Source organism: Pezoporus occidentalis, unplaced genomic scaffold (genome assembly GCF_034315485.1).
Source record: "Pezoporus occidentalis ecotype Australia unplaced genomic scaffold, CSIRO_AGI_Poc_V1 ctg31, whole genome shotgun sequence".
Lineage (NCBI taxonomy): Eukaryota > Metazoa > Chordata > Aves > Psittaciformes > Psittacidae > Pezoporus > Pezoporus occidentalis.
The window spans coordinates 4,113,694-4,248,258 of record NW_026915052.1 but is presented as its reverse complement, the minus strand read 5'-3'; the positions used below and the strand labels follow the sequence as shown (position 1 = coordinate 4,248,258).

General features: G+C 46.4%; 3 protein-coding genes, 2 long non-coding RNA genes and 1 other non-coding gene across 15 annotated transcripts; 2 read left to right on the top strand and 4 right to left on the bottom strand.

The window, feature by feature from the left end:
* Positions 1 to 1,968: 1,968 nt before the first annotated feature.
* On the top strand, positions 1,969 to 6,962 carry LOC134168387 (uncharacterized). The gene is made up of 2 exons (XR_009966530.1): positions 1,969 to 6,117; positions 6,588 to 6,962. It is a non-coding gene; the product is annotated as an uncharacterized LOC134168387 (long non-coding RNA).
* Positions 6,963 to 20,598: 13,636 nt separating this feature from the next.
* On the bottom strand, positions 20,599 to 25,788 carry LOC134168384 (uncharacterized). Its single transcript, XR_009966529.1, has 3 exons — positions 22,497 to 25,788; positions 20,916 to 22,053; positions 20,599 to 20,806 (listed from the first exon to the last, which is right to left on the bottom strand). It is a non-coding gene; the product is annotated as an uncharacterized LOC134168384 (long non-coding RNA).
* A 1,330-nt stretch (positions 25,789 to 27,118) lies between these two features.
* EIF5 (eukaryotic translation initiation factor 5) lies at positions 27,119 to 32,125 on the bottom strand. Its single transcript, XM_062628058.1, has 10 exons — positions 31,812 to 32,125; positions 31,463 to 31,544; positions 31,062 to 31,234; positions 30,674 to 30,785; positions 29,857 to 29,996; positions 29,238 to 29,396; positions 28,873 to 29,034; positions 28,453 to 28,617; positions 28,060 to 28,194; positions 27,119 to 27,519 (listed from the first exon to the last, which is right to left on the bottom strand). Exons 1-10 carry the CDS (start codon positions 31,881 to 31,883, stop codon positions 27,427 to 27,429), a joined length of 1,293 nt encoding a protein of 430 aa, XP_062484042.1. The 5' UTR covers positions 31,884 to 32,125; the 3' UTR covers positions 27,119 to 27,426.
* On the bottom strand, positions 30,191 to 30,314 carry LOC134168461 (small nucleolar RNA SNORA28). The gene has a single exon (XR_009966564.1). It is a non-coding gene; the product is annotated as a small nucleolar RNA SNORA28 (small nucleolar RNA).
* Positions 32,126 to 43,642: 11,517 nt separating the features above from the next.
* LOC134168394 (uncharacterized) lies at positions 43,643 to 89,140 on the top strand. 9 transcript variants are annotated; one of them, XM_062628050.1, is made up of 12 exons: positions 43,643 to 44,463; positions 65,501 to 66,095; positions 67,898 to 68,015; positions 71,993 to 72,067; positions 74,157 to 74,257; positions 74,735 to 74,827; positions 76,139 to 76,271; positions 77,471 to 77,581; positions 79,065 to 79,223; positions 82,201 to 82,322; positions 84,282 to 84,467; positions 86,447 to 89,140. In XM_062628050.1, the coding sequence occupies exons 2-11, from the start codon at positions 65,590 to 65,592 to the stop codon at positions 84,460 to 84,462; spliced, it is 1,599 nt and encodes a 532-aa protein (XP_062484034.1). In that variant the 5' UTR covers positions 43,643 to 44,463; positions 65,501 to 65,589; the 3' UTR covers positions 84,463 to 84,467; positions 86,447 to 89,140. The 9 variants fall into 9 exon arrangements, with proteins under 9 accessions (XP_062484034.1, XP_062484031.1, XP_062484030.1 ...); XM_062628043.1 differs by lacking the exon at positions 43,643 to 44,463 and adding an exon at positions 62,308 to 63,796; XM_062628044.1 differs by lacking the exon at positions 43,643 to 44,463 and adding an exon at positions 62,310 to 63,796 and having other exon boundaries at positions 79,068 to 79,223.
* A 23,653-nt stretch (positions 89,141 to 112,793) lies between these two features.
* TNFAIP2 (TNF alpha induced protein 2) lies at positions 112,794 to 131,014 on the bottom strand. Of its 2 annotated transcripts, none has more exons than XM_062627997.1 (12): positions 130,893 to 131,014; positions 123,993 to 124,344; positions 121,594 to 122,221; positions 120,278 to 120,392; positions 118,953 to 119,078; positions 118,018 to 118,118; positions 117,830 to 117,928; positions 117,504 to 117,627; positions 116,370 to 116,492; positions 115,330 to 115,485; positions 114,737 to 114,858; positions 112,794 to 114,313 (listed from the first exon to the last, which is right to left on the bottom strand). In XM_062627997.1, the coding sequence occupies exons 2-12, from the start codon at positions 124,330 to 124,332 to the stop codon at positions 114,172 to 114,174; spliced, it is 2,076 nt and encodes a 691-aa protein (XP_062483981.1). In that variant the 5' UTR covers positions 124,333 to 124,344; positions 130,893 to 131,014; the 3' UTR covers positions 112,794 to 114,171. The 2 variants fall into 2 exon arrangements, with proteins under 2 accessions (XP_062483981.1, XP_062483980.1); XM_062627996.1 differs by lacking the exon at positions 130,893 to 131,014 and adding an exon at positions 125,468 to 125,486.
* Between the last annotated feature and the right edge of the window lie 3,551 nt (positions 131,015 to 134,565).

Sequence of the window (134,565 nt, the reverse complement as noted above, 5' to 3'; positions counted from 1 at the left end):
GGCAGCCTAGATCTAGCCTAGAAAGTGAGATAAACTAAACTTTCTAAAGTGTAGTTTATCTGACAAACTTCATGCTTTGAACTCTGTTCTGCAGTGTAAGTAATATTTACCTCGCTTTTAGAGACATGAACAAGGATAGACTTTGAACGCCACCCAATAAATAAGTTCATCTGTTACTTCATCATCAGGACTATAAGATGCTCTGCAACACCTGACTTGAGGAGGAAAACCAATGGACTTGCATGGTGTTTTATCTTCCTTCCTCACTCTCAAATTAAGCTAATGCCTTGCTCTGTGTCAACAACAGGAATTTGGATTTGAATACTCACCTCTTGTGCAAATGAGCCATATTTCTGTGCATACATGCATCTGTCCAGGTGTGCATATGCTCAGGTGGTACATGTGCATAGCGGAGCCACTCTCTCTGAGTAGCAGGCAGGACCCTTTGCATGGAGAAGGGAATGGGATTTGCCTCTATCTGGCTTGCCAAGGTCAATCACAAAGTCTGAAGCAAAGCCAGGAAAAGTATCCAGATCTCCTGGCTCTCTGCTTTTGCCACAGGGCTGCTGCTTCATCTCTTTCTTTTCTGTTGCCAGTAGGATATGTTCTTTACAATGTGTTTGTAAAAAACTGTAATTGACTTATGCTCTCACCCTGAACTAATGAGACCACTCCTGCCAGCATGAGAAGGTTGAACTGCAGACGTTGGAACCGGCTAGCGATGCGCAGCACACCGGGCACAGTAGTGCTGTTTGCACCTATGGGTTTGCCTGTCCCAAGCTCTGGCAAAGCTGAGATCTGTGAAAGTCCTGTGCACAGGTGTGAGGAGGTATTGAAGTAAACTAAGCATTGTGTTACACATATTTGTATTGCTGTTCCATGGAAGCAGCAGTCACTCAGATAGAATCTGGTGGATATTTAGGTAAAAATCCTAGGCTAGTTGATACAATAGGAGTTCCACTATTACCCTCAATAAAGCCCACATTTAATACAGTCCAAATTAAAAGGGGCTGGGAAGGGGTGCAGGCAAAGGGGAATTGTGGGGCAGGAGTGTTTGTGTCTTTTAGAGTCACATTTCTGACTGGCAAAGTGATTTTGAACTAAGAACTTTAGAAGAAATTATTGAGACCACAAAAATAACAGCAGCTGATTTTGCTGCTTTATTGCCAATAAATGGCAATATTGATTAGTGCTGGTTTTTTTCTGTGTAGCAAAGCTTGCACAGGGAATGACAAACTGCATAGAAGCTACTGTCTATTTCTTTGTTGCTATATTCTGTTTCTCCAACTTAAACAGATGAGTTTCAAGTGTATTCATTTTCTTCTTAGAAATTTGGCCATAGTAAAGAAACTGATTGCATAGGTTTCCTGTTTCTTTGTTGCCCATAAATATTCTGCAATGTTATCAGGTGCTACTTAAGCTGCATGCGCAAATTGGAAGGTGATTTTTTCCTATCTAAACACTCTGAATACTCAGAAAACAGTATGATAACAAAATTATGCTTTCTGGTTCTTGTGCTATTGCTAGCGATAGTGATTTTGTAAGTGGGACTTAGATTACGATGTTTGTGTGTTATCCAGAATAGGCTGCAACTTGTGCTTTGAGCTGTACTGGCTACAGTGCTAGCAGCTGTAAAAACTAGTTTTTGCCAGTAGAGTTGGAGAATATGACTCAAAGACACAGGAAGCAGATCTGCTAGTTAAGGTGCCTTTTTATGTCACTGTTTTGGCTGTCACTGCAAACAGTATGATACAAAATGATATCATTGTGGGGAAGAATTTAGATTTTTTTTTTTTTCTTTCTGGACGTGAGAAGTCCAGAATTTCTCTAACACTGCATTGTACAGACAGAGCAGACCCTGACTTCAAGAGCGTTTGCAATCAGAGCAGAAAAATATACTGAAATTGATTACAATTGCTGGACAAACCATAAGTATTGATTTTAATGTATTCTAATGCATGGATTTCTATTCTACTCACCTCACTGTAAAGGCTGGGGACTGAAAGACATCCACTGGTCGAGGCAAGTAGAGAATCAGCTAATGTAATTGTTATAGCTGCCTCTTTGTGCACAGCAGCTATGACGGTATACACCTGCTGGGAATCTGCCCAAATATTAAATCATTTTAGTTTATACAAATATATTACTTTAGACTGATAATTGTTAGCTCTGGTGCAACTTTCTGGTGTTTCTGTAAGCCTTTACTGAACACATTTTAAAATGCGTTACTTCCATAGAGCTGTAACCACTATTTATGCATTATTATTCCAACACCTTACTGTCTTTTTGTTGTAGAAATTCTGTGGTAATCCCAATCAGTGGAAGATTTCCAGGACTGTTTCATCATCAGTGTTGTCTTTAAAACTAATTATTTTGGTTTGAAATCATTTTTTGTATTTGTTTTTAAAATTGCAACTTCTACAGAATACATTATCTTAACAGTGTTTTATAGTAGGAAGAAGTGTGCGATTTTGAAAATGGCAATGGCAAAGCTATTGATAGAAAAGGACTGATTACTGTCTGCAGCCTGAATCAATAGTCCATGCTCAGTTATAATGAGGCCCAAGTGCAACCCACTGTAAGGCCAGGGTGAAATGTGATTTCAATGTCAGAGAAAACAACAGAAAGAGAAAAGGTTTTCCTCCTCGGTTTTGTGTACTGCAGAGACTGAGATCTGAAAGTGGAAGAAAATTTTGTGTGTGTTGACTCCTTCCTTTGATCTGTCCCCATTTAACTTCCAGACTTGCTTTTCCATACAGGAAAAGAGCAAGTCCCCAGGGGCAGCAGGGTGGCTGTGGCGGTGCAATTGCTCTGCATTCCTCATGGATTGGAGAGACTCAGACTCTGGGCTGTGACTGTGAGAAAATAGGAGCAAACAGTGGTGGTTCCTTGTCTGTATGCCTCATTTAATTCCTTATTTGTAAGGCCAGGCACACTGTGCTTTGCCTGCAGAGCCATGTGGCATGGTGCATGGGACATTAACCTTCGTGATGGGAACGCTATCAAGTGCCCAAACTGCACTAAATCCACCACCAGTTGATGCAAATGCCTATGCGAATCATGAGCTCTGGGACAGAATCTGCTCTGGAGAGCCAGCTTAGAGCATTGGTGTCATGGGTTGGCACAAGATCAGTGTTCAGAGAAGTGAGAGAATTGAAAATATCTCCTTAGTTTTATATGAACCTGATGCCTTGTAGGTTACAAAGGACAAGTAGCCAGTTGGTGGTGATGCTAGCTCTGAATTTGACTCCATATGTTTGAAGCTAAAATAAGTGTTTTATAACAAGCCTCATCCATTCCTACTAGTGCGTGACCCTATCAGAGCTGCATCTTAGACATAAATCCTTTTGGATTCTTTGCCATCTAAGCCAGGTATGTTACTGTTCCCCCCACATCATTTCCTGAGTGGTTGGTACTGAATTAAAGACTTGATTCACAAGGATGGGAAAAGAATAGATGACTGTAGCAGACATAATGTTTTTAAGCACAAATTAGTAACTGGCATGCCCAAGAGTTTATAGGAAGTAACTGTTTATAGTGATGAAATAAATTTGTATGGTCTCCAAAGCTTTGGCAGAACCAAGCCCCGAAGTCCCTCTGTGTGAATTTCCCTGACTTGTGTTTGATTTAGATTGTATCTTTCATTTAAATATTACCAGAGGCAAAGAATTTGTGAGCAATCCAGGGAAATTGTCCATGTGATTGTTCCCCATCACTGCTGGAAACTCTTGCTTCTGCTCTGGACAGGCCTGCTAATGACAGCTTCCAGCTATGGCATCTCTCCTGCCTTTGATCAAACTTTTACTCCCAACCAGAAATCAGCTCAGCCCACAGCCATCTCTTTAAGAGACTGAAGAGGCTGAAATCTTGCAGTCTGTCACCGAAAGGCATCCTATTCCAGTTTGTAAGCACTAGTATGCACATTTTCCTTATTTCATCTGCACCTTATCTGTTGGTCAGTGCTGCCTGTGCCAGACATGAACATGGTATTCCAGCTGTAATAACACTAAACCCAAATATAGATGTGATGCAGCTTATTTTGCTGATGCCACATTTAAGAAACTGTTTATCCCTCTCAGATACTATGAAGTCTGGAAACTCAGGTTCAGCTGTGACTCTCTTGCCATTTTCAGTATCTCCGACCCTTCGCCTCTATGCATGTATCCCCTATTCTAAAACTATGCTTTATTATTCCTACAGTATGATTTTTAACTTGGGTCATACTCAAACGTGCATTGCTTACCTGAATGCAATTTTGCCAACTGGTTTGCTCCACACCAGTGGCATGTTCTTTAATTTCCACCTCTTCTCTCTGTCTTGGTGCCATCTGCAGAACTCAGTAGTAATCCTTTTGTTTGTTGATAGTCCTTGATAAAATACCAGTTGGCGCAGATAATGAACTGACTGAGCAGGGTTACAGGAACATTTTTTTTCTGTTAAAAAATTGTTGATAAGTAGATGCCACCTTGAAAATTCACACCGTGCACTAGCCGTCCTAGGGTGGGAAAGGGCTAGAGGGAAAATAAACAACTTGGACCAAACCCAGCTGATTACCAGGGTCTGCCAGCAGGCAAAGGGAAGGGGTGCAAGGACTGAGGGATGGATAAATGATTACAGGGGGACACTGAGCCAAACATCCCAGGGTGACACCCAGGGAGCAGTACCTGCTGCCTGCGGTGCCCAAGCACCCTTCCAGGAACACTGTGGTGCTGTGTCAGGGATGATTAGTTCAACAACCATTTTATATGTGTCACGTTGAGTTTATATTGTTCCGGTTTCTTAATCAACATGTCCTGCTGCAACAAGTTGAAGGCCTTAAAGAAGTCCAGGAGTTTTACATCAGCTTCGTTGCATGTATCACTCGATCTTGTAATCTCCTTGGTGAAAGATAAGTCAGTTTGAAAGGGTCTTTTCCCATAAACTCCTGTTGATTGGCATTAATTATATCTCCCTCCTTTAATTCTTTGTTAATCTAGATCCGTATGAGTCATTCCATTTTACTGCTGGGACTCGTGTCAGGAGACAAGCCTATAAATACTTAGATCTTTCTCTCTACCTTTTCCAAAATCTTTCCCAACATCTGCTTTCCTTCAGAGCTTCCCCACTGCCCAGAAAGTTACTGGGGATCACACACAGCTGTCGTACTGTGCTTGTGCATTGAAAACATCCTTGCTAATCAGCCTGACAAAGCCAACTGCATTATATATGCTACTGAAAAAAGGGGTTTTGAACAATGGATTAGCTCTACAATCATAAACTACCTTTGCAAAATCATGGGAAGAAATATTTCATTTGCATGTTTATTTTGAGTTTCTGTATCACAACCTACACAACTATGCCTACAAAGGGCCTTTTTTAAATGCATGGATGATTTAAAAAAGGGGATTTATAGAAGACCAGCCAGAGGGATGCACAGCAGAGATGGGTTTCATGTACCGTTCCCAGCATGGTGCTACACAGCACCTTTGTTCTAGTGGTAAACTACCTTTTGCCTTCCATTCTCCTCAAACAATGACTGAAACCCAGGAAATGGACAAACAGTGCCATACTTATTACTGTTACTGTAGATGTGTACTAATATAATCACTTTTTGTTTCTTTGTTTCAGAACATCAAGAAGATGACAAATAGATAACATATTTGGGCTTGTTTAATAGCAAAAGATGAGTTGCTGGTTTGAAAATATTTGCTAGAAGGTCAATAGCTTCAAATTGAATTGGAAAAATTCCAGATTAATGCTGTTGCCCCAGTACTGATTAGAATTCACATTGCATAAGACCATAAAAACACTTTTGGAGAGGGAGAGGATGTTTTATCATCTAAGCATAGGGCAGTTTTAAAGATGTGTAGAAGAACAAAATTAATTAGGGGTATTTTAATATTATCAAAATAAAAAGAAGGAATTAGGACTGTATTAATTTAATTTCAAACACATAGGTAATAACCTCAACTCCTGGGTTCGTCTGCATCTGTGTTTATCTGAACAGGTATCTGAAATTGCTGGTGAGCACCAGGTTCCTCCTGGCTGTCTCTGCCTGAGCCTTGCTGGCACTCCCTGCAGGGAGGACATGCACCCAGCTCAGGCTTTGGAGGAACAGGACGTCTTCATCCCAATATAGTAAGGGCACTGTCTCTGCTTCTTCCCAGCCAAGAGTGCCAGTCACAGCTTAGCCTTTTATTCACTGATGACAGTAAACATTTTGGGATTAGGGCTGCGGTCTGTATGAATCACATAGCTTTGTATGACTTGCTAGAAGTGCCCAGCACTATATAAACCTAATAAATGAATAGTCCCTTTTGGCAGTGAAGTCTGTGCATGGTGCAGGTATTCTCTGTTGAGAAAATTCAGCCTGAGGCGTACAGCTGAAGAGTTTTCTCCATGTATCATGGAGTTTCCCTTTGAATAGCTTGCATCAATTGTCTTTCCACATGTTATACAGCATCACATGATTTACAAGAAAATGTCTAACTACAGCTATATGACATTAATTACCATTCATTGCTTTTCTTCCCTTTTGCCCTTCCCTTTTCTAGCATGGTACTTCTCCTGGGACTTGTTGGACCAAAGTCTCTTTTCACTGTTCATAGAAACGCCATTGGAGTGGCCACTGCTGGGAGCAGAGCAGGCAGGCAGCCATAGGAACCCACTTGCCTGGGTTGTGCTGCACTGGGGGCTCTGCACCCCTGCCCTGCCCTCACTGAATACCCACTTTGCCATCTACCTTCTCGCTGGCCTCTTTACTACTCTGGCAACAGAGGGATAAGTCTTGCTGGCAGGATATCCCCTTGCAAATACAGAATCTCATTGAGCTAATCAATAATTCCTGTCATTGCCTAAAGTTGCTAAAAGTAACATTCCCTTCCCCATTTACAGGAGATGCTGAATCTGGAGTTGGTACTATTAACACCTTTAACATTTCTCCCATTAAGATTTTCTGCCCATAAAAGGCTTTTCATAGTTTCTGTTGGTTCTGGTTTTACTTTCTTTCATGGCTACTGAAGCTTGAGCCACCTGGACTTTGAGGGGTCAGCCCTTTAAATTTGTTTTAAAACTCACAGTAATTACAGAGTTTTCAGTCTGATTCTGAAAAGCAAATAATATTGAAGAGAAGCATGGGGGTATGACTTTGGATGCTTTAGGAACCTTTTTCATTTACCCCTTTTTTCAGTAGCAAGATGAAAAAAAAAAAAGAGAGGGGCAAAACACCCATGGAAAAAAGCCACCAATAATTTTTTATATAAAACTTCTCTAAGACATACTGAACAAAGGCAAGGTTCCTCCTTCTGGAAACCAGCAGAATGGAGAGGACTGGGTAGATTTTTAAAGATTCAGTAAATGCTTGCTAATATTTCTCAAAGAGCTTTCACTGAAAGCACTTTACTGTTTCTACATTAGCAGGTGAAATGGTTTCAACCCCAGTAAGCAGGGAGATAGGAGCAGTGCTGTTTCATGCTGCCTTGCCCTGGGAAGGGAAAGGAAGGGTGGCATCAGAGGGGCTGGGACCAAGTGGGCACTGGGAAGCTTCCCAGGGGAGAGGAGGAAGGTAACACACATGTGGGGCACAAAGGAAGATCTGACAGACTGGAAAAACATACGGATCTGAGGGATGGGGAAAGAGCTAGTGGATGGAAAAACATGTAGGCACTAACTCTGGGAGAATTTTCCTTTTCAGTAAACCTGCTCCTCTCAAAAGGAGGAGCGAACTGAGAGGCCATATTAGGTCCCATGCTGCATATAGTCCTGGATGGTTTGAGTTCTTGTTTCCTAATACTACCTGGCTTCAGTGAATATTGCAGTTGGTTACTGAGGGGATGAGCCCCTGTGACACCCTTTAAGAGAAGGAAAACTGTTCTGCCTCCTTATGTGAAGCAGATGACTTGCTTTGGCACTTGTCCCCAAGGGACATTGCTGAAGGTCTGAAGCGTCACCTCTCAGAACCACCTGAGAGCAAGCCTGGCTCACCTGGGGCTGAAGTCTGACTGCAGTGAATTGAGTGGGGATGTTTGGAGGACGTTAAAGGGCTCCTTTAGTGGGTCTGCTCGTTAAATGAAGACGTGTTGTTTCCATAGGTCTGTGATTGCTCCATGTTTGCCATCCGCTGCCATGTCCCATCACCCCCTCTATGGCATTGTGCCCTTGGACTTCAGGATATCTCCCAGGGCTTTTTAGGAAGACCAAGCACAGACTGGGAGAGGACTTGGGAAATGCACTCTGTCCTCAGCAGGTAGCAGTGTGGGGCAAGCACAGCCAATGCACCTCAGCAGTACTGACAAATGCTGTGTAAGCATCCATACATTCACACCCATATGTTTATGTCTGTCTGCGTGTGCATGCATATAAACAGGAAACCACCTTCTGCTCCTTTCATAACAGACCCTTCTGGATTCTCTAAGTGTGATGCGCACTCCCCTTGGGAATCCATGGAGGCTGTAATGTATAACAGAGAAGGATTTATCATGATCTCTGATGTGAACCTAGGGAAAAGACTAGTACTGTTTTCTAAGTAGTGCATTGGGTTTGGGTTCAGCTATGTTGCTTTTAATATTTTATGTATGTGAATGTGATGTACTGTAATGAAAACGCTCTTGTATCTTTTTCTAGGAAGTGCATCTTTCAAAACAAGGAACTATGTCAAATGATGGAGAGGAGCTTTAGGTCTGGAAGGCACAAGAAAATGCATAAAAGATGAAGTCCTATTTATGTTTCTCGCATGCATGAAAAAAAAACCCAGTCAAAAACCAACCCACCTACATTAAAGAAATGCTATTCAAGCTACAAAGTAAAGCAGCCAGCATGTGGTTTCTCTGTACTTGCACATTAGGATCCAGGCTTTAATTACAGAACTGCACACTGCCTTTCCAGAAGCTCTGGCATACAGGACCTGCTTCTGTAAGGGGACACAGAGCTGTGCGTGGGAGAGGAATCCCCTTTGCTTTGCCACTGGAGGTGGAGGGACTGCAAAACTCGTGGATGCTGAAGTCCAAGGGAATTGTGTGCAATCAGCTGTAAAGGCAGCATGGAGCCCACATGCTGGCCAATGTGGAGGAGAGAAAGTCATGGAGCTGTTAGCAGGACTGTGCTGTGTGGTTAGCTGGGTTAGAGCAGGTACCTCTACCAGGAACAATATAAATGCATTAGCGCAGTAGAGCAGGCTAATTTTCCCTAAGCTCAGCAGTTAAACTCCTTTAGGGCTCGCACAGGGCTGCTTCAGGTATGTTTCCAAGCAGGATTTTAGCTTAGCTGTTGTTCTGCAGGTGGGAACCGTCCATTTTGTGTGTGGAGGTGAGCCTGGCTGGGAAGCCTTGAGGAAACAGTGAAAGGAGGAACATGCAGAGGCAGCCTTCCTGTGGCGTCTTTTAAACCGGCAGCTCTGTAACCTCAGCTTTCTGAAGGTCACTTGCACCGGTGTTTACCTCTGCATGGGCACTCCTGGGTCGCAGGACACACACTGGAGGTTCCTAGCAGGCCCACCGTGCTTTGGTGATGGGGCCAGCAGCAGAGCCAGAGTGCCAAGGCCTCCAGGCAAAAGTGTGATGGGATCTAACAGAGTGTTCGTCACTGTGGAAGGCTACCATCCACAGTGTGCCAACTGACATGAGGTGCAGGACCAGAAGGTTCAAGCTGATGACAGAGGAGAAATGCAGATGAGAATATTTTTGTTCATCCAAGGCATTGAAGGGACAGGTCCTAATGGGGAGAGGGACTCCTCTTTTCTCCTTTTGTCCTCTGAGGTCCATCTCTTCCTCTCCCACAGCTCCTTATTCCAGCTTGTCCCTCCTCATCTATCTCACCCCTACATCAGACTTTCCCCCTCCTATTCCCTCTGGATACCCACATCTGTATGTCCATCCCAGAGCTTTCCCAAGAGGTCAAACACAAAACATGTAATTCCCCAGCCCCACCCTCGCCCGGGCTTTCCCAGCACGGCAGCCAGCCAGCGCGTCGGGGGCCAGCCCGGGATAGAGATTGGAGCCTGGCAAAGCACAAGTGTCTGAGACAGGTTGTACAGTGAGAAGCCAGGGCTGTGTGACAGCAGGCAGCGCTGCCAGCCTGCAGAGACATCCTGTGCCCGAGCAGCCCACGGGGCGGGCAAAGGCAGGGCATGTTCCTGCAGACTCCATTCGCAGCGGCTGTGTGGTTGTAGCCATCAGAACACAACTTGTGGATCAGTCTGCCTTATTAATCTGGGAAAATAACTGGCTTGCTTTCCATGGGCGTCCTGCAGCGTCGCCAGCGCCGGGCTGCGTGGTGAGCCACTTCTGGGAACCGACTGCACCGAGGAGCAGGCACTTCTGCTGGAGCCAGTGTCTTCTGCTTTACACCAGGCAAGGGTCTGGCTCTGAAATGTGTTTCAGTTGCCCTCTTTCCTGTGAAGCTGAATGCTTGCATGGTCTTGTGGGCTTGTAAGCATCTAATAACTTAATAGCAAGTCACATTAATTCATCTTTTTGCTCTGCTTTTACTCATTAGAAAGATGGAAGTAATTTTTAAAAATAAAGCATGGCATATGCCACATGTGGGAAGTGGTGATTTCTAGCTGTGGACTGAGGGGGCAAAACTGTATAATGTATAACTGTATCATAAATAATAAGTCTGATGTCTGCATTACTGTGATTTTACACTAGTCTAAAAGTGGAGTCGTGAAGCCGAGACTCAGCCCCAATATGTTATCACTCCATTGCAGAGCTACTAAACGTTGGGAACCAGATCCTTGCTGAGCAAGAGGAGTTTCATTAACTTTATCCTTCAGTTGAGCTAATGAGCCAGGCTACAAATCCTCTGCATGATTCAAACCCAGTACTTCTACACCAGAAGGTAGGCTGGGGTAGGTGTGGAGTCCTGGACAGAAATCAAGGGCTGGCAAGATGTCAGGGAAATATCTGCTCATCTGGTCTGCCTTCAGTGCAGCTACCCTGACTTGTCCCAACTGATGTGCTGGCCCTGAAGTCACAAGGCAGCACCCAAACCTGCAGCATGCTGTTCAGTGCTTCTGATTTCTTTGGGAGACATGAGTGGTAGGCAGGATGAGGTCCAAACCTCCTTGGGAGTGCGGGTTCAGAGGAGCAGACATTTGCTGCTGACTTGCCAACGCTTAGTCTTCCTCCAGCATTCCCACATCTACAGCAGATCTGCTGCCTTGGGGAGCTGAGATGTTTGAGCTCCATTTGTGGCACATGCATTGAAATGCAGAATACAGGCAGGGAGATAAACCAACCCAACCCAAGCCACACCACAGCAACAGAAAAAGCCAAGGTGCAGCTGCCCAGGTGGACTTGTGTCCTTCCAGCAGCTGCAGACTGTGAATGAAGAAGGAAGATGAGGCCAGCGTGAGGTCCTCTCTGCCCTGCTGGCCCCTGCCATGCTCTGTGCTGCTGGTGGTGCTGCAGCAGGAGACGGTGAAATGTGGCTGACTGGACACAGCTGCAAGGGGCCCGAGGCAGGCTCCCCCCCCATACACAGGCACACACAATCCGCTTTGCAGCGTCGTGCACAGAGGCAGAGCCACGTGCCATTTGTCCCTATGGGTTTATCCGTCCTGACCCCCTTGGGCTGCTCTATCTCCACTCCAGTGCTGGGAACAATGCCCTGCTCCCCATGCTGCTGCTGCCCATGGGTGCCTGCACCTCTTGCTGATGCAAGGTGGGCTGCCTCTTACCCTGCACATCTGCTGTGAGCTCCAAGAGCTCCACAAAGGTCTGATCCTCCTTTTCTGCCAGGGAGACAGCTGGTATCTCCACTGCCGGCAGCAAAGTCCTTCTTGATGTTTCCCTGCTTAAATAAGAGAAAACTCAGGCTCCATCACCGCCAGAGAAAGGCTTCCTGCCCAAGGGAAAAAGATATCCCCTTTCCTCTCTTCCTACCATAAGCCCTTTCATTACAAGCAGTAGTAGACCGTTCACTACAAGCACACAATGGAGGAAACCACAGGTTTGGATGCCAACCAGAGATTTTCTAGTCCAGTGAATCTCACAGTTTTCACATCCCCAGCAGCCCTGCTCATTTCAGGGCCGCCCCCATGGCAGGACTCCTTCCTCTCCCTGTGCTAGAGGAACGGGATGGTCCTTCAGTGGGATTACCTTTCCACAGGAGGGTAGACCCCATCCCCATCCCAGCTCCCCATTCCCACTGCAGCTCCCCATCCCATGCGTGGGGCCGGCCACCGCGTGCTTCCCCAGTGAGGTTACACAATGGCTGTGGAGCGGCGTGTCAGGACACGGCGTGTGAGTCACCAAAGGTACTGGAGTCTTACATAACCCCAGATTACATCTTTGGAGTGAGTGCACTTCAGCTGAACGGGCTGTCAGGAGCCCTGACAAAAGCGGCAGCCTGGGAGGAGCACAGCAGAGAGAGCAAAAACTGCTGTTCCTTCCTTCCCCCCGATCCTTATATCCAGTCCTTCTGCTGAGACCTTCTCCAGATCCAGGAGGCTCTGGGCAGTCAGAGGACCAGGGCAGCCCTCATGTGTCCAGTGGTGTGTGATGACAGCTCCTCCAGGATGGGCTTCACTGCAGGGTTTGGCTTTGAATCTGAATTTTACATAAACAGACTGAATTCACTCCAAAGCTCACTGTCCTCTGCTCCTGAGCCAGGGCTTTGCCTTCTCCAACAGCTGAGTCTGTTTAGTCCCACGTTTCCCTCTGTGCCTGTATGGCAAGTCTTTCCTAGGATTTCTGCCATTCTGTCTACGTAAGCTGCACATACTGGGGTATGGTGACAGCAGGACTTCACACCCAACCCATGACTGACAACACGTGTCTGAAACCTCTTGTACAGGGCCCGTTTCAGGATCTCAGCAGGGTCTACCTGGGCAGAAGGACTTTGCTGGACCAGCACTCAATCCTGAACTCCAGCGAGGAGGCTGTGACACAAACCCAGCTGCCAGCCTGGGAACGCGGCATGCTCAGAGGTGTAGTCTGAGAGTGTAGGCGAGCACTAGAAGAGTTTCCAAGTGATGGGATAAATTGCTGATTGCTTAACTTTGAACTGAATCCACCTTCTAGTTTCTGCACTGGGCCCAAGCCTCATGATGGAGTTGATGGGTAAGCTCACTTGTGACAGCCAAGGTATTTAGTGTTTCAGGCTCAGCTGAACGTTGATCAGGCAGCTTTTCTGGCTCCAGGCAAACCCAGGAGCAGGGGAGTGTAAAGGGTTTCAGCATCACATGGACCACCAGGATCCCAAGCCAAACTCCATCCAATGCTTGCCAGCTCCCACCAGCAGCCTGATCCAGAGCTGGTGGGCTAAGAACATATCTGATCAGCTCTTGCTGGGCTGGTCATGTTTCTCCACCAGGAGGAAGACAGGGAGTGGGAATCCCGGCCAGGTCCTGCCCCTGCTGAGGTTGAGTTGGGTTGGTGAAGGGGAATGAGTCACCCGGGGGGTGGGAGAGGGACAAGAGAGCAGGACAGAGTGCTTCTTGTGTAAGGAAGAAACCAGCAAGTGAGGGAATCTCTCTTTATGAATTGGATGATTTCTGCATAAACAAACGTTTAAGAAAGTCTTGGCTTCATCTCAGCGTGGAAGGGGAACACCGTCTGCAACCGCTATATTACGGGCTCCCCATACGGCTGAGGCTTTATGCAGAGCAGCAGAGCATGGCACGGCCAAGGATTGACTCACCAGCAGCCAGGAATGGCAGCTCGTGGGAATGGGAAAACCAGAGGCACAGCTCAGAGATGAATTTTGCCAAGCAGTGTCCACCATGGATGCCAGCTGGGGCTGGGATCTTTGCTTCCTCCAGGCGTGCACTAGCTCAGGCTGGGGCACCCTGTGCAGCACCTTCCCCCCGTGATGTTCTGAGCCTGTGAAGAGGTCAAGAGCCATCTCTCATGGCTGAGAAGTCCCTCTTCTTGTAGGCAGCAGAACCCAAACACCTCCCCCATATGTGGATGCCATGACCCCAATCGCATACATGTGTATCATCTCCATGTGCTACAAACACAGGCCAAACCTTCATGCATTACTCATTCCAGCAAGCCCAGAGGGGTCCTGCATTTGAGCCAGCTGCTTTCCAACTGTTCCTCAGTGTCTTCCCCGGTGGAGCCAGCCCTGTCGGGTGGTCAGATTTTGACAGCCCCAGCGGCCTCCCGACACAGACCAGCCACGTTCTGCTGCGTGGGGCAGGGAGTGATGGCTCCGGAGTCAGGGCTTCCCTTCCTTGCAAAGCAGCTAATCTTAACAGGGTACGTGAGCGTCAACAGGTGCTGTGCAGGGAAGGGAGACAAGGGGATATTGGTGCAGCTGGAGGAAGTATTTATAGCTGCTTTTCACAACCCCCCGTATAGATCACATCTCTGTTAACGTATGTAACACAATCGGGAACCTGAGCTCTGTGTTGTCCCATGGCTGCAGGATTTCCTGTGGAATCCCCCACGGGACACAAAAACAAGCTAAAAATAAACACATTAAAAATGAGGCACATACTGAAACATGTGCATGCCCCTGCTTCCTCTCCGGCCAGTGAGCCGGAGTGACAGTGAGTGACAAGAGGGGCAGAGAAGAGGACAGACCTTGGAGAACTCTGTAATAACTGCTCTGGTGGGTTCCAGTCCCCAGAGAGCTCCATGCATGCAAAGGTGAGAGCATTTGCTGTTGATGGGGTTAAAGTGTCCAAACATAAAAAGCAGGAGGTTATGAAAAGGTTACCTGGGAGGAGGAGAGCAGAAGCAGGTTGGGAATCCCCAGCACTCCCATATAGTTTAGAGAAAGATGCAAATTAATGTTTTCCTATACATCAAGAGTCTGGGTCACAGCTGCTGGGCTGCCTGTCAGGCTGCAAGCAAAAGGCAAGGAGAGAGTTTGGGCCCTGGTATGGATGCTCATGGGCCAACACCCATCCCTGACAAAGCATTCATTATTGCTCTGCAGGGCCTCCCAAGCCCCCATGGGCAGCCTCCTGCTGCTGCCACATCCCTGCAGTCAGGCTCTGGACACCAGCTCCACTGGAAATCATGGCTGTGATAGGATGTAATTTAGCTCCTGGAGGGAGCAGTGAGGAGCAGACAGGACCTGGAGAGGGTGGCAGCATAGCCTGGCAGCTCAGTTTCTCACTCTCCCTAGGATTCCTCCTCTCTTCTGGAGGAGGACTGGGATGCCAGGACACTTTCTCCCTTCCAATGGGGAAACCCGTCACCTTGCTGCTGCTGTCTGAACGATGACTGACATCTGCATTCTCTACAGGATCAGCCATTAACAGCATACATCATTAATTAGGACAGCACCAGAGCTCCTTGGAGCTACAGTGTCCCTTGGAAGGAGGGGAGCTAAATTCCCTGGAGCTGAACTGAACCTGAGCTTCATACCCTCTAATTACCTCAGGCTGCTGTGATTCAGATGTTCCCAGCAGCGAGCACGCAGCAGGCAGCAGGGTGAAGGAAGGTGGCTCTTTCTGCGGATTGATTCAGCCGCTGCCTTTGTTCCAGCGCTGCCACGGCTGCTTACCCCGCACTCCTGTCACTGGATTTTGGCAAAGCACGTGCTCCTGGCTGCCACCAGCATGTGCTATTTGTGGTGTCACTCCAAACAAAGGCAGCTCTTTTCCTGTCCCTGCCTCTTGCCACGAGCACAGAGGCAGAAGCATCACTTACAGTATGGACATCATGGGGAGGGATAGATACTCTGGTCACTGCTCTAACTGCCTGTCAGAGCCTTTCTCTTGCTATGGGGGCACGTGATGTTATAAGTGAAAAGGTGCCTCAGATGAGCTGCTCTGGCATATGGTCCCCTTCCCCCAGCACTCTGCTATTAGCTGCCAGAGATGAAAAGCTGCTATGTGCAGAGATAGAGCTGGAGGTGTCAAAGATGTCACCTGCAAGCTGCTCCTTGAGGAATGGGGATGGGATGGCTGAAAACAGACAGCTGGAGGACCAGAGCGGCATCATACTGCAGCAGAATGCAGCCAGGGATAGGTTGCTCAGCCTTCTCGCACCCGGTGCCAACCCACCTCCTGCTCCATGTGTGTCTGCATCCCCCGCACTGCAGGGGTTGAGCATTTTGAGGACCCCTCCATGCATGGGAGCAGTGGGAGGGAGTGGCACAGCATGGGTGTTGGGGAGCACAGAACTCGTCTCCTGCAGTTCACCAGTTAAACTCCCTTTCCAAAGGGGCACATTGTGCAGAATGAGCTGCACATGTACAGGCTGATCAGCTTTTAATTTTTGGAGTGCTTTTAAGCAGCACCAAGGGAAAGGAGTCAGCACACTGAGAGAGAAATAATCTCACCCATTCTGTGCTAGTGGGGAAGAAGGTGCACAGGGATAAAGGCTACCGGAGTCTACCTCTGTTCAGTGTTTGGAAGCCAGCCCATGTCTGTTCGGATATTTCTGAATATGCAAGCTAGAGAAGAGGAGGTAAGGTCCTTCATGTCTAGGCCAGCCTCTGTGGTGGCGACTAGCCAGGCAGGCTGGATTCAGCATCCCACTTGCCCTAGGCTTGGAGTACAAGGCCACCCGAGTTTATCCCCTGCTGAGGGCAATCCCTGCTTTTCCAGTGCCAAAACCGAGATGAATCAGCCCCCAAACACCTCCCACCCTGGGCTGATATACTGAGAATAGTGTCAGGAGCACTTAAAAAAAAGCACAGTGCTATTAATACAGATTGGGGGTTGGGGGGAAGGTTGGTTTTTGAAGCTGGATTATGGGGTATTTGAATAAGAAAGACTTGGAGTCTCTGTATGTCATCACAGCTGCTGTGGAGGCAGCCACATCAGGCTGTCCTACTCCCCATCCCAGATGGATGGAGGAGAGGCAATCCAGTCCTTACAGCACTGCTAAGATGGGGTTATATTTTTGTACAATTAAACACGAAAGGCCACTGCCCTCTCTCCATCTTCCATTAAACCCATTTTCTTATGAAACTGGAAGCATTGATTAACAGCCTGCTAGGGGAGACAAATCCCTGGAATCTTTCTCTGTGCCCAGGAGGCTGTCCCTGCTCCAGGGTAAATGTATGCTCATTTTTTGCTCTGCAAAAAAGAGAAAAGACTGAGCTGTCTTCAAGGAAGCTACAGATCCACAGGAGAAGAAAAAAATAGAAAGAAAAAAGAGCATTTTCTTTGGAAGTCGTTTTCTTCTTAGAAGTTCTTTCTGCCTTTTTTTATTAATAATACAACACCCTGGATGTGTCAAAAAAAAAAAAGAGACTACATCTCCTGGTGGGGAGCTCCAGCCTCGCAGAGCCAGGCGGTGCAGCCGGGTTGTCATTTGCCTCTTGGAATCTCATTGCCTAATCAACACGTCTGTGAAATCACTGTGTTTTCAAAGCTTAGTTTCCAGAGCTGCTGGGATCAAAGACTGGGGGAGTGGGGGCAGAGTGGGGAGGGGGAAGCCTGCTGTCTCCATCAGCAGCCCAGCACTGAGAAAATACCTGCTAGGGAAAGCCTGAACAAGGGGTAGTTTAGTGCTCAGAGCTGGGTTCAGTTTTTCAGAGCCAATCAAGAAAATAGGGATGCAGAGACCAGGCTTCCCTTTTTCCCTAAAGGGGCACCCCCCTTTAGGGAAAAATATCCACTTGGAAACGTGGGCACCTGCTTGGGTTTTGCAGGGTCTGGCTGGCCCTACCTGGGGTGGGAGTGCTGTGGAGAGCCCTGGAGCACAGGGAAGGGGCTTCAGGGGCCTTCCTGGAGCCACCCTGTCCTGCTGCAGGTACATGAGTGGCACTGCCTTCACACTGTCACCTCAGATGGCAGCAGCACCCAGGCCCAGGATAGCCACTTGCCTGGCTTTTTGACTCTGGTTGTCCCACCTCCGAGACAGACTTGGGCCAAGCACCTTTCCCCTTCTGATCTCGCAGGTATCAAGTGAGAGGAACTCAAATACATCGAAATTGCACATATCTGGGTCAGACAATGAGGTTTTTGCTTCTCTGACACCTGGAAGGACATTAATTCACTTGTCAGGCAGTCACCTGAAAGCCCTCCCAGAAGATGCAAAGTATTCTTGTGTTTGAAGAGGTTAGGAAGACCTGGAAGGGGGAAATCTTTGAGAAAAACCCAACTCTGGTGTCTTCATTTATCATGAAAAATGGGGAGACACCGGTTGGAGCTTGCCTGATACTGAGCAGCTGCTTGTACTGTGAAACCACCATGTTGAGGAGCACCCCTTCGGTTCCTAGGCAAGAGGGAGATGCCCATCTTTATCTCCCAGAAATATCCATAGCCTGGGTGAGTGAGTTACTCGACTCTAGGATGCTGTCGGGAAAGGTTGGGCGAAAAAACAGAGGCACTAAGGTAATGCATGGAGCTGTTGGCCACGTGGATTTGTACCCACTGCTAATTTGCAGCTGCTTTTTGGGTGGCAGCTTGGTCAGTCCCTCCATTGGGCACCAGTAGGCGCAGTATCCTGTGGGGAAAGGCAAATCCATGTTGGAGGTGTGGGATCTCACTGCAGGATGCTGCACTGCCCATGCCTGGCAGAGCTACATGGATACAGCCAGATGCCAGCCTCCATCAACCCATCCCACCACCCCTGTGCCAACCCTGTGCTGCCCAAGCAAAGCCAAGATGCTCAGCCTGTCCAGAAGTAGCTTCAGGCAGGATCATGTAAGGAACTCTCTCCTCCTGCACAGCTGATGCTTTTCCTATTTTGCTTTTGCTCTGTGTGATATGACTGCAGAAAAATAACATCACAAAACAGCATGAAAAAAATCCAAGATGCTCAGATTCATCCTAACTGCTGGGCAGGAGATCCCTGCAGCTGTGGGTACCCCTCATGTTAACACAGCTCTTCGGAGGTGTTTAATTATAGCATCCCAGGTACTAGGAATGCAGATGGAGGAGGGACCATGGGACAGCAGGGTGCTGCATGGTGAGTCACTGGTGAGTCCCAGCACCACCGCCACGTCCTTGTGCTGGAGGAGGAAGGTTGAAGCCTCGAGATGACCAGCAGGACAGGGCAGGTGCCCCTGGGGGCAAAGCAGCTTCTGGCTGCATGTGCAGCTCCCTTGCACGTGGCATTTGGGCAAGCACAGCTGGTGAAGTGGCTCATTCACAAGATGCGTTACCTGGAAACAGTAAGGAGCAGCTCAGAGGATGCAGCTCCTGCCTCTGCAGCATTCACTCTGCCACGTGTGGAGACGTGGTAGTTGTTCCTACTGACAAGGGTGAGCAGGCTACATATGGCCTCAAATGTCAAGGGCATCCTTTTACCCTCAGAGCATGTGAACTGAGGGTACATGGATGGTGGGTTTGAAAGCATCCTGTGTAATACAAGCTGGAGGGTATCAGAACAGAAGTCTTCCCTGGGTATAACATGGATGTACTATATACTTTCTGGAAGAAAACACTTCATGATTTACACTGTGTGAAGGAGAGGCCGCTGTAGCTCCCCTGTCTCTCCCAAACACTTTCTTGACAGTGGTTTCGGGAGCGGATTATCTCCACCACCCTCACCTCCATCGACACCCTGCCCCATCACACGGCTCCCTCCTGTTTCCCTCCAAAAAGGCATCTTCTCCACTGCAATGCCTTGACCATCCTAGAGTGGAGGGTGATAAGGTGACCACTCTGCCACCTCCCTGCCCCGAGTCTCCCTGTGTCTCCTGGCGCCCTGTGGCAGGTGTGACCCCACTTCCCACACGGGCTGCCAGCAGAGACGGGTGTGCGGCTGGGGCCGGGAACACCCCTTCCATCCAGCACAGAGCATTTTGCACTTGTTCCCCAAAATGATGCAGAAAGAGCAGTGAGCCTTTGTGGGTGCTGGGAGATTGGAGGGCAACCACAGCAGACCCATAGCCAGAAAGTACTCAGGAGTGTAAAAATTGGAGAGAAGGACAGGATTTTTTCGCGTATTTATTTTTTTTTCTTCCTTTCCTTTTTCCCTTCCTTTCGCTTCCCTTCCTTTCCCTGTTTCCCTGTTCCCGGTTTCCCTCCCTCGGTCCGTTCCCGCAGCGAGACGCTTCGGGCCGGGCCGGGCCGGGGGTCGGGCGGTGCCGCTGGCGCACGGGCTCCCCCTGGCGGCAGTTGCCGTGGGTCCGTGTGGAGAGTCGCGCCCTTCCCGGCCCCGCTCCGCAGGCAGCCCCGGGCAGGCAGGTGGCGGGGCTCGGGCCGCAGGCGGCACCCAGGCCGGGGCCGGGCCTCCTCCCATCGCCTGCCGGGCTGCGTCCCGCAGCGGGTAGTGTCGGAGGGGCCTCACGCGTGCGTGCATGCGCTGGGGGAAATAGGGTCAGGGCCCGCTGGGATCCTCGGCTGGGTTCCGCTGTGCTGCAGCCTGGGGACACGCGGGGAGCGGCTCTCTGCTGCTGACAAACACAATTTAGGGAGGGAAAGTGGGCCATGGGAAACTCTCAGCACTGGTGGCCTCTCTGACAGCCAGGTACCTCTGCAGGCATAGACCTCTCTGTGGGTCAGCCCTCTGACAGCTACAGCTATCTCCATTACAGACACCAAAATCCACCACCACCGACCAGCTCTGGACCAAGGCAGAGACTGCTGGCCACCAAAGCAGAGCAAGTCCCATGGAGCAGGAAAGGCAGAGTAGTCCAGGAAGAGCCATTCACACCAGTAGCTGCTCACAGGTTACCAAGTGAAGGCCGAACAGCAGCCAGCCTCTGTGAGCCAGGGCTGAGAATGGGTTCATGGGAAAGGGGGAGAGCAGAGAAGGTGCCTGACATCCCCCACCACCCTGCTATGTGCAGGGCAGGTTGGGTCATGAGTCAGCCGCTCCTTCCCCATCCCGCACACATGTGCAGGTTTTCCTGCAGAACAGGTTTTCTGGTATTAGCGATACCATTGCTGCTTTCTGTCTTCGGTTCCACCCCCTGGCGCAGGAAAAAAACAGAAACAAAGGTAGCAACAGTGTCATGAAAGACTCTTGTAAGGTAAAGAAGCTGCAGTTAGCACCTTGTGCTCGTGGAGCTCCCAGCTCCCCAGTGCACATCACCAAACACCCCCAGAGAAGGCTCTCGCGACACACAGGTACCTGTTCTCCCACTTCTCCTCCCACCAGAAATGCTCAGTTTTCCTCTATGATTCAGATAAAACCACCCCCTTGCCTGGGATAAGGCTGTCGGTGTTACCAAGCAGGAAGGCCTCACAGGTCTCACATTCCTCCAGCACCCGTGTACTATGGTCACCTTCACCTCCTGGCTTCCCGCTCATTGACCTGGACCAGCCATATCCATGGTGCTAAGCTTGGTTTCCCTGCTGCCTCCCTCCCAGCCCACCCTCCCCAAGGGACCTGTCCTGAGCAGATGAGCACCCCGACATGGCCATGCAAAGCATGGAAAGGCATCTCCCGGTCTATAGAAGTGAGGAGGTTCACCAGGACTGGTTAGTGGTTCACCAGCCCCAGAGGCTCCGTGAGCACCTCTTGCTTCCTATGGCATTTGTTTTGCCAAAGTCAAGTGCGTTGCTCCTGTCTTTTGGCATCAGGATTGAGCAGGAGCTGGCTAGGAAGACCCACCACCTCCCATCCCCTTTATTTTAATCAACATGAGGAGCACACAGTAGTTCTGCCTACGTGTTACTACTTTTTATGGTGTTTTTTTCAGCTCTGGAAGTCTTGATTCCAGCAAGTTGTGCTACTTGCTAAAAACTTTGGCTCCTCCATTTGGCTGCAAGGTGAAGGTGGTGCTCTTGGGTGACCTCCATTGGGTAGGATCCAGCCTGCTCCCCTTACAAGAAAGGTTTCCCTTCCCTTTTTCTGTACTGCTCCGCTGCAGCAGGGACTTCGCTGTTCTGGAGGTGGTGTGTTCCTGACAGCAGCCTGAGTGGATGCGGTTACCTCACTGATCTGACCTCGTGGGGCTTGGCTGATACCATTCATTTAAACCGGTTCTCTGGATTTTGTTAGAAGTCTATGATAGTCAGTGACTTTTTCCTTAAAATTGCGCTTTCTGCAATGGAGAATGCTAACTCCTGGATTAAATGTCAGGTGATAAATAGGAATCTAAAAGAGATTTTTTAAAATCCTATGACTTTTCCCCCACAGAGCAGTATTTTCCTGTCATCGCAGCTGTGCTCCTGCATCTCATTTCTCCACTGAGCATCCTTTCCTACCAACCATAACCACCCTGATCCCCACAGCACATCCAGCCTGGGACCACCAGCTCCTCTGGCTCACTACAGACTATGAGCACAGGTTGAAGGAACAATGGAGATGGAAGCCTTTAAATCTAGGTTTCCCAACATCAGAGACCATGTGAAAACCCCTTAGTTTCTTTATTTAAACTGTTCTTTTATTTAGTCTTTTCCTATGCGAACTACTCTGTTCACAATTTGTATATCTATAATTTGTCTGTAAGAGTATTATTTATTTATTCTTACTGAAATAATCCATCAACTATTCCCTAACAACACAGGGATAGGATTCTTGTGGGGAAATATACTTTCTTAATGTTTCTTTTAAAGATGCCAGCTCTGTACTTTAATTGCATAGATACAAAGCCAAACTCCATTGACGTCAGTGCTATTAGCTGGGTTTTACTGATATCAAATAGATATAAAAATCAGTACCAAGCAAAAATTCAGAGAGAATAATACACCCACATGAACCTGATACTTCCCTTATGTCCATTGTCTGGCTGAAGTGCCTGTGTCCCTAGGCTCAGACCAGATTTGCATCATCTCTTCCCCACTTGAGAAAGAAAATACTATGCAGGAAATGTGTTTGTCACCACGGTAATGAGGTAAGATTAGCAGTGGGAAAATAGCACTTTCCAGCTCCAGCCTCAGAGATCGTCAGGGTCCTGGGAGCAGGAACAGGCTCAGCCACCTCTTCCTCCTCCTTGCAACTGTGTGGCTGCCTGTGGCCGATGTTGGCTCCAATAACGTGCGGCTGAGTAACCTTGGAGCTGAGTGATGTGGAAGGAGCAGAGTGAGAGAGCGGGGAGAAGCCCAGCCTGGGGCCTCCCCAACCTGGCACTTGGGCCGTGGCCCTAGTAAACCTTGAGTAACCACATGGGCAAACCCATGCACAGCCACAGACCTTGCTGTTCCCAGCCTTGCCTTACTGATCTGGTTTCACCCCAGATCTGCCCTGTCATGATGGAATTACATGGCCATCACTGAAAGGTAATGGCATTCCATTCACAGAAACACAGCTTTTTTTCTGGGATATGTTACTAAAGAGTTTTAGCTGTTTAGTAAGCACCAACTCTGAAGCACATGCAAGTGGAAAAACTGAGATCCAGAAAACATAGTTTAACATTTATTGGATTTCCCTGACACCATAACAGGAGGAACTTGACAATGATCAGGTGAACCCCTTTTTTTTTTCGGTTGCTAAGCCAAGATATTGAAGACTTTTTTTCTTTTTCCTCTGAAAAACATCAAGGAGTTTTTATGCATAATTTTACAGAATTGAAAGCAGCATCACCTGAGTGCTGGGGCCATATCCTTGATGGATTCAACTGGAACAGCTCTAAGGAAGCTGTGGAGATACCTTGGTGCTGGTCCTCACTAGGTAAGGAAGTGACATCCTAGGAAAGCTGGTCAGTGCCAAAGCCCCTCACAAATTCTAGGTCTGGAGACAGACTGACACCTCTGTGCAGTAAGATGATCGTCTTCAAACTGAAAAATGGCTACAACAACTCTGTAAGACTTAAGCTGAAATTTAAGTGTACAAAGAGGATTTCACAGGCTTTAAAGAACACTGTTTTCAAACTGCCTTTTTTTTTTTTTTTACTTCTGGGTTTTCTGTTCCACATCTTCACAGTTCAGTGGTGTTACTGAATGCCAAGGAATCAATCTTCAGCAACAGCACTCAGGGGCTCTTTCAGAGTAATTCCTTTGAGAAGAAAATAGCTGGTACAGTTTGAAAGAGTAATTGGTAGGTCAACTACTTCTGTTCCATCTCTCCCTGCCATTTCCATTTGCTGCTTTCACTGGAAGCCCAGAGCTGCTGTGACCTTTATTACGACCCTGTAGCAGCCCTCAACTGAAAGGACAGCTTTGTTCCAGATTACTACATTAATTGCTCTTCAGTGATACCTCCTCTTTTCAAACATCAATGTTCAGAACTTGCATAACTGAAATGCACCCATTTACTAAGTGAGTTATAAATCAGCTTTTCACTCTGTGGTACATCTGGCTAGTGACAAACCAACTGAGCTGTTTGACTTGGGTGGAAATTGAGATGTTTCAGTGAGCATCTCAACCGAAAAAGCAATGAATGTCTTAGCAGGAAAGAATGAAAACCTTGTGGTAATGCCTCATACAAGTGACCCCACAGAGCAAAATGCACCCTGTTTAAAAAGCTGACCTAAGTGTCACACCACAGTTACATGGGCTGGGGCAGCCACCAGCACATGTAGCAAGGGGAAATAAGCATTCTGCACATTACTATGGCTCCTGCAGCCCCTTCAAATTGCTTCCCTTTATCTTTAGTCATTGCCTCGCTACAAGCCTGAGCTGTACAGCCTCAAGAGCAAAGAGCATGCTTTCATATAACGCATTCCCAGCTGAGTGAGGCCCTGGCCTCTAATGGCAATTTTTAGGATCCCACTGATGAAAATGAGCTCAGGCAATTCTTCTCATACACACAACAACCACCAGGATTTCAAACTGTGGTTGAAACCGCTGAACTTTCATCTGCTTGCAATGCTGTCCTGAGCAAAGCTGTCAGCTGAGAAACTCCCAGTTGTGCTGGACAAAGAGGAGCCCCTGATGAAGGCTGCTGAGCTGCAGTAAAGCTCCCTGTTCCAGGCTCCTGGAGGGTGATGAAGGTTTGTAAAGCTAAGGCTGATAGACCTGCACTAGACCTTCTACCTGCCAAGTCACAGCATTCACGGAGGACTTTAAAGAGAGACTGTGCAGTATGAAGTGAGGGGAATCACCCAACACTTATCGTTTCCTTCCCAGATGCCAGGAGTCTCTTTGAAGCTTGGAGCAGATTGTATCTTAACACCAAGTCGCATTTTGAATATGTACTTGCTACTTCCATCATCAGCAGCAATAAATTCAAAGACTCAGGAAACTCAAGTCAGACTTCTTCCTTTCCTAAAGAAACACTCATGAAATGAGCGCTCATTTCTATTAGTTGGTGGAATTCTTAGTCAAGGATCTGAGTTAGAAACAGCAATGTGTGTGGAGTCAGAAGCATGACACAGGCCCAGGAGTTACTGGCGGCCTCAGTGTTTGTAGATGTCTCTCCCATCTGAAGATGATGGTACCGCTTCATAGTACTTAATCTAATCTAGCTGTGGGCTACTACTGACAAAAACACTTTCACTCCCTGCACACTCCCACCACATTTATCCAGAATCTACCATCATACAGCTTTGCTGGCATTATCAGTTCACTGAGCCTACAGATTTTTCTTTGGTGGATTTACTTCTGTGCTCCCTACTGGGAGGAACAGGTGTGTCCTGTTCATCACTATGTCTTTGGGTAGGAAAAAACAAGAGATTATCCCCTCTGCTAGCACCCTACAATTATGATCAAGTCTGCTTTAAACTGAAACTAACTACATCTCAAATGGAACATCACTGTGTGTCATAGCTGGTAGAAGCCAACACCATGCAACAGATACTTCAGACAGAAACCATTTCTAGGATGTGACCAGAAGCTATGAGTCGGATCTGCAAAGCTGCATCTGCAGACTGTCAGCATGAAGCAACTGATTATCCTGGTCTTAACTGACCTGCACCAGCTAAGAACCAGGCGCACAAGATCAGTAGAGGGTGCTGCCCATGCTGCAAAGAATGCTCCAGAACCATTGGTTAAGAGGCCATAGCATTCCACCCACAGCAACTGAGCACAGCTTCTTATTAACCTTTCTGCAAAGCCTACTCAACCACCTGCCCAGAGAACTTGCCCAAAGTACAAGCACCCACTGCAAAAGACAACTAGCAGGGAGACATTATTTGGCAAATCTTATTTCCCAGATCCATTGGTGCCACTGGTGAATGACTTCACTTTCTGGGTATCAGCAATGGCTGAACAGTTAATACAAGCAGGCAGGACACCCAGGGCTGAAACTGCGCCTCCTAGATGATGTTTTAAACCCTTCCTTCTCAAGCTTCTGACACCATCCCTCAAGTTCTAACCTTTTGCTTTAAGGCAGCTCCCCAGGTTCTACTCTCCACATGAACTTAATGCTGCCCAGTTTTCTACAGCAGTATCAGGCAAGTCAGAAGCATTATCTGTAAAAGCCACACTGTACACCACTGAGTCTTTCAAAGATGTCAGAAGTAAGTGTGTATTCAAGTTAAGAAAAAAAAAATAAATCATTGTTCTAGTACTTCTACAGTGAGCACCAATTAAAGGTACAGTTCCAAATGCTTCATGGCTTCACCCCATCTAATGCTGTTTGCCACATCTACAAGTACCAAGTGATTAATTTCACACCAGGGCCACCTGCAACACAACTGTATGTTCCTAGACCTACACACCTTGCTGTACTCAAGTTCATCACTATTGTAACTAGCAAACACAATCATCTTCATCCAACTGTATGTCTGGCTAGAAAAAGCAGTTCCCTGTGGACTGAAGCCTCCATCTCAGAATTTCTAATGCCAAACCTCACATAAAAAAAAATTTAGTGTCACTCTTACCACCTCTTTTTTTCAGAACACAAGGGTGTGAAGGGCAAACACCCTCCCCAAACCCACATACTGACCCACACTCCTGAGCCAACCCCTGTTGCTCACACACCATGTCACACCAGTTTCCCTGTTTAGACAGGCTAGGTTGCTCTTTGTGTGCTTTCTAAAGGACTCTTGGTACCTCATACTGGCATTTATTATCTACAAGACTTGCTCCCAGAGCTAGGCAGGTCAGCTTCAGGGCCTCCTATGCTCAAAGCACCAGATTATGCCTTGCTCATCCCAAATCAGGCTGCCACAGGAGCTGTCAAAAACCTCAGAAGAAAAACAAACCAACAGCTTATGCAGAAAAAAAAACCCTGTCAAAACCCTTAAGAAAAGCCCACATAGATCAGAACCCAGAGTTGGCTTCTGCTCTAAGGAGCTGGCACTTGTACTCTCTACCTTACTCAACACCTGCTTCTTGCCCAGGTTTCAAACCTCAACATTAGCAACAGCCTTAAGCTAAGACTATTTTTTTGTCTCATTCAAGAGATTGTCTTGACATTTGTCACCCCCCCCCCCCCAACTTTGCACATTTCACCAAGTTGTGCAAATACTTACTTGGAAGAGAAATAAAGGTGTTCAGAGTCACAAATGAAGATTGACCAAAACCAAATCCTTTATTTCCACAATGGTATAAATGTGCTCCAAGTATGTGTCCAACACAAGTTGGAAAAACAAAATAGAACATGCCAGTTGCAAACTAGATCAGTCCACTGACGTGCTGACTCCTCGGTATTAGGCTTAGTTACACATGACCAGTCACAGTAAAAAGATACATTTTAGAGTACAAAGAGTAGCAGGATGTTAAGCCATTTCAGCTTGTACACATACGAGTCACACTCCTGGCAAAAAAACGCAGAGACGTTTGCATTACTATGCTGGAAGCTATATTGCATCACTTCAAATGGCATCAATATCAATATCATCATCTTTATTGTTTGCAGGCTTCACAGTTTCAACTTTAGGTACACTGGCAGTTGTAGAGTACACCACCTGTGGAGACAAGACACTTTTACTACAGCACCTACTGACATAAGCACTAATTTTAACATCAGGAGCTGTAACACCAACCCGCACAACAACCATCCCGTTTATTGCCACAAGCTGCTTAACGCGTTCTGAGCTGCACAGCACGGTCCAGCACAAGAATGCATACCGCTTAGAAAACCCAAGTTCAAGCATGCTGAAACAACTAGTCTGCCTTTAGAAGGCAGAGACATGCATGTGTAGCTGTAGGAAGCAGAATCTCATGTCCAGGAACAAGAATTTAGTACTAGGAGAAAACAAAAATTTTACATACAAAAAGAAGTCCAGCCACAATTAGCTGGAGCATAGCTACCAAAGCCTAAGCTACGAGGAAGATAGAACAGTTAAGAACAAGTGACTAACACTGACACAGCATTAGAAACAAAATGTTCTTTCAGTTCAACATGCAGTGGTACATGAAGTAAGCCACTGACTAGCACACCAAACCAAGTACAAGACAGAAAGAGCAACCTTAAGAGTAGTTTTCAGTAAGTGAACCTCTCCTACCTCTATGTTTTCATCTTCATCCTCTTCTTCATTACCGGAAGATTCTTCTTCAGCTTCCTTTAGCCATTTAATAAATGGTTCTGCTTTGACACGGATTTCTTTGGCAAGCTCCTTTGCAACGTATTTCTTTGACGCCTGAGAGGACAGACTTTGCTTGAAGACTGAAGGAATTTACATCAGATCATACCCATATACAGCAAGAGCGTAACTTAGAACTCTAACCTCATCCCACTGCCTTGAGCAGCCAGTTTTAAAAAGGCTTCTCCTAGACATCAACTTACATCAGATTAGTTTAACGACACCTGCACAAGCTACTACACATAAAGGAGAAACCAGACACAGTATGCCAGTCACGTATTTAACTGGTATAGTATGCAAGATACTATCCCTTACCTTTTCTGCCCAGCCAAGGATAACTTCTTCTTCCAGGAGATCTGCATCATACATTTCCTTCAAAATATGCGGTATTTTAGAAATAAGCTGAGACTGATGCATGGCTACCACACACTCAAAGCCATGGAGAAGGTACCTCTGAGCTTTCTTGTTGTTGTGGCAGAACTAGAATTGCAATAAAAATGAAGTAATATTAGTTTCCCCACCCTCCTCTCCAGTCAGGGCTCCGGCTTCTGCACTTGTCTCAATGAGACAAGATTTACAGCAGGTCCTGCTATCCCTCGCAGCACTTCTCACCAGCTTAAGCAGTGCTTTAAAAATCTTTGTCCCTACAGTACACCAAGCAATCCAGACTTAAGCTGCTGCTACCAAAACCTCAACCCAACAGTTAACCTGGGTGCAAAAGGAAGGAGTGCTTACACGAAGGAAGTGACGCCTGTATTTCCTTATCTGTTCCCGAATCTTTTCGTCAAAAAGGACTTCAGTGAGAACCAGCGGGCCCATAGCTTTCACATCCAGTCTCTCTGCCTCTGCTACAATGTCTTTATCGGAAGTATCAATGACACCTTCTTCCTTCTTTTTCTGTAAGACAGGAACACTTTAAATCTACTGAGTTAGCTTTAAATGCTCTGCGTCAATACTTCATTGCACTGCTTCTTCCTTCATCAGTGGTGGAGCTAGTACTTTGGTAGAAGCTTATGCAGCTTGTTTGTAGTCTCCTTACTAACATCTTACGCAACTACAGCTGTGTGGCTACCCTAAGTAAACCACATGAGAATATTCACCTTCACAAAATCAAACAGTATGTTGACTCTTTCCTCTACTGTTCTTTCCAGGTCTTCACTAAGTGTGAGGTTCTTTGCATGGTCACTAATTTCATCCATTCTACGCCTCTGGGCTTCTTCTGTTGTGTCTTCACCCCAGTCATCATCCTCCTCCTCCTCCTAAAATAATAATAAAAAAAAATTAAACCAAGAGATTCATATAATGTTATTACAAGCTTAGTAATAGCTTAGGAGCACTTTCAAACAAGTATTTATTTTCCACTAAAGAAAGGGCTACACTACAATTTGTAAATGGAAGCTAGGTGTGAGTTCATAGCCATTTGCTGGGTTACCTCAAGCAGTTTTACCATTATCTAGCACACTCATGACATACTCCTGGTTCAAGGAGCCTGACTGCTAAAAGCTTTCACTTGACAAGCAACACAGAGGTTGTTACTGAAAAGCTGATAAAGCTTCTGAAGAGGAAGCACAACGATACTTCTATTCCAGAAGTGAAGTTCTGGATACATTAAGAACTTCTAGATGACTGCTGCTCCCTGCTAGTCAGCATTGCACCAGAAATTCTGTATCAGAGCAAGACCCCACACACCTTTATTTCCCTGCTTTTTCTTCTACTTACCACAACCTGTGGAGGAGTTATCTCCTCTGGTGGTGGGGGTGGAAGTGTCTCACTGCTGGACACAGAACCATTTTCTTTATCCTTGCCTTTTCTATTCTTCTTCTCCTTTTCTTTCTTTCCTGTACCAGTGTCACCGCTTTCTGCAAGTCAATTTTAATGTTTTATTCTACAAATCAGAGAAAGCAAACAAGTCCCTGCACTATTACACATCTGCCAAATCCCCAAGTAAGTCTAGCAGCAAGTTATATATAGTACTCATCCCCACATACACTCAGGGCAGCTGTGCATCTGCTGGAAAACCCAGTTCCAGCGAGTCTTATCATCAAGACATGAAGTTGTACAAGTCTGTATAACAGGTGGCCTCACAAAGCAGAGACCCCTGGAATAGGTTAGACTTTTCTATTCTAGCAAGCTTAAATTGCAGCAGGCAACTAGATGCTTACTACAGAGTGTTGCTTGCACAGTTCAAGAACACTGCAGTTACCTTTCACTTTTACTTTCTACTTTGACATTAAGGCAAAACAGCAATATGCTACTGCTGACTAGCTCTCCTCCTGCTCAGTTCTGTTCTGCATAGGTAAACCCAACTTTTCACAAATACTCCTACTTGGGAAGGCTACAGGATTACAAGGGAAGAGACTGCTCATGCTGAAACTATGAGCGGAGATACTTTATCCTGACCCAAACATACTCTATGAGCATACTTGAGTCATTTTACATTTGAATTATACGTAACCAATTTGTTTTTCTGCTTCATTAGCAGCACTCACACTGAAGAGGCTCCCTTTACCCCCAACAAATAAGGATATACACTTACCAGGTGGGTTTTTGAGAATGAACGTGCAGAGTTTATGGTTTGTGTCAAGCATGCCTCGATAGCCACAGGCTTTGCAAGAGTTACCTATAGTTTGTTTCTTAGGATTGACATGCTGTAAAAAAGAACATCCTCCCGTTAATATACCACTTACAGAACAATTACTATTAAAGCCTAAATCCAATTTTAGCACCAGAGATTTTAAATGTGCTCTGCTGAAAGTGACACAAAGCATCTGAAATAGACATGCAGCTGTGAAGTTCTGAACTGCTATAAATGTAGGACTTTTGCAAAGGAGGCATACTCAAGTCAGCTATGAACTTTGCACCATTTCCATAACCATCTAACAGAGCATTTCCACAGTGCTACCACTAATACAGAGTGCACTTACCAGATCAGTTTCAGGATTCTCACACTCAGGACAGAGAACAAATTTTTTAATGAATCCATCCAACATGTCTTGCAGCTTATTCGCCTCATGAGATCCATTGACAATGTAACGGTCATTCTTAACATCAAACTGGGTCTGTGCTCCCAGCTCACAACCAAAATATTTGGTAGGATCTGTAAAGAAAATATAGTTAACCACCAATGCCTATCTTCACATCCTCCCTGTGCTTTTTAAACATCAAATACTGTTTTTTTTTTCTGCTCATTATTTCATCCTGAGATGATCACATTTATTTCTTAAGAGTTGTGGGAGAACAGTATTAATGCTTTAATAGCTACTTAGCACTACCACTTCAAACACAAAGAATGAGCAAATATGCATTGTCACTCCAGACTACTTACACGTTGGAGGCCGATTAAGCGCCTTTGCAACGTCAACCATGTTGACTATAACAGTCTTTATTCCATTTCCTTTGCCCTCCACCTATGGGGGGGGGGGGGATAAAAAATAAAGGTGCTTTAAGATTAAGTGACTGCAACAGCCAAGCCCAGCATGTATGCCCCAATTCACTACATCAAAGTTCTGCTTTGAAGTGCGCCTTCTCGGCAGAGCTAATCTGTGCTTAGTCTGGACAGAAAGGAGCAAGCACCCTCCTTGCCCTGACTGGCTGAACATCATTACCTGCCTCTTTCTCCTCTATCAAGGGAGAAAGTGTGAAACATTACCTACTTGCCACTAACAGTTAGTTACCTTGGCAATCAGACGGGGCATTTTGTAGCGATAGAACTGATCTGAAACACTGCGGTTGACGTTGACAGACATTTTGCCTTATTAGTAGCTTTATCAATAAGATGAAGAGATCTTTGATTGCAGTTTTTTGGTATCTTCTGTCTGGAGAAGACGGGATGACATAAACGACTGCAAGAGTTCTCGGTCTCTGACATGAAAAAATTTTCGCCACTGAGGCTGTAAGGTTCTTGCTTGTATGCTATGTTTCCCCAATACAGGTACCAGTGGCTGCGCAACAGCTCTGCAAAGTGTTAACAAACAGAAAAGAAATTAAGTTTTCCTTAACACGCACCGATTTGATATTGCTACAGAGCTACGTAAGGGACTGTATCTAGGGTGAAAACCAGAGATAAGAAAGTACATTTATGCTACAGCTGTCTTCAATTTGTGGAACTGAAAACAACAGCCTTAAATTGTACTGCTAAGAACTTGTCCTCAACTACAACAGAGCTTTCCACTCTTACTATTCAAAAAGCACTGAACAGCTAAAGACTATTTTCTGTACAATTAAATCCTGAAGGTGTGATGCAATCAATAAAGGAAAAGCACTGCTTGGTTTATTATGGAGACCAACAGTTCCTGCATCAAGAAGGTCATGTGATACGTTTCAGGCTGCAAGGCAGAAGAAAAACATGCAAAATATTTGGCTAACTGTTTCAAATTCCACATAATAGCATGAACCTACCACATAAACTGAAGTCTGTCAGCATGTTGAGTAATACCAGTAAAATAAAGCAGCAGCAATCTGTAGCCCAACAGAGTTTTTACATGGCTTACCATTTTTGTTTTTTTTTGGAGTGGAAAAAGAGTTGAAAATTAGGTAATTCTCCCTCTCACTTATGGATTCTCCTAGCAGCTTCTGTTGAGTTTTGACTTAACAATAAGCCTGATAAAGTCTGACAAAAGTTGCTTCACTGTAGAAAGCCTAGCAATGCAGAGGTACAGAGCAGTGCAGGAGCTTTTCCAGTTGTTTTTTTTTTTCTTAGGGGAAAGGAGGGAGGGGGAAGAAGGGGAAGGAAGATGAATCCTATTATTAAAGTTGCCTTAAGCAGTATTCACATATTAACATGTGTCTCTATAATCAGACCCAAGAGTACTTAAGCCACAACTGGTTGACTACACATGCAACCCTGACCCCAGCATGGCTGTTCTGACACATCATCATGCTGTTATCATTAACGACAAAAGTGCTGACACATTAAAATAGCCTCCTTGGTATTTACACCTAAGAGCATATCTATTGTTGCCACGTGATCCAACTGCCTCTGGTAAGATTTAAAGCAAAGAGATTTGTACATGCCCAATGTTCTACATTAACCCAGATGCATTTTTGCCCTTCCTCAGCAAAAAATACACTGAAAGCTTCCTTTCAAGCACGAGGTTTCCTTCCCCAAAATGTCTAAGTGCCACCATCTAACCAGACCACGTGCTTGCGTAAGCATGGAGGAAGCAGGTTATCTCGGGGGCTGAGCATGAGCTTTCAGAAAGAACATGCCGTTTCTCCTCCTTCCAGATTACAGCTTTTGTCTGTTGTCGACTAAAGCTCCCTCTCCTGGTCTCTAGGACACCTCATCCCAAGCACCACCCCCCCATATGCTACGCACAGAGGAAAAAGCGGGAAAGCAGACAGACTCCTTGCTTCAAAGCACCGTCTGGCTCACCACTCGCCGTATTGGCTGCCTGTCAACCGCTATCAATCCACGACGCTCTCCGCCTCCTGTGTCGGCAGAGTCTCGCGAGAGAGCGCGGCGCGGGGGGAGAGACCCCGCTGCGGCCAGCGCCGCTGTCTCTGCGGCAGGGTGGTCCCCTCTGTCTTCCCCTCAGGTCCGCCCTCTCGCCTAGGGAGGCGAGCAGGACGCCCCGCGGTCTCGAGGGTCCCTCCCGTGTGGGTCGGGCCCGCGCAAGCCGGTGGTGTTGGGCCCGAGTCCCGCTTGCGCTGTCCTCACGCAGGCAGCGCGGAGCCGGCCGGAGGAGCCTGTATCCGTGTTGCAGTCGGGGGTGGCCAGGCTGCGGCCGGCCGGTACGAGCGAGGCAGAGCCTCCAGTGCTGTAGGGATGAAAGCTTGGGTGGGTTTCCCCTCGGAATTGACCGGCAATGGCTGAATGCTGGACGTTTGATCAACTGCATTGCAAATAACTTAAAGCAATTACGTTGGTGAATAAGTTGCGTTCTTCCTGTGCTGCCTAATTTCAGGGTGCAGGAAAGCGCCTATTAATTGAACTTCAGTGTCATAAAGACAGCTTTGGGTAGCTCTGGGTGCTTGGGCTACCTAGTGAAGGGTGATGCAATCGCCATGTGTATAAACTCTCTATTCTTAATATGAAACCCTCCTTTGCTAAATTGGGACAGTGGATGAAATATATATTTGGATTTACATGCACTTTAAAAGCAGAAAACTTTGGTCATTTCTTCCTTTGCTCTACTCTTTCCCAATGTATTCCATCTTAACTCTTCCAGTATCACAGGAGTTATGTATTTTGGATGTTTAGAGTGTGAATAATGTTAAAGTGGCAAAGAACTTTTTTTTGATTTTATCAATTGAGTGATGAGCCAGCTGTCTTACCCCTATAAGCACTCCCCAGCAGGAACTTCTCAATTCCTGTGTCTTCCTGAATAATGAAAAGCTTGATGGCTGTGTGGGTGTATGGAGGAAAAGAGAGGGAAGGAAGATAAAACTACTAGTGAGATGAAATAATGTCATATATTCTAAATCTCTTCCTGCCTGAAATTAATTTTGAAACATAGGTTTCCCGGCTGACTTTTGATAACATGATGTGGTAGAAGGAACCACCCCTCCTGTTGAACCTTCAAGTACATCTTGAACATTTCTGGTGTGATATGCAAAAGTACTGCATTCAAATATGAAGGTGATTGATAAGTGAGGTTTTCTTAGAAATCATAAAAGCTGGGCTATCATGACCACTTCCAGTGACACACAACAGTAAAAATCGTGTTCCCTCGGTTGGAGCAACCAGAGGTAAATGTGCACTTCTCGGTGCTGTCTAACAAGGCCCTCCTGTGTGACGACTGCTGCGCCAGTTGTAGGTCTCTTTCCAGCCTATGGAATAGCAAATCTTTGTAGTCAGGACACCATCCTCTAAAATGTCATGTGACTCTGTCTTGGACTCCACTGTCTGCATTTGAAAAAGTTGAAAATTCTTCAGTATATGTTAAATGTTTCACACAGCAACACTTTGTAAAACTTGTGAAAGGGTTAGGGCAAAATAAAGACTTTTCTAAAATATGTGAGGCTTTGGCAGTTACCAGGAGGGGAAAAATATCATAAAAATGTGGGAGGCAAGAAAAGCACAGCAGGAAGTCCTTTGCTGTGAAAATCCACAGTGTGTATGACTTGCTAAATGCCTCCTGTCTGTGGCTTTAGTTCCATGCTACAGCACCTATGAGGTTAATGAATTGCAAGCGTTAGAGCGTACTGCTGCCAACACCACTTTATTGAGCAGCAAAAGGGAAATGAGACCCTGGATTTGCTGCTGTTTGACATAACTAGTAACTGTATAGTATATGTAGTTTATGTAGTATATAAATCAACATTATTAAGTTAAAGAGTTACCTTTTAAGATAGTGTTCCTTCTGCAAAAAAAGCAGGTCCCATCCAGTTGGAGTCATATGATATTCTGGTTTATGCAAAACAAACTAAAGTCATGGATTATTGTCTTCTTGGTGCCTACTTGTTGATTTTTTTCTCACCAGAACATTTCATTAATATTAAATGTTAGATCCCAAATAGTTTTACTAATTCTTCATTTTTATAGTTTGCTCATTTTAGCATTTTGTGGCTTGGACAAGGCAGAAAAATACTTCCTCTCCTCCCACTTTAAAATGTCATGGCTTCACAAATAGTGAAGTTCATCATTCACATTGTTTGTGTGACCTTCAAAATGCAGACTGTGTGTGCTTTGCATTTCATTGGTAGAAGCTAAACAGGTTTTTTATATACTTTTGTAGTTAAGGCATTTTAAATGGCATTAGTAAGTCACATTTTGGAAGTGGGTTCATGTCTGAGGAAGTTTTCCACAGTGGACCTTAGGGCATGTTTCATTATCACAGGAACGATTTATTAGCATTGGTTCAGCCTTGAACAGTTCAAGTTTGTTCTGTGTTGCCTTACTCAGTTTTTATTAAAAATAACAAAGAGTCAATCTCTTTGATAATGCAGAAGAATAAAAATTTTATTGAAAATCTTAATGTATGTATTTAAGATGTAAATCTTCAAAAATGGGCATTGTAATGATGTGTGTTTATATTCTCTGATAGACAACTTCGTGTCCTGTCTATTCTTCAGCAAGTTTGTTGTCTATTAGTGATGTGGTTGGCTAGAAACATGACCCTATTTCAATGCCCACTTGGTAACCTTGCCCTTGAAGAATGTTTTTTTCCTGATATAAGCGGTACAGTGACTGTTTCAGAGCTGTTGTTTTGTCCAGTGTGGGCAGGGACCTTTAGAAGCTGGGTTTGTGATTCCTCATTGTGCCATCTTCATGCTTTGGCTGTAATTTCAGTAATTTAAGGAGATGGAAGGAGGGCTAAGATCATGTACAGTTACACTGAACCCCGAGTAGCAATAGCCTTTCTTCTTCCTATCTTGCAATGTGTAAAGAAAGTTTAATTATTTACATGCCAAGTTTGAATATGCAACCTTTGGGTAGCATGAGTCCAAAATCCATTGGGATTGACACTGGACACCGATCAGTAGCAAGAGCAAAGGTTAATTCTGGGTTTAATGTTCAGGAGCTTGACATTCACTGCTGTCTGCCAGTGTTCATTTTGGGGAGGCTCACCTGGTGAAATGCCTTCCTTTCTATGTTCTATAACATTATTGTTCTTGTGTGCTATTATTAGTACTTCAGGAATTAGTAAATGCGGGAGAAAAAGGAGAGCAAGTGCATGATGTTAGATACACATATAGCCATTATTTATGGTAGTTATTTTTGTGGCTTCTATTACTGCGCAGAAATGCTAAAATCTCCCAGCTAATCTTTGGGTGTGAGTGCCCTGAAAGGGCTCAGTATCCAGCTGGCAGCACGAAGCAGGTCCTGCCCCAAATGTGTTATCTCAGTAGACATGGTGAGGCTCGCTCCTGCTCTCCCTCTTTCTCTGCCTATGTAAGGGAGGCGCATCAGCAAGGAGAAGCAACCAGCTTTCTCTGCAGAATCTAAGCTAGCATTTGGTTGCTGTAAATGCTAAGGGGAAAAGATGCTTTTTATGTATCCCAGGGTTCCCTATTGGAATGCAATGTGGGAGATGAGTAGAGGCTGGCTGGGTAGGGGAGCAGTGCTAAGGGGGTATTGGGCCTGACTGTCCGTGCTGCTTAATGTGAGGGCTTCTTCCAGATGTGTCTTTGCAGGAATACCCTTTCCAAATAATAGTAGTAATGTATCTTTTCGTAGACCAACTGGTATATCTGAAAGGATAGCAAGCTTCCTGAACAGTTGAATAATGCCTGACCATGTGGGCTGAGAGAAGATGGGCTAAAGGTTGTTTTGTGCATCGCTGAGTTTTAAGTAGTGCGTATCTTCAGCAGTGCATTAGAAAAGGTGGTATTTGGGCTATTGGGCTGCATGGCCCAATGGCCATTTGAGCAGTCTCACTGTGTCTGCTAGGATACCATGGGTTTTCATCACGGTGTTTATTTTTCCACATGAACATATCAATTTGCTACGTGTGTCCTTTTCTATGCTGGTGATTTTTCAATAGTGTACCTTTAGCTTTGGCATTGTGCTTGGCTGGTTCTTTGACTGTGGGAGGAGTCTGTTGGGAATTTTACAGGCAGTAGTTATTTGGATGAAAAGACAAAATAAAGCATTGTTTTGAGCAAATAAAACCAGGCTGTCTGTGATTAAATAAAGGCAAACTCGCAGAAACAAGTGAAGAGTGCAGATGGGGTGGAAGTTCAATCAGGAGGTGAATTCAGCCCGTCACAGTTCGGACCACATTTCACACCTCCTGTGAAAGAAGGATGCCCCCATCTTGCAGAGCTGTCTTTTCTCCATATATCTCAGCAGTATGTGGAAGTGTCAGTGGTAGAAATTGGAGAAGCCAGGTTTCCTCAGTTTGTCCAGGTAGCAGCTTTGGCTTCAGGCCTAGCTGGCAACCACTAGCATTATCCAGCAGCTGCATGCTTGTGGTTGGGAAATCTGCCTGCTTACGTTTGTATGGCTGCTGCGAGAAGTGCATGTAGAAGATAGAGTCCCTGGAGCATATAGCTTCCAGCTGAGAATGTGCTGCCAAAGCTGCCTGCCTGTTCATTATGCCCATTAGCAACCACTGCATTTACATTTCATACTGCTACTTGTCATAGCCAGGCTTCAGACATCAAAATCTGTCTGCTTGTGCCTTGAGTTAAATCTCTCTTCCAGTATCATTTTGGTGACGTAAGCTTTCATTTCCATTTTATTAAAAAAATTACTCAGGTCCTCTGTGGCTATCGTGTCCTTTTCCAACACCTCCACGTGTACACATGTTCTCTCTCATCCATTTTCTTTGGCCTCTTATGGCCTGGCAACTAGGGTTCTGATTATCACTGTTTATTTCCCAGCAGATCTTAACTCTAAGTAGTAAAAAAGGTAGCAATGAGTGCTTAGTTGCCTATTGGCTTTCTACTTTTCCTAAGAAGTAGGTGTGGTAGCTCCTGGTTTTGTGAGCCTGTCTCCGGAACCTCCTCCAAGGCTTGGGAGACCTTGAAGATCCTAAATGCTCTCAAAGTCCTTCTCCTGTGGGCAGAAACATGTAGCTGCAGAGCTAGTTTCTAGGTGTCTGCGCTGCTTGTTGCAGCACATTTTGCTCTTCTATTCTGTTCATTTTAGCATGGAGGAGTTTCTTTACTTTAGAGTAATATGAGGGCATTGCTGGGAGAGCTGGGGTTTGTAGGCAGTACTGAGACCCAGCCAAGGATTATATTTGTTCTTCTGCTGGCAGATCTAGTAGAGGAGAAAGTATCCCTGATGCTTGTGCTGAAAGCAAAGGAAGGAGCTGTTTTGAAGGCAAAGGATAATCTTTATATTCTCCAGAACTAAACTTTTGAAGGTGCTGCTTGGCCTGGAGGACAGAACCACACATTTGGAAACAGACAGCTACACATATAGCAGGAAAAGTTTTGTTTCCAAAGTCTGATTTTATACCCCTTACAGAGTTGCCTCTCTTGAAACACTAAAGGTATTTTTCAGGGCATTTCAGGTTTTGGAGTGGATAATGTGAATTTGTATGTTGTAATCCATAATTTGCTGCTTGTTTGGTATATTCTGCCTTAAGCTTGAAGGCAGCTGGTGCAGGCCTCTTAATAAAAATACAGGGATTACCTTTTGTAATGAAGCAAGTAATATATGACTGCAATGCAGTACCAGTCTTTAAATGCTCTGGTAGTTTGCAGCTCAAATATTTATGTTACTAAAGCAAATTACTGGCCAAGCAGAAAAAAAGGCCAAAAAACAAAGTGGTACTGAAAATAAGAAAATAGAGGCAGAAACTTTGTTCTATGGTTTGCAGATGCGAAGTGTTAAGTATGCTTAGGATATTACATAGACCAGTAGCAATATTAAAATAGCTGATAACACGCATGGTTTCCAAGAGTGGTGTAATCAGTTGAACCTGGTTTTGGGGATTCTGTCATGGCTAATGAAACCTGGCTCAGAGCACTAATAATGTCTCACTCTAGCCATCTACCCGTGCCTCATGTACCTGACTATCAGTGTATTTGGAATTATCCACGGAGTTCAGGAGCGGGTAGCTGGGGCTGAAGAGACAGGTGAGTGCATACATGCACATGGATACATACAACATGATTGCATAAATCTTGCTTGTTTAAGAAACAAGGCTAAAATACCCCTGAATGTGAATCCAAGTCAGACATGGTATTGACTGTAGTTTATCATGTTCTTATAATGTAGATTTTTTCTTTTTGAGATCAACCCAGGAGACACACTGAAAGCAGAAATTTCTTACAAGAATATTACCTCCTTGAACTGTTTTTAAAATCAGTGTTTGAAAGGCCTTAAGATACACAGTTGGGTCAATGAATGCTCAAGTGCATAATGGGGGCTGAATTTTGCCTTGAAGCGCAAGGACGTTAAGACTCTAAGAAACAAATCTTGTCCCTATTGATTGGTTTTGAGCCCTTTGCTTGAGATAGTTTTGAGAAACAAGCTTTCCTGAAACAGGCATTTTCTCAGAGTTGAAGTGATCTGAAATAAATGCTCATAACATGATTTGTGGCTACCACACTCATCTAGGAAACTATGGTACCAACCACTGGATTACATTAGGTGGTAGCTGTAAACATTTTGACAGTGTGACTCTTTCAGAACTTGATTTTAGGATTCCAAAGTCATTGTGTGCATGTAAGTGAGATGACTGGTATAAAACATTATTCAGCCCTTGGGAATCTAATTTATACTGACTTCACTCATGTCCTTAACATGCCTTTTTGTTAAGCCTTATTTGCACAAATACTTCTAAGCACAGTAGCATTTTTGCTTCAGTGCCTGATGTAGTCATGGGGCATCTGAATAAGCTATAACTCATGGTTGTGCAGTTCTCCATGGATTTTGTATGTGGTATGTCTTGTCTGCACTGAAGTACACAAAGTAGGGCCTCTTAAAGCTGCTCACAACCATACCACCCTCTGAAAGACAAGAGTTTGAGAAGAGTGGGACCGGCTGTTTTCAGTGTTGCTTTGCTGTTGCTCACCCACAGTTTGTTTTCAGCCTTTCTCATGAATGATTTACTGTTCTCTTTCTATCATGTTACATTTCAATTGTTGTCTCCAGAAGGAAAAAAACTTTCAAAGGGTTTTTTAGGGTTTAATGTATTGTTTGTCCTAGATACTGGGCATGACTTATTCAGAAGTGTGTAATAAATATACAGGTCCTCTTATGTCTGCTTGTTTGCAAAGGGGACAGATTAATAGATGTCTAAGTGATGGAGGAATTCTCTGTTCTAGGTCAAGTTAGGGAGAGCATGTGCATGCAGGTGGGATCTTGAAAGTTATAAGCAAATACATGGGAGCTCATTCAAGTCCATGGAAATTCACCACTTTACACCAGTGGATAATGTGCCAGTTTAACTTGGAGACTTCGCTTCTGGGATGTCTTTCCTGATAGTAGCTTTGTGCATTTATCCCTGATTATGGCATATAGATATAATACTTTTGTCTTCAAAGATGTATGCTTATAAATGGTTGACTTTAGTTTGTAGATATTCGGTGCTTTAGTTAGTAGCAGCTACTGTGGCTACTGTGGCTAAAGAAGGCACTCATTTTCCTTGCTTTTTTTTTTTTTTTTTAATATGGTGCACTAAGACAAGCAGTGCTGCAGCAAGGGGTTTTGATAGCTTATCTGCTGCGAGGGTGAGCCTCTGTGTGAGTCTGCATGCTCTGGAAGGTGTTTACTAGCACACTTTTGATAAGCTTTATTTTCATTTTACAGGTAACAAACTGGGAATCTCAGTGCCACTGCTGCTCCCACAGAGACTTGTGGTGAGCAGCTGAGTCATACAGGTGAAGCCTGAAATGTCTCCGCTCGCAGATATGAGGGCATCCCATTGCTTCCTCTGCAGAGAGTCCTGAGTTTAGGGTGTTCTGCACCCTGCAAAGCGTTTGGGTGGGCAGCAGGGTGAATGACTTGTCCCCTGCACCTTGTACAGCAACGTGCTAATTCTGGTGCTCCGGGAGGCATATGCTGTGACGTGTGCAGGCAGATCTCTTGCAGCTTACTCAATCCCTGGAGCAGCAGGGAAGCAGGCAAAGCAGTGGTGGGCTGCCAAGTCACAGCCTGCTAGCTGGGTTGCTTGTCAGCGCAAACCTCGTTACCTGCTGCTATGGAGTAAACTGCTCAGTAATGTCTCCTCTTTCCCTAGCAAAGGTCTTAAAGAGGCAGCTCTGTAGCTTACCTTGGGTTGCGGCAGATTTGGCTGATTTTGCCTGTTTACTTACTGTGCTCCAGGTCTGCAAACAGTGTTGTGTTTGCCATAGTGATTCCAACCTACGTATTTCTGCTGAGAGATCTTTGAAAGACTGGTCAGTATTGGAGAGGTTTGTCTCCCTACATCTCTGGACTCTGCACAGGGCTATTGCACAAGAGGCTGTGCAACATATTCTTACAAACATATTCTTCCAAAAACCTGCTAATGAGAATGAGTGAATCAAAGGGGAGTTATTAGTCATAGGTTTCCCATGGCAGTTGTTTTCATGGAGCACTGACTAATGGCTGCTTCCCAATGAATAAATAAAATCAGTAGATAAAAGGAAGTTAAATTCTTAAGCCTTTACTCAGGACCAGCTAAGCTTTAGCCATTTTCTCTTACCACTTCTGAAAGCTTGGCGTGCATCACTTGCATGGGAGAGCTGTGCCAGAACTGTGAAGAGCTCCATGTATCTTAACTCTTGCTCTTACCTTCTTACACTGTGTTTAAAGCTTTTTAGAGGGTCTGTCATTGTGCACAGTCCATGCTAAGGCTCTGAGGACAGACAGGATTGCATTTATAAATCCTGCTTTGAAAACCTCTTGATAATATGTGCTTAGAAGAAACACCTGATTTATTTATTTTATTTGTCCTCTGGCTGTGGCAGGATGCCCAGTCATGGGCTACAGTCAAGCTGGCCAAGTCCCAGCACAGAGCAATTTGCAGCTCCATTTAAGTGAGTTCAGTTCATTTTGGCCATATCTCTGCAGCATTTCCCAGAGCCAGTCATCTGTGCTTCAGCTGATCAGGGTGCAAACTGAGCTCTGGCTTGCCTGGCTGAGCTTGCCAAAAAAAGCATTAGCTAAGCAGAAACAGCTTGTAGCTGAGGGCAAAGGTGAACGTGCATTAAGTATCCACATCTTGATACAGAAAGGATGTAGCTACACTCAAAACAGGGGAAAGGGGACTGGGCAGGCAGACTGTAGCCTGAGGTGATCCAGGAGTGCAGTGCCACACTGCTTGCTGAGAAAGGCCTCTTTGTCTCCCTGCATTACACCTGCCTGTTGTGACTGAGATGCAGAACAAATGCAAGAAACCCACCTATATGGCCTTGACAACATTTTTCTGTTTTGTGGAGTTGCTTTGTTGTGCTCAGAAAGGCCTTGAATGTGTTGGACTGTTGTGTCTATCTTAGCCCCATCCAAGTAATTTGTGCAGCTGGCTATGCAGTTCCCTATTCCCTAACGTGCAGGCTAGGGGATAGGGAAGAGTGGCTGGGTGTTGGAGCGCCTTTCTAACAAGAGAATTCACTGCTGAATCTCATCTGGGAAACAGCAAAAAGGAGGCTGAAGTTCTTCCTCTGTGTCTAGGAAGGACTGCTGAGCAGAGGTGGGGAGGAGACCTTTAACTATCTCCTACTCCTTCATCACTGGCTGGCCTGTCTACCTGATCCTGTGTCATACAGCAGGACAGCATTTGTATTCCTCCCTTGTTCCCATTTAGATTAGAGCTTGACCAGTGTGACCTGCATTTCCAGACCTCATTTTGAACATAGCTAATGCAAGCTTTGCTCTGACAGAAGCCCTGCTGTGTCTGTGAGTATCACTTAAAGAGACAGGGATACAGTTTTACAAGGAATGCCCTTATCAGAGTGCTTGAACTTCACTTGCCTATACAGTTCGTTCTTGTCCTGACAAGGCTTTACCACTTTGTTAAATTCAGTCTATAACATCCCCCCTGCCATAGGCTATAGATAACATGATAAAATGGACTTGTCTTCCGGTTACAACTGGTTTTCTTTTCAGACTGTCTTTCATATCTCTTTCTGCACTGTCAAAATGGTCTGTGGACTGTGGGCCTTGAAGTCATATGACTGAACATGAGAGATACCAGTTCTGTGTTTCCCTGAACTTTGGCAGCACTGAAAAGATTGGATTTATAACTTGATCTCCATATTTACCATATGCCTGTTTGGCAAAATAGTTTTCTTGAATGGCATGTCCCAGTTCTAAGTTCGGCTCAGTGCTGTTTGGTGGGGCTGTTTTGTGGAGAGAGCTAGGTTCATCCTCCTGCAGCAGGGAGGATTCAGCCAGGAGACACCTTGGGTGCTGGCATGAGGTAGTCCTGGCTGCTGCTAGGGAGAATCAATTCTAGCAGCCAAGAATGTCTAGAATATAATGGTTATTTCTTTCAGTTGCCCCTGCTTTGATGTCCAGCAGGGACAACCTCTGAGCCCATTGGCATGACAATAGCTTTGGTCACTTTTGGAAATTTGGGACTATGTGGGTTCAAATCTGCACCTTTTGCATGGGAGGGCTGAGATAAGCTCCATATCTGAGCTCCAGTCCTGTGTCTTATTTGAATGCTTTCGATTTCCCATTAACTGTGGAGCTTTAAAAGTTAAACAGCAAGTCTCTTCAGACCCTCTTCTTTCTTTGTTGCTTTCATTTTTGTTATCATTCCAGCTCCCTAAGGGGAAAACCAACTGCCATTTGCAGTTCACCACTGTGTATTACATTTATTGCCTTGGTCTTGCTCTCTCTCAGAGCATGAACCCAGCTGACCAACTTCTTATCAGTTTGACAGGCTGTGACTGTTGTCCTGGTGACTAGCGTAGTTGCACTATCATCATGTACAGAAGGCAGCAAAAGTGGTGCTTCGACCTGTGGGTGTAGCTGTGTATGCACGTGATATGCCAGTAAGTCAGGAAGATAAGATCCAAGTCTTGGTCTATCTATGTGACAGATGAAGCAAAAACAGAATGAAAAAGCATGCAATGTTAATAGCTATAAATGAAGAAATGGAAATGTGTGTGGGAGTTGCAAATGCTCAGCTCTTCTCAGCATCTGATCTGTGTACCTGTAATTTAGTGTGTTTATATTTGAGGAGGCTTGCCCAACAGCCTGCTGTCTTTTTGCCTTTCTGTCTTTTTCTACCCATTCCATTTCTTCCATTTCCTCCTTATATTTATGGACAGGAGAAGAATTACTGTTAGTAACACTTCTGAGTCACGTTTCCCATCCAGACACACCATGCTTAACCCATTCATATGACATATACACATTCCTGTACAACATCAACTCTAATTCACTGATGTCTCACACAAGTCAATCAGACTGATTTTGTGGTGCCCTGTCACAGATTGTCTGCTGGGTGCTAACAGAATGCCCTGCTATGAACATCATACAATCCAAGTGGAAGACAAGAAACAACAGATGGAAAGAGATGGGTAAGAGAGCACAAAGAAACAGCGAGACATCATTACTCAGCACATAGGCAACAGTGTCAGCACACCAGCTGCCTAACACTTGGGACAGCTTTTACAGGCTCCACAGCAAGTTCTTGTTTCAGCATTGGCTGGTTCACTTAGATATTGTCAGCTTTCAGCTATCACAGACAATGTGGAATGGGTAACCGAGATAAAACCAGATACTGGCTAGTCCAAACTATATGTTAGTTAACAGGTAAGAACATACTTGGGTCTTCTACCTGTGAAAGGTATGTAACAAGCCTGCTGGTTTCTGTGCTGAACAGGGACAGCTTTAACCTGCTTGGGTTCAAGCTAGTGTGCCCTATGTTACATGTGCAAATGACATGGTCATGTAGCTGTGGTTGCTGTTGAGAGGCAGTATCTGGGTAATCCCCAACCTAGCTAATCTTCTGTGGCTAGTTGAAAGTTGTATATGGGCTGCTTTACTGTAAAGGCTGGCCTTTCTGAACACTTATTCCAGGCATAGCTCCACAGGCATCAACAGAATTCTGCACTAGACTCAAAATCGTGGAAAGGTAAGTCTGATCTGCTGCCTGGCTTGTTTTGCTTATAGATCTATGCCCTTAGCATTGCTCTTGCCTGTGTTTGCTTATCTGCAACCTCCAGAGGCCTTGCAGCAGATAGTACGCTCTGCTAGACCTGCCCACCCTCTGCTCACATCCGTGTATCTCCAAACAGCCTGCACGGGGAGGGGGTGGCGGATTTTGTGGGAAGTGTTGGGAGGGGGAGCTGATGCAGTGGATCTGTCTCCTGGAACAGTCTCTATGGTGATAATGCTTCAGGGCAGGCTGTGTTTTCAGTGGTGGTCAGTAGGGAGAATGCTTGTGGGCAACATGAGCCAGCCCCCATGCCAGGGCTCCCACGGGGAGATGCCACATCTCCTGGTTGATGGATCAGGGCCCTGCTGACTAGTGAGGAGAGGTTTAACGATGTTGTGGAATGGGGCTTCTGTCATGCAAAATTCATGGTGCTAGCAGGCCATTGTAAATTAAACATTACCCTCCCTGAAAAAGACGAAAAGTCTTGATTTCATGCATGTAAAAAGTAAAAATCTAGCAAGGGGTGTTTAAAGAAAGAGGGAATTCAGGGCTGTCTTGTGTGTGCCTGACTGACGTGTCACTGAATCTCTCTCAGCAGCTTTACACTGGAATGACGCATGCATGTTGCCCGTGAGGAAACATAGCAGTGAGGGGAACATCACTTCAGTTTGCGGAGGAGAGGACTAGAGTGGTCTGGTTAGCAGAAACAGAGGAGTTGCATTTCTCACCTCTGCAACAGCTTCAGCTTCTGGGGTGGCTTCATGAGCTTCAGTGGGACAATGGATGGAGCTGGTGGGCAGCAGAGCAGACCTGCACCTGCTCTCTTGTTACAGGACAGCTGATAACTTGGCTCTCAGTACACTTCTCCTTCTGCTTTTTATTTGCCTGCCTATTGTCCTGCACTCATTAGTACTTCTGTTACCAAGATCAGGCTGTTTTCCTTGGGCCTTTCATAACTCTCCCAGGTGTTGTGTATATTGAAATTTCTAAGGGACTTGTAAAAGTCCCATGTCCCTTGAGCTAGTAGGGCATGATTATGTGGCCCTTCCTTTGTAACATGAGTTCTTCCTCTTATGGGAAGCCAGGTAAATGAAGAAGAAGCTGTTGTTTGTTGTTGTTGCAAAAGGTTCTTGAGATAAATGGGAATCTGGCACCAACAACTAACTGTGTAATTTCAGGAGGGTGACTGAAATGGCTGAAAACGAGTTTTTGTTGTTAATGAGTGCGGTGAATAATTGCTGCCTTTGGTTCTTTTTTAAGGCGGCATTAGTTTGCTGGTTTTAAAAATAAGATAAAGAACATGTCTCAGTGACTGATGAAGTACATTTTATTTTCATATGAATTGATCCAAGAAAAGTGTATTTACAGAAAATACAGTGCAACGTCACATGTGATGTTTGCAGGTGATAGGTAACAGAAGTGACCCATGTGAGAGTCTTACGAGGGGTGGGAAAAAATGGAAAGTTGGGGTTATAAGAAGTTGTCTTCATGATATTTATCCCAAATGGTGGTTTTCCTGGAACCAGGGTTGGAATCATGTGGCACAGCAGCATTAGATGATGACACAGTGATGCATGGCTAATTCTCAGGCCATTCTAGCAAGTTTGCAGGAGACGTCCCATGTTCCTACAATAGCTCTGAGCATCCCTGCATATAATTCTCACTCACTACCCCTGAAACACAGAGCTGAGTTCCCATGCTGTGCCACCTGGAAGAGGGCCTACCCATTCCCCATTCATTTGTGTTGTTTCTGTTTGCAGGAAGATCTACAGTTGCCTCCCCTGCATGGAGGCCATAGTTTGTGTAGCATTATCTCTAGTGCGTACCTAATGCTCTGTGTCAGCGTGGTCTTTGCTGGAGAAAGAAATGTTATTTGTAGTTTGGAAGCTGAGTTGGATCTGGTCCTGTTGTCTCTGTCTCTGCCTATGTTGTTTCTTTCGAAGTTCCTGTTTCTTTTTGGGGGGATTCACCGAAGTGGTACCAGCAGTTAGCTCAGGGAGGAAGGGCTGCCTGGGATGGAAGCTTCAGGGCTTGAGATCAATTACAAATGATGGCTGAAAACAGATTTTCTGAATTTGAGTGTATGCAATACCACCAGTGTTCATGGATTGCCAGAGAGGAAACTGGGACCCCCCAAAAGCCCTAGTTCCTGGGATAGCAGTTCCTGGGCAGAGGCAGAAAGGGTGTCGGTGAGCACCAGGTCCTCCCAGCCAGCTCAACCCCTTCCCTTTCCCACATCGCAGGACCAGTGTGTGCCCATGCTTTCACCCTCTTAGCAGCAAGATCTGATGTTGCCAGTTTTGAAGCCAAGAGCCAGCAGTGTCTCCCAGCCATGCAGAAGCCCTGGGCTAGTGGTGCTGTCCTGGGGGTTGAGCACAAAGGATTTCCTTGTGGACTTCCCTCCTGCCGAGGTGACTTGCCCCAGCAGCCAGAGCCCTTGTCAGATGTGCAGCCCACTGAAGTGACTCATCAGCCAACCGGCTGACCGTGCAGATCATATACATGTGAATTGTTTCATGTGAGTGGAAATTCAGAAGACCTGTGTGCCTGGAGTCTAGGTTCTGATACTTTTTGTGGTGGTTAATTTATGGAAATTTAACCTGTGGTTTATCAGCTCCGAAATACATACATTGGCATCTGAGCTACTCATTTGGAATTGCTTCTATTGTTGATGGAAAGAATTAGACAGTGCTGGTATGTTGTTTGACTAGCCTGTTTTCAATGTCTGTTTCTGCTTGAAAGGAAGGGCACTGCTTATGCCTGTGCCTTTTTTGTCTGGTTATAAAAGCAGTCTTGGATTATCAGCAGAGATGTAGACTTCTTCACACTGGCCATGCAAAGTTAGTAAAAGAATTCACATCCCCAGAACTTGAATCACCTGTTAACTCACACACTTGGCAAAGTCTCTGGGTTCCCCAGACAGGCCAGATGAAAACCAGGCAGATAGAGACCTGGACACAGAGGGTCCCTGCTAGGTTCTGGTTACAGGGGCTCTTTTTCTCCTTGAGGAGTTCCATCCTGGCTTGGTTGTCTGATGGATATCTATCAGGGTTGTGACCGCTAACCTGCTGAATGAAAAGCTGGTACAGGATTTTGTTGCCTCAAGTTGTTTTGTTTGTGGGAAGAAGGTAAGAAAAGGTCTCTGAAAATAGACTTGAATCTCTGTGGAAGATTTCTGTTGCTGAACTTGCCTCTCCTGCTGACTCTTGCAAAGATTTTGATTTTACTCTTTCAGGAGTTGTGAAAAAATATGTGCAGTGTTTTCTAGCATCCTTCAAACTCTGCCCGATTCCCCACCTCTCATACACCCCTCACATCTTCTCTGCTCCATATCCTTGTCCCTTGTTACCTGCATCACTGTCTTGCTTTTTCATAGCCTCTCTGGGCTCCTGTCTGGTTTGGTTTGCTTACTGCTGATGTGTTTTTTTTTGTTGACTGCCAAGGCACGCAGCCTGCAAGGTCTCTTGTTTGAGTCTGACTTTGCCTTTTAAAAAGAGGCCTGAGATCTCAGTAACCCATCCAAAAAAACTGAAAAAAAACCCCACCCTGAGCAAGACAGACAGGAAAATATACAGGGGATCTTTCTGTGCTCTCATAAATAAAAGTCAGACAATCACATGGTTTTCTAAAAATAACACCCAGAGCGAGTGTTTGGTAGGAATAATACTGACCTAGTTTGCATGTTGCCAACATGCAAAAAAAAGAGTTAGTGAGGAAAATCCAACTGCATGATGTGGCATTTGCATTTGCTGAACCAGATGTGAATTGAGAGGTGGATATATCTTATATTCTCCTCTCGGTGGCCACTCTGGAGGTTTCAAACAGAGGAAGAGGGGTGCTCTTTGACAGCATGGTCCCAGCAGTCATTTGCCTTCTGCCTGCGCTGGACATGTGGCACACACACTGCCTGTGTGGTGCAGTCAGTGAGGGTCTGCATGAGCAGAAGTCTCCTTCTGTAGACTCAGTCCCTGTCTGGAGAAAAGGTGAAACATCTCTGTGATCAGAGGACCTGAATTTATGTATGTGAATTTAGCTGTCTGCCTCCACCTATCACAGTATCACAGTATCACAGTATGCTGGAGATTGGAAGGGACCTCGAAAGATCATCTAGTCCAATCCCCCTGCCAGAGCAGGAACACCTAGATAACGTTACACAGGAATGTGTCCAGGCGGGCTTTGAATGTCTCCAGGGAAGGAGACTCCACAACCTCCCTGGGCAGCCTGTTCCAGTGTTCCGTCACCCTCACTGAGAAGAAGTTTCTTCTCAAGTTTAAGTGGAACCTCTTGTGTTCCAGTTTGCACCCATTACCCCTTGTCCTATCATTGTTTGCCACTGAGTAGAGCCTGGCTCCATCCTCGTGACACTCCCCCTTTATATATTTATAGACACTTATAAGGTCACCCCTCAGTCTCCTCTTCTCTAAACTATAAAGACCCAGCTCCCTCAGTCTTTCCTCATAAGGGAGATGCTCCACTCCCTTAATCATCTTCATTGCCCTGCGCTGGACTCTCTCCAGCAGCTCCCTGTCCTTCTTGAACTGAGGGGCCCAGAACTGGACACAATATTCCAGATGGGGTCTCACCAGGGCAGAGTAGAGGGGAAGGAGGACCTCTCTCGACCTACTAACCACCCCCCTTCTAATACACCCCAGGATGCCATTGGCCTTCTTAGCCACAAGGGCACAGTGTTGGCTCATGGTCATCCTGTCGTCCACTAGGACCCCCAGGTCCCTCTCCCCTACACTGCTCTCTAGCAGGTCGTTCCCCAACCTATACTGGAACCTGGGGTTGTTCCTGCCCAGATGCAGGACTCTACACTTTCCCTTGTTATATTTCATCAAGTTATTCCCTGCCCAACTCTCCAGCCTGTCCAGGTCTCGCTGGATGGCAGCACAGCCTTCTGGCGTGTCAGCCACTCCTCCCAGCTTAGTGTCATCAGCAAACTTGCTGATAGTACACTCAATTCCCTCATCTAAATCATTGATGAATATATTAAATAATACCGGTCCCAGTACTGACCCTTGAGGCACTCCACTAGTTACAGGCCTCCAACTAGACTCTGCCCCATAGACTACAACTCTCTGGCTTCTCTCCTTCAGCCAGTTCGCAGTCCACCTCACTACCTGGTCATCCAGTCCACACTTCCTCAATTTAGCTGTGAGGATGCTGTGGGAGACTGTGTCAAAGGCTTTGCTGAAGTCAAGGTAGACCACATCCACCGCTCTGCCATCATCCATCCACCGCGTTATTTCCTCATAAAAGGCTAAGAGATTGGTCAAACATGATTTCCCCCTGGTGAAGCCATGTTGACTGCCCCTCATAACCCTCTTATCCTTGATATGCTTTAAGATGGCACCAAGGACAAGGTGTTCCATCACTTTCCCAGGGATGGAGGTGAGGCTGACCGGTCTATAGTTACCCGGGTCCTCCTTCTTGCCCTTTTTGAAGACCGGAGTGACATTTGCCTTCCTCCAGCCCTCAGGCACCTCTCCCGTTTCCCAGGACTTGGTAAAGATGATGGCGAGTGGTCTAGCAATGACTTCCGCCAGTTCCCTCAGCACCCGCGGGTGCATCCCATCTGGACCCATGGATTTATGGACGTCCAGATTGCTCAACTGATCTCTAACCCATTCCTCATCGACTAAGGCAAGTCGCTCCGTCGACCTGACTTCATCTAAGGTCTCAGGGGTATAGGGCTCTTCAGGACTGCCTGCAGCAGAGTAGACAGAGACAAAGAAGGCATTCAGTAACTCTGCCATCTCTGTATCTTCTGTCGCCAGGGCACCCATCCCGTTCATCAGTGGGCCTACATTGCCTCTGGTGTTAGTTTTGTCTGCCATGTACTTGAAAAAGCTCTTTTTGCTGTCCTTGACCCTTCTTGCCAGGTTTAATTCTAAGGAAGCCTTAGTCCTCCTAGCTGCCTTCCTACATCCCCTAGCAGCAGCCTTATATTCCTCCCAAGTGGCCAGCCCCTCCTTCCATGACCTGTAAACTCTCCTCTTCCACTTGAGCATACCCAGCAATTCCCTATTTAGCCACGCAGGTCTCTTGGCCCTCTTCCTTGACTTCCTACGTGTCGGGATGCTCCGATCTTGAGCTCGGAAAAAGCAGTCCTTGAATGTCAACCAGCTATCTTGGGCCCCTTTTCCTTCAAGCAGCCTTGCCCACGGGATTTCCCCTAGCAATTGCTTGAAAAGGCCAAAGTTTGCCCTGCTAAAGTCCAGGGTTGCAATTCTACTTGCTATTCTACTAGTCCTACCACACAAGATCCTGAACTTCACCATCTCGTGGTCGCTGCAACCAAGGCAGCCCTCTACCCTTACTGCTTCAACCAGACCCTCCTTGTTAGTGAGGATGAGATCCAGCAGCGCTCCTCTCCTGGTCGGCTCATCCACCATTTGCAGGAGGAAGTTATCATCCACACACTGGAGGAACCTCCTGGACTGCGGCTGGGTTGCTGAGTGGTCCTTCCAGCAAACATCAGGGAAGTTAAAATCCCCCATGACGACCACGGCCTGTGACTGTGAGGCCTCTCTCAGCTGCCTGTAGAAGGCCTCGTCAACTTCCTCACCCTGATCCGGTGGTCTGTAACAGACACCCACAACAGTATCGCCCCTGCCAGCCTGCCCCTTAATTCTCACCCACAGACTCTCAACTCGCTCATCATCTGTCCCCAGACAGAACTCAGTGCATTGTAGTTCCTCCCGCACATAAAGAGCAACCCCACCACCCCTCCTGGCTGGCCTGTCTTTCCTGAAAAGGACATAGCCCTCCATGACCATATTCCAGTCATGTGAGCTGTCCCACCACATCTCTGTAATTGCCACCAGATCATAGTCTCCTGACTTAACACAGGTTTCCAACTCCTCCTGTTTATTTCCCATGCTGCGCGCATTGGTGTACAGACATTTCAGGGAGCGAGCTGAGCACACCTATGATGCAGATCAAAATGTTTTGGTATTGACTGCCCAGCTCCTGCCCTTGTCCCCCATGACCAGCACTGCAGCATAGCCCTCAGTGGGAACTGTACCTTTGGGGGTACAGAGGGTGTCTTGCACTAGCCCCTGCTTGCCTGCTCCTTCTCAGCCCACCCAAGAGGATGTTGCTCAGGTGCTGGCCTGGAGCTACTCCCTGTGAGCAGCTCAGTATCAGTGACAGCAGCCATCAAGGGCTAGCATCAAGCTGGCATCCATCACAGCAGTGGACACACTCAGGGTCCTCTGATCACTGGCCCGGTGAATGTTATTGGTTAATATGAAAGATTACTGGGTCTGGCATATGGAGAGGCCTGCTGGCATCTTGGGAGATGAGGAATATGACTGTAGACAAAATGAATCAGTAGCAGAGGCAGGAAGAAAAGGACTTGGAGGCCCTTACTACAGGGCTGACCAGCCTTTTAGTTCCCCTGAGCCACATACCACCATAATTACATTACTGAGTGCCACACAATGCACTTCCCATCTCTTGGAGAACTGGCAGATGGAGAAGTGTCCCGTATAGTTCACCAGCAGGACAAGACATTGCCTTGTCAAGGCCTCTTTTGTGTCCCAGAAGTGATGGATGTGCTCTGTGTCTGGTTGGATCCCATCACAACCTGGCAATGTAGGGATCAGCAGACCTCACCGGCTCTTTTCCTCTTGGCATGATGTGAACTGGCAGTCCGTGATCCAGCACAGCCTTTCTGCTGGCAGCCCAGGGGCAGGAGCTGCTTCCAAGCTGCTGGAAAGCTACAGGTGGCTCTGGAGCAGCAGGCGGCCACCCCACTGTGCGGTCATGTCCTCCATGGCTTTGGCACATCTCAGCCTCCCCAGGGAGTAGTGGCTGCCTGTCCTGCCATGTATGCTGAAATGCGGGCTGCAGCCCTTTCCAGACTCTGGAATGAGAGCAGAAGCATGTTGAGGAGTGCTTTGTGCAGATTTGAGTAAAGCTTTTTTATGACTAATGGATGCCATCACTTTCCCTTAAGATTATATCTTCTTTCTTCCCCCACCATGACATGAATTTCTGATTCTCCCAACAGCCTCAATGCTGGGAAACGCTGTCATTCAGGCATAGAATCTAGGTCAGCTGTTGGTAAGAATAGAGCAAGCCTTCATTGAACGTGGTGGATGGGCCTTCTGTAGGATGGTGTTTTTTTTGCCAGCTTGTTTTGTTCATAGTGAGCTCTGAGAGTTGACAGGCATTTTCTGGATGGCAGCTATAGCTTCCTGCCAGCAGGCTGGATGCAGGCATTACTGATGCAGTGCGTCACAGGGGTGAATCAATAATATGAAACATCGATTATGGCTTTTAGGATTTTTTTTTTTAACATAAGATGGGGCACTCAGTAATGAAGATCTGTCCCTCTCTTCAAGAGGATCTGATTTGTGAGATGATATGTTACGAAGATGCAGCTTAAATTTTTCCTCTGATTCCACACCTATAAATAACTGCTTTTACATATGGCATCTAATTATTTAATTGTATATGCAGATTAGGTAGTCATTTTTATGCTGTCATCAGTGACAGCAACCAATAGCGCTGGCAGTTATTTCCAGGCGCATATGGTAATGCCAAAGGTTTGAAATACCAGTCAGTACCTGCCATACATATCAATATCTCTCCCCATCTCTTCCCTTCAAATAATGTTAGAATAAATTAATATCACAAGGTACATCTGCTTCTTCTAACTGTAGCACGGCAGATCTGTTGTGTTATATATTTTAGCTAAGGCTAGAGTCCATCTTGGAGTTCCTCATTTATCTGTGTGTGATGGCCCCTGAGCATGGGTATTTAGAGGAAAGAAAATGTTAATATGCTTTTTTTTCAGTTGTATTTACACATGCAAAGGGTGGAGGAAGGCAGTTGCAGACATGAAGGACTCAGGTCCCACTTGTACAAAGTGGGATCCATAGCTATTTCGATCCAGAAGATATTTTACAGCTCTTTGGCTTTCCCTTTGCATAGACCTAAACAGTTACACAGGGTAAGGTTAGTAGGAATCAAGGCTAGGGAGTGCCCAGTTCATCTTCTCATCCTCATCAACAAAATCAGCGCAGTCTTCTTTTTCCTGATGTAAAGCATGCATTGAGCACAAAAGCTTATATTTTGCTCCCATGTTACCCATTTTGCCCACCTGAGGTATATTTAACTGTTAAGAGTGTGCTAACTGCCAAGGAAACCTCAGTGAAAATGTAGCCATAATTGGGCTTGGAAGCTTCCCATTAAAACCTTGCACAGAAAATACCATTAATACAAAATACCACTAATACCAAATACCAAAACACCAGTTCGTTCAAACAAACAAGCTCCAAGGCATCTGCTTTAAAATCCAATGATTCTGTGCTGTGTCAAGATCAGCTATATTAAATTGGTTTGCAGTTTGTTCGATTTTCAGACCCTATTGATTCCAAGGTATTTGTTGCCTTGTAGCCATGAAGCATACAAACACTACTTCACACTACTATTTCTGTTCACTAAACAGATGTGTACAGCTAAGAGGCTAATATTCTCTTTGAAACTAAAGGAAATAGTAATTTACTTTAATCCTTCATTGGAAAGTGTCTTTAATGCTCCTTTATTAATTGAGTTTCAAGAGTCTCAGCTCTTGACAGCCAGTAGATGACATGTGCTGGAGATCTATGGTCATAACAGTACAGATAACTTGTTCAGGATGGGAAAAAAAAGTAGTGTTTCTGTTTTTAATTTGCTTGATAATTTAGAAACATCCTTACAAACTACCTAATTTTAGTTCCTTGAGGACCACATCTTTCTCCTTTGCAGGGAAATTCTTGCTGTGCAAGATGAATGCTGGCAGAATGGCTGCAATGAAGGAGGCAGAGGAGCACTGCCAATGTGCTGGCAGTTGGTACTGTGCAGCTCTCGGGAGCTGGGTTAGTGTCTCTGAATCTTTATATAGCACCCCCTCCATGTTGCTGAGAAGTGGGAAGTAGCAGGAAGGTGAGTTACGTCCTGATACTGGCAGCAGATTAACGCATTACAAATGCTCTTCCCTTTTCTTTACCTTGCTTGTACCTGATGCCACCCCCATCCTCCCCAGGTTTTGCCCACCTCTTGTGTTGTTGGTATTTCTTTAATTCCTCTAAGAATGGGCCAGCAAAATGTGGAAAGTCTCAGGGAGCTTCCACATCATGTAGCAGTGCTGGATTTTCTAGCGCAACATCTCCTCTAAATACTTCTCTGGTTTTGGAAGAGAACACAGTGGTGCAGTGTAAATTGTTTTATTACTGTGTGTTTGGGAGGCCTGCTTTATTCAGCCTGAACTCATGCTGATAAAAAAAATAATGCTTCTCTTTGTGCTCATGCCTAGCTCCTCCTCAGGGTGTTTTTCTGTAAGTTTCAAAGGATGATTACCTCTCTCCTAGGACCCTTTTCCTGCAGCAAACCCCTCACTGTAGCTAGCTAGCTCCAGTGTTTAGAGATTGCAAAAATCTTTTAAAAGGGACCTTTTTACAGCATGAAATGGTATCTTCTTGGTTCTTCTGAGCTTTACCAGGGCTAGTGGCTAAACCAGCTCCCCGCTCACTGCAGAGTGGGAATGAAGTTCTTACTCAAACTGTTCAGAAGTGACAATGCGAAATGCTAGGTGCTGAGTGTTTCTGGAAATGTGGTTTATTTAGGTCTCTGTATGAAAGCTGTTCTCTTTTCTCCTACCTCGTCTCCTAAATAACCTGTCTGCTGTGTCAGTGTTCAACAAGGAGGATAAAGGCTCTGAACAGTGTTGTCAATATATCCCATCCCATAGAACAACTGTTATGGCAGTACATGTGTGAGGGGCATTCCTGCCTTAGTTTGCAGTCAGAGATGAAGAGTGGAGAAATGGTTGAGTTTGGTCTTGTGTTCATATGTCAATGTGCCCAGCTCCTATCTGAGAAGTCTCACAATGTCTTAGAAGCCAATCTGTAGTTATGATTTTTAGCCTCCAGATGGTGTCCAGCAGATGTACCTGTGGAGCTATGTCAGTACAGTGGGGGTGAAACATGGGAGACTGGAAATCACTCGCCTCTTGTGGCAGGAGGAAAAACATGCAAATGATGTAATGTGGATTTTCAGTCCCAAATCTCTGCATGTGCTGCTCCATGTAGGGCTGTGGGTACAGATGTGAGTAGGAAGTTTCCTGCAAAGTTGAACCTAAAGTTTTTACTGCTGAAAAGAATATATGTGAAAATATATTGAGAAATCCTTTTAATCTAAGCCAAATGAGAAGACTCAAATAAAACCATTTTAGGCTTGTCTGTCCAAATGGAGTTAGAATATTCATGATACAAGCTTTCAGAAAAAACCCCAACAACAACCCCCTGGATAAAATCATGGATCATCTCAAAAAGAGACTTGGTGGTGGTTGAGCTAATGCATTCTTTACCAGACTAGCAAACAAAATCCATAATTTATTTTTTAAGAAAGCTTTTTCCATCCCAAGGATAGCAAGCAGCATTTGACTTGTAGTTTTTCTGTGGCAGACCTGCCCCCGGAATCTCCCTTGGATAACTCTTTGGATAATTTCTAGGATTAGAAACCAAGCTGTTGGGTGGCTGCTCTTCTAGGGATGTGACCAGACTGACAGCCAGTAGCACTGCAATGCTTTCTGTGGTAGAAACACTTCCCTCACCTGTTCAGGATTTGAGCTTTCTGGGCGCTGAAATGACCAGAATGGACCCTGAATTATAGGATGTCCTGGGTTCAGCAGTAGCAGTCATTTTTCTCCTTCTTAGTAGCTGGTGCAGTGCTGTGTTTTTGACTTTTGGCCTGGGAACAGTGCTGATAACACCAATGTTTTTAGTTACTGCTCAAATGTTTAGACTGATCAAAGACTTTGTGAGCCTCATGCTCTGCCAGGAAGGAGGGGAAGCTGGGAGGAAGCAGAGACAGGACACCTGACCCAAACTGGCCAAAGAGGTATTCCATACCACAGCACGTCATGGCCAGGAGGTAATGGAAAGTTACCTGGACGGGCTAGTGCGCTGTGGGGTTGGATGAGGTATCCGTCAGTGCTCGGTTGGGTGGGGTGGAGCGAGTTATCAGTTGGCTGATGGTGAGGTGTTGTATTCTCTTCCCTTGTTATTTCCCTTATCATTATTATTATTGGTGGTAGCAGTAGTGATTTGTGTTATACCTTAGTTACTAGACTGTTCCTATCATCAACCTGTGGGAGCTGCATTCTTTCATTTCTCGTCTCCATCCCTCTGGGAGCAGGGGGAGGGCAAGAAGGTGGGGGGGGGGAGTGAGAGAACAACTGTGTGATTTATGGCTGACTGGGTTTAAACTATGACATAGGATTTAAGGTGTCAGAAACTACCCCTGGAATATTTTGCCTTCACGTTTTCCTGATCTCTTGAGGCAGAGAGGCCAAGACACCTGTCCTTCAACTCCCTCCTTGGCACAGTATACTTTGCAGTTTGGCATAGGGTATATAGTGTCTGTATTGTTTGTGTGGAGGTATATATGGTCAGAGAACAAGGTCAGGTAGTACCTCTTCTTCAGCTGCTGCCCGTGCAGGACTCCAGCACCCCTGGGCAAACAGATTACGTCAGCCTGACTCAAGTTCCAGCTCTGATGTTTTCCATGCAAGCTGCTTTCCCTGGTAACATCTTGCCCATGGAGAAATTAGAATACAGCCCTCAAACCTTTACAGAAACTTTACATGCTGCCCAGCCCATGCTGTAGCAGGCAGCGGGGGGGGGGGGGGGGGGCAAATACCAAACCGTGGTGCCTGGGGCAAGGGGAAGGAGCTGATGGTCTTAAGGAGTTGTTGTCTAAAGGGAAACATCTTCCTTAAAGCAATGCTTGTGTCATTCTGAAAAAAAACCCCAACCTCAAAACAAACCAAGACCAGAATTAGGCAGAATCCCCAGGAATTAGCTAAAAATGTTCCAAAGGATTGGCAAAGTAGGTTACTAATTAAGTGAAAATTGAGGTCAGTTTGGAATAGGGTCCTCACAATCAGGAGGACAACAGAGGCAGTGCAAATTGCATATCACATCCAAATGTATTTTGTTCCAGTATTTGGGGCAGGGAAAGGGGCAGTATTCAGTTCTTTGGGAAACTTATTCTTAGGACTTTAGTATGGTTTCTGAAACTGCTGGGACCATGCAGCCTGTCCGTCTATCAATCCATCCGTTTCCTCATCATAAACTGAATTCCTTCAGTTTCAGACAAATCCAGGGCAGGACAGAAGTGTCAGATTAACTTCTGCAAAACGGGATGAAAATCAGTGGCTGGCTGGAGAAGAGCTACTCAAGTGAACATGCTCAGTAGCAGAAAGAAGAACATTCCTTATTTCCCCTTTGCTCTAACCATGGCTGTCAGACAGCAGTGGCAGCTCCAGATTAGCTCCAAAGTCACAGCTCTTTGGCTTGTTTGATGTAGCACAGGTGTTGGGGAGGCAAGAGGGTGCAGCCTGGAGCAAGGAGGTGCCACAGGGAAGCAGCTTTGTTTCAGCTGTTGCTATGGGAAAGGTTGCTTGTATTAAACATTTCTGCTGCTTTATTTACTCTTGCACACACAGAGGTTTCTCTGGAGAGTCAACAGGGGATTTGGCGAGGAGCAGAGCCAAGAAAACCATGTCTGTGTACCTTGGGACTGAACTGCTGAGTGGAGTCTCTGGTGTCTGATACAGGCTGTGCCATGTTTTGTTTCTCAGCAGGAACAGTGAAGGTCTATGTTCTCTCCTCAGCAATATATTTTCATGATACACTATTTTGCGTCAGCCACTCTCTGTCAGTTTGGTTAAAACTAGCTTTAAAATTGGTTAAACCTGCCTTACAAGCCATTCAAAGTTTGTCAGGGGATCAGATGAACACAGAGATGCATGCAACCTGTGGCTGCGTTGTCTCATTTCTTTAGGAAATAAAAATAAATATATGCTTTCCACAGAATGGCCAACAGCTAATTTTGCACAACTAATGAAGTCATCTCTTGCATATGACCACTATGGCAATGCCAGTTGCAATTTCAAACTGGAGGGGAGGGTATTTTTGTGCTGTTTGTTCATTTTCTCTCTCTCCAAAAAGCCTACCTTGCTTGTAATACAGACTGGCTGTTCTTTGATTACTGATGAAATCAAAGATGCTGCATGTGGGTGGAGGAATGCATTGTCAGACTACAGCATACCCAAAGTGGTTTTGTGTGAGTTTGTATCCTAGGGAACCACCGTGTTTCTGTGCCATGCTCTGCGTGTTTTATTATCTTAATTAATATTCCTTTCCGCCATCAATTATGCCTTTGATTCAAAGTTGTGGAGAGTACCAGCATGTTCTGGAAGCAAGAAGGGAGTTGAAAACACCCCCAGATACTGCAGATCCAGCTCGCCTGCTAGGACCAAGTGTATTTCATAGAACAGATGCTACTGAGCACAAAGTTTCCATTGTATATGCCTGACTGTGTTCATGCAGAGTCCCTGCAAAGCAAGCAGGGACATCACTGTGTTGCTGGAATTGGAATAGTAACGTAATTGGACTCTTGCAAAGTCATTTAATTTGAAGTGCTAATAATCTGACTTCATCTGATTAGCATCCAGACCAAACAGCTATTGTTCAGGTCAGGCACACAACCCAATTATTACGAAGAGATTTTATCTATAAATGCAAAAGAAAGGGGAAGCAGCAAGATAAAGAGTTAAGTCAACAGAGAAACAATATAAAAATTTATCTGAGCTATTCACTGGTTGAGTGAAACATCCCCCAGACAAAGGAATTACAGTTTTTCAGAGATAGAAACACAGGCTCAGTGACGTGGGGAGGCTGTGGGCTTTTCCAGGATCTCCAGGCAATGGGGGAAACTCCTGAATGCTGGGGATGGTCCCGGAAGACAAACTGCTCTTTTGCAGTAAGCATAGCATGGGTCAGGGTGGGAAGGAGAATGAACCCCCTGCAGAACCTTGCACTGAGGATAAATAGAGGCATTGAAACACCAGGAAGAAGAAGGGGCTGGGACAGGCTTCCAAGAAGTGCCTTTTGAGGAAGAGGAGGCTCATTCGATACACCTGACAAAGGAGATTGCTCAGAAGCAGAACAGTGCTTGTCACTGTGCTGTGTCTTTGTGGTTTCCTACTGCCCTTCTTTCTGCTTGGAAGGACTCCCCTTGGGTGGGCAGCTCAGGAGCCCATGGAAGAGGCAGGTGAAATATAGCAATGTCCCAATTTCCCTCCTCAAGATGGTGGTTTTGGACAGCAAACAGTCCCTTTGTGTTATGTTAATGCTTTGTGAAAAACCTTTGTTCTAGTTTGATCGTGATGCTTTTCAGCTCCCTTGCTGTAAAGGTGCAGCTTCCTTGCAGACTTTGCTTATCTAGGCATAAAACCATTAGTGAGAGCACTGTGGTAGAAGATGTTCTTGCAGAGCAGATCATCCCCACGTTTAATGGCAGAACGTGAGCAGTAAAATAGCTCATAGAGACAGAGGGGAGAGAGACCTGTGCACCCTGCATATGCTGTTAAGACACATAGACCCAGAAAAGCAGGCTGCTGGGTGGCCTTTTGGCAGCTCCTTTGTCCTCTCCTGGTACATTGCATTCCCTGTCATTGATGCCATACTTCAATCCTTGCCTTTGGAAAGTAGTTGTGAGCAGAGGTATGCAGAGTGGGTGATGATGGATTGTTGCTCCCACTGCCACAGGAGGGATATGGCATCACCTCATGCTGCTGACGGCCTCAGCACCCACAGTCAGAAAGGCCACCCCCAACTTGCTGTCCCTTCATAGAGTGCTCCTACCTGCCTTCTCCCTGAGTCAGCTGCCTGTTTTGCCCACGCATACACATTGGCCCTGGTTTGTGAACAAGGTAAAGATAGAACAGGTCAGCTGGTTGTTGGTGTGACAGTACTCAAGGATGTGCTCTGAGGGCACTCACATCTTGGGGAGTGGCTACCATGGCTTAGATTGGGTGGAGTGAGTGGGCCATGAAGTAAGAAGTGGTCCTTGCCTCAGGAAATCTGTCCATCTCTGCTCAGCCACTCCCCACAGGCTCATATTGTATTCCCTTGAAAGAAGTTTTCTGGGAAAATACAGCAATTCCCATACATCATGTTGCCCCAGTTTCGGGCACGATCTGCAACTGTAGTGTGTTTGTAATCTGTATACTGCAGAGAATCTTGCCTGCAGCACTGGTGCTATGACATCCAATTTCCTTCCACAGAGAGTCTAGGGAAATGTTTTTTGTTAGAGCTGGCTTGTTGGAAAAATGCTGATGAAGTGAAACATAAACACATTGTGTTGGAATTTTCATGGGAAAATGTTGGTGAAGGGTTTCAGCATGCCTGGAATGCATCTCTGCATCACTAATCCTCCTTCTCCGTCTTGTATTCATATACAGTGCAGCTATAATATTACAGAAGAAATATTTTAACTTCAGCCGATTAAAAATTAAGGTCAAAATGGAATGTACATAAATCCTCTCACCTTTCAACTCTTTTCACAACCTGGGAAAAACACTGTCTTGTGCAACCTCAGTACTTCCTACTGGCAACAACTCACATGTATCACCACTGCTGGAATTTCTGTTCATCCTTCCAAATGAAATGTATTTCCTCCTCTCTGTCATTACAAATGAATCAAATGGCTCCATGATAACATGCTGGTGGAATTAAGCACTTGGTAAAAGAGCCAGAACAACATAACATTTACTTGTTTTCCAAGTAGGAAACTAGTGGAATTTTACTGTCACGCAAATGTAGAAAATCCTGGAAGAAACTGCAGGCGTTAAACCCAGAAAGGTGAATGCACGTATTTAGAATGCTGTATGGAAAAAAATGCCTCTTAAATGCATACCCCCCAAAATCAGTGTATGGTTTTGAATCAGTACAGCTTGTTAATGGGTAATGCAAGACTGTGCTCAAATGATGAAAATCCTCAAGTTCTTGATTTCATTTTTATGATAATGGAATGGAAAAATAAAAACCAGTTTGTAACTACCAAGCAAAGAGAGCATGGTAAGGGCAGCAGTTCAGCTTATCTCCAAGTGAGGTGTCTTTCTCACAGCAATGCAGGGACTTTTTGAAAATCTATTTTGACCATATGCTCCTGAGTTAAATGGTACTTTCTGTGTAGGAAAGGTTTTCTTTGTGTTCTGAGGTTTATGATCAGAACCTTTAGCAGCCCTGGACTCGCCAATAGGGTCCTTGCACTCAGTGGGCATACTTCTTTCTCTTCACTGTGGATGTTGGCTGGTGAATAGACCTATATGTGTGAATACGCATGTGTATTGCTATAATGTTATGCCATTTATATATATATATTATGTATGTGTGTGTTTATAAATGTAAAATAATATGAAATAGTGTATATAGTTGCTATGAAATTGCAGAATCCAGAAGGCTGAGATCACTCTTATCTCTTCTGAATGGTGCTGCTAAAACATGAAGACCAATGTCCATTCTCCAGGGCTTTACTTCCCTGTTGGCTAGCACCAGGCTTGCTGGTGGGGTGAGGAAAAATTTGGCTACAGTGCCAGGCGTGATTTCCCTGCCAAGAAAGAGCTCAGGTGCAGCTGGGGCACATGGGTGGAAAGAGATAAGTCCTTCATAGAAACTATTAATAATCAACTCTCTTAAACTGAGAAGATTGTCATTGAAACAACTGGCAGCACACAGGGATGCTTTAGTAATTTAGAAAATGCTGAAAATCCCGCTGGCTTTCCCCCAGTGCTCGTGGTTAGATTGGGGTGAGGTTTTGACATCATTTTCCTAGAAGAGAGAGAGAGATTACATAAAAGGGCAGGCAGCCTATAAAAATGTCCTCACCCAGCATGGGCAGGAACCAGGGTCCACTTCTTTGAAGGCTGCTGAAGCCTGTAGCTGCACAGAAAGAAAATATAAATCTGGGAGAAATGACTTCTCTTGCAGACAGCTGCTAAGATCACCTTGCATGTTTTTCTAACATTTCTAACTCTTGTTTTCTGATAGTGTTCTCAGTTGGACAGAAGGTGTCTGAACCTGCTCGGATGATGAGGAAGACAAAGTATTTCTGGGGAGCCTTTGCAGGAAGAGGCAGCAAGTGGGAGAAAGCGGCCGGGGAAAATGCAAGGATGCTGCCCAGGGCCACACATGAGGAGAAGAAGCAGCAAGAAGCAAAGAGGAGAGGGAAGCTGAAAAACATGGCAGGAAAATTGCTGAAGGTGGTGGCCAGTGGAAAAGAGGCAGCGGAAGAGAAGGCTGGTGGTGTGGAGATGGCAGGGAATTTGCTGAAGATGGCAACCAGTAGGAAGGGAGTGGAGGGTAGGGTGCCTGCAGGTAACCTTGAAGTTATCTCTGGATACAGTCCTGGACCTTCTCTGCCTCTCCCAGCACTGCAGGCTCTTGTTTTTGTTAGTTTCTGGAGTAGGTGCTTTACATTTCCCTCCTCCCAATCCTTCACCTGAGTTCTTGTCCTTCATGAACTGTGGGCTTGCTCTGTATTTCACTTGCCCTTTGCCTCACAAGTACTTCTCTCGCTGTTCTTATTTTTACCCCTGCAAAGACTCCTGATATGTCTTGTGAGAAAAACAGTGTACTTGTGACTGACACACTGCTGAGCGTGACTGTGCTGTTCTTCCATAGGCAGGGAGGGGGAGGTAGGTTGTACATGAATTAATTGTTCCCAGTAAACATCTCCTGTGTGTTGCCTGTATTGAGGTAGGACAAGTGCAGCTTGTTAGACCCCTCTGGAACAGCTTGCCCATTGTTTTGCTGAAGATCCTTGCATCAGCCCTTCTCTATTTTGTGTCACATTTGTCCCTCCAGTCCTGTTTGATTTTATTCTTATTACATAGATGAGGCATTTTCATAGATGAAAGTTAAGGTACAGGTGATAGCTTTTTGCCAAGAAAGGTTTGACCAGATGATCCTTGAGGTTCCTTCCAACCTGGTATTCTATGATTCTGATAGTGGAAGCTCATATGCTTCTCATTCTTCACTCTATACCCAAAGCTGTATCCTGAATAAGCTTCAGAGTCCCACTGCTTCTGGCCTTGTTTAACTTTCCCTGGGTTTTCATCAGGTTTGATTTTTCCTCTGAGTTCTGCTCCAGATACCTTTGGACAAATCTTCTTAACCCTTTATTGCTCATTTTTGTCATCTATAAAATGCATAGGACCTAATCTGCAGCTGTTGTGAAATTACATTTAACTGTTAGTGGTGGGCTGGCTGTGGTGGGTAAGATACTTCAGAAACAAACACTGGTGGAAAACTTCTTGCAACTACTGAACTTCAAGGATTTTGTGTCTGTCTTGGTGGGGTGTCTGGTGATCAGGACAGTGGCTCAGTCGCCACAGCTTCTTGCAGACATGGAAGTCATGGGGGGGTTATGTGAATTCTCATTGCTGAGACACTGCAGATAGGTAGCCCACCTTCCGATTTTCACCTTTGGGCAAAATAGCACATTGGCCATTTGGCCTGGTTGAAGTCATGGCAGGGAGAGGGCTGTGCAGTCCCAGTCTAAGACAAGAACTCACTGGCAGGAATGACACCCTACCAGACTGTGAACAGGCAGGAGCGACCTCACAAGACAGCCTGCAGCACTTTGGTCCTGCCAGGGTTTCTGCAGAGAAGGCAGAGGATTCCTTCTAGGGTTGACTTTCACCTGTTGGCTCTTGCAGAAGATGTCCCTTCTCTAATGCTTTTCTTCTGGACAAAAGATACATTCATGGTCATTAATGAACCTGCATTGCTCACATGAGGAGGTCTGCTGGGATGATGGCAGAAAGCTACAGATGACTAGTCTGCAGGCTTAGTTAGCCTGGAGGAGAAAGGATGAAAGAAAGCAAGAGGAAAGAAACGCTTGCCCTGAGGAAACTGAGAGGTGCTAGTGCTAGACCTTACGGGAGGTGATCTTGAGTAGGTTCTGAGGAATTTTGGGATACTTATAAACTACATGCTTCAGTACTCAGATGTTAAAGTGATGGGTCCCATAGAAGAGGGAAGAAACATTAAGTTGTCTTGTTACTCTCTGTGTTGCAGAAGAAGCCATCTGTGGGTTCATTGAGCAAGGAAAATTTCTTGAAGCTTGTCATCATATTTATAATCTGGAGCATTCTGGAAACGATGAGATGGGAAAGTCTGAATCACTTTATAAGCTACTGGCTGAACGAATGTGGACTGTGGTGGGCGAAGCTCTCAGTGGAAGTGGTAGGATGTTCCTGGAGCCATTGCAGTCAGTGGGGGAATCACTGAAGTGGGAGAAGCAGAAGGAAGCAGAGAGGCTTGGCAGGAGCCAAGAGACTGGGCCTGTTTCCACCTGGAGTCCAAACTTCTGGAGGAAAGAACTGGAGGAACAGCTAATACAGTACATGACAGCCCGGATTCCCCTGCTGAGTTCCTCTGCTAATGCAAATGAGAATGCATTAAACCAGCATCTGATTCAACTGGAAATGTCATTTCTCCCCAGCCTGGAGCACGGAAGTGATGTCTTTCAGGAAGCAGGACTGCTCAGCACCTACACCTACTGCTGTCATGCCTCTTTGTCTTCTCACCTTGCCATGCTTACTGACAGTAGCCATTTCAGCTTCAGCCAATGCCTTTTAGTTTATGAATGGGGCCTTAAAATGTATAAAAGGTATGTTTGAGGGACTTCCTTTTCTGTACATTTTTTCTATGTCTCTATTCAGTTCCAAGCATGATCCCTGCTTCCTGGTAAGGCAGTGATGTTCAGGACTCTTGTTGAGTTTAGACCGGCCCACTCCCTGCTTTATCTTCTGTGCTCTCAGAATCACATCCTTTTTGCATTGCAGTACTGCCTTTTTCTAAGTCATTGGTATTGGGCTCAGGGGCTTACCAGAGGTAGGCAGTTATTTCTCTGCTGGACTCCTGTTGGACATGCATGGTGTCCTGCTTTCTTCACCAGTTTCTGTTCTTGTATTAAGACTGTTTTAGCAAGGTCGATGATACTCCAGTTACCCCAGTATAATTTTCTCTTGCCTTTATGTCATCATGGTGCTCTGCAGACTTTTCTTGTTGGCTCCATGGTTCTCTTGTTGCTTTATCTGGCTTGTAGTTTGACCAGTTGTTTTTATATTTTCTGCATTAGTGTTTAGGTAACAAGAAAAACATATAGCAGGTTATTAAATTCCTGCCCAAGATTGAGAAAATGGATGTGGCTTTCCCCATGATCTGAAGAGCAGCACAGCTGGGACCTTTTGTCTCAATGTGAATTAAAAGTCTGTGGGTGTCATCAAAGCCTGAAGCTTTCTTGTGATGTCTTTTTGTGTGGCAGTGGTAGATGAGGTGTTTGATTCTCTGAGTCCGTGGTTACTTTGGTATTTTACAGCTCCAATCTACTTATACCCTAATAGTTTTCAACCCTTTTGACTGCTTCCATGCAAGTTTCCATCCTTTGTTCCTGGTGTTGATTGCACTTATAAATGCTTGATTATAAGTTCATCAGGTGGGGTCTTCCCCTCACCAGCTCCAGAAGGAGGGAGGCAGGGTGGTGAGTACATGCTGGTGCATGCTGTCCTCATAGTCCTCATAGAATAGTTAAGGTTGGAAAGGACCTTAAGATCATCAAGTTCCAACCCCCCTGCCATGGGCAGGGATGCCTCACACTCAATGGGTCAAATGTCACCCATGTCACCCAAGTCTCTGTGCAACCCGTCCTTGAACACCTCCATGGGAGACGTGTGGCTAGGATACACCCATTCTACTGCTGCTTTTAAAATGGTAAAATTTTTGAGTGACGGATTGATGAAATATTGAAAACTTGCATGGAATTGGAGATGAATAATTATGTAATCTAAATATATAAAGGAAAGCTCAAAGACAGGAACAAAAATCTTATGCAAATGCTAAATTCCTTCAATAAAAAAAAAAAAAAGGAAAAGCAGCCCATGACTGTAGTAAGGTCAGAATGTGGTGAAGAAAGTGGAACTAAAAACAGCAAAGATTCCAAACTTAACTATTTGGGTTTTCCTCTTTGAGTACAGTTACAACCCTAATGAAAGCCCATGTGTAGTTGCAGTTGTCCTGGTATATAGCTGCTTCTTATTTAATTCAGAGAGAATACATGACACTTGTAAAATGGTGCATCCATGAAAGCGTGGTTGGGTGACTCTGCCCAAGCCCATGAAGGAATTCAGCAGCAGCAATGAGGGAAGGGGAAAGGGAAACAATGAGCAAAATATGTAATTTGGGCAGCAAATACAGGAAGAAGGAAAAGAAAGAGCACAGAAGAATAGTTGACAAAGGTTATGATAATAAATCCCATGCTGCAGCTGCCCTGGCACTGCAAACACCACTGGGTGCTTGCAGGGCACCTCATTTGCTTTGCGTGAGGCCGTGGAGCCAAGCAGGGGGTGCCCGGCGGGTGATGGGCTGTGGAGCAGTGGGAAGCTGCCCCTCTGCTCTTGTTTCTGTACACAGTGGCAACGAGACACATCTGAGACCCAGACAGACCCCCCAGCACAGCCTTTCCTTTGATGTACGGTGTCTCCTGTGGATTGTTTTGAAGACTGAGGAAAAGTTACTTGCAGTCACCAAGGTAAGAACGAAGATTGGGGTAAGAGTTTTACCCCAATCTGCATGTTTTATTCACATGGTTTTAAAACTCCTGTTATTAAATTAACTGCTCTCTTGCTAGATGAGCCAGTTCGGCTCAGGTGTGCTTGAGTCCAAGCTCTCCATCTTGGCCAAGTTTCATTACAGAGCCCAGAACAAAGCTCCATGACTATCTTCTGTCAAAAGGATGCTGCCCTGCCCTTGCTGCTTAGCAAAGAGATACTGGGACGTTTGCAAATCTCCCTCTGTCTCTCTGATGCATCTTTTTACTGCTGCAATCTGCTCTGCTCAGAAGCCAATGTATCTGGAAGAAAAGGGGTTATGGGTGAAATCCACTTCCTTCTTGAGGGCCATTTCAAGATGCTATTCCTCTTCTCTCCAGCTGCTAATGAGCCCACAGTGGGGGTTTTAATAGCCCTTTTGCCTCAGCTATGCACGATACTGAGGCTGCAGGCTTTGCCCTCACAGCCTTCCCCATCCTGCTGGACTAACACTGCTGAGGCTACAGCAATTATTTCCAGAGCCCAGCACAAGCAATCCTGCAGCTATTGCACACCCGGTACAGCCCTCAAGTAAGGTCAGAGCAGGGCTTCCTGCCTTGTGATCTCACTGCTGACCTCAGCTCCAGGGCTGCAGCATTTCTCTTTTCTCAGCAAAGCTCCCCCTTTGAAGAATGTTAGTGAAGCACATGGAATACAAATGAAGTAGGAAAGATGCATTGTAGCAACGGGGAGCTCCAGGGGAAACCATGCTATTTGGAAAACTCAGCGTGGCCTATTAGATTCAGCTAAAGCCAAAATGCAACAGCAGGAGTTACCATACTTAAATCACTTGCTTTCCCTTTCCACCAGCCCCTGGGGAGCAGAGGAGGGGAAATTCCATGGCAAACTGCTGAATCATCCAAGGGAAAGTACTCTCAATTGCAGAGATTTTCCTTAAGACCTATTTCCTGAAGGAGAGCATGAAGGTAGTGGCAAACATGGAAATAGAAGTGCCAGCTTGTGACAGGATGCTTAAAGCCTGCTGATTTCAGGGTTTAACAATGAGGATCCCTATGGCCTGTTTCTAATCATTACCCTGGGGAAGACCACATGTTCTTAAGGTCTGTTTTTAGAACCTATTTTGTTGAAGGAAATGACTACTCAGGGTAGTGCTAAGGTTACCTTAGAGCAAGTCATTGACAAGCCCTCAAAGATGCTGACTAACAGTAATGGAGAACTTAAACTTTTTTTTTGTTCACTCTAATGTAAGAGCTGGAGAAAGCTTTTGTTTAACCATGAGCTGTTTTCCTGATACACCATGCATGGAGCAGGCTCACCTAGATCTGGCCATGGTTGTACTATGCTGCCCTGAGCTGGCTGCATTTTTTTGTGCCACCTTGAATGTAGAGCATTGCAGCTCTACACAGTGCCATGTTGTGCATAGAAAACAGAGCTGGAATTGCCGGAGTGTGTGGCACAGCATAATCTTGGCTTGCTTCAAACCTGGCCAACTTAGGACCAGCTCCAGGTTCAAGCTAATGAGATTAAGTAGGGATGAGCTGACTCCATATGGAAAAATGATGGATGTCTCTTTACTCAGCTCAGTGGAATAGCTGATAAAACTTGTTTTATCCTTCTATTTCTTTTTCTAGGATACTCCAGCCTTTCATTATTCCAAATACACAGGAAGCTGCCCAAGAGCAAATATCCAGTCAGTTATCTCTGGGTGACTGTAGTATATAATCATGACTGTAAATCACCTGGTGTGTGTTTTGTCACTTCAGTGGATGACTAAGTTTTTCTAAAAGAAAAGAGACTGACCAAAATAAGCTATGGTTTGCTTTGCTTGTGAATACCTGGCTTGTCACTGCTGGTGCCGGCCTGATACCTGTGCAGACTGAAAGCACTTTAAACAGAAATTAGTGATGAGAACTCTGACCACATCTGAAGGTGCTGAGAGCTTAGATGCCACGTGGGACTCAAAACCACTTCCAAACACCGCTGTGGGGAACTCAGTGCTGCACAGAGGCAGTGTTCCCTCAATCTGCACATGTCCAGGGCAAGAGGGTTTTGTGCCTTCTGAGGCTGCAAGGTTGGGGAACTAGAAATGATGGTGCCATTGACTGGGTGTTGATCTGTCACTGCCTTGCTGTAGTGGGGAATTTTACATGAGTGTAAGGCAAACCCTCCAGCATGATGTCACGGTTCATTCTGGTACTGAGAGGTGGAAAATGAACTTTCTGTCGCCTGCTTCTGCAGCCTCAGCTCAAAGCTGTCTCTTTGTCCAGAAATGGAGATGGCAGGGCCAGACGTACACACATGGACAAAAACTCAAGGCAGGTTTACACTGGCCTGCAAAGGATCACTTGGGTTTGCATCTTTTTCCCTCCCTTCATATTTTCAGGTAGATGAAAGGAGGGCTGAGAAGTTCATGTGCTTTGGAGTTTGGGCTGAGGCTCTGCTGCTGTCCAAATGAATAAAGCTGTGTGGTTGTTCTGCCCCCCTGCCTGCTGCTGTATTGGCGGTGCACTCCCACACATGCTGAGCATCTTAGCCAATTTTGACCTCATTCAATAATGATGTAGGGGTCTCAAGGATGTTAAGTTTTTGCATATGTTAGAACAGCAGCTGGACAGATGAGGGACACAATCTATAACTCAGCCCTCTGCATTTTCCGAGAGGAAGTGGTTGGTGGGGCAGTCAGCACAGGTGAGCTGGTCATCCATGGATCTAAAGCTTTACAACATTGGGTGCCATGTCTTGGTCAGACAGGGAGGAACAAGGAGGAAACTGGGTCTGTTTATTACAGCAGAAATTCTGTTCCTCTCCATGTTGGAGCTTTGGTGCCTGAGGTGTTTGTATTAATTCAGACACATCATCTGATGTGTCTGAGTACCATGGCTCAGCAAGTTACTGCCTTGCAGTTGCTAACTAAATGTGTGCTTTGTCCCATTGGGGAGCAAGATCTTTGTGTTGGCTTAAGCTGACACATTTTAGTGTGCAGCTGTGGGAGGCTAGAAATGTTTGTGCAGCTCGACTGGGATGTGTTATCTCAGCATGTTGCATTTACACAATTGCTCACTGTCAGGTGATGGCACTCGGGAAGAAAGGAATTCTTCTTGGGTTGTTTACAACTGCTTATATGTCTTTGATGAACACTTCAGTGAGTATGCAGAGCAGTTTTTTGAGTATACTTTTGATGAAATTCTTAAGTGACAGCCACAAATTTCCTAATTCATCAGCCAGAAAAGATCAAAGACAGAAAGGGAAGATCAGACTTTACATTCTTTCTATTTCCTTGGGGGAAGATGGAGAAATGAAAGAATAAATAAGCGAGACAGACTTTTGAGTTTAAAGCTTCTAGAAAGGTCAGATCATGTTTTAAGCAATGAGGCCTTTCTCTGCACTGTTAGTTTTGGTTTTACAGCCCATTCAAACTAACATAAGCCAGCCAAGTCTTGGGAAATTTCCCAGAATGCAGCCTCATGGGGCTCATCTCACCATGACAGTAGCTCTAAACACTAACCCAGCTCCTCTTGGCACTCACAAGTCCCTAGCTCAAGTGAGGGAATGCTTTTAATTAATGCTGGCTGGTTTATGCGGATGCTGGTTGGAGCTAGGAAGGGTGGAAAATCTCAGCTACAGTAGCTGGCAGCACAGAATAATGTCTAAGTGTTGTTTTGCTGTGTGGGTGCCTTCATCTGAGCTAAGCGAACTAGGGAAGACTGTAGATAACCCGAGCTGACACTGGGATGAAAGGAAGCTGCAAATCATTTAAGCTCAAACAAACAATGTAGAACAAAACAGAATAATGTTATTAGGTCAGCTGGAAAATAGCCAGGCTTTGGGTTAAATGAGACAGCCAAAAAATAGAGGCAGAAATTCATCAAGTCCAAATGCATAATGAGGCTGGGAAACCTAACTCTTAACGAATGCCATTATATCTCAACTGTTTTTTCTCTGTTCTTTCAATATTTAGAAGGAAGTAGGGAAAGCCCTGAAAGAAGCCTTTGATATTGGGAAACCCCCTTGTGCAGATGCTGCAGTGATTCAGGTAAACTGGTGGGGACTGAAAAGCTCTTGTAGTTTGGGGCAGTCATGGTTTCGCACACAAATATGTAGGTATTTGGCAAGACCCAGTTTTGAATGTCTTAGGCTAAGCTTGATGTGTTAAAAGTTTGCAAGTTAGGTGCCATCCTTAAACTGTATCTGTTTGCTCCCAGACTTGTTTTTGTCTTGTGCATCTGTAAAGAGAACTAAGCTAAACTACGTAAAAAATGATGAGCTGAGATTAGCTGATTCAAGCTGAAGCTGCATTTTTATATGTTCACCTGGATTTTCATGTAACCTGTTTGGGAAGTCATGGTGTATGTTCTGCAGAGCACCTCTATAAAACCAGTGAAAGCTGTTGAGCCATGGCAGGTCCCCATATGTGGCAGTGCAAATGTGACTGCTGCCCTGATGGGTTAGCCAGTGCAAGGGACTACTGCAGAGCACAGTGAAGGTGAATGTACAAAGGGCATTGCAGAAGCATGCTCTGCTGGTGTTTGAGCAGTATACACCACGGCCAGAGGGCATTTGGATAAAGACTCTCAAAAGGCTTAAAATAAATCCCGGGGTTTACATGCTCAAGTGATGCTAGAGATCAGGGACAGGCTGTAGCTGCCGTGACTGTATCCTTCTTTCCTGCCACCACCACAGTGGCTGTCCTGTTTCAGGTCACAAGAGAGGGAAGTAGCCCCATGGTCTTTTCGGATGGCAGACAACCTCAGGCACCCCACTGGAGGCTGGTGGTGGCCATTGCAGATCAATAGCAGCTGGCCTTCCTGGAAAGGATACAGCTTCACCTGGCAAAAAGAGGCTTTTCTGACACAACTCAGACCCAGGTGCCATGTGCAGAGCTCACAGAGACGACTGCTCCCTCCTCACCTTGCCCCATCACCTTGGAGTGGTGGAGCAGCGATGTACTCAGTGATGTACCTGTTCTAGGGTAGCTTTTTATTTCCCACTTTTAGCTGACAGAACAAAAGTTTCTAAAGGGAATCAGGCCAAAGTCTGGTTGAATGCTGTAGTCCTCATATCTGCAACATTTGGCCATGCTGAAGCATGACCAAATTTTGCTCTGTTACGTATGTAACTGACAGGCTAGGATGCTCCAGGGCAGGTGATGGAAAAGCCTGGATAAATAGGCAAGCCTTATGAAATTACCTCCTCCTCATCAATTTTCTCAGGGTGACACTTATAGATCAGATAGAAAATGAATGAGGTGTCATGGAAACTCATCAGCTGTGGTTTCCTGACACTTTGGGCTGGCATATATTATCCTGTCCATTTGGGCGAACTGTTACATCTGTTGTGAGCAGTGGAAAAACCCATTCCTGATGTGAGTCACCCTTTGTCTGTGGCTGGTGCTTCCCAGAGCACTAGGAGAGCGCAGTGTATGAGCCCATCTGTCTCCTTTTATCCATCTGGCTCTCCTCCCCTTGCAAGCTTTTGTTTCCATGGAGCAACTAATGGGCAGCATTACATTACCACCTGCTCCAGGCTGCCCAATAGGGAGTGGATTTTGGCTGTCTGGCACACAGGCACCTGGGCTCCCCAGCTGGGGTCAGCATGGTGAGGCAGACACCATAGGGTTTAACGTGCATTGCTGTGTCAGGCATGAGAGGTGGTGGCTGGGGAGATGATGCCTGTCTTCTTCAGTCACTCCTGGTGGAGGAGCAGGGCAGTGAGAGCTGCCTAACCTTCTTTATAGCATCTGAATCCAAGTTTGTCTGTGAGGGTGTCACAATGAAGTGCAGGTGCTCCTGCAGATAGTAGGTCTTTGACTGAGCTGAGCTGCCAGGCTGGACATAGCTAGCAGAGAACATCTATAGGGATAGGCTCTTCCCCAAGCACAGGACTTGATTCCAGCCTGTTGACTACAATGAAAGTGACGGTAGCAAAGGTAGAGGATCAGACATTAAAATCAGGCTTCTAAAAATTCCTTTTATTTCCACAAAGGCTCTCAAAACCAAACCTGAAGTTGTTACCCAGAAGGCAGGGGGATATGCAGCAGCATGAGGGGTAGGATGTATTCCAGCTCACTGCATAGGGAACAAATGGCTTTGGTCTGCTCTCCTCTCATGCCTTGAAATCTACAGATACTAACAGAGAAGACGCAGGCTGCCTGGCATGTCAGTGAGAGCCTGAGTGAGAAGGTGGAAGCTGTATGTCTGGAAGAGTGCCTGAGGTTCCTGGAGAGGTAGGAAGGATGCTGTTTCCTCCTTGGCAACTTCCTCAGTGCTCAAAAGAAAGAAATCCTGATAAAGCAACTGGTGGTGCACTGTTCACCTGGACCTGCCATTGCCCTTCTTCGGTTTGATGGCTGTTTCCCATCCAGCTGTTACTGAAGAGGCAGCATTTCACTGCTCTTCATGTGCTCAGCATTTGCGGTTGGAGTAAAGCTGAGGGAACAAAGTGCACCTGGACTTGTCTTGACAGGTTAAAGCCTTGGGGGATGTTCTGGAGAGGCTCAGACCTAAAAACAACCAGAAAGAGGGGCAGCCATATGGCCACTGTCCAGGCTTGGTCCTGCTGTAGATCCCGTTTCGGGGAGTGAAACTGTGCATGCTGAAGACAAATACTCATGGAATGTTTCTTCCATTTGCTGCTGATCTGATGCTGTCAGATGTGTAATGAAGCACACCAGTTAAAGATGTGTCTTCCTGTTTTAATTTAGCTATGAAAATGAAGTAAGAAACTTTCTCCAGCTTGATGGCTGCCCAGAGATCTACAGTGGCTTATCGATCCTGGAGAACTGCTGCATTCTCAGGTTAGAAACCAGGCCCTAGTAGCATGGGAAGTGAAATTAATTTTCTGCAGTCTGATTCCTTCTAACTCTGCTATGGGGTCAGCCTTGCCTCCTTGGAGCTGGTCATCCAGCTCCATGCACACCAGCCCTTAAGCATGAAGGGAACCAGCTGCAGTCAGCAAGACCCTTCAGTGCTGTCCCAGGAGAGGGAGACTCAGGTAGGGGCTGTATCTGTGGCCAGGGCCACGATTGCTGCATTGGCAGCATCATGCTGCTGCATCTTGCCTGCTCCCAGGCCCTGCAGGTGCAGGAGCCGTTTCCTGTGCTCCACCATCCTACTCTTCCTGGTGCCCACGACACTGAGGCAGGCAGCAATGCTGTGTTGCATGTGGGAACATTATTCTGGCCAACCCTGCCATGTGTTGTTGTGTGATTCCTTTCCCTGGCCTCATTCTTCTTCATTAAGAAAGCCTCATAAACATTGCACTGAGATGCATGTGCTGGTGCACTTCAGGGTAAGCCCAAGCTTAAGTGCTTTGAAACCTAGCTGAACATGACAGGCTTTCCCTGGGGTTGCTAGGAAGGTGGGAAGCAATAATGAGCAGAAGGATGGGGGAGGCTGTTTGCACCTATGAGCTAATTTCAGGAGTGCTTGCAGCAATGAAGAAAACAAGGCTGTTTCTCTTCCTCCTGTGTAAAATTATCCAGGGATCTCTGGAGTCAGCAAAATGCCCAAATCCAGCATACTTGACATCAGAGCCTTGTGCTGAGTTTTGTTTGTTGTATTTCCATGGTGCTGGTCCTGAATCCTAGACTGAATACTTATGAGGCTCTTTTATGTAATTCTTTACAGTGATACTGAGAATGAAGTTACACAATGAGTTTTTCCAGAAAGTAAAATGTCCAGTTTCAAGCTGGTGACCATTTTAACCAGGATTTCCTGACTTGAGGGTTGTTCTGATGGAAGATAATTGCTTGTCTTGTATTTGTAGGTGTCAGAGGCACACAGGATGTTCATCCAGCCCTGTTTATCAAGGCCCCCTTATGCCTACTGCTTTCTGAAATACTGACTTTTTATCTAAACTCACTAGTGATGGATACAAGTGGCATCTGTGTGCAGTGAGCTTTTGTGTCCTTCTGGCAGTATCTTAATGAGAGCCATCCAAAAGATGGGTACACATATGCAAGCCACTGAGCTAGTCCTGGACCTGAGCACGTGTCTATTCAATTTAATGATGTTTTGGTTACAGTAGGAAGAGTTTCGATCTGAGAGAACAGCCTGATTTCATTGATTTCATCTGATCAGTACTTTCTATGTACTTTTTTTAACAGGGCTGTGTGGCGTAAGCTAACATACATTTACAGTGCCAGCACTGGTCAAGATGTTAAGGTAAATGGATTTCTAGACAGGATGGAAGATGAGATTACTGAGCATTTTCTGCAGACAGTGGCTTCTAAAGTCAAGGTATGGGAAACCCACATTAATACTGAATATTTTCAGACTGTAAGGCAGACACGCACTTCACTCTCATGTCCTCATTTGGAAGGACTGAAACCATAGTTTGATCTTCAGGCCCAGTGCCCTCCTCTGCCTTGTCTGAAGCTGTATATTGACAGCTTCATCTTTTCCACTTTTTGGAATCCCAGTTCCACTGTTGGTAGTATTTGCTGTTGTGCTACAAATGGGCACCTCATGGTGTTCCCGAGCACCCAGACCCCAAGGGTTGAACTTCACCTGATACCTACTCATCCCCAGCGGCTGGGCATCTTCCCAGGGCAGTGATAACTCACAGAACCCAAGGCTGAGGTGGGTAGTCAGGATGTAGATAGAGAAGGCTGATCAGAAATATACCCGTCCCCTGGGATAAGTTCCGCTCCCTTCATACTTTCTAATATTAGACTATTGGCCCAGACACCCATATTCGTATCTGATGCTCCACGTCTAAATTGCACACAATTGCAGGCTCCTAATAGCATGTGGTTGTGTATGCTTCCTTGAGAAGCTCCCCTGAGCATCTTCAGGCTCATTGCACAGGCTCCCTCAAGCATGCTGAAGGCAGGAAAAAAAAATGGCAAAAGAAACTCTGGCTACACTGTGCAGCTTTGGTCTCCAGAGCTCATTGCCAGCCTGTCCCATTGGCCCACATGTCAAGGTGGGAGTTGGAGGTGGGCAACCCTGGGAAGGAACAGGAGACCCAGGTCTCAGGCTTTCAGTCCTTCTCTGACTGTGTCAATGTTGGCTTTGAATTTATGCCCTGCCTACCTTCTAAATGATCTCTGTACTTTCCCACTGCATAAGAGGCAACAGCCATGCTGGCAGCAGGGTGTCAGAGCAGAAGGGTGCAGAATGGCTGGTTCTTGCTCCACTCCCCATCCAGAGGGGCACATTTTACACAGTTCCCAGATTACACCTATTGTAACCCATTTTTTATACTTTTCAGTCTTCCAGGTTTGGTCTTAAGAACGTAACACATCCTTCCTAAGTTCGAATTGTTTCTTTCTTTAATGTTTTCTTTTCTTTGAAATGAAGGCACAGGATGCTGCAGCTCATGGGGGAGTCTGTTTCCGAAAGCAGAAAAAGCAAAAGCACAATAGTCCATGTTTGCTGTCTTTGTGGTGTCTGTACATGTGCACCCTTCGACTCTGTCTGCCCCTTTTCCTCAGGGAACACTGAAGGAGCACTTCAAAAAGTGTGACAGCAGTTTTCACCACATCCTTGAATCCTTAAAGCAAAGTTTTTTGGTATTTGGGAAGAAAAAAACAGGCACATATGAGGTAAGAAATAAGTAAGAAGGTAAGAACAAGATATTACTCAAGAAATTACCAAAACTAGTCCTTGAACCTCTGGATGGCACAGTATTGGAACATTAATCCAAACTACAGTTTTGTCTGTTTTTAAAAGAGCTTTTAAAGTGGTGTCAGTCCAGTTCCTCTATCCAACAGAGTTGGATATCGTCTTTAATCTGTAATCTCAGCAGAGAAACCAAGTGAAGAGGTGTGGAAAATGAATGTATCTCCCAAATAGAGAAGGGAGCATTGGGCCATCTCCGATTCTGCCATTGCCCCAGTAATATTGGAAATCTTCTCAGCTTTTAATGTGCTTTAACGTTTGTTATAAGGAGTATTTATGCCTTTGATGGAGAGTGGACACACAGAGAAGGGAAAGGGCCAGATTCCCAAAAGACATAGTCTCTCAGGCAAAGGGTTGGGAAAGAACAAGTTCACAGGGTACTTGAGTTTTTTCACCCTTAAGGTAGCCTAAAAAATTTTTCTAGAGTCTCACAGCACCCTTGAGTCTGTCTCTTTGATAATGAGATTGGTACCTGGGGTACTCTCTTTTCCACACAGGTTGGATTTGCTGCTGCTACCTGTGCCGCACATGTCCCCTAAGCACTGGACTCTCAGGTCTGCAGAGTCTTTGTCAGTGCTGATTTTAATTAATATTTTGATATGTGGAAAAAGGTAATGGAACAGAAAAAAAAAAAAAATAGAAGCTATCCTTTTGTTGTTCGTATCCTGACATTATGTAAGATTATGACAGATCACTGGACATTATGTCACATTAATGCTGGGGCAAACAGCAGCTTGGTAGTGGAGCACTGTGCCAGAGCTGTCCGTCTCTTGCTTTGTCTGTTTTGGACAGGGCTGGGGATTTCCTGTACCTTTGGACTGCAGCCTAACACTGCTTTGTTTTCAGCTGCTAATGAAACGTGGTTTATATGCAGCAGCCCATCTCCCCTTAGAAACCTCACTCTCCCTTTTGGGCACTGCATGATCTTGGCAATGGGGTTTCTCAGCAGGTAGTGGATGGCTCAGAGATGTCCAGGTGACTTCTCTGTGCCCAGCCACAACTGTGTGCCCAAAGGTATTGCCCTAGGCCGTGTCTGCTGGGGGATGATCCAGGGAGGCTGGATCTGGCTTTGTCTATAGACCAAGCTGTCCCCAGGTGATGTGTTTGTTAGCTAAGGCAAGTGTTGCTGCTGCTCTGGAGTGTCAGTGACCTTTGGGTCAGCTAACTGGTCCTATTGCTTTTGGTTGGATGACTCCACACTTACCACCAATGTTTATGTCATCCACATGCAGCTTGGAGATACTCCATGTATTAGACAAGGCATTTTAAAGGAATACTTAAGCAAAGAAACGGGACAGCCAGCTGCATGGACAGAATATCCACTGTCTACACTGGTCAGAGCCCTACAGGTATGATTTGGTGCTTGCTCAGTAAAGGGAAGTTAATCTATGTGTTTTTGCTCCGGAGCAGGCTCTTGTCAAGGCTGTCAACGCCATCATTATTGCAGAGTATGTGCAGGCCCTCCTGACCACTTCCAGGAAACTGTCTTCTGTGCAGAGGAGGAGGATTGTCAGCAAGATGGAAGAAGACCATAGGATGCTGCAAGACATCTTTAAAGAATGCTTAGTAAGTCTTTGATATGGTTACAGTTTTGCTCTCTGTCATCAAGAACAGTACCAGCAGAGGAAAAGGCTCTGAAAGCAACAGAAAAGCTTACAGGGTCTTACCACAGTGGCATCCAGCTTCACAGAAATGACAGTCAGATGTGCTGATGGCCCTTCTGATCTGCCAGAAGCTGTTAGTTTATAGTTTTGAAATGTATGACTAGAGGAGACAAGTTTCGCACTCCTGCCACTGACATAAGAATGAGGCGAATTCCTCTGAGCTGGTGTGACAGCTCCAAAGCTGTCAGCTCCCCCAGGCAAGCCTTGGTACATGGCATAGGGGTGCAGATGAGGAAGAGCTGTGTCTCTGCCAGTACTTCCCTTTGAGCCTCTGGACTGATAAACCAGATTAGATGCCCCACATCTTCACCTTCTCCGTGTGTTGCCCTGTGTGACTGCTCCTCCCTGGACATGGTGTTTGCGTTGTTGCCCTTCCGTCCAGCCTCCTCCCTGCTCCCGCAGGCCCTTCCCAGCCTCTCAGAGCTGAGCTGATTGATGCATGAGCCATTTTCCTGTGCTGCAGCATTTCCTCATGGGTGGAAACATGATGATGCTGTTGTGGTTGGTGATGGCTGCACAGGGAGGCATGAGTCTTCCTGCAGGGGAAAACTCACCATTAGGAGGTAAAGATGTATTGCAGAAGGGACAGATGGGGTGTAAAAGTCAAAGAAAACTTGCGGGAAAATGTTAGGTCTAACTTGTAGAAAAAACTTTGGAAGCTTAAAAAAGTCTCTTTGCTTAATTCATAATCTGGTGTAATTGGCAGTGCTGCACATAGCATCTGTGGATGCCACCAGGCTGTCACATGGGTCCGTTGATTACCCAAGGGCAAGGACTACAATGCCAGCAGCATCCCCCCCCTGCAGCCACTCAACCCAGCCAGAAAATCACTGCAGTGCAATGTGCCCTGGCACAGCCCTTTTATAAATGCAGGCTGAGAGTGCCCACGTAGCGCCTCATAAGAGGCTGGACTGAGCACCACACTAATGGTTGCAAAATCAGTCTGGTAACAGGACTCAAATGTGACAGAGGAGATAAAAGAATACAGCTTTACTGTTTTTTTATACTTTCAAAAATCCCGAGTCATTTTCATAACTCATGAATTTAAGTGCTAGGGACTGGAAATCTATTTTTGCCCATTTGAGTGCCCCTGCAAGTCATTTGTCAACAATTCTTACTTTGTCCAAAGAATAAAATGAAATTGAAATGATCATCTGTAGGCTCCTTTAAAAAGCTGTCAGACTCATTACAATTAATGCATTAGTTTCATGGTGGAAAGCTGGAAGCTGCCAGTGCTTTTAGCTGAAGACCCACCTCTCCTGGAGTGATCAATCACAGATGAGTCAATGCTTTGAGCAATTGAACCACTGGGAATAGCAGGAGGATTCTCTAATCTTAACTCTGAAGTTTACCAGTAATGCTGCGCTCAGCATCAGCTTTGGATGTAATGTGCAAGGAAAGCTGGTCTACTAAACCCCTAGCTTCAGCTTGGGTGGAAAAAGTCTTCATCTAGTTAGCACTACTTCCCATGCGTCCCCAGCCTGTTTGCTTTCTTACTTGAAGTGGGAGGCTTGATTTGCAGGGGACTGCCTGATCCTCACTCAAATGAGGTACATGGTTATGCATGCAAAATATGTACTCTGCTATGGACAGAATTTATCGTGCAGTTGCTGCACAGGCTGCACCTGCTCCCTGCCCTGCTCTGCCCTCTCTTCAGGCTCTTCCTTCCCCTCCGTCCTCAAACACATTAGGTAATACCTTGCTTCTCTCTGATGAGCAGTATGTGTCAGAGGCACTTAAGTACTGCTGACAAGACACCTCTTTGTTGTCCTTTTAGATTGCAAACTGTTTACCTCTGACCTTGCCTGTCTATATAGTGCTTAATGAAATCTGACAACTTCAAATTAATTAGCATTTTGTAATAGTGAGCTTGCCAAGTATGAAGCTGTGCAGTATCGGTGCCTTAGGAGCTGAGTGCAGCTTGTGCGGTGTGCAGAGCTAGACGTGCTGCGTGTCTGCAGTGCAGAGGAAGAGAGAGAACAATGTCTTTGGATATTGTTATTAATATTTTCAATTTATATTAAGTGCAGAGGTAAGCCCCACAGAGAATATGGCCTGCTGTTTCTAATGCCCCATGGAGATCAGGGGAGCCTGGGCTTCTCCTGCCCCAGTTTGGCAGCCTGTTCTCCAGGTTTGCTTTGTCACAGAGTCTCTGTTGACGTGATGGCATCAATAATTCAGGAAAGCAATTTAATCGCATTACTGCACCAATGAAAAACGTGGGCAAGACCTGAAGCTCTCTCTCGGCAGTTCATCTGCATTCTGCTTTATCCAGCTTTGCTAAAAATGCTGTATGTTTCTTGGTGAGGCTTTCTTCTGTGTGCTCCAGTTTAAACAGAGCTGACCATATGCATCTACCATCCATGTCATATCCTTTATGGAGTCCAGCCCTGCTTCCCATTTTTTCTGTTTTGCTGATAGAGGATCTGGTCCCCTCACTCTCTCTCCAAGGTCGATTTTCTGTCCCTGGGCTTACTCCAGGGCAGCAGAAATGCCAGAGTGTCTGGCCAACAGAGCTTGTTTTCACATAGGTACAGGGCTGTGCTTACTTCTGGAAGCAAAACACTTCCCAAAGGACAAAAGGGCCTTGAGAGGACAGGCAGTGTAGGGAATAATATGGAACATTTGCCTGCTTTGCCACAGGAAATGCAGGAGGGGATCCTGCGCTGCAGAAGGTAGTCACCCAGCCCTGGAAGAAGTTTGTGGCTACACCCCAGTTTCTTTTCTCCTATTCTAGAGGGAAATCAGGCTTCTATACATGCAGACAGGCCTGCAAAGCTCCTAACCCATGCAGCAAGATCCTCAGTCTAATGCGAGTCCAGCTTTTAACATGTGTGCAGCTTTCCTTGCCCTGAGCACACCTTTACTTCTCTCCCCAGGGTCCTGCAGCTGGTCACCTCAAGGATCCTATACAAGCAATTTTAGAGCTTATTCAAGCTTCTGATTCTGAGAGGATGAAAATAGCCCTTTTGCCTATTCTCAGAGAATTTCCTGATCTAAGGTAAGGTGTTTTATTGGTTTGACTTCTGCAGTTCCTTGCATGATTACTTGCCACCAGAAGACCTACAGCAATATTAGTCCTGTGATACATTTAGCAGTGTGCTCAGCCAGGCACAATGTTTACCTTTGAATGTACTCAGTGCTGCCTATTTGCAGATGCTGATTAACATGGTTTATAACATTGACAGACATTAACCGGTGGAGTTGAGTTGTCCTTCTGTAAAGGTGAAGGCTTGATCAAATGGTTGTCAACAAAGCAGGAGCGCTGTGGAAAAATACTACCTGAATGGACAATTTACAGGCACATGTGTGCCACATATAGGTTTCAAGAGCATCCTTAACTCAGGCATTTCATAACTTCCAAGTATTTGGCATTTGGCTTTAATACTTCACCAACCCTTTTCTAGGTATAACTATTTCCACGAAATTCTAGGTGTATTCAGCAAGAATATATACTTCCATTCCCACAGGAAACTGTTAACAGAAAGGAAACCCAGTATTTATTAGAGAAGGTGAGATCTTAGTAACTGCATTTGTTCCAAAGTCTGTGGTTTCTTACACCTATTTTTTGTTCTGATGTCTTGTGCTGGTGACTGTGTTTTTCCAACTGTCGTGGTTTAAACCCAGTCAGGTAATTCGTTCGCTCACTTCCCCCCCTTTCTTGCCCTCCCCCTGCTCTCGGAGGGACGGAGAGGAGAATCGAAAAGAATGCAACTCCCACGGGTTGAGATAAGAACAGTTTAGTAACTAAGGTATAACACAGATCACTACTGCTACCGCCAATGATAATAATGATAAAGGAAATAACAAGGGAAGAGAATACATCATCTCACCACCAGCCGACCGATAACTCGCCCCCCAGGCCCAACCAAGCTCCAACCCTGCAGTCCCCCAGCCCTTCCGGCTAACTCCCAGTTACATCCTCGGCATGACGTGCTGTGGTATGGAATACTCTTTGGTGTTTGGGTCAGGTGTCTGTGTTTTGGCTTCCAGAGCATGAGGCTCACAAAGTCAAACCTATTATCAGCTCTGTTCCCAGCTGAAAGTCTCTCACCAGCTACCAAGTGACTGCTACAGGATGATTACAGTGTGCAGGATGCTGTGAAGGTCAAAAGTGTGAATAGCTTCAAATGGGAAGCAGACAATTTGTGGTAGATAATTATTTCAGTGCCTATTCAACATGACAGGCATGGTGTAACCCCCAGTAAAGGAATTCCCTAAACTGCAAACTGCCAGAAGCAAAACCCCAAGAAACACAGAGATCATGTTATGCTTCATCTGGTTTCTGTATTCTTTTCCTACTTTTGAAGATGCTATTGAGTAAAAGCTGCTTATGTGATAGAGTATAGCAATTCTTATTCTCTTGCATATATATACACACATATATATAACTATATATTTATATATAGTTATATAGCAAGTGGGCATAGAAAGTACTCAGAAGATTATTTTGATCCAGATCTCAGAGGAGGTCATCCTGGTGTGAGTAGATGCACAGTTCTTGATTTCAGCAGGTTCCTGTATGTTTAAAATTGTTTGGCTTGGATACAATTGCCCTGTTTGTTAACCAGACTAAAATGTGTGGCCACACTCAGCAAAGCAATGCTATGTAGAGCAAAAGTCTTAGAACCTTCCAGATGAACAAAATGTAGCTCCGTTTGAAAAGATATAAAAAATGCTTCCAAATGGTCAAATGCAATCTTTTTCTAGGAGAAACCTAAACTGAAGATTCCTTCAATTTCATGGGGATGCTGTGGGCACTAGGCTTGGCACTCATGAACTCAGCCATATCTCACAGAGCTTTTGTGATATGGCCTCCTCCTTGTTAGGTGTCCAGTAGGTGTCAAAAAGCAGCTCAGCAGTTTCCAATCTTTGGTCTGGTCCAGCAAAACTGAGTGTTAGAAAGCAAGATTTTTTCCTTGACTCGTTCACTGACCTGCCTTCTTAACCTTTTGGAAAGGAAGGAACATCTGAATGCAGTGCTGAACATCAAAGTTTCGCTCAACCGAGAAGACAGAGCTGCTCTCTTGGAGGCATTTCATGATAATTGCAGGGACTCAAAACCAGGAGTGAACTTGCTTTTTGCAGATATAGAATTGAAACCTGGAAAATATGGACTCTGCGCCTGCCTCTGCTGTTAGCAAAGGTAGGTGTGTGAGTGTAAGCATGCTTGTGTGTAACACGCATACCTGTGCAGGCATAGGCATTCCTGCTTACAGGGAGGTGGAATGACTGTGTCTGTAGCAGCACCTCCCAAGGTCCTCATTGCTGTATACACTGGTTCTACTTCCCTCTCTCTGCCTGCAGATTTCTATGTCATGAAGCATCATGTTGTAGGCAGTGCAGGATGCTGAATGCTTAGATGTGTGATTCAGGTTACAGCAGGGACAGAGAAGATGACAGGGCTCCCTGTCCCTTGCTCCCGTCTGTGTGCCTCCACAGCAAGGTCTCTTCACAGCATCCCTTCCTTCCCAGCTCTTACCATGTGTGCATGGGCAGGGTCTCCCCGGCAAACGCTGCTGCCTCCTGGCAGGGCGTGCTGTCGGATTTTCTCCTCAGTGGTCTTTCTGCTTCCCTGGTGCTGAGGGAGGGATGTGCGAGCCTCACTGCAGCCCCCTCCACGACAGCTGCATTAATTAAGCTGGGCTTGCTCCTGTTCAGGTGACTGTGCTGCAAGCACCAGAGGTGAGCGTGTTCCCTTCATGCGGGCAGCAACAGCCGGTGGCAGAAAGGAGGAGGGATCAAAGTCAGAGGGATGACTGTCACTATAAGGTCTTTAATCCTCTGGCATGAATTGCCAGGGCATATTTGGATCACCTGCAATCACCTCTTGGTTTCCCAAGTGATTCCTTCTCAGTCACAAATTGGGCTTTTTTTCTGGGGGGGCGGGAGCAAGGGGGTTAGGGGATAAGCTGCAGCAGATCTTGAAACTAAGCTGGTCCTGAGGATTTAAAAATACTTCTTAGTGGAGAACATGCAGCTGTTTGCTTCACTTTGAATAATCTGCAACTTCGTTTTAGTCCAAATTTGCCCAGCTCCAGCTAAGAGCCAGAGAATCTTGTGTTATCTTTGCCAGGCCAGAACCTTCAGCTACCAGAAATAGTTCCCCCTTGGTTAATATTTACAGATTGTTGCCAGTCACCTTCTGTTAGATAAACTGACTAGACCGAGTATCTCAGGTTGAGAAGCACAATCCCTTTCCACCTCTTCCTCTGCTCTCTGGTGTCACCATTTATTTATAGCTCCCCATATTGATGGATGAGGGATGAGTTATGCTGAGCTCTGACCTGAGGCCTCCAGGTACAAGCAGGCAGCAGGCTACCATGGTCTCAAGGAGAGAAAGCAATTAGAGAAACTATTAATAAGGACACAGCTTTCCCTTCCTAATCAAGACTGATTGGGATATAATGAACTCGCTATCAGCCACCTCCTTTTATACCCTCCTTTAATCAGGAATTACCCATGGCATCACCTTCACTTTAGAAGAGGTATTCAGGAACGTCTTTTAAAACACTGTAAATCAGATAATCTCCTATTTGCTGAAATCCCCTGGGTAAATAGGCTCTCAATCCCAGAAAACCTGGCTGAGTCTGCAGTGTAGCGGAAGCACGTGTGTGGCACAGGTTGGCAGCTTCATCCAGGCTCGGGGATAGCAGTAGTGTTGAAAGCAGTTCTGGGATGTGCTCAAAGGAAGGTCACCTTCCTCCTTCCATCCCAGCCCTGTGATTTTGCTGTTCCACTCTGGGGTGACCTGCAGGTACATTGGGGATCCTCTGCTTTCTCCCAGACAGGGACACAGTAGCTGCTCACATTTGTCCCTTCTGTATGTGGAAGTGGGAAACCTTTGGAAAAGTGTTGTCTTTAACTGTTTCATGTTAGCATGAAATGACCTCCCAGAAGAGGAGTGAGCTGGTTTGGCTGGCGTGGGCAGGAAGCAGCAGGGATGCTGCCCACAGCTGTGGGCCCATTGATTACGTTAGCTGGCATAGCCCAAGAACTGGGGATTTTCAGCAGGTAAATGTTGATACAGCTACATGCAAGACCCTGTGCATAGAAGCAGTGCTGTCTCTTGCACATATTCTGCTGAGCACTTAATTACCCAGCATTTTTCTTATTTTCCCTCAGGCCTGCTGTGAGAAACGTGAAGTTTCACTCCATGTGCAGTGTCTGCAGTCACAGCTCCTTGAAATCTTCAGTGACCCATGCAGCCTGATGTACAGAGAAACCTGACAGCTATGGAAGACAATTCCTGCACTTCTGCAGGAAAATCAAGAGGCCCAAATCCTAATCTTCTATGCAGAGTCCATGTGGAAGGTGAATGGAATATGGCAGAAAGATATTCTTAGCTGAGTCCTGCTAGTTATTCCCAGGATGTGGTGGGTGGTGAGTGGAGGAGGAGGATGGTCCCCCCTTGATAGATTTCTCTCTGCTTCCATCCCTTGTTTCATGCACTCTCATGTAAAACTAGGGACTGCTGCAGCACAGTGTCATGGCAGATGACATGGCAACACAACCTTCACCAGCAACCCGGGACCCTCTGTTAGGGAATCCTGCCTAGCCCATAGTTCTGGTGGTGCCTGCAGGTTTGGGCACCTAGATCCACACCCCCAAAGCCCTGCACCAGCGGGCTGCAGACAGAGCTGCCTCTTTTCTTGCTCCCCACACACGAAGGCTGTGACCTCCTTTGGGGGCACCTTGCCATGGCACTGGCTGTGGGATGAAGAACTCTTCCCATATGAGTTTTATAGCACTGGAGCAGAGTCTTGCATTGATTTTTATACCTCAGTTACTGGAAATTTCCTTTTGGAGAGGGAGGGGAAAGCCTCACAGGCAGCAGGCAGTGAAAGGAGATGTTTTTCCCAGCCTCTGGGTAAGGTTTGTGCTGTTTTCAGATGTAAATAGGCAGTTCTCCTGGGAAAACACTGACTTTTCTTCCCAGTTATCTATGGATTGGTCACAACCTCCAAGCTGGATTTGGTTCAAGGTCCTTGTTTGCTATTGTGTTAATGTAGGCCATTACTGCTCCTCTCTGGCCATGTAAACAAGCAACAAAGCTCTCCTACCTCAGCAATGCCACTGCTTTTCTGGGCAGCCATTCCCCCTCAAATCTGCTTCCCTAACAAGAAAAGGGGCAACATGTCCAGGGAGTCTCTGTGGGCTTTTGGGGCACCATGAGAGGGCAACAAGAGCTGTCCTGTGCCCTTCCTGATTGCATGCCTGCCCCAAAGGCCCTGCTGCCGTGTCCTTTGCAGTTTATAGCTGTCCATTGCTGCTTCAGTGACACCTTTGCTGGACATGGGGAGCTGGTGGAGCTGCAGCCTGGCTGTGGGATGTGAGTCGGGCTGTGGAGCTGGGTGGACCCTGCCTTCCAAGGGTGCCAACTCTGCCGTGCACCCTCCTCTACCACCCATGGCACATTCAAGAGTAGGAGGGATGATGGAGTCCCCTGCGACAGTGGGGTCAGAGTCAGCTTCTGCCAATGGGAATTTCAAGCAATGAACCCTCGAGAGAAAATAAAAGCTCCTTTGACATTTCAATCATTTAAAATAATGCCACAGCACGTGAATGGCTCCTGCCACATACATGTCTCTGTCTGTGTAACATTTCTGCCATTTGACATTCATGGTCAGATGAGGGTATGTTCTGCTTACAAGCAGTGGTTGGTAACCATAGGGAATGCTGGGCTTGGCACTACTGACCTGAAATGAGATGGATGAGGACCAGCCTCGTGCTATCATGACTGCTGCTGTGCCTATCCTCCCTGGCTGGGCAGGGGATGGGCAGCACTTTCTACTGTGTGTGTGTGTGTGCAGAGGAGCGCTGTTTTCAGTAAGGTTTCTTAGCAACAAGTTTCTGCACCCTGTGTGTAGCATCCAGTCATGAAGAGACTGAGTACAGACTTGAATTTGCCCAGGAGGTTTAGCACTGGCGGCACATGAGGTTTTCCAGAGCCAGAGGGTCCAGGGACATTGGCTGGGATGGACATCTGGGTGATGGGGAGATGCCACCTGGTGTGGAGGCAGATGGTGTGGGAGGGATGTCCTCATCCACCTGCAGGTCGTGTGGGGAGAACAGATGGTGTGTGTGGAGGCTCCGGGTGGGTCCCTGGGTGGGGAGGTGGTGGCCGAGGGGATGCTGGGTCCCTTTCTATGCTATCTGGGGTGATCAGAAGGAGAGGGAGGCTATGGGGAAGGAAGATGAGGGATTTCCCTTCTTTGGGGGGATTTTAAGCCGCTCCACTGTGTGCCCTGACCTTCCCAAGCTGACCCAGCCTCCTCCTTCCTAGCCTTCACCCTAAACTGGGGTTAAAGTGCTCGGGTGGGATTTGTGCTGCTCTCTGAAGAGGGATGGGAAGCAGGGTCACACTCAGGATCCTTCTGCAGGATTATCTTGTGGCCTCAGGATGTGGGCAGGAGCAGCACTGCTTTTGCCCTCAGCCTGCCATAGAGCCATGCTGAGCATTTCCTACTTGCCTTTATGTCCAGAGGCTCCACCATTGCAAGCAGAACAGCATCGTTCAGAGCTCAGCAACCAGAGGCTCCCTGCACAAAGACCCCCTCCCATCCTGGGTTTCACTGGGATCCCCTTGGTGTCAGGGTCATGCCACTGCCATGCTCACCCGTCACCTGGATGTGCACTGGGCAGCACGGAGTGACACACTGCTCCTGGTGGTTTGATGCTCCAGCTTTTTTGGGAGCTGCTTTCTGTCCATCACCCCTCTGGCTGTGCACCAGGCCAACAGGTTGTGTGGTGAGCAATGATTTGTCACCCATGTTCCCCACACTGCTTGGGGCCAGGGTTTGGCTGGGTGCTTTGAAGTACTGCGTGCGGCAGAGCCTCACCAGCCTTCCTGTCATCTGAGCTCCTGTCTTGGAGGGTCACCTTCAGTGCTCGGTACTGAGGACAGAGGAAAACAGACACTTCTTAACTATGCTGCAAGGTCTGAGGAAAGACCTGACATTTGCTGAGCTGCCACCTGAGCTTCCCAGGTTTACTTAGTGGCTCTGCCAAACATGTGTGACAGTGAATGGAAGGCTTAATGGTGAAAAAAACAGGTAATACTGAGGACCTGGGACATGCTTGAGCTCTGCTGGATAGCAAATGAGGAGAATCAATGCTTAAAACTGTGAAACCTCAGAGAAGGCAAGCTGACTGCAAAATGTAATAAATTGTATTTTATTCCCTTTCATCCCCACTCCCAAGGGGAGCCTGTCCATTGTTGGAAACTCATACATTGATCCCAATAGTAACCAGAGCAACTTGCATCCACCTTTGGGGCTTTCCTGTCCCACTTCGTGCTCTGCCAGCACACAGCTGCGGAGCAACGCCTGGCCCCTGGGTGGGAATGGCAGCATGACAAAAGCCACAACAGGCAGTTCCCCCACGGGGAAACACCCAAAACCACCGCTGAAGGTTTGATTTTAATGCTTGAATATCTGCCTTAGCCCCAGCACGCCATGGTCCGTGCGGGACGGAGGAGAAGGCACCAGCATCTCTTGCTCTGCACCAAGGGCTGGGCTGGGTCCCCAGGTTTCCGCAGTGGCTCTGGGGACACACCGGGCAGGGAAGGTACACGCGTGGTGCCATCTAGTGGCACTGGGACACGGAAAGGGCCGTGGCTCTGTGTTTATTGTTTGTATTATTGTTATGGGGCATTACCGGGGTATATGCCTGTGTGGGACAGCAATGGTGTGGGCTGTGAGTGTCCCCTTTCTGGGGTGTGAGACTAGCAGGAAAACAGAAAGTTGATAATTCTGGTGTAAAGTAGGGTGCACAGCACATGTAGGTATTTCTGCCAGCAGAATAACTAGTGGTTTTGTGAGTATATTGTGAAAGAAAGTGGTGAGCAGAATCGTCAGGATATGTCTTGTGCTTTATAAAACGAGCTTGTGGGTGTAAGGAGGAGAGGTCCGGAGGCAGCACTGCAGGGCTAGACCCCAAGGAACTGATTTCTTCCCTCTCCACAGCAGTCAGGTTTCCTGCAGCAGTGAAGGGCTTTAGGAGAAGGTTTTAGTTGGCAGTCTGACCTAAGACCATATTGACAGCAGAAGATGAGTTCCTACCCTCACCCCCAGGTCTCTTCCCACTACCTCCATCATATTGGCTCTTGGAGTTGGCTCCACTTCTGTGACAGCCTGTGTCTGCCTCATGCAGCCTGTGTGGGGCCATTACATACTGCCCAGATGGGCTGTTCTAAAAGGGGTGCCAGTCTGCAAGCAGTTAAAATAAATGGCCTGGTTTAAAAGAACTGTTGGGAAAACCCCTGTGTTCAGGGCTGGGACAAAGCATTTGCAAGAGCTTTTGCAAGAGCAGACTGTTTGGAGTATTTTGTTGTACCATATCCTTGCAGAAGGATTGGAAAAAAAAAAATAGAACAAATCTTGCTTCACTGATGAGTGTCAGATCTTTTCCTTCACTGGTTTATACCCTCCAAACTTCTCCACACTGATCTTTTGTGCCTAACAAAATGGGCTTGTGCTATGCCAAATGATATCATTTTATTACACTCCAACTGCCCAGTACTGGGAAAGATCTGAATCTCCATTCCCAGCCACAAGCTGCAGCTCCTGCTGATGCTGCCATGTGATCCAATAGCCCATTTTGCTCCTGTCTGCCAGGGTCTCATCCAGCAGAACAAAACCTGGGAGGGAGAGCTGGATCTGCAAGGTGAAGGATGAGCCCATGCTGAGCTGGTTTTGCAGCCCACAAAGGAGCTGGGATAGCCTCTAAACATGAGTTCTTTGTTAAAAGCTTGTGGAAGGGGAAAAGCAGTTCTGTGCACAGGCTGCACTCTGCCTGATGCGAAGTACCCATGTATAGAGCATCATTGGCATTGCACAAGGCTGGATAGTGTGATTCTGCGACATATGTTAGCAGCCTCGCCCTTGCTTCATGGGTGACTACACACCAGAAATGCCCTGGTGTAGGTGACAGCACCCGCCTGTGCTTGCAGCTCTGGGCTGTGGCCACCAAGGGCACTCTTGTCGCCCCAGGTCTGAGCTGCTCCTTTCACCCACCGGTCTCCCCACTGCAGCTCCAGGCAGGGCTGTTTGGGCAGGGAAGCCAGGGCCTGGCTTGGCACTGGTCTGCTGGTGGGGCTGGTCTGCTGGTGGAACTGGGGAGGCTGGGGGCTGCCACCTGTCCTGGGTGCCTGGGCACAAGGCTAAAGCACAGGCTGCAATGGGCAGCACGCAGCCACAGCTGCAGCACTTGTCTGCAGCTTGGGCCTGTTCAGGGTAGGGGATGGGAAAGCGCCGACCCCTCTCCTATATTATACTGTGACCTGTCTATATGTAACTATACTGGGAGACAGCTCAGGCACTTGTGGGGTGGACGGACATCTCCTGGTGTGCCCCCACCCGTCAGCAGTTTGCATCCCTTGCATGTGCACTGATGCCTGCTGGGGCCCACTCAGCCAATACCCCATGTGCTTGTGGATGGGGGGTCTTGCTGTAAGCATGTTTCATGACCCTTTCATTATGAATCTTCTTTCACAGGTTGTCCAGGTGCTTGGGATTTGGCCCTGAGCTGGCTGACAGGACACACGGGTGTGGGCTCTGACAGTTCTCTTCTGGAGCAGCAGCATGAAGGGAATTGTAAAGACCCTCTGCTAAGGTGTGACCCTGGGCTTGGAATGCTGCAACCTTCCCTGTCAATAGGGTCTGGTTTTACCCCTTAGCCCTGTGCCAGCGCTGCCCTGACAGAGGGGCTGCTCGTTGTGGTCAGCTCTCAGGGCAGACTCCAGACACAGCCCTATGTGTAGTCACCTCGCTCCCCAAACCGAGGAGGTCTGATTGCCCCAGCCTGTAGCCAAGCTGCCTTGGGTCCCCCTTGGAATGCCTTTTCACCGCCGCTGAGGCACCCGTATCAAGCTGGGAGCTGCCACTAGATGGGGGTAAAACCTGCGGGAACCCAGCAGTGTGAGCTCGCAGTCCTGAAACCAACCGCGTGCTGGGCCGCATCACCGGCAGCGGGTCCAGCAGGTCGAGGTAGGGGGTTCTCCCCCTCTGCTCTGCTCTTGTGAGACCTCCTACTGCAGTACTGCATTTAGCTCTGGGGTCCGCAACAGAAGAAGGACCTGTTGGAGCGAGTCCAGAGGAAGCCACGAAGATGCTCAGAGGGCTGGAGCACCTCTGCTGTGGAGACGGGGCTGAGAGAGCTGGGCTTCTTCAGCCTGGAGAAGAGAAGGCTCCCGGTACACCTTAGGGCAGCTAAGGTCCAGAAGGAGCGTGGAGTTGGCAGCAAAGTTTGTTCATTCACAACGTACGAGGAATCCTTGAGCGAGTGAGTGGTTTCCAGATAGTGATGGGGGAAAATTTGCCATCACACAACCAGGGCTTGGTATCAAAGCCAGCATGGAGCTGAATTTCCCTGATGACAGCCATGCCTTGCCTTGTATTCCCTTAACTTGTTTGAGGGCCAACATCTTGCGTAGCCGCAGTCTTTCCTAAATTAAGCTATGCTGGTTCCTTCAGTCCTTGCTCAGACGCCACGTTTCTGGACTATCAGTCATTCTCTCTCTAGTGTTTTGGACTTTGGAATGCCAAAAGCTGACGCTGTACAGTAACTGAGTTCCGAGGATGGCAGCTGGAGAGGGGAGTTTCTCTCCATGTTTCCCAGGTGCCACTCCTATTTGCAAGTCACAGCTAGAAAGTATTCACAGTGTTGACACAACCTGTTCGTGGCCCTTCATTACTCCAGAGTGTTCGGTTTTTTGCAGACTCATGACTGGGCAGGCAGTTTCCTCCCTGTATTTGTGCAGTTGTTCAGTTCGGTGTCCTTGCTGTGTGCTCTTCTTGTCCTGGTTGAATGGCATCCTATCTATTTTTTTTCTAGATAACTCCAAGATCACATCCTGTCCCCCCCCGCCACCACACTTGCAGTCCCTGGATCTCTCGTGAACATCCTCTGCATTTCAGCATCCAAACCATGAATAAACCTGGCTTAGACTAGTCCCATGGACTCACACTCAACACCTTATGGAGTTTTGCTCTGATCATGGATCTCCATCCAGTTTCATGGCTGATCCCAGAAGCATTGTAAGAGGAGATCCCCAGCCCAAGTGCTGTATGCCCAGAGATCTGTAGCACTCCCCAGACTTGCACCAAGCCATGGCTAGCAGTGACACCCCTCCTGCTCCCCTGCCTTATGCCTGCTGACACTGTCAGGGGCAGCACTTGACACTGGCAGTGACCACAGTTCCTGCCGCACTTATTTACATGAATGATGATGGTGTCAGCAACCTTAGTGAAGAGTCCCAACATCTGCAGCTGCTCTGCTTTCAGGGAAGAGGTGCTCCTGTCATGGAGGGAAAGAGAAAAGATTTATGCAGAACAAATTTGATTAGAACAATCTTGTTGTATTGCCTTGGTATCCTTCTCATGCTTTAAAACTCTTTAATTTTACCAATACTTTATTAAGAAATAATCCCAGGATTTATTCTAACTCTAACTATTCTATGAATCTATGATTCCTTCCCTCTTTTAAGGTCAGCACTGCTTGCTCCTGCCCAGGGAGCCACCTCACTCTTGGCCATCACTGTGGATGGCTGAGAGATTGCTTTGACCAGTTTTCCAAACATGCTGCACTGGGACAGCTGGGTGGATGGAAGCCACCTCTGGCACACTCCCGTTTATTCAGCCTGCAGTTGGAGGTACTGTTTGTTAGCATTAACTTATTTCATTTATTTTTTTTTTGGCAGCAGTGTTGGCATAAGCAGTGTGTCCCCCGCTGCTGGTGCTAGTGCAGCTGTGTGGGGCTGGGGAGGTGGCAGTGGTGATAGGGGTGACAGGGACAGCATAAGCCAAAGCTGCTGATGGAGCTGCTGCACATATGAGCATTTGCAGTTGTGATTCTCATCCCTTGGTACCAGCATCTATGCTTCAGCTTTCCAGTTGCTCCCCAGATGCTTGTGCCACAGTTTTACATGAGTCTTCTGCAGTCTGAATAACTTGTTTTCTTTCTGTAATTCCTTCTTAAATTTCAGGGGATTAAGGAATTTATGATTCAGCTGAACTCCCATAGTGCTGCACATCCTCCTTCTGCACTTGGACATTTCTTCATGCCTTTGATGTTATTTCCCGAGGAGCTGCCTGCCCCCTCTGAGTTCCACTTTCTCCTTGGCTGACCTGCCCTGGGGTCTCTCCTGTCAAATTTATGTCTGCTGCAACCTACCCCCAGTGACTTGATTGTCCCAGCTCCTCCTGTCCTGAGAATTGTTTTCTCTCTCGTCTCCCCATCCCTGATGCCTACCTTCATCTCTCCATGAAGAAAGGGATCAAGAAAGCAGTGCTGGGCCCTGTATACTCAGTACAGGAGTGAGGAGCACTTCCCAAGGCTTCCATGGAGGCTCAGGCTCACAACAGGCACCCCTGGGTCAAAGTAGGGCAGTACACAGGTACGTCTAGGTAGAGTCACGCTGGAAGCCAGGGGAGACGGGGAGAGCAGAGTGGAGGGCCCTGGAAGGGAAAGGGGGTCTCTCTGAAACAGCAGCCAGGGGAATATGTGGATATAAAAGATTTGAGAAGCAAGGTTGCCCAGAGGCTGCCTCATGCACCCAGGTGCCTCAAATGCTTCCAGCCTCTGGGGCTCCACAGAGCTGTTTTGGGAACAGGAACTGCCCTGAGTGCATGACCTCCAGAAAAATCACTTCTGCCACTGAGCTTCAGCTGAAAAGGCTGCAGGGTGCCCCAGGAGACCTCAGCACACGGCCCTGGGAAGAGCTGTCAGACAGCAACACTGTGCCTCTGTTTCCACTCTATGCTGCAGCACTGCTGCTAGGTGCCCTGCCACATTTTGTCATGCGTGTCCCACATGTAGGAAGGTGCAGGGGGTTTGTCTGTCCTGTCCTGCTGCAAGGATGTGCAGGCAAACACAAAGTGGGGTCTGGCTTGTGAGTGTCCTGATCTTCAGCAGAGGCTCAGCTGCCAAAGCCCCTGGAGGTAAGGAGTGTGTTTGGGACTTTCGTTCTCTATCCCAGCAGAGGGCTGGGATTGTATTTAATGGCTGGCATGGCTGGAAGGATGCAAGGAAAAGCAGACATTCTGGGAAATCACATCTCCTCAAGCTTTTGGAAATGCTCAGGGCTGCCAGGCATGACACAAGCTTTTATTTCTGCATGCTTTAATGACTGTGTCAAAGCAGGGCTGTAGCTGCTGTAACTGTAACAAACAGCTATAGTTGCTGCAGCTGTAACAAAGCCAGAGCATGCCCTGAATCATTTGTTGGAAAAGCTGTGTCTTTCAAGAAGAGCAGCTCCCCTCTCCCTGGGGAAATGACAGAGCACTGCCCCAAGGGAACAGCATTCTAGGCTCATTTAGACACCATCTGATTTCCATTTTCATGAATACAAAGATGCTTATGTTAGCCTGAAGTGTTTTGCACAATGATGAGCTCATATAACTTCTGCATTGATGAAATTCCCCTTTTGCGTCAGATAGGATGCAGCTGGGTACCTCTCTGATGGCTGTCAGTGTGGGCTGGAGCTCCTGGAGCTGTTGGGCTCTGCCAGTGTAGGCAAGACAGCACAGCCACACCAATGAGGTGTCCTCCAGCCTGGGCTGATGCCTCCAGCATCTCCCCCAGGGCTGTGCTGGGAGCCAGTGTTAGTGGTGCTGGGGACAGCCGCCTGTCCTCTAGCAGCTACTAGTTTTGGAAAGATGGCTGTTGGCCAGAAGGATCTCCACTGAAGTCCTCCACATCTGAAAACACATGCAGGATAGAATTGCCCCAGTAATGGATGTGTCGTCAATGAAAAGGTCCAGCAAATGGGTCTAGACAGTGTGGCTGATGTACAGAGGTAAAGAAGAAGATAAAGGACAATTTGATAGCAAGCTACAGGAAGGGTGGTTACAAGGGAGACAGAGTCAAGGTGTTCTCATTAGCAGGAGGTGATATACCAAGAGGAAATGGGTACAGGCTGTGGTTTGAAAAGTTCAGGTTCAAGATCAGGGAAATAATTCTTCCCTAGGAGGTGATGCAGTCCAGAGGGATAGTGGACTCTCGACTTAAAGGTTTTTTGAGACTCTGTTAGGCAAAACCGAGGGATGACCTGAGCTAGTGCTGGCAGTGTCCCTGATTTGGTCAGGAGGTTGGACTGAAGGTTCCCAGAGTCCCCTTTGAGCAGAGCTGTCATCCTGTCAGCCCTGTGGCCAGACCAGGCTTATTTACAGCTTGTCTGAGTGCTCATTTTTAATGAACCATCGCTTCTCAGCCACCTGAAAAGAAAGAGGAGTTGAAAGCTTTGTGGACTTTGCCTGAAGAGTTTGGTCCAAAGCATGGTATAACAAGGAGATTGATGGAGTGAAGACCAGGAGTGAAGAGCACTCTTATCTGTCTGTCATTTTTGAACATTGACCTAGTGTACTAAGAGAAAGGGTAAACAAAGAGAAGGAAAGCATAATTGAGAGCAGACTAGAGGGGTTTGCATCTCCTCAAAGTCAGCAGTCTGTTTTCTTCACCACACACCATGCTGGGATGGGACCAGATGGGACAAAGTTCCTGCCAGGGATCAGATAAGAGCAGAGTGGAAGGACAGGAATTTCCTTGTGCCACTGGATGGTCCTTCCCAGTCTGTAGCCTGTTGGCATTGAGGACCTACGTTTTTGTATTGCTTCCCGGGAAGCAAGGCCTCCCAAGAGCCTGTGGGAACAGTGGAATTTCCCACAAGGCCCTGCTTTCCCAAGGCATTGACCCAAGAAGTGATTTTTGCTCAAGATGTTTGTTCTTGTTGATGTGACTGGAGCATAAACACATGTCCTAGTTGCATGCAGAGACATGAGGCAGACCCCCATGCTTCCATGAAACCAGAACTCCACAGGGAAAGAATTTGGGAGTTTTTGGTGAGCTAAAATTGATTTAAATTTATAAGTGATGTCCCTCTTGTAAAGACATTTTCTACAGCTAACATAGTTCCATCTTTGTTTTGGGTTTTTTTGTTTTTTTTGTTTTGCTGGGTGACAAAAAGAAAGCACACAGGAGCTGTTTTGGGGGGAGCACTATGAGAAGACTGATTTACCAATCTGACTTCCCATACTGCCTTTGGGATCAAAAATGAGTGTGAATGAGGTTTGGCAGAGTCTGAGGTTGGCCTTTCACAGAGATACTCACTGCTTCTCCTGAACCTCTGGGCACCACATCAAAATTATTCAAATGAAAACAAAATTCAGAGGGTTTGGAGCCAAATGTCACAATCCACAAGCCTCAAATGACATGGGTCAAGCCAAAAATCTCTCCAGCTCAGTGTCCTCTCCATGGCAGTGGCCTGAGTAGATGCCTGGGGAAAACAGAAGGGACGGGAGAAGTATGATCCGCCCCCATATATTGTCCCAGGCACTAACAGTTTGCAGCTTACACATTCCCTGAGCCAGGGCAGTGCCTGTATTTAAAAGCCTGCAGTGCTGTTTTGTCACAGTTGCTTCCTCTCCACCCCCCACTGTCTGCTTTCTGCCTGCAGCTTAGCTTTTAGCAGCCACAGCATCCTGCAGCAGGAGCTGCTGCAGTCTAATTACACCTGTGTGAAAAAACCTTCAGTTTTCTGGGTTTGGGTTGTGGTTTTACCACCTTCATCTGATTCCTCTTGTGTAGGAAGAAGCAATTTTCCTCTTTCCACCCTCTTTAGTCCTCCAATATTCTGCAGACCCTCATTCTCAGTTGTCCTGTTTCCACCTGAAGAGTCCTGTCCTGCTCAGCCAGAAGCTCTGCCATGTCTCTGCTAACCCCGTGCCTTTCCTGAACCTTCTGCTCCTCTGCTAGCACCTCTTTAAGATGAAGGACCCCAGACTGTGCCCAGAACCTTGAGCTGGGGCTGTCATGAGTTTTTGTCATGGCATGATTTCTCACTCCTCATCTGTTCATTTTTTTCCTTCTTGTTAACTCCTCACTTTGAATTCGAGATTTCTTCTCCCTTCCTCACATTAGGTAACGTTTCCACAGAGCTATCTGCCCAGGGTCTCATTTGGCTCCCCTGTTTTGAATGTAAAACAATGATTTTGCATCCTTTTGCATATCTCTCCTCTGCTACTTGAACACCTGCTTGCTCAGTATCATAAGGTCACCTTTACTGTCATGAGTCATTTGGCATCATCTGCAAAAGCTGTCACTTGCCTGTCCACCCCTGCCCAGGGTCCTGTGGAGAGCCCTGCACAACCCTGATGGAAGGACACCCTGCTAGTATGAAAATAACTCCTTATTTCCCATCTTTACTCTGTTACCCATGACTGTGAGAGCTTCTCTCTCATTCTATTGCTTCACAGCTTCTCTCACAGCCTTTGACAACACCTTATCAAATGTCTTTTGGAAATCTCAGGGGGCTACAGCAACTGCATCTCCTCTGTGCCTCCTTGCTCACCCCTCCCAGGACACCAGTTGGTTTGTGAGGTGCCAATTCTCCTTGCTGAGCTGGGCTTGTGTAAGGGATTCCCTTGTGCATCGCCATGAGAAAGGTGAGAAAGGCACCTGCCTTTCCAGTGCCACCCAGAGGGAGGGGCCAGGCTCTGTGGGTGTCTTCCAGGTTATTTGGGAACATCCAAGGGCTGCCCGTGACACAAGGTCCATGCCTGCTGCATACCAGAAGACTCCATAGGTCTTCTGGCTGGAGGCAGCCTGCCCATTCCTGCCCCGGTGAGGAGCCCTTCCTGGGCATGGAGCCACAGTGCAGAATGGGTTCATCTGCCTTGTTCTTCTGCAAGGCTCACCCAACAGTTTTGTGTCTGCTTGATACAAATCCACTTGAATCTGCTGCAAAAAGAGACAGATCTGCGAGATTTCCTAAGGCTTTTACATATGTCTGCCCAAGCATATCACATACCTGTCCTTTCTCCATCCCCATGTTATGTTTGAGCTTTCTATCTCAGGGTGCAGGAAACCTCCTTGTCGTCCCCAAGGTTTTTCAGTTTTGTTTCATAAGAACCACAGATGGGGACACGCTGGTGAGGCTGCTGCCTTGCCTTACACCAGGGATGTCCTAGCTGCAGTCTGGAGGGACATCCTGTTGGGAGAGGCCATTACACCCATGACAATGGCTTTCCTGCTTCCTTTTTATAACCCTGGATGTTGTTCACTTGGTTTCAAGCAAACAGGGCTTGAAGCTAAAGCTGGAATTATGGAGACGGGGTCACAGCTGTAGATTCCGGTGGGAGAAGCTTTCTTTTAAGTTGGAAAATCAATATGAGGGACACGTGGGAGACAGGAAGGGTGTCTGCAGAAAAGACACATAGATGGCAACCAAGTAGAACACTTGGATGCTTTTCTGCAGTTAATTAATGGTAAAAACAGTCAGTTGAGATGGGGAAATGACCCAGTTGTGAGTGGGAAGGAGTGCACATGTTTGGGGACACCGCTCATGTGACAGTCATCCTCTCCTGCGGTGCCCCATATGGGGCTTGACCTCTGATTGCTGCTGGCTTACAGCAGTGCAAGCCCATGGGTTCAAGGGAGGCCCTCCAGAGAAAGATGCAGGCAACTTTGCATCCAGGAAAGTGATTTAAATGCTCAGATTTGCTCTTTGGGAGGCCTCAGGCATGCAGTAAGGGGGGGTGTGGGGAAAGAGCAGAAGGAAAATGTTATAACTAGGTCCTTCTGCAAGTGGTGGGCTGTGGCTGACCATGCTGGAGAAGGAACTGCTATTTGAGGTTGACTCTCCATTTCGCACACAGACTCCGTTGTGCATCTGGCTACAGATGCCAGTAGAGGTGCTGGAAGAACAGGAGATGAACAGCAGTGGTGGCAGACTTCACCTGAGGGAAGTCCTCAAATGACTATAGAATCATAGAATATTTAGGGTTGGAAAGGACCTTAAGATCACCAAGTTCCAACCCCCCTGCCATGGGCAGGGACACCTTACACTAAACTGTTTCACCCAAGGCCTTGTCCAACTGCCAGGGATGGAGCATTCACAACCTCCCTGGGCAACCTATTCCAGTGCCTCACCACCCTAACAGGAAAGAATTTCCTTCTTATATCCAATCTAAACTTCCCCTGCTTAAGTTTCAACCCGTTACCCCTTGTCCTGTCACTACAGTCTCTAATGAAGAGTCCCTCTCCAGCATCCCTATAGCCCCCCTTCTGATACTGGAAGGCTGCTATGAGGTCTCCACGCAGCCTTCTCTTCTCCAGGCTGAACAGCCCCAACTTTCTCAGCCTGTCTTCATACAGGAGGTGCTCCAGTCCCCTGAGCATCCTTGTGGTCCTCCTCTGGACTTGTTCCAACAGTTCCATGTCCTTTTTATGTTGAGGACACCAGAACTGCACACAATGCTCCAGGTGAGGTCTCACAAGAGCAGAGTAGAGGGGCAGGATCACCTCCTTCAACCTGCTGGTCATGCTCCTTTTGATGCAGCCCAGGATACGGTTGGCTTTCTGGGCTGTGAGCGCACACTGAAGCCGGCTCATGTTCATTTTCTCATCAACCAACACCCCCAAGTCCTTCTCTGCAGGGCTGCTCTGAATCTCTTCTCTGCCCAACCTGTAGCTGTGCCTGGGATTGCTCTGACCCAGGTGTAGGACCTTGCACTTGGCTTGGTTAAAATTCATAAGGTTGGCATCAGCCCACCTCACGAGTGTGTCAAGGTCCCTCTGGATGGCATTCCTTCCCTCCAGCGTATCAACCGTACCACACAGCTTGGTGTCATTGGCAAACTTGCTGAGGGTGCACTCAATCCCACTGTCCATGTCAGTGACAAAGATATTGAACAAGACCGGTCCCAACACCGATCCCTGAGGGACACCACTCGTTACTGGTCTCCAGCCGGACATTGAGCCATTGACCACAACTCTTTGTGTGCGGCCATCCAGCCAGTTCTTTATCCACCGAGTGGTCCATCCATCAAATCGATGTCTCTCCAATTTAGAGACAAGGATGTCATGTTGGACAGTGTCAAATGCTTTGCACAAGTCCAGGTAGATGACATCAACAGCTCTACCCCTGTCCATCAGTTCTGTAGCCCCATCATAGAAGGCCACCAAATTGGTCAGGCAGGATTTCCCCTTAGTGAAGCCATGCTGGCTGTCACCAAGCACCTTGTTGTTTTTCATGTGCCTTAGCATGCCTTCCAGGAGAATGTGCTCCAAGATTTTGCCAGGCACAGAGGTGAGACTGACTGCTCTGTAATTCCCCGGGTCATCCATTTTCCCCTTCTTGAAAATGGGGGTTATATTTCCCTTTTTCCAGTCATCAGGAACTTCACCTGACTGCCATGGTTTTTCAAATATGATGGCCAGTGGCTTAGCAACTTCATTCACCAGCTCCTTCAGGACCCGCAGATGGATCTCATCAGGTCCCATGGACTTGTGCACGTTCAGATTTTTAAGATGGTCTCAAACCAGTTCCTCTCCTACAGTGGGCTCAAGGTCTTCATTCTCACAGTCCCTGTGTCTGCCTTCCAAGACTTGGGTGGTTTGGTCAGAGTCTTTGACAGTGAAGACTGAGGCAAAGAAGTCATTCAGAACCTCAGCCTTCTCCAAATCCTGTGTAGCCAGTTCTCCTGAGAGCTTCCTGAGGGGGCCTACATTCTCCCTACTCTGTTTTTTATTTGCTACATACCTGTAGAATCCCTTCCTGTTATCTTTAATACCTCTAGCTAAGTTTAATTCTAACTGGGCCTTAGCTTTCCTAACCTGGTCCCTAGCTTCTCGGACAACATCCCTGTACTCTTCCCATGCCACCTGTCCTTGCTTCCACTTATTATAAGCCTCTTTCTGCATCTGAATTTTCCTCAGGAGCTCCTTATCCATCCAAGGAGGTCTCCTGGCCCTCCTGCTGCACTTCCTTCTAGTTGGGATGCAACACTCCTGAGCTTGTAGGAGGTGATCCTTGAATATCAACCAACAGTCTTGGGCCCCCCTGCCCTCTAGGGCTGTATCCAATGGAACATTACTAAGCAGATTCCTGAAGAGGCCAAAGTCTGCTCTTTTGAAGTCCAGAGCAGTGAGCTTGCTGCACTATGGTCCAGTACAACTGAAACCATCCATGTAGCAGGGATTAAACTGGTTTACACTATCCATGAGGTGTCCATTCCTCATGCACACTGCTATGCTCGCCCCCACAAGTAACAGCTAAAGAAAACAGTGAACCACCACTGCAATCAAACCCCAGCCATTAGTGGTGGCCAGGGAAGGAATGAAGACCCAAGCATGCCTGCAAGTGATGCCCTCTGCCACATCCAGCCCCCAGCAGCATGCAATGCAGGGACCTCCTGAGCCACAAGCCTGCATCTTGTTGATGGTGTCTTTTTCATTGCAGAGTCCAAAGTATTGCACAATAGATGCCAGAAGGAAGGATGACTGGAAGACTCTTCTCCATTTCCAAACTCACTGCCTTAGCCTAATTGAAAATCTATGCTGCTTTGGTGGCTGAAGAGTGCACAGGGACGTTTGGGCTCAACTCTGTATCCTACTGCAAGCTCATGACGAATGTCCAAGGGCTGGTAATGCCTGTGTTTCATCTCCTAGTCTGTAAAATGGAGCACTGCTCTTTTCCCTGGTGCACACCGAGTAATACTTGGCACTGTGATCCTGGGCACAGTGGGCCATCTAAATAGATGGTTGTTCCAAGGAGGAACAAGGCCACATACCTCTTCCCTCAGAAAAACATTAGTGTGGTTCAAGTCAGCCAGAGCATAGTGTGATTTCTTCAGAGCTATTGCTATGCATCTGGTCTGAAAAGATGTAGACCACTTCTTGAAGAATGTTCTGGCTTGGCTTGATTCTGTTTACATTGCGAACTGAAGCATGTTTCAGTGGTTGCAGGCAAGTCCTTTCCACTGGAGATGCAAAGCAGGCAGCATGCTGTAGCAAAGGCTGTTAAACCCAGCTTATCTGTATACTTAACCCTATGCAGAAAAAATGAATTAAAAACATTAAAATGGTTAAAACTTAATATATATAATATTAATATAATATATATAATATATAATATAGGTGTAGCAATATGGATTATAGTATTCAGCTTATAGGATTTTGACTGAACTATGCAGGCTGTTTGGGTTTGACTTCTCTCAGCTATTGGTAATGAGACTTGAGATTGCTTAAAGTTCTCTTGCCAGTGCTTTCCTGTAATGAAGGATAAATTAAAGCAAACAAACTCAAAGTGAAACAAAATAGAACTGTGTGGAGGAAAGCCAATAAAAATAATGCCTGATGTCCTCATTTGTTGCTTGATGTGGGCTGACCTGGTGGATGCACAGTTTGGCTGTGTCAGCTGGACCAGGGCATGGTGAAATCTGTGTGTACTGCTCTGCTTGACATGCTTGACAGCTCCAATTGTATGTGAAAAATGGGTTTGGCTAGGCACGAAGCCAGCTGCACACACAGCAGCCTCTTCCCTAAAGAGTGTGTTGAACAGGAGAGAAAAGTGAGAGAGCAGAGACCAGAGGAAACATGAGACTAAGGACCCGTAGTGCATTCCAGGCTGATGAAATCGCCATCTGTCTTGCTTCTGTGCAGGGTAAACACAGCACCCATGGTCTGTGGTTGAGGCTGGAGGGAGGCTGAGGACAGCACTTGCCCAGCTGTGGGTCTGGTGGATGCTCAGCCACTGCAGGGTCCCTGCACACCTCTGTGCTCTATTTGCCCATAACAATCTCTCTAGGTAGCTCTTGGGAGGAGCAGTTTTCAGCTGAAGGTGCAATTGCTACCTGGGCTAAGGTCGCAGAGGTTTCCTCCTCTTCCCAGCTGAGCAGCCACATCAGGGACTTCGCACACTGCTGATGAATTTCCAGTCTCCTCCATGTGTTATGTGAGAAAGACCAATCTGCTGTCCAGAGCTATCAAGTTCCCTCTGGGACTGACACTGTGTGCCCCTGACACCTGCCTTTAGGAGACATCTTGGTGTGCACTTCCTGAAGCGAGCCCTCAGACTTCATCCCAGGCCCTGGCAGGATGCACCCTGAGCTCCCCACAGCCAGATTCCCAAGCTGCACAACCCCCTAGGTTTCCTTTCTCTCCCACCTTAGGCAGGTTATTGTCAGAGATAAGTGAGATAACAGCGTCCATCAGGGCTTAGTGAGGTTCAGGTGGCTGATCACCACTCCATCAGCTCATGCTGCACATGCTGGTGGCCAGCAGAACTGCTGGAGCAGGACCAATGCCCACTGGGAGTGGGACCCCAGCAGACACAGCTCAGAATATTCTGGCTTGCTGTAAATCAGAGGCACTTCTGTCCCATGGTTCCAGCATTGCACAATGCATGTGAACACTCTCTTATTCTGCGGTCATCTCCCCCTTCTTCCTGCTCCCCCCTCAACTGATCTGTATGATGTGCAGCATTTAGACATTTTGGTCTGGCTACAAGAGATCATAAGTGATACTTGGTGACCTTCATTACTAGCGTTACTTGAATTCAGCTGGATGAAGGACAGAAAAGGAGAGCAGATGCATGCTGAGCAACAAACTCCTCTGCTGTAAAGAAAATGCCTTCATCTGGGCTGATGACAGCTAAAATTGGGGCTAGGAAAAAGCTTTGGACAAGCAACCCAAAAGGAGCCTCTGTTTTCTGGATGCTGTGGCTGAAGGCAGAGCTAAGTTTAGGACAGGATGTTGTTTGTGGGACTGGTCACCCACAGACTGGTGAAGCTGTACCTGCAGGGCTGTAGTTCCTGCAGCTTAAAGGAGGAGAGGACAAGGTAAGGTTCTTCCTGCTGCATAGTTAAGTTTTGGCTCTGCTTGAAACTTCACACAGACTGGCTTCTGTGTGCAACAAAGCTGTGGCTGACAGCACGGAAGCTTTGCAGGTTGACAGAGAAATCCTGACTAGAAAACAAAACCTCTGCCTCAGGTTGTGGAAATACCACACCATTTCTTTGCATAGTTGGTACTGTATAGCAGGAGGGAAATAATACGTTCTCCACTTGTTTTTCTCCGAGGGAAGTGAAACTGCTTTAAAAACTCTTAACCACGCAGAAAAACATATGAGTCAGATGGTCTGAACCTTGACAGCATACCATCTATCACTGGCAGTGCTCGTGTTACCTCTGGGAACGGTTGTTCTGCCTACAGATCAATGGAAAATGAGTACTTGCTTCTAGCTAGTTGCATCACTGCCAAATATAGAGCCACATGTCTTAAGCTGGTCATCATCTGACCTTTAAGACTGTGTCTCTCTGGCTTTCAGTCGCAGCTGTGACATCCCTCCCTTGGCTCTGCTTGTGTCCACACATTTGCCCCCAGTGTACCAGAGAGTCACCAGGCCCTTGCATATCATGCCTGTGGTTAGGGAGCATTTGGGGGAGCTGTGGCACTGCCTTATGGTGCCTCACCCCCAGATTATGCTTTTGCTGTGTCTTTGGACACAGGCCTGTTGGGATAACCCATTGCTACCCAGTCATATCAAGCTGCAGTCACCCAAGCCGGGTTAAAAGAGCACAGGCACAGCCAGGTATCCATGATTTGTTCTTCCACCTGAGGACACCATTGCACATGCTCATGAGAGATGTAAATGAAGACATGAAAGACATACAAGCATCACCACTTGCACTAGTGCTTCACCAGAAAGGCTCCCTGCCTCCTCCTGCTCCTGCACTATGGCTTGTCCACATTAAGGAGCCTTTGACAAAGGCAGTATTTAAAGAGCTTTGTTCAGAGACCAGCACTGGGTCCCATTTCCCGGTGCTGGTGCTAGGTCACCCTCCCTTTCCACAGCACAACCATCCTCTTCTGACACTGGTGCCCAGGCAGGTATCATAGAATAGTTAGGGTTGGAAAGGACCTTAAGATCACCTTCCTCCTGGGAGCTCTTCCTGTTCCCTCCCTATCCAGCAGATAGACAACCACTTGATTACATCAATGGTCGTTTCCCATCCTTACATACCTAGGCAGGGGTTTGCCTCCTGCAGTAGTTGTGTGATAATGGCTCTTTGCTGCTGGGAATGGTAACACTGACCCCAGCTTCTGGTTAACTTCTCAGCCTGTCCTACAGGGGAGCACATCCTTCACCAGCCCTCACAGACTGCCCTAATGACACACAGGTGAAACACATGCAGCTCTCCACTGGCTCCCAAGATCAGTCACATCAGCCTCTGGGGGCTGATGCCCACCTTCATTATTTTTTGGGCGTACTGTGCATGTATTTGTCTTTGTCTACCAAAAGTTTCAGAGTTCAGAGAATTCAGAATTCAGCACTCCCAATTTGTTGGTCCTGAATACTGGAAGTAGAGGTAAGATTGAAGTTCATAGCATGTTTTCTGGTTATTAAATTATTTTTTATATCATGTGAGAATTGCATGACCAAAACACTGAGGTTCTTGATGGCTCAAAACCCTGGAGAAGACAGAGAAGTCCTCTGCACATGATTTGTATTTCTTTCATAATATGTCAAAGCTCATATGACACCATGAACTTGTATGGCCTGGATTTTCTTGTGTTTTCCTTGAGGAGAAAGTTACCAGAAGGAATATTGACCAAAACCCAGACTGGGACTTGTCTAAGTACACGCTGTGGCAGAGATTGAGAAGTGGAAGGGGGTTTCACACGTTGGCACAACCAGCTATCAGGTCCCAGACTTCACAGTTTAAGTTTGCAAACAAAATGCCCTGGAGAAATATACTGAGTTTCCAGAAAACTGTTCCTTGAAGGGCTGAAACTGGGGAAAAGGCTGGATAGAGAGTGTATGTAAGAAAACCAGTTGTTATGGTGGAGTCATCTGTGTGGGGGCAGTGTGTGCATGTGTGATGCAGGAGTCTTAGGCTAAGAAATCATATGAGCATCCATTATAAACAACTCCAGGTATCAGCTCTTAAAACCCTGTAGATTTTATTGCCCCCATTTCTGTCTTGAAAGAAACCCTATGAAGATTTTTTTCTGTGTATAGGGAGAAGTAAAGAGATTGCAGAAATCTGCTCTGTGTTGCTTCTCTTAATGATAATTTGCACCTTAAGTATTGCTCATGTACTGCTGAAAGCAGAGTTCTGTTTTTCAAGTCAAATTGTATTGAAATGTATAAAAATGGGCAATTAGTATAATTTTGAACAATAAACTGAAGCTTGTGATATAGAGTTGCTCATAACAAGCAGTAGAACCTTACACCAGAAAGAACTTCATACGTGAATAGAAATTGTGTTATTTTACACAGAAGTAGGTTTTGTACAGGAATAGTGTTACAAGGAGAGATTTACTTTTGCCGCTTGCCAAGAGGGGACATGGAGGGTGAGGTTTTGAGGTAGGTGGAAGAAAGGTGGAACCTTTTCTTTCTTAACTGTGGTTTCCAGCCAAGAAAAGTTAGCTTAAGAGGTTGTTCTGGACGATGGATGAATATGGTCTTTCTTCAAAAGCTGCTATTGATTTCATGCTGTATGTGCTGATCTGACAAAATGTTCCCCAAGTAAATGCAATCTGAGCTCCTTGAGAGAGGCTTCGTAGAGAAATCAAATCAAACAAAAATGGGAGCTTGGGCAGTTTATGCATTCCACAGTAATACTTTGGTCTTTGTGATATATTAATGGATCAGAAGGGGATGCTGAGCTGGACAGTTAAGCAAAGACCAACAGAAGACTTTTGAGCACAGCCAGAGGCATAACAGGTACTTGAGGGCTGGCCTCTCACCTCAGTCTCTACTTCTGCATTCTTGTTTCTCTAGGGCACCTCCTATGCGTCTCTTACTGGTACCCAGCAAAGGTTGTCTGGGTTACTGCTCCTCCTACCTGGTGTGCTTCCTCCAGGAGCGGGTCTAGCCCACCCAGCATGGGTTAAGAGTTACCCTGGCTCAGTGTCCCCCCCTTTTTTGGTGACTCTTATGGGTCTCTTTGCCCTGTGAGTCACAGGGCCAGTCTGTGGATCCTACCTGCCTCTCTGAAGCTACCCCATGCCCTGGGGACCCTTGCAGGTGGAATTGGATGCTCCTTCCTGAGGGGAGGAGCACAAGGCTGCACAGAGATGTTTCCTGCAAACCACCCATGTCAGGCAGGACAGCAATGACACCCCTGAATGAACTGTGGCCTCTACAGGTGCCATTCCCTTCACACCTGCTTGCTGACCCGGGGACCTTAAGGCCAGTGTGGTCCAGGAGTGTCTGCGCAGCCAGGTGGCTGCCAGGATCCTGATGGGTCAAATGCATCTCTTGGGGCATTGAAAATACCTCTGTCACTCCCTACATGTTAAACGGAGAGAGGGAGTAGCTTCAACCAACCTTTCTGGGTCTGCATAGTCCAGTGCAGACTGTGAAGGGGCTGTGTCACAATGGGTAAAGCTGGGATTGGGACCTTGACAAAGACAAGGGGTCTGCTGTGCAGAAGCATGAAGATGACAATCCCACAGCTCAGATGTCTATCACCACTTCCTGTAGCCATGGAGTAGGGTAGAGGGAACTGCAATGAAACCAAAGAGCAGAAACAGTCATCTGTTAACTAGGAGACATAGCACTGTTTACTTTATCCTGATATTTTCTCTAATCTGTACCCTTGGTTTAGCTCTCAGGCTGCACTGCTCTTGCCTGTGGGACTTAGAGTTTGGCCTCTAGCCCTTGGGATATGACTCCAGTGTTTGGGATAAGGCTCAAAAGCTCTTGAAGACTCCAGGACCAATATTGTTCTATCCGAGAGTTTATTATAATCTCCTCCCTTTCAGAGCCGATCTCTTCCCATCACAGCCATTCCAACATTAATGAGTACTTCTGAGAGCTCAGCTTTTCTGCTAAATGATAAGTTATCCTCTTTTATTAGTCTGTTAGGAACGTTGTTACAGCTCAAGTGCTCTGTTCTATTTGGATGAAAACCACTTAGATAAATAGCAATGAATTTCCTGTCCTCAAATGATGGTCCTTCTGGGTGCTGGTACATGATATGCTCTGGTCTGTCCCATCCACTGAATAAAGGGTGGGACGGTTAGGAGAAGGTAGCTCAAGGGCACTACTGGTAGTGTTGGGAGGCATCACGAGGCTTGTGGAGAAGGTGAAAGAAGCAACTGAAAACATCTGAGGGAGAAGGATCAAGATGAAAAATGTGTTTGTAGGAAAGCCTCCAAACTGATCAGTTCAAAAGGATTTTGTTTTTAACTTGATTTCTAGAGTAGAAAGCCCTGGGTAGCAATGTAAAATGGTGTCCAGCAGGTGTGAACATTCACTTCACAGTCACTTAAAACCTTCATATTGCTTTAAAAGACACAATTAACCTTCCTCCAGTGCACCTGAACAGCCCAATGTGTACATCTGCTCCATCACATCTCTGGATTTCCCCTCAGGAGGTGAGGCTGCTGAACTGATGAGTACTTCTCAAAATCCCCTGACATTAGCTGCTATCTCTGTTACTGTGGCTACAGAAGAGCTATTTTGTATTTCCAGGATATCAGTGTGGATGAGTGGCTGCAGCCTCTTTTAAGTCATTCAGGAAGGCAGTAATTATTCTTACGGGTTTCAATCTATAGTATGGCAAGGCAAAGCATGATTTTGCCCATGTGACAGCCAAGCTTATCGGCCTCTAGCTTGTGCCCGAAATATCCTCTCTTTCCAACACTCAGTGATACTGACTCCTGCCCATTTGGTCCCCAGTCCCAGCTTTTGGCCCAAGATGTGCAAAGCAAAGGAACTGATGGGGCAGCACGTGAAACTGGGCTGAGAGGTGCAGGATCTGCAGCCTGTGTGCCCTAATTACCCTAGGGGACGGGGCTTTGCCATTCCTACTCACTGCAAGTGTACCTTTCCTTTGGGAATGCTCCACGCATTGCTCTCATGGTCTCTTCTCACTGGATTGGAGTTTCCAGGTTTTCTCCTATTAAAGTTCATAGCAGCTAAACTAAACACAAGATCTGCAAATGGAGGTCGGCACGTTGCTCTCACACTCTTTGCACATACTCCTCCTGCTTTACGTTAACTAGTAGATGAGGGGCTGTGTCACCTGTCTCATGTGCATGTCACTGTGTATGTCAGTGAAGCCAGGACTATCCACCCAGAGGTGTGGGCTGAATTTGGAAAGCCCCAGTTGCCAAAGCGCTTTGGTCTAGTATGTCTTCCTTACCATCAGCACATCAGTAAATCCTGTGGCCTTTAGTCAGTGCTGCAATCTCTCAGAGGATCCTGGTGAGAAAATCCTGCCTCAAATAGGAGGAATTGCAGGCGCTCTGGTTTCTTAATGCTTCTTTTCTGGGTCTGCAGACCCCAGAGCTTCTCAGCAGGCTCTATCAGAAGGTTTCTGCTGTTTAAAATCATGCTCACACCTCAGAGGAGCCCAGGAACTATCTGGCTGGTTTTGGCTTTCCCTGCAGCAAGGGCAGAGGTTCCCCAGGTGTCTCTGGGGACTTTGTGTGCAGCAGATGGCTCCCTCAGGAGCTGAGGAGGCGAGTAAAGCCTCAATCCACTCTCTGATACACTGTGGTCTGTGTCCCTGCATCTTTTGCACTGTAAACTGCAAGTATTCTGCCAAGTGATGGCAGTGCCTGGTGGGATGGGTGGGTATGAAGCCAGGAGTATGTGTGCATGCATGCAAGAGCTAGGTTTGTGTCCAGTACAGTGGCTGTTGCAGGCTGATGTCCTGCTGGCACTGATGGCAGGCAAGAGGAAGAGCTGGAAACGCCACAGCAACTGTGGCCAGCTTGGTTAGTTGTTTATAAAGCTGAATTTATTTTTTCATCTTGCCTACCTTCTCTGCTTCTGGGGAGAGGCAGACATCAGCATCAGCAGAGGTAAAGAACATCCAGACACAGTGAGCTCACGAAATTGGATATAGTAAGTTTATAGGAGTGCTATTTATCAGTATTAATCTAACACTGTGCCATGGTTTAACCACGGCTGGCAAGTAAGTACCTTGCAGCTTCTTGCTCACTCTTCCCATGCCATGGGATGCGGGAGAATCAGAAAAAAGTAAACCCCATGGTTTGAGATAAGAACAGTTTAATAATTGAAATAAAGTACAATATAATAATGACAACAATAATAATAGGAGGAAAAACAGAGAGAGAGATAAAACCCAATAAACACAAGTGGTGCACAGTACAGCTGCTCACCTTCCACTGACCCGAGCAGCGATCGGTGGCTCCTGGCCAACCCCCTCAGTTTATATAGTGGGCATGACGTGCTGTGGTATGGAATACCCCTTTGGCTAGCTTAGGTCAGGTATCCTGTCTCTGCTTCCTCCCAGCTTCCCATGCCCCTCCTCACTGGCAAAGCATGGGAAAATGAAAAGTCCTTGACTTAGGGTAAGCACTACCTAGCAACAACTGGAATATCAGTGTCTTATCAGCATTGTTCTCATCCTGAATCCAAAGCACAGCTCTGCACAAGAGACTAAGATTAATTCTACCTCAGCTGAAACCATGACACACTGTTATTAGAAGAGAGTTGTGCAAACTTTTGAAAGTACCTGTCTATGTGTAATATGTCAAATATAAATAAATGCTTTTGTAAATGTCGAGTCACACAAATAAGTCAGTTTCCTGGGCTCGTTAGAGCTGAAAGCTGGGGTTTATAGCAGGATGAAGAGAGTCACACAATGCAGTTCCATATGGCTTATGAAATTTGTATGAAAACCACTTTCTCCTACCCGTCCTAATTACGATATATAAATAGATACACTATTTTCCTTAGAGCACTTACATAGCTGGAATCTTTTTTATTTAAGGACCAGTGCAATCACTTGTATGATGCATTTCTGTAGGCCTTTAACAGATCAAACCATGATTATTTATAGCAATAAAATGACCTTTCACTAATTGGGAAAGAAAATGTTTCACAACAGGTGACAGTTTCATGAGTGCTCAGTACTGTCTGAATTCAGTTTGGCAATTGCCTTCAACTTGTAGCTGGGATAAGTGTTTAAATGGTGTGCATAAGTTTTTAAATTATGTGTACGTATGAGTTTTGTGTGAACCTAAGTATGCTAATGGGGGGAGATGGTGTCTGTGGTACCCATGGCCAGGCAGCAGGCTGAAAGCAAAGCACTGTTTTTTACCCAGAGTACAGTTTTGCCACATAACCTGTCAGCAGAGGACTCCTTCTCCTGTTGTGCACCACCAGCCACTGCCAGTGAGCAGCCTGGAGTGCTCAGCATCCACCTCACAGGGGTAGCAGCAATAACACAGGGTTATCAGCAACTGCCAGGAGCATAAAAGGAGGACCAGCCGGGGCCAAGTTCTGTCAGTCTGCATCCCCTAAAGGCTTGTATGAACAGGATGAGACAACAGAGACAGAGGAAGGGGGATGCCAGAGCAGTAAGGATGAGATGCATGTCAAATACATTTTTATTATTCACCACTGAGACTGCGGTAGTGCTTAGAGGCTGAAGGTTTGGACTTTGTTGTACCAGGTACCATCAGCACTATGCACATGGCAGTCTTGCTCCAGGTAGCGGGGAAAGCCAGGCTGTGAGACCCAACACAGCACAGAGGGTGCCTCTGCTTTTCCAGCTTGTCTGTAGCCCAGCAAAACCCTCCTCACACTTGGAATCAGTGGGTGATATTCACCAGAGCAGGCTGGGAGTAGAGGGAGAACTGGTCCTTTGAAGGAGTACATAGGACTACATATGGCAGTGCAGGAAACAACAGCCAGAGACAGAACAAATGAGTCACTTTTCTAGCATATTTGAATACTGTTTAAATATAAATATTGCAAATGAGTATCTTTGAGAAAAAATAAAATTGGATGCAAAAATACACCAGTGGTACACTGCATATGCATATAAATAGATTACATGGCTTGCACAGTCATTATATGTCTTCCTTCCGGACCAACTTTTTACAGAGTGCTTCAGAAGTTGAAATAGAGAAAAACAGAAGGGAAAGGTCATCAACTAAACACATTGTTGTTTTGGCAAGTGATTCACCTCCCAGAAAACTGTGCTGTGAAAACAAGACAGTTTCACAACAGACCCACTTGCATTTTCACATCGTATCTACCTCACAGCACGATGGGAAAGAGTGAGCAGGGAAACAGTGATGCACACGGGATGCTGAGTACATTTTAATGGCATTTGAGACCAGTTCTCTACCCATTCAAAGCCTATGATGTTCACAGGGTCTGGGAAAGTCCTCTCCTTGATAAGGAGGGCTTAAGTAGTAGTATTCCAAAGTGCTTTACTAGATGCTGGGGCTAAGCCCACATGATCCATTGTAATAGGCAGCTTGCTCCCAATCATCTGCTAGTAAGGAATCACTCCAGTACAGATGTAGTGGATGGGGTCACTACAGAGGGGCTGGTGGCTGCCAGGGGGTCGGGGTCTCCCACCTCACAAAGGTGAAGCAAACATACTTCATCTTGGAAACTCCAGTGCCCCTGTACAGTGGGGCAGAGCGTGCAGCTGGGGCCACTCCAAACCACAGGTCTGGAGGTTTGGGGTCCTACAGCACAATGGGACAGCAGGAGTCCTGCTGTGGCTGAGCAACAGCTTCTCCTGACCTGAAACCTGGTTCCTGATGGGACATCACCCTAATGCAGCAGCCCTTGCCCAGCTCAGAGGAAGGCAGATGGGGTACAGGCATGTTCACATGGGACTTCTCCAACATCTCTAAATTTGGCTTCTGTTTCCCTCTGTTCCCTTCAAATATAAAAAGCTACATAGGAGGTGCCTGCTTGGTCTGGGTTAGCTGAGGAGCCAGCAACGTGGCCTTCACAGACCCTGTGAGGTAAACAGAGGTCAGAGCACCAGAGCAGTGTCCAGACAGAGAACATGGTTGCACCAGGGAGTCCTTGGTGGAGTCCATGACTGGTGCAAAGGGCAGCCCTGCTTCTTGTGGGCACTGCTCCTCCTGTGGGTGCATCCTCCTCTGGGCCCCGCATGGGGACAGTGATTCCCATGCAAGTGCTGAGCAGCAGATAAGGACATAGCACTTTCCGTAGGAAAAGGTGGCAGTGTGCCTTGTGCATCACCCCAGGGGACAGTCTCCATCCCTGGCTCAGCCAACAGTCCAGCACAAGGGGTGCCAAAGAGTGCCTTGGTCTAGGACACGTTTATGTCGGAGAAGAGGGGGGCCTTGGGCAGCAGGGATGCCGTGCTGTCTGCCAAGTAGCCCAGGATGCTTTTGAGTTCACTGCGAGACAAGTTGGCTTTGATGTACAGGAATGCTTCCAGGTGCCTTTTGCTGTGGAAGAGAAACAGGCAGGTGTTATCTCGTCCTGCAGATCTCTGCATAATGGGACCCTTGCACCAGGATGTGGCCCCCACCCCACCCCACAGTGGGTGCTAAGGTCTCTGATGGATGCCAGCTCAGCATCTGGCAGTCCTACATGGGACACAGCACTGTCCAGGGAGGTTTGGGGTAGGGTAGGGAATCTCCAAGGCAAAGCACAAAATCAGGGCAGAATCTGGAATATTTAAATTGGCTTTTTAAAAGGGATTATTTTGTTGTCTGATGGCACTGGGATTGCCACAGCCTGGCAGACAGCCCCCATCCATTTTTATAGACTCAGGCTATATGAACCTCACCTATACTTGTATTCCATTGTTTCCCAGCTCAACTAAAATTCCATCAGTGTGCTCGCAAATCTGTTTCACTGTCTCTTACCGGATATCTGGGTACGTGCTGGCGAGTGTCGCAACTTCAATTTTAATAGCACCTAAATCCTGAAGTCGGATTATTTCAGCCAGTTTGGGGAGTGCCGAATTCAGCCACGTGGCTTGAGACCCCTGCCAGAAGAGAAAGAGGTCAGTAGGGCACCGCAGAGGTACAAACCTCCACCCAACCCAGGAGCTGGCTTCTGAAGCTGTTTCCTAGGGTCTGTTCTAGCCCCTGCCAGACCTAAAAGCAGTAGAACAAGGAATATAAAGGGTGAGGGTGAAGAGTCAAAACCCAGACCCCATGCAAGCTGCACTGAAACCAGAGATTAGCTAAATCATCTGACCATGTTATAATATAAACCTTTGAAAGGAAACCACTGCCTATGGGACAAAGGAGGATGAAATCACGGCTCTCCATCTGGGGAGGGGCAGGCTGGTGGCAGGGGACCCTTCCTGCCTGCAGGCACTTGGACACCTCTTTCTGCCTTCCAGGAAATTAATCTGATTTGGAAAGGTTAACAAGAAGCCCCAGAAAATTTGTTTTCCTGTTTTTCAGTGTATCATGCCCCATGCCATTGTGTTCACAGTACACTCACGTACATTGCTGGTGCAGAAGGCTTCCAGGTCAGCAGCATTCTTGGAGATGTGTTGGGCCAAGTTTTGCTGTTGTGCTGTGCCTTTCAGGCTGACTTTCCTCTTCAGCAGCCTCACAATGTATGCTTTAACCAAGTGGGCATGGACCTTCTCGATGATAGCCTGTTGGGAAGGAGAACGGGGATCGTCCATCTACTTTTGCTTGTGGAAAAACAGTGTGGATGGAGGACAGAAATGGTTTGGGTGCTGTAAGACTTGCCCCACAAAAATGCCTGCTGCTAATCATGGAATCATGCTGGTTGCCAACCTCCCCATTACTGGTATGCAACATCCTAGATGCCGAGAATTTCTTTGTACTCAAACTAATGAAGTGTGGGAATTTCCAAATCTTGCTTCCTTCTGGGAAGTGTTTAAAGCATAGAAGAGATCTTCATGTGCTGGAGAAATAACAGTACACCAGAGAAACAGGAATTCATGCTGCTCCTCCTGTTCCTTTTTCTAACACACAAAACATTGTAATTTTGTTTCAGCTACTAAGAAGACAAAGGCAGGAAATCAACGAGTTTTTTTATATGGTGATGTTTCATATATACTGCAGCATCATTGAAGAGGTGGTTGTGAATCAGTTAGGTGGGACTTTTCCCAGTTGTATCCATCTTCTCCAGTCCTTAGGGCAATCAAAGGAGCCATGAGACAGAACCATGCAATTGCATCTGTGTTTCAACATGGATAACCAAACCCAAACATAAATAAAGCTGTATTTTGAGTGGTCCCTAAAGCACTTTCTCTACAGCAGGGGTGGGTTTCTCTGCAAACACCACAGCAGAGCTATAGGAGTCTGCCTCTGTTGAAGAGTAATATTTATATGGCTAATCTTCATAAATAGATAAACTTCATGCAGATGGGAAACTTGTCTGAGAGGGCTCTCTGATGCCAGGCCAGTTCATCAGCTAATGTAGGTCAAGGCAACTTGAGTCCCAGAGGATCAAAGCTGAATACGCAGCCTCAGCACCCCAGAATCCCTCCAATATTTCTCTTGGACTTACGTGGTAGAAAGGGTCCTTTAGGGTCTTGAAGTCTGAAATATGTTTGCTGGCGGTTTTAATGATCTCATTCATAATTTCATTGCTGGAGTCCCACTTATTTTCTGTAAACTTCTTATAAATTGGCTGAAAAGAGGAAAATCTGCTTAGTTCCCTCAAAGCAAATTCTATGCATATTTAACATTTCTATATGTACAATATCCTACACAGTGACAGTTCAGTGTGCAGTCCTGTGCAGGGATGTGGTGACGATGACCTATGGGGGCAGGGGAAAAGAGGGCTGTGGTGGGTTTGTGCCTCTTTCTTTGTTCCTCATGATGAAAATGACTGAGAGCTTGAAAGGCTCATATTGAAGATGCTTCGTTTTTCCCCCACATTTTCCGTGTTTTGTACACACTATCTTGCCTGATTAGAGAATTATGTAACCGTCAGGGGAAAAAAAAAAAAAAGAAAGAATCATTATGAGGTGTTTTCAATCACAATTTTTCTTGGGCACAGTAAATAAATATGAAAATGATAAAAAAAGCACCACTGCTTTGTCATGCCTTCCAAAAGGCCCTACAGAAAAAGCAGGAGAGATTGTGGCTGAACATTCCTAACTCCTACGCCTTCCCCTCCACCACACTTGCTCAACTTAAAAAGCTTGTGTTATATATAAAAAAAACAGAAAAGAAAAAAGAAATAATTTTTTTTTCTTTAAAAAAGAAAGAAACCAGAACTGCCTTTCAGGCCACCTTTATGAAGAAGCCAAAAGCTGTATAATTGCAGTTCATGTCATTTGTGATTGCTTCTGACAGATTGGAATGTAAACACATGCAGGTTGAGACTCTCTCTCCTGCAGCACTTATCTTAGACATGATCAGCATGTTTTATGTTGGTCTGTACTGTCACCTCTACGTAGCTGTGCCTGTTTTGCCTGCAGGCTTGAGGACCAGCTCAAGAAGAAGTGAGTCTGAGTTTTCTAGCAGCAATGTGAGTTAGGACTGATGCTGAGAGGTGATCTGGCCCTGAGCGCTTCAGAACTTTTCTGCATTTGAATTGGAGATTGGGTCAACTGATAGCACAGCAGAAGAATATGCCTAAAACTAGCACAGGCTGAGCCATGGTGCAGAAGGGTATGGGGCATGGGTAAGGTACCTTCAGCTGGACAAACAGCTGCTGAAGCAGCACGTCAAAGCCACTGTTTTCAATGTCACTGAGCGTGCTGAGGATATTGGCTCTACTGTCGTCCTTTTCTGACACGTTTTTCTCCGTGTAGTCTCTGCAAGAAAATATCAGCAAGGTCAGAATAATCTGTCCTCAAAAGAGAGAGAGAGAGAGAGAAATTCAGAGGTATCCAAACCTTCCTCTGAAGGCAGACAGATGTTCCTCTGCCCGCCCTGGAGTACCTCACCTCTATCACGCTATCTGTTGGATAGGAGAATAAGGAGGAAGGAGCAAAGCCTTTCGTTTTGGATCCTTACCTAAAATTCCAGCAGTTGTTAACACTTGCAATCAGTATAGGCTTGTAGTATCTGTGCTTCTTACTTTTCTCCTTAAAATCTTCAAAAGCATCCTTGTAGCTGGAGGGGAGATGGAAAGGGAAGAAGCAGATGAGCACATGCCCTTGGTGGCTCTGCCAGCCCTGCCACCCTACGCTGCCTTACTGCACCTTTTCAGGAAGGCAGGCAGCTCCTTCCACAGGCGATGTGACAGCTCCTCTCCCACTGCTGTGCTGATGTCCTTAGCTCGCTTCTGGCCACTGTAGATACTCTAACAAAGAACAGAGATCAATTTTAAATGCTGTCTGCTCCAAAAAGTCCAGGTTCACTGATTGAAAAGGCATAGATCCTTAACTGCGGTAACTGCACCCAGCTCCTCTGCACCCCCTGCAACTGAGCCAATGACCGTGCAGAGCAGCTATACTTCTATACTTACTTGGTTAGCTCAAGCCAATTTTGAACCCTATTTTAAGATTGGGAGAGAGGTGAAGAAGAAAGATGCGTTAAAGAAAGTCTATAAAGTAGCCAAGAAAGTGGGGAAAGTGACACTTGGGGTTTTGCCTTTTTTTTTTTAACAAATGTTGTATCATTGCATTAAAAAAACAATTTAAGAACAACCACCTCAAAATATTAAATGTTTATTTAAAAAAAAATAACTCTACTAATCTTCTGCAGCCAGAGGAGAGTGCTGGGTGTGGGGAAAGGGCATGAGCACTCAGAGCAGCTCTGCCAGTGGCAGTGGGAGCAAGCATGGCAACAGCATCGTGCTACTTCCTCACTCGGCTAAACCTGGCTCTTGTTTCTCTGCTGCTACATTGCCCAGTGTCTGATGGCTTGGCATCATCTGGTGGTGCAGAAGAGACTGCACAGGAAGAAATGAAGGCAGATCTCCTGCTCATTTTGCTTATACAGGAGTTTGTCTCCAGCATGTGGTGGACCAGGATCATGCCAGACCATGGGCTTGGGCTGCCCTGTACCACCCACCTCTACTACTGCCCTACACATGTGACTCGGCCTTTGGCTTTCTTGCACTGATCACAGCTGTTCTCAAATCATAAATAGGTGCAGGATGAAACTATTTATTTCTAATATATATCTGTATTACCTGGATGACAAATATTCCTAGTAGTTCACTCTGAAAATGCCCATTAAATTTCTCTGGTTCTTCTTCTTCTTTCCATCTTTGGATTTCTTTATCTAAACATCTGCTCAGCAAATTTTTGATAGTAGCCTTTAGGGAAGGAAGAACAACAGCATTTACCACAAAGTAGATGTAGCAGCTCCTGCCTTATGCAGGTTTTACCTACCCACCCACTATTTGTCTGGCTGAGCATACTTTTTTCTCAATCCTGGATGAGAAATAAAGGCTCCTTGTTGCAAGACGCCTTACTGACCACTTCATGTCAGCAAGGACAACTCCTTCACAATACCCACCTATGCGACAGTGATTTGAGTATTTCAGGGTAGAAATGCAGATGAAGATGTACACCCCTGCCTGCCACATCAGTGGTGATCTGGAGCGCAGGGGAAGGGAGCTGTGGGTTGGAAGGTTGCAGGCCGGTATGCGTGCCAGAGCCCAAATTCCCCCAGCCACGCATTGCCTGTGTGTCACACTCAGTGCTATCTGCAGACCTGGTTTTGCAATGCTTTTTCATGAGCAATTCTGACATCTTGTGAGTGCTGGAGAGTGAAACAAAACGTTCTCAGATTTTCTCTGCTCTGATCCCTCTTGTGTGTACACAGCATGGCTTTGGAAATGATATGTATGGTGGCTGGTCTACATTTCTGATCTCCAAGTTTGTTCATGTGCTTTGCAGCCCTCACACCCACCTCTCCCATACGCAAACCATCACTGGCTACAGCTAAACCTGGAACTTATCTTTTGATTTTCTGGGAATTCCAGCCCAAAATAACAAAAGCACTAAGCTATGGGAATACCGTGATAGTTGCTTCTTGCTTCCATTAATGCAAGAGTGATCCAAAAAGCAAAGCAACTCTTATTTTCTGCAGACCAGTCCACCCTCCATCAAAGAAACAGATTTTTCAAAACCAGACCTGCATTCATCAGTTGAATCCTGAATTCATCAGCTGCAAGAGGGAGCATAAATCCCTCTGGGAATTTAACAGACAATGGGAAAGTTACTCACAAAGATTTGTATTTCCCCCCACTTTCCTACCACAAAGTTTGCAAGAACAGAGCAGTTTTTTTTCTGATGGCTGCCAGGGCAAAGCAGGAGTTTGCAAGTCCCATCTGGCAGAAAGCTGACCTGACCCCCCAAAAGAAACAAAAGCATTCTTGCTTTTCCTTCTTCTCTCTGGAAGAGTGTATGGCCCACAGGTGAGGAGTGTACGTGCAGGACAAGTCAGAACTCGTCTGAGGAGTCTCATGGGAGCAGCTATGGGAAGAGGAGGGACTGAACAGATTCTCACCTCTTCTCTGTCAAGGTATTTCTTTTCAAGCTCTTTGCTCAGACTTGATGGTAAGAGGCTTCCAAGCTGAACTTTTTCCAACTCCTTGGCTAAAACATGATCTTTTCTCATATCTCTGGAATGAAAAAGCCAAACAATTGCATTTTTCAAGGGCAGTGTAATCCAAGACAGCTGTTGATGCAAATTACTGACACTTTTCGAGTCCATCAGTGAAAAAACAGATGGAAATGTACACTGTCCTTAGCCCAGGCAGAACTCAGAGGAGCAGAATCTGTGCTGTGGGTGGGACCCTGAGCAGCCCTGGGTAACAGTCGTGTTCTGCCCAGCTCCTGAGCACCAGCTGCTGTGTACTGGTGGGGATGGGGGACCTGAAGCAAGCTGGCTGTGGAGAGAGGTGGTCTCTCAGCAGATACCTCTGGGAAGACCATGCAAGGCAGCTGCTGCCCAGGCCACCACTGTCCCCAGCACTGGGCTGTGCTGTTCAGGCTCAGCCCTGCTCCTCACTGTCACTGATTTCCAAACACACACTGGTTCAGGCCTGAGTATCTTGACCTAGAGCACACTACTGGCTCTGGAAGGCTTCCAGGATCAACACTGACTCATTATATTCCACCAGTGAAACACAAGAATAAAAGTGGAGGTGAAGGTTGAATGGCTTTAGAACAGCAGAAGAAACATCGCTGGTGTATTTAATGTTTGTCACCTAAGAATGAGAGCTCTCAGTTCTCTATCCAGTACTATAAGCCACAGCAAGGAATATTTTCAGTTTGATAGCTGACAGGGATTGTGAGGATGAAGGGCGACCCTTGGCTGAAGACGTCCTCTTACAGGGGTACACTCTTTGGTCTCCTAACCAGGAGGAGAGCATAAACAGTAGGTAACATTTAAGCAACATCCTCCATGCCCAGGATAACTGGATCTCAGGTTGTTCAATTTATTGGCTGCCCTCTGGTCCAGAGGGCTGAAATTTTCAATTTTTCCAGGAATGAGTTCAGGTCTGCAGCAGAAATGGAGCTCAGGGCAGCAAACCTGCCCAATTTACCCAACAAATGAAGCCCTAAACATCTGTGTCTGTCTGTTGCCCAGAGGCCCGACTGGTGAGATCGGCCCTTAGTTTACAGGCTAGCAGCATTGAGTGTGTCCCTTCTGGCTGTCCTGGCCAGCTAGTGTACATCAGCACAACAGCACTAAAATCTAGCCAGGTGCCAGATTGCATTGCAGTGATACCAATTCATAAATCAAGAAAATGCCTGGTTTTGCAGCCAGTGAACCTGCATTGATCACCAAGGATAAGAATGTGTAAAAGCTTTACTTACTTTGGATAAAAATTGTGCACCCATGACAGGAGGAGATAAACGTCCTTGTCTTCCAGATGAGATTCGGCACTTTTTTTTGTCTGGGAGGCAAAATAATTGTGGTAGAGTTCTGCATATATGCTGAACACATTAAACTCAGGAGGATAAAGCTGTTTAATGTACTTCACAACCACTATCAAATCTTCTTTCATTGTCTTTCCCATATGCAGGAGATTCTGGCCAACTGCAGAGAGGTTCTCAGTTCTAGGAGTACGGCTTGTGTCTTTCATTCGAGTCTCTACTGACTCCTTTACTGCAGCCATCCAAAGCTCTTTCCATTTTCTAGGTCTAAATGGCATGTTTTGGTCAGGTGGATTCTCTGATGTGTAGTTCTGATCTCCTTTCTCCTGCTCTTTCAGTGCCTCTACTGCCTGCTGCAGCAGTTCTGGGTTTGTTTTTGCTAGCAGTATGGAGTCTTTCAAGATGCTGAAGACTTTATAATTCAGAACTTCATAGATGGACTCGACATCTTGCTGGCTGGTGCTCAGTCCCTCCTCACTTTTGCTGGACAGGCTCTTCTGCAGCACAATCAGATGCTGAGTGGCTTCGCAAAACTTCTGCTCTTCAAGGAGATCCATGATTTTTTTGACTGGTGAAAAAAGAACAGCCTTTCTTTACCCAATCATGAAGGTTTACATTTCCGCTTCACAAACAACTATATCTCTGGAATGTTTGGGGTTTTTTTTAAATTATTATATTTCTCTAACACTGGATCTTAGGCTCCTTTACCAGATAGAAAACCTTTCTGGTTATTTAAAGATGAGTTTTTTTCTAGATTGCCTCTAACTGGGGCAATGGAAATTTGAATACCCATCACTACTGTGTTACATATGGACAGCTATTCATGAGCTACCTATAACTGTTCCCAAAATTTAGATTTGTGAAGTTCTATTTATTTATTTATTTGTTATCAACTTTCCCATTAATGTGATCTCCAGTTGGAAACATGGCTTTAGAAAAAACGTAGATGGCAAGATGTAGCTAAATGAGATGTGCTAGAGGAAATATCACATGGGTTTTCCAGAAATAGGCTGGCACAATCTGACCTGCGAAATGTTTTTGATGGATGCATTTAGCGCGATATAAATACAATTGAACTGTCTTATTTGAGCTGCAGTCTCTCAATACCGGGCAATCTGAGAAGTTATTAGTTAAACTGGAGAAGTTATATCCCAAAATAAGTTTTGTTGGGTGTGTAAGGCTTTTATGAAAAACTCTGGGTGGAGAAAGCTTATATTATTCATGAAACTCATCTTACTTCATATTCTCCTCAGAGACTGTGGCACAAAAGCTGGGAGTGCCCTACTTGCATCTGTTAATTACACAAAGTTCAGAGACATCATTGAAACTGAGGGCTCAGTATTATACAGTTCCTGTATTATACAGTAACAGCAAGATAACTTGAATAGGAAATGGGCTGAAATTTAATAGCACAAAGTATAAGATACAAAGTCAATAGAACAAAAGGTACTTGGCAACAAATAGGATTTTTGCTGCAAGCTGGATGTGAATCATCTTGAGATGGAAGAAGAAGAGACATGCCTGGAGAATTAGTAAATCATTATTGAAAGATGATGGTGAAAATGTTATATATGACCCCAGGATGTGTACAGTGAAGAACAACCAGCTGAGACAGGAAAACGGTAACATATTGTACCAGGCAGTGGCGGTATCTCATCTGGAACATTTTCTGCAATTCTGGTTGCTTTATTTCAAAAAAGACATTGGGAATAGGGCAGTGTAGCAGTAAGAAGAAAGGCACAAAGAGCCTGTTTTCAGTAGACTTGTTTCTTTAGTTGAGCAAATTCAAGGTACAGCTCACGAAGTTTACGAACCAGGTAATGACATATGTCATCCGAGATGGTAGGTGAGCCTTGGAAGTGTCAAGGGGCACTTTCCTCTCCAGTTCTGGATTTCTCTGAGCAGGTATTGTGACTGGAGGAACTGTATGTTCATGTATCAGCCCTGAGAAAGACCTGTGCATGCCACTCACTGCTGCCTTGGGGAAAAAGGAGATTTCACAGGGTGGTGGTTTCATGGAGGAACAGAGCAGAGAGCTGTGTTTTGGTTTCTTGCCCACCCACAGATCTCTGTGTCACCATGAGAAGTAGAACTAAGTTCTGTTTTGGACAGAAACCACACAAACTGGCAGTTCCTCAGGGAGTATGCCCTTGGTAGCAAAAACCTAGGACCTGAGGTCTCCCTCAGCCCATGTTTCCCAAGGCTCCTTGGCAAGTCACTTCAATCTGTTGGTCCCCTTGTTTCTCAAGAGGACAATTTTCCACCTTGTGCAGTCCCTGTAGAAGGAACTATGGCCTATGAGGAATGCCTATGTGTAAGGAAGATGAAGGAGCACTTACCACTGGGTGTCTTGATCTTTTTAATTTTCTTAAATGCATTTGTAAAGATTTCCTTTATTCCTTTCTTCCCCTTTTCAGGACTGTCGCCAGCAGAGGTGCAGCTCCCATTGCTCGCAATGGAAGATGCACGTGAGGATCTGTAGGCTCCCTCTGGCTTTTCGCTCATCTTCTCCTGGTCCCTGGACCAGATGTTGTCTCCAGAAGGTTCAGGACAGGCAGGGATTTGCTTAGCTACTGATGTCGAAGGGTTTTCAAGCTGATTCTTTTCACCAATGCAACCCTCTGATCCACTGCACATTCCAATGGGACCATTTTGAAAAAAAGGTAACATTTTCATCATTTTCCTTTTAGCCTGTAAGTTTCAGAAAGAACTGGTCAGGTTATAACAGTTGGCATGAAAAATACCACGACACAATGTGGCAAAGTGTATTCCCATTAATAAAATTAATTCCGGAATGAGGTGTCCATGTGTGGGCAGTGCTACACACATCTGATATGAGCACAGCTCGGCAGGAAAAGTCTCTGAGCAACATCACCTCAGGTAACTGAGAGGATGGAAGCAGCTCTCTGGTCTAATAAATAACTTAGAGCAAATCAGTGAGTGATTTTCAGGATGATTCAGATGGTCTGATTTGAGATCTTGAGATTGTCCGGGTACAGGAGAGAAGGGTTCTCTCATGGGATGCTGTGGGAGTACAGACATGAGCATGAATGCTGCACATGAATAATGTGGGAGGGTGGGACAAGCATCCTGTGCCTATTCAAAGCAACCATAAAACTCCCTTTATGTTCTTTATATGGCATTGGGATCAATTCCCACCTTCCTCAGGGCCTGTTTTTGCTGGTCTCTGCTCATCTGGCTGCAGCTGTTTCTGGAAGCATCCATGTAGCTTATTGCACACTGAGTTTGCAAGTACAGCATGAATATGAGATGGGCCTGACAAGCCAGTTATGCATCAGTCTTTGCTGAGCAAAAGTCCTGCTGGTTTAACTATGTCCCCATTTAAGTCACTAATAAAATTCTTAGCTTTATTGAGGAGAGCTCACAGGGAAGGTGACTGAGAGCTCAGAAACACTGGGGATGTGAACAACGTGGTCGAAAGGATGGGAGTGTGGGAAGCACAGCAGTATCTCCTGATGTGAGCATTAGGAGACTTATCACTTTAGGCCCCAAAATCCCAGCTTCAATGCTCTACATGCTCCCCGCATCGCTAAAGCAGCAGACAAAAGCTCAGGGACATATTCAGACCCTTCAAATCCACTAACATTCCACATTACCTCATTTTCAGAATGGTCCCAGGGTGACTATGGCATCCCAAGACAAGGCAACTTCAGCGTGACTTGATGAGTGTTTTCAAATACCCAGCAGCAATTATTTCCCCGTCTCTTTATGTTGAAATGTGGGGCTTGGGCAGAAAGAAATGCTAGTGCAACGGGGTAAAGGAGGGGGAAGGTTCTGATAAGCAGGTGCTAACCAGACTGGATTTTTCCCAGAGCTGCTAAATGAAACTGATGCTAGTGACCAGGGCTGCTGCATGTATGTTCAGAGCAGTCCTTGCCTGGCTGAGGGGGAAATAGAAACAAGGCATGAAGATCAGGGTGGTTTAGCCTTGTTTAAACAGACGTTATCCTGCTAGAATCCTGCTCTACCACTAATGCTCCTGCGCTACAAATAATTAATGGTGGCCATTTGTTATTGTAAAAACACATTGTTGGAGTTTGTATTTAGAATTCCTCAGGTACTTGTAGAATTTAATATATTGCTATAGATTTATTTGCATAATTATATTAATCTATGTAATAATTATATAAATATTTTAAATAAATAAAGGGACTCATAGTTTCCAATCCTTGTTCTAACAACACTTTTTTTAATTGACTTTCTAGGAGAACAGTGTACTTTTGTACGAAGAACTCTCAGGCAAGTTTTGGCTTACCTGCACTGCATAAGGCAGAGGAATTAGGTTTTGAATAAAGGAGGAATTTCACTTCACTTATCAGGCCACAATGTGGTGATCTTCAAATACCCTTGTTAAGTTTACCCTGTTGCTACGTATCATGCTGATACAGACTCTGATACTTATTTCTGAGCAAACTTGTTCAAAGACTGTGGGTTGTTTTAATTGCAATTCCTCCTGCTGGCTCCTAGCAGCTTGGAGGCCTTTGAAGCATCAAGTTAGTGGTAGCAGCAGGGTGGTATATAGAGCAGTTAGAGCCTGGCACTGCTGAAAGCTTTCCTTCTCTGTGGTTTGGCTGCCAGGTCATGCTCAGGATTAGTAATGCTGCTTTTAAAACACAGTGAAGATTAAAACCCATTTAGGCAGGAGAAGGATGGGTGTGGGTGTGTGTACGACCGGGCTGGCTCTCAGCTAAATACGTGATTTGGGGCAAAGTGTGAAGCTAAACCTAAGGTGCTCCCGTGGCTGAGTGTGACAGTGGTGGCTGTCAGAGCGCTGTGCTCCAGGGCTGTGGGGCCGGTGATGTGGGTGAGCAAAGGGGGGCCGGGCACCAGAGCTGCCCAGTGGCACTGAGTCAGGGCTGAAGCTATGCTCCTACTTCTTCCCCTAGCACACTTACTGGAGAGGGAGGAAAGGAGAGATGAAACACCACGTTTCACGCCGGCTATTCTAGTCAGGATGCCCCACTATAATCCTAAAAATGGTGGAAAAGAGATTCTTTTTGTTACATTTCCATTACAAAAAATACCATAGCAACAGGGATGCTCTCTAAGTGTTTGGGACTTCCCTAATTTTTGTAGGACTATTTTCCTTGTTTGTATTTCACAGTATGATGGTGTGTTTAGATTCATTCTGCCAAATCCCTTCCTTCCTGCTTGTTCAGGCACAGACTCAGCTGAGTCCTTTCTCTCTCTCCTATTATTCCAAACAAAGCATTTGTTGTTCTTTCTTTTTCTCTCATCAAAGAAAGTACCTCTCCCTTTCTTATATCCAAAGACAACTTCCAGAGTTTTTTGTTTTGAAGAATGATGATCAGAAAGGTGAATTTCAGAATGGTTTTGTTTCTTCTTCAATACAAAGATGAATATCATGTATATTTGAAAACCATTGAAATGACATTACAAATAAAATAGTCCGTAAGGGAATGATTAATTTGGTTAGAAATCTAGTTTTTAATGGCTGGCAGAACTTTGTCCAGATCAACAGCATAGGAACTGTTGGCAATTTTGGTGTGTCAGGGTGTGATTTTTATCTCGAACTAATAAACACTGAAGGAATTAAGCATCTGAGTAAGGCTGTCAATGCAGTATCTGCCATTGGTGCAGTGGCCATGCTCACTCACATTTGGGCAGCTTGAACACTTGCCCTGCATTTATGGGTGTGCCACTGCTGGTTTCTGTATGTTTGTATCTACATCAGGAAGTATCTGCAGCAGGAAATACCAGCAAACCCCAGCTCTGCCTTGAAATGCAGCCTCTGTCCCTTATGGCAAGTAGTACCAAAAACTCCGCCTCCGTCTCTTCTCTTTATCATTAGATGGCCAAGCACTTACTGTAAGAAACACCTAATAGAAACTGCCTATAAGAAGCTTTCTTAACAAAACCTCCCCACTTTCTCCAAGAAACACTCAGCTAAAAGGCAGTGGCACTGGTTATGGCTGGAGGCCACAGGCAGGAGATGGTGTGCCAGCACTGCTCCTTGTGCCCCCATCAGCACCTGCTCCAGCCTGCTGCAGCAGATGGGACACGCCATGAGCTTGGCTTTGGCTTGCATGGCCACAGACTGCTCCTGTATACCTGTGCTCTGCTCACACATCAAAGCTTGTTGAAACTTCAGCAGGTTCCTAATTGTTTTATCAGTTAACACTTTGGGAAATGCCAAAGAATTTCTCAGGCACACAGCTCAAGCTCAAATCTTGGGAAATCCAGTGGTTTAAGGTCAAGACTTGACATAGATCCCAACTCACTATTATTACTAACTTGCTGTTAATTACTGTTATCATCATCATACTCATTATTATGTGGCACTATAGTCTATGCCAGGGGAATCTTTAGCTCAAATTATATTTGACGTAGTATATTCAGCTTGTGGTTTCCACCCAGAAGAGGAGCACAGCATGCATAGCATCTATCCAGAGCTCTGTACCATTTAGACAGCAGTGCTGCTGACTGATGGTGTGTCTGGAGAGGGATGCAGCAAGCTCTCCGCACGGTGCTGACCACAGTGCATATCCCGGGGATGGAGTTTTTTCCAGGGTGGGCTGCAAGGGTGAGGGAAATCCCTGGAGCAGAGCCACGTTGCAGGACACAACCTAGACTCTGGCCACAGCTGCTTCCCTTTTCTCCTTTTCCTCCTCAAAGGAAACATCTTTCATGCCGCACACTTACAGGATGAGCTCATTTGCAAGAGGTGGCTCATACAGTGACAGAGAGCACTCAGGGGAAGAGATTTACTGATTACCCCTATTCTTAAATGTTTTGCTGATCTTTTTCCTGAGCTGCTGCCAGCATTAATAATCATTTGTTTGGATTCTTGTCCTCTCCAGCCTGCTGACATACCACATCACAAGGATTTATGTCTCATTTTAGTGGAAATCCCCCACTCTCCCACACACTCGCAGATATCCAGAGTTATTTGGCTAAGTTTATCTCTGCATCAGCCTTTTCTCCCCCCCTTTCCTGTGGAAATGGGGTTAGTCCTGCCCACATAAGAAAATCACACCAGGTCAAACCATCTTTGCAGGCAGTAAAGCAGTGCGGCAAGTCTGAGTTTAGTGTACTTTGGACTAAGCTCGGACACCTAAAAAAAAATCTCCTAATCAAAGCAATCTCTATGGAGATGCCATCACCAATCTCTGCAAGCTGTTTTTTTCCTGTGAATTTTCATCAGCTGGTTTGGGTACTGAAAGGAGATACTGTGAAGACAGAGGCTCCCACTTGGCTCTGCCTGAGAAATCACATTCCATAGACAAGCTCCACTAACACCCTCACCTTGAAATTTTACTGTGCTGGTCAAATCCAGGGTCCTGTCCACATACCCTTATGGACACCCACAACCCTGTGTAGTCCAGCACCATCCTGATGGTGACCAAGTTCTGCTCTTAATGGGGTCAGAAGCTGAGGGGAAACAAAACCTGTGTCACCAGTAAAGAAGTCAGGGCAGGAGTAGAGCCTTCCTAGGGGATTCAATCCATGGGCCAGGGACTCCCATGGGGCTGAGGATGATGGGGGACCAAAGGGACTTACGGGAATGGCAGTAGTAGACCAGGCAAAGGACCCCAGGGCATCTCACTTGGTGTGAGACACTTTAAACCAGCATTAAACCATGTTACCATCTTACATGACAGGGGAACAGAGTAGATACAGCTACATGGTGCCTCAGTCGTTTTTAAATGGGAATTTGTTTTCCCATAACTGGAAACAGTCTTGTAAACCAGTGTCTCCTGTTGTTAGAGAGAAGTTTTCAAACAGCAAAACAGAAAGTTACACATATATATATTGTAACTGGGGAAAAGCAGAGAAAATGCAGCTCATTATGTTTATTTTTCTACTTGCTTCAAATCCGAGCAATGTTATTGTAAACTTCTGCTACTAAATGAGAACCCAGCTGTGGCTGTCTAGGATTTTGTTTTCATAACAAAATAAGCCAAATCCTGCATTCAGGCCTGGAGTTTGCAAAGTTCAGTGTTAGAGCTAACAGCGGCTGAGATACACAAACTCCCTGGAAGCCTCTGCCAGAATCTTCAGACTCTTTGGCTTTCCAGGCCTCTCTTTCCAGAGAGGGTGACAGAAGCAAGCCCAGACCTGATTTTTCTGAGCTCTCTGCTCCAGTTTGATTGGCTTTTTAGGAACTGGCAAGCCTCAAAGTCCCTCAGCAGGGGCAAGCAACTGAACGCTTTGGAGAATGACTGTTCCTTCAGGTTTTCTGCTCTGAACTTGGGTGTGTTGGTGAGGCACCGTGGCTTCTAGAGGAGCAACATGCTCCAGTCACAGTAAGTTCCTTCCTTACTTTGCAGCAGCCTCAAGAAGAAATCGTACTTCAAACACACCAAGGATCCTAACCTGAGGTTGAACTTTTCAACTTGTGCTTGAGGAGTTGGTGCAGTGGATGTGGGGTGGCTGCCCAAGGACAGGAGGGAATTTCAACGGGCTCTTTAGTGCTCTGGGAAAAGGCAGGTCCTAGAGGCAGTGGGGCTTCCCTGACTTGGCAAAAAAAAAAAGAAGTCACAACGTGGCAAATATGACAATGCAGAACTGTGCCAGCTCAACACACTGACCCTGGCAGGATGCAGGGCACAGGGTCTGCCTGGGGCCATACAGGGTCCAAGCACTTAAATGGTGTGTTTTCTGGTGCAATCATGCTGAGTGAACATAATCCAATTGTTTTCCTGCTATCTGGGAAGAAAAACACTGCCTTCTTGAACAGAGACAAAGAGGAGGGGGCAGGAAGTGCCACGCTGGATCTAGATCCCAGGGCCTGATCTGGGTTTAGGATGCTTTGGTGATCCTATGTCGGGATTTTGGGGAAGAGGATGGCGGTTAACAGGAATCACTGCTCACAGCCTGTGTTTTATGCCCTGAAATCTGGGGGATGAGCAACAGAAATCCGACCCAGCCATCACAATGCAGACAAATATCCTAGCAGTCCCCAGCCCCGGGATGTCTCTGGAGCTGCGATCCTTCTTGCAGCAGTTTCATTTAGTCTCTATTCTGATTATTACGAAGTGGGTCTGAAATCCGTCACTTTGTCCATGTGCACCCCTTAAACACCTACCACCGACTTGTCCCCTCCCTCGGAGACAACAGAGAACCTTCAACAAGCCTTGCGACAAGCGAGCTGGGAGGGCGGCAGAGGAGCGGGAGAACCGGGACAGACTCCAGCGCTAAGGGGAAGGGGAAAGCGTCGAGCCCCGCAGCACGGACAAGCGGCGCGACGGACTTACTGTGCTGCGGCTCCCGGGCGGGCGGCGGGCACGGGGCGTCTGCGCGGCGTCTGCGCCGGCAGTCCCGGGCGGCCCCTATAAGGGAGGGCTCGGAGGCGGAGATCGGAGACCCGGTGTACGGGTCACTCCGGTGCACCTCCCCTCCGAGAGCCGCGACGGGAGCGAGAAATCCCCTCCGACGGGGAAGAGTTACGGCGAGGGGGGCGGCTGGCCCCGGCGTGGTGCCGGGTCCCTGCGGGGATCTGAGCCGCAGCGTGGTGTGCTGAGGGCATGGTGGATGGGGCACCCTGGCCTCACTGCCCCGAGGGGTTGTATGCGCGATGTGTGCCACTGCAGGCTTGGAAACCCACCGTTAGGGAGGGAGGGAGCAGGTGCCTCCAAGAGCTCTGCTCCCTGATCGGGGAATTGCTACTGGCTGGCAGAGGTGAGGTGTGTGCCTGAAAGCACAGCCTTCAGTGTCTGTATTGGGGACCCATATCGTGCCCAAGGTGAAGTGCCTTCCGCAGTGCAGTGCTCCCAGGAGACACCAGTATCATCAAACACATTCAGTGTAGCGAGTTGAGTCCCTGCCTAGGGAGATACAGGCCTCCTTGCTCACCTCAAAGATGCTGAACCTCTGGTTTCCACTTGCAGAAGGAACATTTGTCTTCCTGACTTCTGTCCCTGATTTTGTAGGCATCTGCACCCCTGGCTGTGGAGGTGTGGTGAGACCATTATACTGGGGAAGCGTGTGTGCTGCATGGCAGGCTATGACTGAATGACTGCCAGGGGGTGTCTGGGTGACAGCAATGACTATTGGGGGCCATTGCAGAGGGTCTGTGAAGGCTCCCAGGGCTGTGCTGTGCCTTGCTTAGATAGCCTCAATGTGGAACACCTTCTGCACCCACCTGGGTGAGATCTGGACTGGAGCAGCAAAAATACAGTGGTCCTGCAAACCTTACCTCTTCTATCCTCTCCTGGGAATATGTTCTGGGGCAGGAGTGGGGCAGGCAGCAGGTCTCAGTGCCTGGCTACTATGCCTAGGACAATTTTTGGTTTATAGCTCATAGCTGTGGTCTAATGCAAAATGCAGAAAAAAGGGCCCATAGACTTAAAGCTGACTGTGAACCATAAGCTTTCATGGTGCTGCTGCTGCCCACACTCAAGGCCTGTGTGGCTGCACAGGAGGCTATGCAGACCCAGTGTGGGGGCATGCCCCGGCAGCAGACATGGTCTGGGAGCAGCGATTGTACTGGAAGGACTGCCTCGCTGAGTGGGCACGGGGCTGGAGAGCTGATGCTTCTCCTGCCCTGTGCCTTTTGGTAGGCATCCTGCCTGCCGGGACTGGTGCTTTTCTCTATGGGAGTCTCCCCAAAAAGACCATGGTAGCGGGGAAAAAAACCACTCCCAAAACAATGTGTGCCAAAACAGGAAGCAGGAGCCGAGGGGCTGCCTTGATGGGCAAACCCATGATCTCCTGTCTCTGGAAAATACTGATTCATCTCAGGCCAGCCTGCAACTGGGTCGAGGGTGATCCCCTGGGATTGTCCTGGGGTTGAATCCCCTCGCTGCTTGACAACCACTGGCCAGAAACAGCCATCATCATGGAACAGAAATGCTGGGTGCCACATCAGTTTGAAAATCAGTGGAAACATGAGATGGTGTGAGACTTGGCCCTGAAGTGCAGTAACTTTCTCAGTGCTTCATCGCCCTCTCCAATGGCAATGTGAAGAAGAGAGGGGGCAAGGTCTGCCATCTGCAGTTACAGCGGGTTTTGGGGCAGTGCAGTGCAGCTGGAGGTGAGCTTGATGCTGTATCCAATGACCCTTTCATACAGAAAGCAAAGGGAAGTGGCTCTTGGGAGGCACCAGGGAGGCTGGTGTGGCTTGGGGGTTACACACTCACATAGCTCTGGGCATGGCAGTGTTCATGGCTGGCTGAAAGCAGAGGATGCTGTTCTGAATGCAGGGAGGACCCTGGGGCTGGTGTGCTTCTCATGTCCTCTGTTACGTATCATGTGTTGTGTGGGATCCAAAGTGGATTCACACAGTGGGATCTCATCTTTAGCTACTCTAAGCTAACATCAGTGGGATCAGGGCACTGAATTCTGCCAGCAGACAGGGGAACTTATTGTAATTGGGTCTTAATAACCTAGAGCTTAGGTGTCATCCATCAGGTACCCTTATTTACCTGAAATAAACCTATCACTGTATTTTGAGCTTCTGCTTCTGCATGGCATTGCTTGTCTATGTAGACTGATTTCCAGACAGGCATCTTGTATTTACTGATGTAATATTGGGTAGTGGATAATCAAGTCATACCTGGCTGCACACCTTCTGGTGGGAATTTTTCTGTATTCTGTAACTACTCAGAATGTGTTGCATAGGGCTACACTGATATTCAGTGTTTAGGCTATCTAAGAAGCTATCTGAAGTCTGTGATTTTGAGAAATCCAGGGTTTTACACTTAACTTCCATAATACACACTTAAAAGTAAGATATACTTCAGAGATTTGTAACTTCATTTTGCAGATGCTTCTTTAATTTTGAACAGTGAAATTGCATGGGTTCGTTCACCTATTCTATATTGAACATCAAAGACTTTCTCACTAGCAGTCCTAATATCCAAATTTAGCTGGACAGGAGCCTACAAAAGGGATATGTCTCTACTGAAAAAAGTTATGAATCCTTTGCACTGGACAATGAAAGATTTGTCTTGCCTGTAAAAGAGCCTGTAAACAAGAGGTGTTGATAAGAATATTATTTTGGAAGTGCAGTTTTCTTCTTTTCTGAAGTGAAATTTTAATTTCTCCTTTCAGCATGCCAAAGAGCTGTTATCCTGCATTGCCAGCTGAAGGTGTGTCAAGAAGCAGAGTGTTGTGAGGGTAAAGGTTTTCTTCCTGGGATCCATTATTTCAATATGCTTATTCATTGAATGGCGTTTGAGAATTTTTCATCAAGATTGTTTTAATTACCTTTATTCCAGACAGTGAAACTATTCATTTTCTGTGAGCTTAACTCATTTGTCCTAAGTAATTACAGCTGTGCATGTTTCAGTGCTAGAAAAGCAGCAGGTCTGTGTGCAGGTGGCTGGTAGGAGTTTTTGGGGTGAGCAGGCACCACTGTCATCTTCTGCTTGGGATTTGGGACTATCATCTGGAGCTGCTGGGGCACAAAAGCCCAAATAGAGCTTGAGAGTCAGAAAATGCTGTCAGTGTGGGGTTGAACTGGAAAACTAGGATCAGGTAATGTCAAACAGCTTATTCATGTGTAATGGGGGACAAGGAAGGATGCTACTGTGGTGGCTGACTTCCCTGCAGTGCTAGGAGAGGCACATGAAGAAGCATGTAGTGGGAACTGTGTCTGCTATACCCTGAACAGCTTGTAGCTGGTTGCTTTGCTGTTCCTGTGCACAAAAATACCTCTTTTACTTCTGCTTATTGTGGGATATTTTGATAGAAGCAGGGGCATGTGCAAGCAGGGGTAACAGAGTAGAATTTGGGGTCCTCATTAAGCTGTGGGGTAAAAGACCAAGAGGTCACACCAGCCATGCTTACCTGGCTCTGTCCTGAAGTTTGTAAAGTTTGGGGTCAGTGAAAGGGCCAAAAGTTTAAATTCTGAAAGCTGACTCAAGATCTGCAGGCCAGAGCAATGGCAGCTGGGTAATGAGGAGCCCCAGTTCCCCTCCTTTAGTG

Excerpts from the sequence above, each read along its gene's own strand:
- LOC134168394 (XM_062628043.1), top strand. The coding sequence starts at position 63,508 with ATGATGAGGAAGACAAAGTATTTCTGGGGAGCCTTTGCAGGAAGAGGC. Across the intron at positions 74,828-76,138 it reads GAGAACTGCTGCATTCTCAG|GGCTGTGTGGCGTAAGCTAA; the intron begins GTTAGAAACCAG and ends TTTTTTTAACAG. Across the intron at positions 77,582-79,064 it reads AAAAAACAGGCACATATGAG|CAGGCTCTTGTCAAGGCTGT; the intron begins GTAAGAAATAAG and ends TTTGCTCCGGAG.
- EIF5 (XM_062628058.1), bottom strand. The coding sequence starts at position 31,883 with ATGTCTGTCAACGTCAACCGCAGTGTTTCAGATCAGTTCTATCGCTAC. Across the intron at positions 30,786-31,061 it reads AGAATCCTGAAACTGATCTG|CATGTCAATCCTAAGAAACA; the intron begins GTAAGTGCACTC and ends TCTTTTTTACAG. Across the intron at positions 27,520-28,059 it reads ATGAAGATGAAAACATAGAG|GTGGTGTACTCTACAACTGC; the intron begins GTAGGAGAGGTT and ends TTGTCTCCACAG.
- TNFAIP2 (XM_062627997.1), bottom strand. The coding sequence starts at position 124,332 with ATGATGAAAATGTTACCTTTTTTTCAAAATGGTCCCATTGGAATGTGC. Across the intron at positions 119,079-120,277 it reads AATACCTTGACAGAGAAGAG|GCTACTATCAAAAATTTGCT; the intron begins GTGAGAATCTGT and ends CCTTCCCTAAAG. Across the intron at positions 114,314-114,736 it reads AGCACGTACCCAGATATCCG|CAAAAGGCACCTGGAAGCAT; the intron begins GTAAGAGACAGT and ends TCTCTTCCACAG.